The sequence below is a fragment of the Populus trichocarpa genome, chromosome 13 (assembly GCF_000002775.5).
Source record: "Populus trichocarpa isolate Nisqually-1 chromosome 13, P.trichocarpa_v4.1, whole genome shotgun sequence".
Classification (NCBI taxonomy): domain Eukaryota; kingdom Viridiplantae; phylum Streptophyta; class Magnoliopsida; order Malpighiales; family Salicaceae; genus Populus; species Populus trichocarpa.
In genome coordinates this window covers 14,827,818-14,968,727 of record NC_037297.2, presented here as the reverse complement: position 1 = coordinate 14,968,727, position 140,910 = coordinate 14,827,818, and the positions used below count along the sequence as shown (strand labels likewise).

At 33.4% G+C, this 140,910-nt stretch overlaps 16 protein-coding genes, 1 long non-coding RNA gene and 1 pseudogene across 20 annotated transcripts; 12 read left to right on the top strand and 6 right to left on the bottom strand.

Annotated features, from left to right (window-relative positions):
- The first annotated feature begins 472 nt into the window (after nt 1-472).
- On the top strand, nt 473-5,248 carry LOC7497427 (putative tRNA pseudouridine synthase). Of its 2 annotated transcripts, XM_024582984.2 has the most exons (8): nt 473-767; nt 883-918; nt 1,106-1,218; nt 1,348-1,496; nt 2,153-2,297; nt 2,808-3,227; nt 4,196-4,630; nt 4,711-5,248. In XM_024582984.2, the coding sequence occupies exons 1-7, from the start codon at nt 497-499 to the stop codon at nt 4,622-4,624; spliced, it is 1,563 nt and encodes a 520-aa protein (XP_024438752.1). In that variant the 5' UTR covers nt 473-496; the 3' UTR covers nt 4,625-4,630; nt 4,711-5,248. The 2 variants fall into 2 exon arrangements, with proteins under 2 accessions (XP_024438752.1, XP_024438751.1); XM_024582983.2 differs by having other exon boundaries at nt 4,196-5,248.
- Nucleotides 5,249-9,603: 4,355 nt separating this feature from the next.
- On the bottom strand, nt 9,604-11,148 carry LOC7497426 (uncharacterized). Of its 2 annotated transcripts, none has more exons than XM_024583439.2 (4): nt 10,995-11,148; nt 10,465-10,590; nt 10,178-10,348; nt 9,604-9,921 (listed from the first exon to the last, which is right to left on the bottom strand). In XM_024583439.2, the coding sequence occupies exons 1-4, from the start codon at nt 11,070-11,072 to the stop codon at nt 9,823-9,825; spliced, it is 474 nt and encodes a 157-aa protein (XP_024439207.1). In that variant the 5' UTR covers nt 11,073-11,148; the 3' UTR covers nt 9,604-9,822. The 2 variants fall into 2 exon arrangements, with proteins under 2 accessions (XP_024439207.1, XP_002319405.1); XM_002319369.4 differs by having other exon boundaries at nt 10,465-10,587; nt 10,995-11,146.
- A 12,236-nt stretch (nt 11,149-23,384) lies between these two features.
- LOC7497425 (protein NUCLEAR FUSION DEFECTIVE 4) lies at nt 23,385-25,853 on the bottom strand. Its single transcript, XM_002319368.4, has 2 exons — nt 24,692-25,853; nt 23,385-24,080 (listed from the first exon to the last, which is right to left on the bottom strand). Exons 1-2 carry the CDS (start codon nt 25,807-25,809, stop codon nt 23,663-23,665), a joined length of 1,536 nt encoding a protein of 511 aa, XP_002319404.4. The 5' UTR covers nt 25,810-25,853; the 3' UTR covers nt 23,385-23,662.
- Nucleotides 25,854-36,150: 10,297 nt separating this feature from the next.
- On the top strand, nt 36,151-37,634 carry LOC127904229 (uncharacterized). Its single transcript, XR_008057160.1, has 2 exons — nt 36,151-37,095; nt 37,342-37,634. It is a non-coding gene; the product is annotated as an uncharacterized LOC127904229 (long non-coding RNA).
- Nucleotides 37,635-37,831: 197 nt separating this feature from the next.
- On the bottom strand, nt 37,832-41,386 carry LOC7464723 (uncharacterized). Its single transcript, XM_006376489.3, has 7 exons — nt 40,916-41,386; nt 40,498-40,664; nt 39,928-40,139; nt 39,249-39,503; nt 39,024-39,110; nt 38,463-38,635; nt 37,832-38,306 (listed from the first exon to the last, which is right to left on the bottom strand). Exons 1-7 carry the CDS (start codon nt 41,293-41,295, stop codon nt 38,195-38,197), a joined length of 1,386 nt encoding a protein of 461 aa, XP_006376551.2. The 5' UTR covers nt 41,296-41,386; the 3' UTR covers nt 37,832-38,194.
- A 3,126-nt stretch (nt 41,387-44,512) lies between these two features.
- On the top strand, nt 44,513-45,340 carry LOC18104686 (uncharacterized). The gene has a single exon (XM_024582950.2). It carries the CDS (start codon nt 44,533-44,535, stop codon nt 45,235-45,237), a length of 705 nt encoding a protein of 234 aa, XP_024438718.2. The 5' UTR covers nt 44,513-44,532; the 3' UTR covers nt 45,238-45,340.
- A 1,959-nt stretch (nt 45,341-47,299) lies between these two features.
- On the top strand, nt 47,300-50,644 carry LOC18104685 (U2 small nuclear ribonucleoprotein B'' 2). Its single transcript, XM_006376487.3, has 5 exons — nt 47,300-47,496; nt 47,846-48,018; nt 48,828-48,924; nt 49,745-49,824; nt 50,153-50,644. Exons 1-5 carry the CDS (start codon nt 47,424-47,426, stop codon nt 50,429-50,431), a joined length of 702 nt encoding a protein of 233 aa, XP_006376549.1. The 5' UTR covers nt 47,300-47,423; the 3' UTR covers nt 50,432-50,644.
- Nucleotides 50,645-51,811: 1,167 nt separating this feature from the next.
- On the top strand, nt 51,812-55,651 carry LOC18104684 (F-box/LRR-repeat protein 3-like; annotated as a pseudogene).
- A 3,362-nt stretch (nt 55,652-59,013) lies between these two features.
- LOC7464719 (probable WRKY transcription factor 25) lies at nt 59,014-61,881 on the top strand. The gene is made up of 5 exons (XM_002319923.4): nt 59,014-59,476; nt 59,661-59,849; nt 59,932-60,572; nt 60,712-60,873; nt 61,104-61,881. The coding sequence occupies exons 1-5, from the start codon at nt 59,117-59,119 to the stop codon at nt 61,525-61,527; spliced, it is 1,776 nt and encodes a 591-aa protein (XP_002319959.2). The 5' UTR covers nt 59,014-59,116; the 3' UTR covers nt 61,528-61,881.
- Nucleotides 61,882-70,448: 8,567 nt separating this feature from the next.
- LOC18104683 (uncharacterized) lies at nt 70,449-72,259 on the top strand. The gene has a single exon (XM_024583530.2). The coding sequence runs from the start codon at nt 70,648-70,650 to the stop codon at nt 72,097-72,099; it is 1,452 nt and encodes a 483-aa protein (XP_024439298.2). The 5' UTR covers nt 70,449-70,647; the 3' UTR covers nt 72,100-72,259.
- Nucleotides 72,260-73,191: 932 nt separating this feature from the next.
- On the top strand, nt 73,192-76,352 carry LOC7497424 (cation/H(+) antiporter 15). Its single transcript, XM_002319922.4, has 3 exons — nt 73,192-73,815; nt 73,949-74,935; nt 75,053-76,352. Exons 1-3 carry the CDS (start codon nt 73,606-73,608, stop codon nt 76,268-76,270), a joined length of 2,415 nt encoding a protein of 804 aa, XP_002319958.4. The 5' UTR covers nt 73,192-73,605; the 3' UTR covers nt 76,271-76,352.
- A 3,993-nt stretch (nt 76,353-80,345) lies between these two features.
- Nucleotides 80,346-81,180, bottom strand: LOC7464717 (uncharacterized). The gene has a single exon (XM_002319366.4). It carries the CDS (start codon nt 81,037-81,039, stop codon nt 80,569-80,571), a length of 471 nt encoding a protein of 156 aa, XP_002319402.1. The 5' UTR covers nt 81,040-81,180; the 3' UTR covers nt 80,346-80,568.
- Nucleotides 81,181-96,640: 15,460 nt separating this feature from the next.
- LOC7497423 (GDSL esterase/lipase At2g30220) lies at nt 96,641-98,641 on the top strand. The gene is made up of 3 exons (XM_002319921.4): nt 96,641-97,464; nt 97,583-97,844; nt 98,328-98,641. Exons 1-3 carry the CDS (start codon nt 96,862-96,864, stop codon nt 98,522-98,524), a joined length of 1,062 nt encoding a protein of 353 aa, XP_002319957.3. The 5' UTR covers nt 96,641-96,861; the 3' UTR covers nt 98,525-98,641.
- Nucleotides 98,642-99,882: 1,241 nt separating this feature from the next.
- Nucleotides 99,883-102,179, bottom strand: LOC7464716 (exocyst complex component EXO70B1). Its single transcript, XM_002319365.4, has one exon. It carries the CDS (start codon nt 101,960-101,962, stop codon nt 100,061-100,063), a length of 1,902 nt encoding a protein of 633 aa, XP_002319401.1. The 5' UTR covers nt 101,963-102,179; the 3' UTR covers nt 99,883-100,060.
- Nucleotides 102,180-106,324: 4,145 nt separating this feature from the next.
- LOC7464715 (N-terminal acetyltransferase B complex auxiliary subunit NAA25) lies at nt 106,325-117,873 on the top strand. 2 transcript variants are annotated; one of them, XR_008057114.1, is made up of 20 exons: nt 106,325-106,593; nt 107,067-107,223; nt 107,313-107,431; nt 107,554-107,628; nt 109,379-109,472; nt 109,558-109,676; nt 110,429-110,499; nt 111,491-111,632; nt 111,753-111,928; nt 112,245-112,447; nt 112,753-112,883; nt 113,392-113,468; nt 113,795-113,869; nt 114,046-114,238; nt 114,568-114,687; nt 114,753-114,891; nt 115,051-115,091; nt 115,215-115,469; nt 115,838-116,827; nt 117,445-117,873. XR_008057114.1 is itself a non-coding variant. In XM_024583765.2 (19 exons), exons 1-19 carry the CDS (start codon nt 106,447-106,449, stop codon nt 116,540-116,542), a joined length of 3,039 nt encoding a protein of 1,012 aa, XP_024439533.1. In that variant the 5' UTR covers nt 106,325-106,446; the 3' UTR covers nt 116,543-117,006. The 2 variants fall into 2 exon arrangements, 1 of the variants encoding a protein (XP_024439533.1); XM_024583765.2 differs by lacking the exon at nt 117,445-117,873 and having other exon boundaries at nt 115,838-117,006.
- A 1,539-nt stretch (nt 117,874-119,412) lies between these two features.
- LOC7497422 (laccase-3) lies at nt 119,413-121,988 on the top strand. The gene is made up of 6 exons (XM_002319919.4): nt 119,413-119,592; nt 119,696-119,847; nt 119,954-120,198; nt 120,285-120,413; nt 120,544-121,497; nt 121,608-121,988. The coding sequence occupies exons 1-6, from the start codon at nt 119,473-119,475 to the stop codon at nt 121,736-121,738; spliced, it is 1,731 nt and encodes a 576-aa protein (XP_002319955.1). The 5' UTR covers nt 119,413-119,472; the 3' UTR covers nt 121,739-121,988.
- A 420-nt stretch (nt 121,989-122,408) lies between these two features.
- Nucleotides 122,409-124,400, bottom strand: LOC7464714 (SWR1 complex subunit 6). The gene is made up of 5 exons (XM_002319364.3): nt 124,237-124,400; nt 124,028-124,136; nt 123,665-123,767; nt 122,844-122,950; nt 122,409-122,763 (listed from the first exon to the last, which is right to left on the bottom strand). The coding sequence occupies exons 2-5, from the start codon at nt 124,130-124,132 to the stop codon at nt 122,560-122,562; spliced, it is 519 nt and encodes a 172-aa protein (XP_002319400.1). The 5' UTR covers nt 124,133-124,136; nt 124,237-124,400; the 3' UTR covers nt 122,409-122,559.
- An 11,547-nt stretch (nt 124,401-135,947) lies between these two features.
- Nucleotides 135,948-138,660, top strand: LOC7464712 (xyloglucan endotransglucosylase protein 6). The gene is made up of 4 exons (XM_002319917.4): nt 135,948-136,193; nt 136,471-136,571; nt 137,003-137,196; nt 138,033-138,660. The coding sequence occupies exons 1-4, from the start codon at nt 136,028-136,030 to the stop codon at nt 138,454-138,456; spliced, it is 885 nt and encodes a 294-aa protein (XP_002319953.1). The 5' UTR covers nt 135,948-136,027; the 3' UTR covers nt 138,457-138,660.
- Nucleotides 138,661-140,910: the final 2,250 nt, after the last annotated feature.

Here is a 140,910-nt window from a genome sequence, read left to right as displayed (position 1 = left end):
ATATTATCTTTCTTTACTAAAAATACAAATTTTATTTAATAATTATCTAAATTTTATATTTTAAACCGATTAAATCAATTAAATCATATTATTATAATTTTTATAAAATTTAATTTTAAATTTAAATTAGGTATGAAATTAGGTTAAAAGATTTTTTTCTTGTAATTTTTTTCATTCTTATCCTTATATTTTTTTAAATAATTAACTAAATTATTTTTAAATTAATTAAATTATATCAAAATAACTTTCATATATAATTTGAGTTTAAACTAAAATTAAATAAAAGTCAGCTCACGAAGTTTTAGGATTGCCTGCTGGACCTTGTGTAATAATAATACCAAGTTACCAACTAATTTTCTATGGCTTGAATATTTTCTAGCTAAAAAAAGAAACTTGGGCCTGTTCCTAGTTATGGGCCTGGGTCTAAAGTTAGGTTTGGATTTTTATCTAGCTTAAAAAGAGACATTTCTTATCAGCTGCGTGTCTTTCTTCATCAATGGCAATCTCTTCTCTCCGTTTCCCGCTCTCTCCATGGCTGCTCCTCAAAACCCCAAAGCTAAAACCCTCCTTCAGATTTTCATTTCCAATCCTACCCTCTTCAAGACACACTCAATTACTACTCCTATGCTCTTACTCTCAATCTCCACCGTCCATTTCTCCTCCCTTAACGGACTCAAACTCAAATCAGTCCCTCCATTCAAAATGGGAATCTATTAGAAAGAAAAAGGTTGCTTTGCGGGTTGGCTATGTGGGTACTGATTATAGAGGTCTATTTCCAGAAACCATTTTCAGCTTTTTAGTTATTTTCTTAATTTTTCTAGCTTTTTACTGTTTTTTTATGTGTATATTTTGTTTCTTTAAAGATTGTTTTTTGAATTTCAGGTCTTCAAAAGCAACATGACCAGCATTCATTATTGAGTAAGTTCTTGAGTCTGAGTTAAAATTTTGATTTTGAGTCGTAATTGTGAATTGTGAAAGAGTTATCTGTAATGGGTTGGTGTTATATGTGAATATATTGATTATGCTGTGTAATTTAATTGGTTTAGATGAAATATTTATGGGGTCTTAATATAGGCATTTTTTTTGGGTGTTTTGGAATGTGTAGCTATTGAAGGAGAATTGGAACGTGCTATATATGAGGCTGGTGGGATTCGTGAAAGTAATTATGGCAATTTGAATAAAATTTCGTGGGCTAGAAGTAGCCGGACAGACAAAGGAGTGAGTCTTTAATATATGAAGCACGTTTTTATTACTTGCTTTTCTTTTTTATTGCATTTCTGTGCAGATGGCATTCATTTGGTAATGATTTATTTGTTTGCTCGGGTGTATTGTGGTTGAATTGATTAGGTTCACTCATTGGCAACAACTATAACAATGAAAATGGAGATACCGGAAAATGCATGGAAGGATGACCTTTATGGAATGGTTCTTGCGAAACATGTTAACTCTTATCTCCCTGATAGTATTAGAGTTTTGAGCATCTTACCAGCACAGAAGTGAGGCTCTGAGCTCTTTTCATACGCATCAGTACCATAGATCCCACAATTTTTTATGTCAAAAAAAGGTCATATGCATGCGTATTTATTATCAAAGATGCTGTATCTATGCATATTCTATTTACTTTATCTACACATAATCTTGTTTTCAAGATCAAGGTTCCGCTAAGCTTCTTGCAAGTTCTATCTAACTCTGAATAGTGCTTTAGTGAACAGAATACTGAAAGAGAGTACTGCCTGCTATGAAAGATTATGCACGCATGAAAATTAAAATCTCTGGGAATCATTAAACTGTAGTACTTTTGGTTTGCTGTAAATATTTTCTAATCTGATTCCTGAGATTGCCAAAGAAACAAGATCGTAAGTAATGTCAGTAAAAATAACAGATGTGATGCTAGTGGAAATAAAAAATAAATACAAATTGTATAGGTCTTGATTGGGTTGTACATGCAAAGGTTTAGAAAGTTCCTGACAACTAATTACTGTAGTGGATTTTGCAATATGTATTTTAGGTGAATAGTAGTGATAAGATTGTTCAAAAGCTTTGCCAACTCTTTAGTATAGTTAAACTCGTTTTTCCTGTCTTTAAATTATTTACTTGTCTCTTCTGCTTTCCCAGATTTTACGTTCTCTTTTATTCTGCTACTTGTTCTTAGGAGTTTTGATCCCAGAAGGGAGTGTGATATACGGAAATACTCTTATCTCCTTCCTGCCGAAGTTATTGGCATCAAAAGTCACTTCAGCATGGCTGAAATTGATGATCACATATCAGACTTCAATAACATATTAAATGCATTTGAGGTGAGTATCATTATCTTTGATTTCATTTCTTTTTTCTCATGATTCTTTTGATTTTGTACTTCTCATTAGTTGATGAAATATTTCTTGCTGGATCATATTTGAGTTGCTTTCTTCTAATTGATCTTTTGTGAGAATTTCACTCTAGACACTATTTTATTGGCTTTGTTAGTTATTTTCGTTTCTGTAGTTCACATGAAAATGCTGGCATGGTAGTTGACATGGGATTCATATCTTGTATGGTTCTTCCATCTGGTGTTTTACATTTTTGGATGGTGATAGAAATTATGATCTACTGTGTAGAGACAACTGTGATCATTGCTATGGTTGATTTAGAAGATTTATACCCTCTTCTCAGAGCTATGTTGAAACTTTCTTATCTGTCATTTTATTGCATGTGAATGCCAAGCAGTTCAGAAGAGCCTAAGATCAATATAACATGGCCCATATAAATTAAGCCCGAGATCATATTTTCATTGTTATTTGTAGTTGTGATTCGAATGCTCTTTGTAGGGAGACCATCCTTTTCATAATTATACAGTACGGTCGAAGTACCGGAGAAAATACCCAACAAAAAATGGCCATGTGTCAAAGAGAGCTAGATCATCTTGGGGGACATCAGCCTCTGGATCTGAGGAAAGTGATGATGAAGAAAATTTGGAAATTGATGGAACAAGTTCATCAGATCATGTGGAATTGAGTCAGAACTCTTTGGAATCCAGCATTTGTGATCTGAATGGGGATATTTTGAAGGATCAAAGTTCAAATTTACCTCTTCGTGCAAGATGGCTACATGAACCTGACGAGACAGACAGAATAGGTGCTGCCCACTTCAGAAAGATTTTTCGTTGTTCTTGTGGAAAGCTGGAGAAATCTCTTGGATTTGATTTTGTTGAGATTTCTATATGGGGAGAGTCTTTCATGTTACATCAGGTAAGACCCTTTTTTTCTTTACAATTAACAAAAATAAATATTTTTAATCATATATAACACTTAGGCTCATGTCATATATTTACTTCTTCCATTGTCACCTAAATAATTTCGCAGGAGATACAAGCACATGGTGTATGTATCCTCTGCAAGTCTCTTGGAGATTGCTTACAGGGTGCTTAATTTTCATCTTTAAGGAATTTGTCAGGAAGTGTGTAGAAGCCTAGTATAATTGACTTAACAAAAATTACTGTTAAACTGCTTCCTCACTCCTTCCAGAGTTAATCTATATGCTTATTTAGTACATGGTTGTTATGTGTTTTAGTTCAGCTGGCATTCTCAAGTTAATATATTGGGAAGAAAAAAAGCTTTTACATAAATTTATTGTGGTCTTGGCTTCAAGTGATTTCAGTTTTAATCTGTGTAAGAGAAATTTATGGAGGCAGTGGATCCATGTAGCTGATGTCATCCAATTTGGGATTTTGAGTCTTAGTTGAGTTGAGCTGTACTTGTATTGATTCCAGGAAACCCCTATGATATCCATTATACCCATTTCATTTTCAGAATTCACCTTTACGTGATATGGAGTATTTCATTTTGGTGTTTCAAACCATGATTGATGTGAAAATGAAAGTTTAAAAATCACATGACGATAGAGTTGAATCTGACTTGCATCGTTCAGGATTTGTTATCTATCTTATGCACAAAAATTTGCCCCTTATTTAAGCTAATTGATGTGAAGTACATAAACCAGACCTCATCCTTTTGTAGTCCCTACTAGTCCTATGTTTGTATTGTATGCAATACAGAATGGTTGATTCCACTCATGCTTGAAATCTCTTACACCTATAACATCTTTGCTTCTTCATTGGAGAGGAAATTAAAGCAAACAAAGCTTATTGTGTACTGTTGTCATTGTTTTCTAATGTGTTTCGCATATTTTATAACATAATTGTTATGTGGTTCACCAGATCCGCAAAATGGTAGGGACAGCTGTGGCTGTAAAGCGGAAGGTACTTCCAAGAGATCTCATAATGTTGTCACTGACAAAGTTCTCAAGGATTGTTCTACCCCTTGCTCCATCTGAAGTTCTGATTTTGAGGGGAAACGATTTTTCCTTGAGAAAAAAATCTGGTGAAGGGAAAAGGCCTGAAATGGAGACAATGGTCGAATCAGAAGAGATTCTCAGGGCTGTGAATGAGTTCTATTCTACTATGATGCTACCTCAAGTTTCAAAATTCTTGGACCCTTGCATGCCTCTCTGGAAGGAATGGGTTGAGAATTTGGACAAGTACACAAGCATTCCTGATGCACAATTGGATGAAGTCAGGATTGCTCGGAAAGTCTGGATGGAAAATTTTAAGATCAGGAAAAGCATTGAATCTGTTGTAAATCAGTGAAACGGGGTAAAACACTTGTCATCTGACTTGTGATTTTTTTGACTGATTTTCACCACCCGGTTTGTTGTTTGTCTGATGTGTAACAGGGCGAATTATCTGTAATGCCAGAGCCTCTCTGTTTCCCTGTCTGTACCCTGGTGATTGGTTCTCACCAATAATATGAAATAACCATTTGCAAGGTTGCTTGAGCATGCACCTTACCATTTTGAGACGCTGCTTCTTGACTGGTCATCAAAATACCCGGGTAATAGCCAGTTTCTGTTCGTGATGCTGGATTAGATTGTTCAGATGATCAAGTACTGACGCCACAGCACTGTGCTAATGGCGGGGGATCTCACACTATGGTGGATCGCCCTTGCAACTTCAAGCATGATAAAGTGGCAGATGGTTGCTGGGTCCAACACGTCCTCAATATGGGGTGAGATTGAATAGGCTGAACAAGAAACTTCGCAATCAAAAGTAAAGTGATAGGGTTCTTGGCAGTTTTGGTGTCTTTTTGACCTTTAGCACATGAGATACTGGCTCAAAGCATGCTGTATCTTTCATGCATCATGCATAAATAGTTTTAAACGTGTAATTTCACAAATGTTGGGAGTCTTTATGCCATGATGAGTTTTGCGGTCTGATCTCTAGCTATCTTTTTTGTTCACTCTCCATGTCTTTTGGGGGTCCTAACCATCACGACTCTTTAAGTAGTTAAAACCTGCACGTAAGCAGAAGATTATTGCTTTGTGTTTTAATCAGTTGATAACTACTTATGTGTTTTTTTTTTCTATGTAACTCTGTTTCTTCGTTGAAAAATAGTTTTAATTTAGAAAATAGTTTATGGAAAGTGAATTTTTAAAAATGGATTATTTTTTAATGTTTGAAAGGCTCACAAAAAATAAATTTAAAAATAGTTTTTACTGTTTAATCAAGTCATGAAAAATAAGTTGAAAAATAAGTTAAAAAATAATTTTTTAATATTTTATTTTTTAAAATTTCTTAAAAAAATAAGAATTAAATTTAACATATGAGAAGTTAAAGGACGATAAAATTGAAAAAAAAATTAAATTTCATAGATGATTTTAAATAAAAATAAATAATAATTAAAAGAATATGGATTAAATTTGACATATAAAAAGTTAAGAGATGATGAAATTGAAAAAAAAAATCTAATTTTATAAATTATTTTAAATAAAATACATAACAATAAAAAATAGATAATAAATTATTTCAAATAAAATAAATAACAATAATTTTTTTTTTTTAAGTTTTGGAAAGTGTTTTCCAAAAAAATAAAAGGAAAATATTTTTTTAAAGCTAATTTTTTTTTTTGAAGTCATTTTTTTTCTTGACTGGAAAATATTTTTTCTTTGACCAACTCTCTTTAGGCTACCAAACTGAGAAAAGTGGTTTAGAATAAAATGTTTTTTAAAAAACAAAAGTTATAAATATATATATAAAAAAGTTATCAGTTCAAACATTAGTTAACATTAGTTTTCATGTTCTTAAAAATATTTAGGTGAATGAAAAAGTTGCTCTCTATGTATTTTTTAATATATATGGTAAATTAATGAGTCTGCTCTTTGCATTATCATCTCATGTTTGAATTAAAAAAATATATATATAAGAAAAAATTGTTTCTCAATTTTAATTAAAACATGGATTTGATTTGCTCCATATTTGAGAAAATATATATCATTCTTGAGAACGTATTATTTCAGTTCAGCTCCAGTATCTTGTAAAAGACTTAAACTTGATTCAAGAATAAATTGATAAATTAAAAAAAAAGCTATGATATAAACTATACAAATATCATCATCATCATCATCATTATTTTATCAAAACATTGAATTTTCAACTCAGATGCAATGACATTGATATATATATATATATATATATATATATATATATATTTGAAAGATGCATTAAAATAGATTTGTTATATGGTGGAAAGTATTTGTTGCCTCAGACGTCAATTTCGTCTTTGTTTCATCCCCAGAAATCGTATTATGATGATATGGAAGGATTTTGTCGCCATAGCATATGTCTATATCTATATATCAAAAATCTAGTCCAAGAATCAAAACATGGATTGAACTTATTAACTCATACTGACTTTGGTATATTTAAAATAGTATTATTTAATTTAATTTAAAAATAATCTTAAAAAAATAATTTTAAAAAAATCAAAATAGATTTTTACTAGATCGATAGAATAAAGAGTTGATCCACCAGATCAATAAAATCAACTCGAATTACGTTTCTTATTAATAAATTATAAGTTGATCAAGTCAAGTTTAATAACAATATAATAAATACATGCTTTAAGGGATCCTATGAATAAAAGTGAAGAGTTAAATTCAAGAGTGAGATATGTTGAGTTTTGACCCCAATATTAATGGTTTAAAATTAGAAAAATAAAACATACAGTTTAGCTATTGGGTAGGTCTTTACCTCCTAATTGAATACATATTGCTCTCAATCATTATGATTATGCTGATTTCTATCATAAAATTAATAAATACAAATGAAAATATTAAAAGAAATTTTTTATCAGTAGATTACTACCGAGGGATAAACCAACAGAATAAAGTAGATAATTTTTTTTGTTTGACGTGCTTTGTAAATCCATCAATAATTATATTATCGATGAACTTACCGACATAACATAAATCACCGACGATAAGTTTTCCAACGAACAATAACTGTCTATGAGTCTGTCGATTAAAGTTGTATCAACAGAATATACTATTGGTAAAACATAAAATTTTGGTAGTATTTCTTCCTTGTGTTAGGTGAATGCTTACAATTCTCTTAAAGTACAAGTGAAACCCAATTGTACATTCCCTTTTTCAATTAGGTCCTCTAGTACACATCCCTAAAAAAAAAAAAATTCAACCATCCTCTTTTACTTTTTTAAAAAAACTTCCATCAATTTTTTTTCTCAAATAAATTTTCTAGTTATAGTCTAGCTTTAGTACGTATCAAATAATAATTATCTCAGAAATTTCATCCCTTGACACAATCAACCCCAAATGTTTTTCCTTTATAATTGTAAGAGGAAGCATGATCCATTCATGAATTAGAAAAGAGTGCTAGCTAGAGATGGATTTTCACAAAAAGACACTACTAGAAAATTGACAAATACAAACAGACACACCAACAAAAATATTCTGTCAATAAATTATGGTGAATTTTTCCGATTGAATATGCCCTTGTAGTAGCCATTAATAAACACCGACGAAAATATTTTCTTGGTATATACCAATGGAATTACAGTGGGAAAAGAAAGAATAAAAAATATCAAAATGTATACTGACGTGTCATTTTTACAGACAGAATTACCGATGGATTTAAATTCATCGGTAAATCCATCTGTAATATTTAGTTTATGATCTAACAAACGACCCTTCTCTCTCTCTCTCTCTCTTCATTTTTCTCTGCAACAAACACCACAACTCCCAAATTGTATCATAAATCAACCTCCCACTACAAATCTAGCCACCCTGACACACAGTTTATCAACTCCCTACTCTGATTTAAATTTTATTGAGGATTCCCCAATTCAAGTAAGCAAAATTATCCATTTTTATTTGAACTCGATTTTAAAATATTAATTTTATTGCATATTTTTGTAGTATATGTATTTTATTTGCATACTTCATATTTTAAAAATATCCACTACATATTTTTGCATACTTCTCAATCACACCTAGACTGCAAATGCTATTCATGTCACCAAAGACTACTGAGCACATGACATAACATCATTCACATGATGTGCTGGATGAAGTGATAGTGCATCCTTCAGATGGTGAAGCTTGAAAATATTTTAATATGGTGCATTCTCAGTTTTCAGTGGAATCAAGGAACGTGCATCTTGGGTTATCTATAGACGGATTCAATTCAGATTATTTTTTGCTTCTTATTCTTATTGGCTAGTGATATTCTCATGGTTTACAACTTGTCACTAGGGATGTATATGAGGTCGAAGTTCATGTTCTTATTAAGGTTAATATTAACTTAAATAATTTTTTATTATGTTAATTTGGTTAGCTTATTAACTTATTAATGAAATTTTTGAATGTGATAGAGCTAACAACGCTATTGAAAAAAGGGTTTAGGAGAATCATGCTGCAACAAGTTAAGATTGAAATCAAGAGAAAAATTTTAATCATTTTAATCATTTTATTATTCATTTACTAACAAATAATTCATTTGTTCCATATAGATTGCATAATTTTTGGTACGAGGTGCAAAAAAACCCTAAAAATATTCGAAAGAAAGAGAGCTTCAGCGCCTTTATTCTAAATTAATCGTATTTGAACTTATAAATATTTAAATTTGTAATAAATATTTGAATTTTATATTAATTTAATTTTTTAAATTATTTTATGTTTATGTTTAATAGATTTTTTTAAAAATATATTTTAAAATTATTATTGATAGGGTTACCACGGACATAGTCCATCGATATATTTTAGAGAGTTGGAAAATAATTACTGTAAACGCTACTATTTACTCACTAACAGAATAACAATCGGTTTGTTTGATGGTTATATGTCAAATTTACTAACGAGCAAAAAAAATCATCGATGGAATGATCGATGCACGGTTTTTCTATCAGTGATATGTTATATTTAGCGATGGAAGTATCGATAGAATGAATCGGGTAAAGGTTTTTTCGGCGCGTTTTGTCCGTCAATAAATCCATATGTAAAATTGTTACTGACAGACTTCATTACCGATATACTATAAATTATTGACGAGATTTTTTCTGACGAATTATTTCCATCTATGATCATACCGGTAAATTTTTTGTTGACAAACTGTGAGTATAATTGTGGACAAAAAACCTCATCGATAAATCTAAAAATTATAGTAGTGCGAGTAAATGTCCTTATTGCCGTCAAATTACATCACAAGTCACTCGTATAGAAATTTGATGATCACTTCGTGAAGGAGAAATGCCAAATAAAAGATAGAAAAAAAAATAAGTGAAGGAATCAAAACATTTTGTTGTCATTTGTTTCTCATTGTACATAAAAACAGATTGTTTCACATGATGCACATTTATATGATCGATATTGCAGGTCCAGCTTTTGGATTTTCTCTACTGCATATCAAAAATCATCGATTCACATGTGATGACAAGAGATGAAAGAAGCAACCTATGCTTGCTTGGCTACTAGCTAGCTAGCAACTGCTTTGCTTCATTCTTGCTCACTAACTTCAATCCATTTTTGTATCCCTTGCAACACTACTTGTTTTACCACTTGAGTATCGATATGGTCTTCAGCTTCTTTATTCTCCTGTGATATCAACAAATTCATTAGTGATCATTGGCTTCTTGAACTAATAAATCTTTTACACAAGAGAAACTTTTTATGGTTTCAAAGGAGAGGCTCGAATCCGAGACCTACAGGTTCATTAGCTACACAAAAGAAACTTTACGTGCAATCTATGTGTGTTTGTGCATGCTCGTGTGTAAGAGAAATAACTAGGGCATGGATTATATGTTTGTGCATATGGATATGTAGCAAATAAAATCTATACTTGTCTTCTTACTCTTGTAGCAATAGCTTCTAAATGGAAACTGTCCGAAGTAGAAACCCTAGCTTGGAGCACCTCAAGGCCGAGCTCTTCAAAAGCTTCCAATATGAATACAAGCAATCCTTGGCAATTCCTTGCGGTGAATACCTTAATCAGAAAATCATTCTCTTGTTCTTCTACTCTAATCTGATGGTGTTAAAAGAGGGGGGGGGAAACCAAGTTAAGATCACAGAGAAACCCATTTCACGCAAACAATTTTCTTCATACAGGAGTATATACTGGTGAAGAATTCAATACCATACCGTGGGGAAATTCTGGCTAGTAAAGCTTGCAGCAGTAGCAACGTCTTGATTCAATTTTTCTACCCTTTGCTTTAAGTCCTTTATGTAATTTGATGCATCTAATATGATAGAGGCTTTGTCGTGCTGCTAAGGTAACAACATGGATGATTAATAAATGATATATTTAATTTAGAACCCATTTGATAGCAAGAAAATTAATTAAGAGCCTAACTATAGTAATCAATAGCATACTATATTCTTCATCAAATCTTTGATAAAACATATATTAGATCAATATAGTGCACTTAGTTATACTACTACGTACTATCATAATAACCATAAGAAAAAAACAGAAATCGAGACCGAAGAAGAAGAAGAAGAAGAAGAGAATGATGATGATGAACTTTAAGCTTTTGACAGAATTTGAGAAGAGAATGATGATGATGATTGTAAATTTTTCTTTTGACCAAGATAAAGGACATGCATGCAAGCAAGCCAAGGAGAATTTGTTTTAGTTAACGATATTGAGAGTATATATATATATACACTACCGCATGAGAGTTGGTGATGGAACGAAGAAGTTGCAGCTTCTTTTGCTTGGCTGCCCTTTTTTGCTCCCTAGAAACCATGACTTCTCTTTCTCACTCCCACTTTCTCCCAAAGTTTGTGTGGCTGACTGGTAGCTTAAATAGGAAAGAAAACGAAGTTTTGTTGTTATAAATAATTGTGCGATTCCAAATTGTAATCTTGAAGTTTTTTTTTACTAACTTGCTTAATTTGTTCTAACACTACAATAATTTTAGGTATCATAGGCTGAAATAATACCCAACTCGGGTCTTGATTAATTAAAAAAACCTTATTATACTATTAAAATAATATCATTTTTGTATTTTTTTTAATATAAAACTTAGCCCAAATCAATTTAAGAATTAATAGGTCATATATACATAACTTAAGTTCAGAAACAATACGTCATCAAATTAATTGTCCCATCCCACCCTATTAAATTTTACAATTATGGTGATCTATATATATAGAGCAAGAAATCACCGGAAGAGATGTTTTGCATGGAGTGATTTGATGGCATACATAGATAAACTATATACTATAGAGAAAGATTTTGAGTGGTGATGGTGGGGTTAACGTGAGAGGTAGGAATCTATTCGTGATCGAACACCATCGAAAGTAGCAAAAGCATGTTCCAGTTGTGTTTTCTGAATGCCTCCAAGTTTTCCTCACGGGAAGGATAATTCTCTCTGATCTGTCTCCACTCCTGGCTACCTTCCTATCATTCCAAATTTCTTTGAAACTTTTAGCTTGAATTGAAATCAAGGCTTGGAAATCCACACATGCCTTTATTTCTCCAAATGGTAACATCAAAAGATTTTTTATTTTATTAACAAAAACATCAAAAGATTAATTTGAGGTGCAGACATTGTTCATGTTAGAGAATAATATAAATTATATCCTAGAACCTTACCTAACAGCTTAAGTTATTGGGTTGAGATGGTTCTTTGACATGGTATCAGAGCCTTGATGACCAAGCGGTCATGAGTTCGAATCTCATCATCCCCATTTATTTGATAAAAATTAAGCACAAGGTAAAGTAGGCTTGTGCAAATTTCAAGCCCAAATGGCTTTCACTTGAGGGGTGTGTTAGAGAATAATATAAATCATATCCTGAAACCTCACTTAACAACTTAAACTATTAGGTTGAGATGATTCTTTAACAGTTCATATCAATAGTTAACTACCTCAAAATTAGTGATGTTTTTTTTTCATTTAATAATTATATTTTGGTTTTGCAAATCTAACGCTATCTCAATCATGAAATGATGTTTAGATTATGAATAGTATACCACCTCAAACTTTTTTTGCATTCGCATTCTTTTTTTTAGTTGATTCCTTTTCCTTTCTATTTAAATTATAGTTCGATTTCACAAAACTGTCACTCAGTAAATTATGAAATAATGTTTGTGATCATGAACATACAAGACAATGTGAGATGAAAGAATATTATGGAAAGAGATTAGATTAGATTCGTTATATATATAAATATCTTATATAGGAATAATTATCATGTGTAGTATATTTCACTCTAGTATTGTACACAACCCTAAAGGTATAAATACAAAGGATGGTTGCAGCTATTAGCAACTATTGAAATTCACATACAAATCAATCTCTTAACTGAACTAAGAAATATTAAAAAAAATGATCAAAACGCAACATAGAAGAAAGACAGTTCAATATGGATTGCAATAGTTACCAACATTGTTTTCTTTTTCTTTTTTTCTCTTTAATTTTTCTTAATTGTCACTTACCTTTTTTTTATTTTCAATTTAATACTTTCACATTAAGTTGACTTAGGATTGAGTTTGATATTTTGTTTCAGTTGGCTTTATACGAGGCTCTGGCGATGTAAAAAATAAGTTTCGACGTTGACTTAATGCTCAATTTAAAAAAAATAAAATTTAATTTTATTGATTCAAACCAATCAAAACTTTAAGGACCCAAATATAATTCTCAATTTATTTTATTGAATGCATGTATAAACTTTGGAATAAAAAAATTGTTATCATTTATTGACACATATAATTCTCAATTTATTTTATTGAATGCATGTATAAACTTTTTTCTTGATGGTAAAAAAAAATTGATAACAACACCTACACATTTTTTTGTGTTAAGAAAATGATTCATCCCACAACATAGCCGGGAGAATTAAACAAGTTCTTCTTTGTACTAAAAATGTGCAATGCATTTGTTATATTGTTCATACGAACAATAAAAGTAGGTGTGCTTTTCTTCTTCTTCTTTTTTTCCCTTTTCATCTCTCATTTCTCTTTTCTTTTTAATCTTGTTATTTTTTTTCTCAATTCTGTCCTCATATGTTTTTTAATAGTTGTCTGACTTACTTTTAGACCTGCCAAGTCAGTTAGGTCATGTCGGGCTAGCTCCTGTATAGTTTAATTTTAAACTTGAGTTAAGTAAGGAGTCAGGCTAGAAGATTTTTTTTGTTTTGTTAATCTCATTCTTTTCCCTTTTAATTTCATCCTCAAACTTTTTTTTTACTGGTCAGTCAGGTTACTTTTGGATTGGCCAAGTCGATTGGATCATGTCGAAGATACTAATCTCACATTATTTAATTTCATCCTTTCTCGCATACTCTCACATGCTTTTGGATTGGTCAACTCATTAAACAATAAACGAAGACAAACATCTATATTCCAACCCATAGATAAAAACATGAACTTCGACCTCATATACATCACTGGTGACAAGTTGTTAACCATGAGAGTATCACTGCCCAACAAGAATAAGAAGCAGAAAATAACACAAATAGATTGAATCTGTCTATATATAACCCAAGATGCACGTTCCTTGATTCCACTAAAAACTAAGGATGCACCCTATTAAAATATTTCCAAACTTCACTATCAGAAGGGTGTACCATCACTCCATCCACTAAATCATGCGAACGATGTCATGTGCATAGTAGTCTTTAATGACATGAATAACATTTGCAATCTAGGTGTGATTGAAAAGTATCTAATTTTTTTATGTGCAACAAGAGACTTTTCCCTGTCAGTTATGGGTTTATAATGAGTATGTCCACATGTTCTGTACTCGGTCAACTCTGCATTTTCAAGGTAGTACAATACGTAAAAGTTTAGATACATGTTAATTTTCTTGTATCTTAAGCCAAGGGGTTTCATCATGGATTTAGCATCATAAAAGTTCTATTTCAGCGTCGTAATTGCTAGTCAAAGGGAGCAGGCGCCTCTCATACACTAGAGCATGCTAAGCATGCCCCATTCTTTGTTTTTTTTTTTTTCTATATTTATAAAAATACCAAAATATCCCTCGGCTGGCTTGATAATAACAAAAATAAATGTGAAAATACAAAAAGGCCCCTTGAGGTAAACATATTTTGATTGTTTTAATTAAAAATATTCACTTTTAATTTAATTTTTTTTGCTTCTAATGATATTTTGATTGTTTTACTGTGTTTTTTGTATTTTTTATTATATTTAGTCAAATATCAAATTTCCCCTCAACAACAAAAAAACCATTGTGAAAACACTAAAATTTCCTTTGACGCCAATTTTGTAATTTTTACTTTTAGGGATATTTTGATCATTTCATTGTGCTTTTAAAATGAAAAAAAAAATATTATTTCTTCTTAATCAATTTGCTAATAACTAATGCATTATACGAAAAGATCTCAATATCCCTAATAGTCAATTTAATATGTTTTGATTTGAAAGACAAAGACATCATTATAATACTGTTCAAGTGAACAGTGCAAATATATATGTGTTTACAGTGTTTTTCAATACCCAATTAGCTTATATTAATATTATTATATGATTTTTTTTTTGTTTAAATGATTAGGGGATTTTTTAACCAACTTAATTTACTCTAGTATATGACTAGCTACAGGGGAAATTAATGTCTTCACTAATGTTAAAAAATAAAGGAGAAAAGAGAGCATATTGTACCTCTGTGGGTCAAAACATAGTCTGTAGATGAGGAATGATGCATTGATTGAATCCCAAGACCAAAATGAAGATTCACATCATTGATGTACTTGATCTTTCGCCAATATTGTCTCTACAATGTTTCTCAATGTTCTAATAATTAAGGAGCCTGACCTCCTGAATTATTCACAAAACTTAATCCTTATTTACGGTACCATTTTCTCCCAGATCTGTGTAAGTTTCATCAAATTAATATTGAAGGAACTTAATCACTTATTTTACTTTAAGAGAAAGCATTTATTGGATGATCAAGAAGGGCTACGACATGATGCATGCATACGCAGTTAAGATCAGGTGCATCCACAAAAAAAAAAAAAAAAAAAAAAAGAAGAAGAAGAAGAAGAAGAAGAAGAAGAAAGATGTGTGCCCTAGCTTGTTGCCTTGCTTCAATATTCATAAATTCACGCAATGATTATTGAATACTTATAGTATATAACCGAGATATACACAAAGGGAAAATAAAATTATATTTGATCCCACCAAAAAATAATAAGAAATCTTTTTTTATTAAAAAAAATTTAAAATTTTTCTCTTCTCTTTGTATTTATCTCTCATATGTATTGTAAATATTCAGAACTGTAATTAAGCACTACAAAATTACTAGAAATGGAGAGGAAAACGGGACTTCATAGGTTAAGGGGGATTTTGAGAATTTCATAACTCACTTTCTTCCAAATATTTTGGAGGATATGGTGCGAGTCCCATAGCTATATACATGCCATGCATACATAACCATTTTTATATAGTTAATCTCACACACACACACATCTGATATCATCATCTTCAAATTAATTAGCTTGTAATTTCACATCATTAGTCTGGACTGTTGGAGAGAGATTTCTCATGCATGTATGTGTTCGGATTTATAGTCGAACCCTAGCTCTTAATTAGTTTCTGGACACTTGCATGTTCATCCTGAGTAACACAACTTCTTTATGTGATATCAATTATTTCATTATCCTTCCCTTGCATCCATCTTTTCAACAGTTAAAGAAACTGAATAATTGATACAATCTGAAGCATCAATTTTAGCATAGTTTTTTTTTGTATGATTTTGTTTGGGACATCCATTGGTAGGTCATGTGTCAACTGGCAGCTGGGTTTGCTTTAGAGCTTTGTCAGCATTCAAGCATGGACAAATCAGGACTTCATCAATTCACATGAGTGCCCATTAATCATCACAACCAAACAATATAATCCAGACGCGTTTAGCCCTGCTCCCAATTTGTCCCTTGCACACTTAACCCTATACTTTTTTTTAGGGTTTTATATATCGTCTTGCTCATCCAATTTTGGAGTTTTATATATATCTCAATTAACCTCCAGGGTTAATCTTGATTTGCCCCATATATATACACATAATATATATTAATTATGTCTAGCTAATAGTTAAATCTTTAGATTTGTTTTCTTTTCTTTAATCATATCATTTCTCAACAGGATAGAATATGTTAGTAAAATTTAATTTAATGAATGCTAGATTGTCCATTGAAGGGCAAGCCACTGCTGATTTTCAGAATTTCCTTGCTGAATCACATTTTATTACAAGGATAAAGATAAAATTATTTCACATCTTACTAAACAATTTAAGTTTTTTTTATTGAAATTGTTCTTTTAACACAGTATAATTATTCTTATTGACTTTAAATTCCATTATCTTCTATCTCCATATATATATATACATGTCTTTATAAATTTTAAGCTAAAGAAAATTTATAAAAGAATTAATTTAAAATTATAAATTTTTAAATTAAAATGATTGTTTGATACTCTAATTATGAATAACACACCATTTATTTTTTTAAATAACTAAATTTTAATTTTATAAAAAATAAAATATATAATAATTCCCAGATGGATTAAATTGAAATTACATCCCAACATTAATTTCCCACTATCAATCATTCATATTCGTATCAAATAATATCAACAACTAAAAATTCCATTGATGGGATACATAAGCTGCCGCCCGTTTCGTTTCTCTTATATAATATAAAAGAGAGAAAATTGCATCCTGTCATTTCGTTTTTCACCAAAAATAACCTATACAGCTTTTTGAATTATATGCACATTGAGGTGATGTGATCCTTATCACACTGAAATAATTATACCAATGTGAAGAAGTACAATAATAGCAGAGGAGGAGCTATAAATCAGACTGTGCCTGGAAACATCTAGGGATATACAGTTTTAACCGTGCCAAGAGAAGCAGATAGTGTTGTTCAGCTGGCATTTTTTGGAATTATTGCTCCCTTACCTAGAAGATTGCTTCATTCATATATAATTTTCAAATAATAATCAAGGATTGAGAGGCACATATTACTGTTTTATATATAAATTAAACAACTATACTGTCAGCAATCAATGCACATATCTAAAGGAATTAGCTTAATATTTTCTTATTCTGGTAAAAAAAAAAAAGAGATTATTTTTTTTTATTCTTATTATTCTTATGAATATGATAATATATATATATAGTAAAACAAACATGTGTCGACATAATCTCTACATTATCAGATGCTTTTCTAGAAAATATAATGTTGTTTAGTGCCAACATTTGTTTAAGGATGCCATTTGATTAGCTAGGTTCTTCCGGTTTCAAATATGTATATGTTGCTCTCGTGACATTCCATAATATTATTTTATGGCATTCATTCTTATATTAAATAATTAATTAGACGGACAACTTGCTCTCTGAATTCCAAAGAAGATTTGGAGTTATTATTCCCATTACATTTTCAAAACACACATGTTATGTAAGCCACTCTTTTGGAAGTTAGTCATTCATACTTCCAATTTTCATTGCTTTTCCAACTTTTTTTTTTTATTAATTCTTTGTTTACACATAAAGAACTGCTTACCCTACAGAAATTTAAAGAATGCGAACAGAATATTTCATTGATATTAAGAGAAAGTTCTTTTGTATTATAAATTATAAAACTCAAGCATTGGTGATTTTATTCCATCAATAATTTTTAATATTAACAGAATCATGACGAAATATTTTATTGTTAAAGTATACTTTTACAGCCAATTTTCCATAGAAATACATAGGATTATTATTATTATTATTATTATTATTATTATTATTAGAAGTAGCTAACAAGGTCACGTGAGTTGTATCAGGTAAAAAATATTCACATGCAAATGTATGTGAAAGACAACAAGAACTAAGTTAATAGAATAGAAACCATAAATTCCTTATATATATATATATATATATATATGAAGTTTTCTTTAATGGGTTCGAAACGGTCGTGCAAACATGTGAATTGAGAGAGACAAAATTCAAGACAAAAATGCACTCACGTTCTTCACCCATACGTACAGGGAAAGGATGTATGTCTTGTGAACTTCGTACCTGTAGGACTGCCTTACATCGAAGGGCAGAGGAAGTGGGCTTGAAATGCGTGGTAGATGCATTTTCTGAGGTTAACTTTCTATACTCTTTAGTGGCGAGTAGATAATTCATTTCGTGTTTGTAAAATATTTTTTAAAAGTGTTATTTAATTGAAAATACATTTATATTAGAATTATTAAAAAAATCTTAAGAGAAAATCAAATTGATATTTTTTAAATAAAAGATATTTAAAAAAAAAAAACTTGAAAAAAAAGAAGAAGCACTACTCCAATAATAAACGAACGAAAAGTATAGCCTATTCATCACTTAAAGGTTAGCATGGTTGCCATGGACACAGGTGGGTTTGTAGGTCTGAAGGTTTTGTTTCAGCTAGATGGGCTTCTTTGTAGTGGATATTTTTAGTTTAATTTGCGAACGGGCTGCTAGAATATTTGCAAGTATACCTTGAGTCCCCCAAGTTTAGTGGGGCGACTTGCATCACTCTAGATTTTCGTCTGATTAAGCCTGACGCAACAAGTCAATCCATGAATTTACCGATCAAAATCTTGAATCAAGCCGAGGTTTTTTTTCATTCTTACAAGTCTCATACAAGTGTATTAGCTACAGCTTGGCTTAAATTATGAATCTTGAGAGGCTAAAAGGAGACGTTACCCTCTTAACTATTGAGCTAGCTCTCTTGACGTATTGATATTCAATCCAAGAGAGCAAAAGGCATCTCTGCAATCAAGTAGCTAGTGGTGTGAGGGGGACACTTAAAAGTGAAAAGATAAGCACAAGTGAATCGCACATGTACTTGCAAAATTTGCCGAGGATTATGCAGCGACAAGATAGAAATGAATGTGAAGGAAATAAACTAAAAGAGATATGCCCAAATCTTTAAGATTCATCATGAAATTAATGACGAAGCTACAAGTTTCAATAGCTTAATCATTTCTGTAAACATGCATGTATAGGGACCCAAAAAAGCCACGGAAAAATCAAATACATATCGGAATTGAATCCAAGGTTGTAGTTTTTTCTTTTTTCATATTAATATCCATGAGAAAGGTGTGTTTAACTTCGATTATTTTAATGGTATAGTATACATTTTACTTAATTTATAAATTTATAAATATTTAGTTAATCAATACACATCACAATCAGGATTGGAATATATAAATTTACTAGTTTTTGGGCCAAAAGTTAAAATTAATTAGAAAAGAGATAAAAAAATAAAAAACTTTGCAAGGGCAAACCCTATCTTCATTACCGATCATAATTTTATATGCATTTCACTAAAAATTCTCTTTTAAATTTTTTATTAAAACAAAACTATAATTTGTAGGTTTTTTCGACATATTTTTTAAGATCATAATGCAAAAATTACTATAATATCAACCACACAATAAATAAGATTTTACTATATAAAAGATGACTTAAAGATAATCTATTAATACATATGCTTGATGGTTAAAAAAAGATTTAATTTCTTCTAAGTTTACCTTCATAGCTAGCGCATGGACAATTTATTTTGCAAAATGCACCGATTAAATTCACATAAAGAATGCACTTTAAAAATCGTTGAAGAAAAAAACTAGTTTAGGTTAATCTGTAAACCTAGAAACCGGTTCAAATATATACTGATATTAGCTATGAAAAGAAAAACTAACCTATATATATATATATATAAAAACTCTTGAAAGAAAAAGACATTACGTAGTTGTGATGATAGAATGATATCAAGGTCGCCAGCAACCCAGGAAAGTTGTGGAGGCTCCAAATGACACCCATCAAGCTAGCAGTACGCTGGACCCATGAAGGAAAAGATGCCTATACAGGTTCGAGGATTTAATAAGATTGGAGCCTACTTGGGTGGCTGGTGGGGCTGTATGATTAATGTCTATATTTCACGGCTGTGAATTAATCACCCCTTCAGATTTTCTGGAGCTGACATTTAATGGTTAAGAAGTCCAATTAATTCTCCTTCGATTATCAAAGTTTCATGGACAAATCTCAAATTAGTCTCTTCACTATCAAGCAATTCTCAATTTGCTCTCCGAAAAGAGTACAGGTGCATTCCTAAAGTTTCACATATTGCTCAATCAAGTCCCTGCATTAATGTATGTTGATAACATTAGAGAGCCTGTGAATCCTTATAGATTAGTCTTCCATGCAAACTTTTATTAATAGTGTTATTGGAAGTTTGGTAATAATTTTTTTTTAAAAAAAAATTTATTTGGAAATATATTAAAATAATATTTTTTTTATTTGTTAAAATTTATTTTTGATATAAGTACATCAAAAAGATATAAAAATATTAAAAAATATTAATTTAAATTAAAAATAAAATTTATTTAAAAAAATACTTTTAAAATACAAAAACAAATTAACAAATCAATTAAAATCTTGAAATTGGGCCATAAGATTCATTTTAATGTTTTGTTTTTTTGCTCTTTCTCTTAAATATTTTCAGGCACTTGTCCTTATGACGTGTAAATTCCATACACTCAATTACTCCCAAACCCCAAGGACGTATGAACATACCTCTTTAGTACAATCTTGTCAGAACATTATCTCACCGAAATTTGTCTTTCAAAGATGTCATCGTTTGTCATGCATACGCAAACATTTTATGATAAATACTTTGCATAAATAAATAAATACAAATAGGATAAAGAAATATTAAACGAATATATTCTTATCATAGTCATATCCTGTTTTTTTGGCTGGCTACTGCGTACCAAAATGAGATCTTTTCTCTATTAAATTTCAAATATACAATGCATGGCTAAACTGATACATTTAAGAGATTTTTTTAAAAAAAAAAATAATTCCCTCTAATTCTATTTCAACAGCCTAAAACGTCTAATATTTGATAGGTTTCACTAGAAATATAGTGTGAAGAGCATTTATAACACTGATCAACAAGAAAGAAAATAGGTAGCACCGTAGCAGCTAGTTAGATTGGACGGAGGAGAATTGATGTGGCTGGAATGAGAACACATTGCAGCTTCACATGCTTTATTTGGGGTGTTTTGGGGTAGTAATAGTTGTTTTATAAAGTATTTTTTTATTTTGAAAAATTATAAAAATAATATAATTTTTATTTTAAAAAATTTATTTTTGATATCAGTGTAGTAAAATATATATAAAAATAAATAAAAAATTATTTTAAAAAAAAAACTTTTAAAATACAAAAATAAACAAGTTTTCAATGCACGGAGTAATTAATAGTACATCACTATATATCCATACCACTCGAGGCCTTAAGAATCTATAAAGTAGTTAAACATCTTATTCGATCCCTTCTAACTGAGTGATTAGTTGCTCCAAACTCTAAACGTTTATAACATATAGTTTTTATTATTATTATTATTCTACTGTTATATATATTTTCTAATACGCTTGCTTGTCAAAGACATAGATTAAATTGTTAGAGAAAAAACAAATTTTATTTACCACCCACCGGTGTGTATATATATATAAACATGTATCTAACTATATATATATATATATGTGTGTGTGTGTGAATTATTGGCAATGGAACTTAATTAGAAACGTGGATGGACCATTTGTATATATTGTTCTTGTAGAGCAAGGATAGGAGGAGTCCGAGAGCATGAGCTAATCCATCGTGGCTCCGACATCACTATATACCTAAGTTTGAAGTAGTTCTGGACGTCTTTCCCACTTCTTGAGTGGCTTTCATGATATGTATAGGACCCACACACTCCCTCTGATATGAGATTCAGATTCAAGTTCATAAGATATTTGATAGTTAGGCAGCAAAGCAAGCTTAACTTTTTCCAATATCACTTATCATTTAACGGATTATTTCTAAAAAATCTGTTTGGCAACACGTTACAAACAATGTTTCTAAAAAAATTTTAATTTTATTTTATTAAAAATTAAATTTTTTATATGTTTTAAATTGTTTTGATGCGCTGATTACAAAAATAATTAAAAAAACATTTTTAATATATTTTAATAAAAAAAACTTTAAAAAACAACTGCATTTCTAGACATGCTCTGATGGCATAAACATGGAGGATAGGTGTGAGAGCCCACTCTAAAGTAGTTTAGTAACTCCTCACCAAATACGTAGTCTATATCATGGAGATGAATAACAATTAATTAGATACCTTATTACATTTGGGTTAAAAGCTTCTACCAATAACTTTATATATATACACGAAATAATTTAATTAGAGGCTCTGACGGCATTTTATCATGGACTAATAATTAATGTGTTGTTGGTCTAAAAGCTTATTAATGTTTTTTTTTTATATATTTTTTAATGTTTTGAATTTTAATTTATCATAGTTTTAATGGTAAACTGTTTCAATATCAATAATATCTCAATTATTATATGAAAAAGAAAAGATGAATAACTATTAATGACAAGCTAGGTCCATTGCTATCTAATGGTGAAGTGTATGAAGTTTTTTTTCCCTAAACATTAAGATGAATTTCCATTCCATTAAGATGGGATTGAGGTTATGTTTATCTTAAACTTTTCAAGCTAAGATAAGAATGACATAACTTCTGTTTTTATATATTTTTTAAAAGTATTTTAGTTTAAAAAATATTAAATTAATATTTTTTTAATGCTTTATAATAGTTTGAATGTGATAATATTAAAAATAAAATAATCTAAGAAAAATTAATTTAATATATTTTTAAGTAAAAATTATTTTTTTTTTCTTCATAACCAAGATGTATAGACTAGCTTGTACGCATCTTTATTAAATCTCCAAGCTTTCGTGCTGGTGTCCACAGAAGTTTACCATATAAAATTAGGGTAAGTCACTGATTGTTTATACAGAAATATGACCCCAAGAAAATGGGATTCGAACCCTAAATCTAAGAGGATGCATATCTCGTAAACCCAAGATCTTCGCCACCAGGCTAACCCTGGAAATTCTATTTTAAAAATCATGATACATCACAGTGGAAACACCCTCTTAAAATATTCGTTTTCAAGTTATAAAAAATCAGTTATTGAAGCTCATAAGTACTTTGCAGATATCTTAATATTATTTATGAAAAGATAAAAGAAAAATCAAAATGACAGACATCATCAAGCCATTTGCTTTGTTGTTAATTTGAATCAAGGGTATGTAATTGTACATGAATATATTTCTATATATTAGTAAGTCGTGATAAATTCTCACAGTACATGTGCTCCTACTACAATACAATTTAAGTTGGACCACTCACAAAAGAATTTGTCATTTAGTACGGTTTAGTTCATATGGATCATGGATAAATTCTCAATGATAATTTTGATCCACATGAACTCAATTCCTATAGTAAGTTTCATTTTCTTGTTAATCTATGTACGCGAGTGGAATTTTCTCAAGCGAGCATGTAGGACTAAAGCTAGGAAAGAGCCAAAAAGACAAAGTGATCCCCATATCATAAAAGTGCTCCTATAGCATTCCATCCCCATGCATTTGCCATCTTCATTACCTTCCCTGTGATAAAGAAGTGCTGCCGAGTAGCCAAAAAGGAAGGAGCCTATAGGGATATTGGCAACCACAACATTATGGTTGATACTGAAATTCTTAGTGCCAAAAAGCTCGGTTGTTGTTGATACAGAAATGGAAGTGATTGCCCCAGTACAAACACCTATGATGGCGGTGCTGATATAGAGGGAGATATTTGCTGTGTTGAGAAGTAGGAAGAAAGCTCCTGCCATTGGGGCCATCAATACTCCTATACAAGCTGGTCTTGATATCATGTACCTACTCCTGAAAAGAAATTGAAATCAAGCCTTTAATTTCCTGAACTACTATCTCAACAGATGGAGATTGTTGGTTAATTTGCATGCACCAAAGGGAGGGATATAGCATTGAATAAATCTATAAAATTTAGGTAAATCATAAATGCAAATATCAAAATCCCTTTATGATTTTGGAAAAGCACAGGCAGAAAATGCTTTTCTTTTGCCCAAATTTTATCGTCAGCATACAACCACCAATGGTAGCAGGTGCCCTCTACAGTATTTTTGAATGAAAACACCATAAAACGAAAGTATATTTATGTTAGAGAAGACGAAGATAGCTGGAGCAGAATGAATATGTTCCATGTACTTATTATTTTAAAAAACAAACATTTATTTCAAAACTATTTAAAAAGATTATGCTAAATAAACTTATTCTATCTTTTTATATTTATCTTTTCTATATCTTAGATTATAGTTTTTCTGTATTTATCTCTTTTATCCTGGATGCTCTAATCATGTTTATTGAAAAACATAGTAGAAAGCATTTTCTAAAAATCCCATGCCTTTTGATCTTAATGAGTTGCAGAAATTGACAAAGTAATATAAAAAAGAATCAAGGACAGAGATTGAATTTACTTTGACAAAAAGAAGTCCAGGAGAGATGGCATGAGTCGGCCAAAGAACCCGAATGAGGAAGACAAAGAAACTAGAGAAGAAGTCCCTGAGCACCCACGAGACTCAGCTATTTGTCCCAAGTTATTCAGATAAACTAGCCCGAGTGTTGCACCAGACAAATATACAAAGAAATACAACCAAAAATTAACTCTTTTTAACATCAACATCACCCCAATTTCCTCCTTCACACCCACCTCACCTTCCCTTGTATGATCATCTTCCACTTTTATCCCACTCTCTATTCTCTCAACATGATCACCAACATTCTCCTCTATATACACCTTCATCTCTCCCTTTAAGAACTTTTCTTTCATCTTCTCTGCCATTGGAATCGCAAGTGGGGCTAACAGGAACACTAAGATACCAATGGCATTGCATAATGGAGGTAACCTACTTGACACGGATCCCAAACTGCTGACAACAGCATAGACTCCGGTGGCTATTGTTATCACAAACATGACTACGAACCCAACCTTCATGTTCGTGCTAGTTCCAACGTTAACATCTCTAACAAATGGTGCAGCCACCACACTCACTAGTAAAGGTGATAAAGAGCTAAGAAGAAGATAGGCTTTAGCTCTTTTAACAGGAGAAAAGGTGAAGGAGTCAACAAGTACTGTGTAGATTTTAGCACTTAATCCTTGATAACTGGTGGTTAATCCTACAGCAACTTGGCGATCAGAAGGGAAGTTCTGGATGGTAACAACATAGCAAACTGTGTTGATCCAACAGATACTATTTCCTGCCAAAACAGTGAGCAAGAAAATATGGGCATAAGAAAGAGAGGATATTTGGTTTGTTATGAAGAGATATTGCAAACCATAACCAGCCAAACCAAGAGTTGAACCAATCAAGAGGACTACCCATAGAGGAAGATAAAGAGAAGCAATGCCAGAAAAGAAACCAAATAGTTTTCCAGCATCTGAGGCAAAAGCAAGGTTGTTTAGCTGAACTTGAGACATAGAAAGGAGTTGTTTGAGTTGGGAGGAGTATGCAGGAAAGTTGCTGTTTGTTCCATTTACAGACTGAAGCCATATGATACCCACAAGGCTTAACCATTGAAGGGTTTTTGAAGCCATGGTAGTTAGAGGTTTAAACTTAAAATGCTTCGAAAGAGGTCATTTATAGGGGTGAGAGTTTTGTAAAATACGGCTAAACCGAGCTAAACCATACAAATTAACACCTCTTAAGTTTGAGCCACTTTGATTGGACTTCTTGGATTTTTTTTTCTTATTTTAGTCCTTCAACTATAAAACGATTTGAATGACACTTTTTTATGTTACAATCAGCCCAATTTAATCATTGAATCTCACATATAAGTTACATGTTTTCTTTGAAAAATATCAGAAATTCATCAAAAAATTGTATGTTGAAGGTTGTTGTTGTTTTATTTTATCATTTTATCAATATGATATTTATATCATAATGTTGGTGGATGTTAATTTTTTTAAAAAAATTATCGATATATTTTATGATTTTTTGATATTTTATAAAGATATAAAGTGAGGAATATCTTTCAAAATATTTTATAATTCAAGAATTCATAAGAAAAAGTTCATGAGGTAAGAATATTAAAAACCACCTATAATTGGAGGATGTTTGTATGGATTAGTTTCTAAGTTCTAAAAGAGTGTTTGTTTTTTTCGTTGAACATGTTTTTCAAAATATTTTTTTAAACTGTTTTTTATATAAAAAAATATTAAATTGATATATTTTCAGGTATTTTTTGATGATTTTAATTAATGTACTAATATCAAAAATAAAAAATCTAAAAAAAGCATTTTAATAAATTTTTAATTAAAAATATTTAAAAAAAAAACATCATGCATCACTTTAAAAAATACACACTGAAATGCCAACATGAAAACGAGTGTGAAGGATTGCTTCGAAATGTTAGCAGTGAAGAAAGGATTTATTTGTGGCTGTGCATATAATATGTGGGTTATCATCAGCCACATTGTTATCCATTAATGATATTTTGTGTGTCATCGAGGCATATAGCTAGAGAGGATAGGTGAGCACAGTCGCAAACATTAATGTTTTGCTTTAGTGTTAACTTTTTAAAAAAAACTTCACAGAACATGTCACGTCCTGGAAGATGATGTGAGGATGAAGGTGTGGGGTTTCCATAACGAGTGGAGGGTCTTTCTTTCTTCGTTTGAAATAGTCCATGCATGCTCCAACGTAAGACACAAGTTTACCCTAATAAATGGTTACAACAACTGTGATTCACACACACACACCCCGACAACATACACACCCTGTAAGAAATTGAAGTTTCAAGCTAGATATAATTATTTCTAGGCGACAACAACGGGAAGCTAATATATGGACAAGCATGGCTTCCCCGAAGACAAAAACATTGTGCTGGTTAATGAAAAAATGACTTCGTACGTACAAAGAAATTAATTTCTAGCCCGAAGAAATCCCATCAATATATATAAAATCTGAAATACAAAAGAGAAAGGTAAAGCATGAAAGTCTGAATCAAAACTTGTCAAATTAAGCTAGAAAAAAATGACAGATCATTATCATCTTAGAAGGATCGTTACTTATTTCTCTAATTTATTATCCCTCCCATGCAGTTCTCTGAACAAGTCCAGACCTGTGTACACAAGATTTCTATCAACTATCTTCAACCATAAAGTAAGACTAGCTCAAAAACTGAATTCCAACCCGGCAACTCTTCAGGGAATATCGATTGATTTCTAGCCATCTAATTAAATCCTTCCACAAAATTCCTTGAGCCAAAATAATGATAGCTTGATGTTGAAATTTACCTTTTACCAACACACTCCATTGTATCAAAAGTTTTTCTATAGCTGATGGTATATAGGAGGTTGATAATGAGCTTTTGAATTCTGATTTTTATCATATTAATTTTTTTAAAAATATATTTTTAATATTAACATATTAAAACGATTTAAAAATATAAAAAAAATAATTAATTTTTAAAAAAATTAAATTTTTATAAACACCCATTCAAAACGAATTACAAACGGCCTGAAATTGAAGATGATGGGAGGCTGATGGTGTGGGGTTATGGAATTCTGATTTTGCCGCAGAATATTGGGTCCATAACAAGTGGAGGTTCTTTCCTTTCCTTTCCTTTTCTTTTCTTTTTTTAAAAAGAATCCATGCTCCAATGTATGACATAAATTTACCCTAATAAAGGTTCATCTATCTATTATGTTTACGCCATATGTACACACACCACATGTGGTTGTTTTTTTTGTTGATAAAAAAATTTATATTTAAGTACCTTCAAACTACAAACAATTTTATAGCGATCACCTTATAATTAATAAATAAGTCCATCATAACAATTTTAAAAAAAAAAAGGCATTAAGAGCATGAGAATGTTTTAACAAAGCTATTTATTAAAAAATAATATAAATTATATCTTATAATCTTACCTAATAGTTTAAGCTATTAGGTTGAAATTGATTCTTTGATATGGTATTAAAGCCTTGATGACCAAACGGTCACGAGTTCGAATCTCACCATCCTCATTTATTTGATAAAATTAAGCACAGGGTAATATGAACATGTGTAAGTTTTAAACTCAAAAGACTTTTACTTGAGATGATGTGTTAGAGAATAATATAAATTATATCTTGGGACCTCACCTAATAGCTTAAACTATTGGGTTGAGATTGATTCTTCGACATTATTAAACCTGGAAAAACAGGTAAATCTTGAAATTTCTTAACCTATCTAGCTCTTTGTCTGGCGTGATTGACATAAGTTTTCAACCAAACCATGTAAGAACTAACATGGTGTGAATTAGTTGATTTAATGGGTTCAAAGAAAACTAAGATGACTAGTAAAAACATGAATCAATTTATAAAAAAACCAAGAAGATTGTTTTTATTTAAACTATTGAGATAATGATATATTGGATGATCGTAATCACATGCGATTCAGTTCATGAATTTAACTGGGTTTAATAATTATTTTGAGTGTGCCTTGGCCTATACTTCTAGTTGTGTTTTAAAAGTGTGTTTTGCTTGAAAAAAAAATACTAAATTGATGTTTTATGATAATTTTAAAATACTGATATTAAAAATAAAAAAAATATTATTTTGATATAATTTTAAATAAAAAGTAATTTTTTAAAAAAACATAAAACGAATTCCAATCACAAAATACTTCAAATAAACAATGCATCATCAGTTATGTCATATTGGCATCACTAATTGTGCATCCAATGTACCCAGAAACAATCAAGAAAAACTATTGACATCAACAAAAGAGAAGCAAATAACTTGCAAGCCAGATATTGGTTACAGTTAACCAGGAGTTTAATTAATTAATTAATCCAAGGAGAGCATCCATGGCAGGATGATAGCCTCAAGTTCAAGAACATGCTAGAAGTATCCTATTGGAGAGAGGTCACTGACAATGATTGTGACAAGCTTCATTTTATTCAATGCCTTAAATGACGAAGATTCATGAATCATAGCAAATTACTATATCCCTTTTAATTGTACACAGTAGACTCACCTCTGATGCATGCTTACATACTGAGTTTACGAGCCTGCCAGGATGGCTCTAGACAATAACTTGTGAGATTGTGACTCAGATTTGACGGAGTCAGAAATTAAGAATTAAATTCGACCAAGAAAAACTGAGTTTGTAACACTAATAATATTGAATAAAAAGACTTATTTAAAAAAAAACAGAAAAACTTAGAAGAGTCTAACATATTGAAAAGGAAGATTAATATCTAAAAAAGAGAAAAATCTAAGAACACTAAACAGAAAAAATAAAAATTTTAAACTAAATAAAAAATCACTCAAAAAACATTTATTTTCTATATAAAAAAAACTCCACAACAAAATCTCACCTCCAAAAACGTGTAAAAATCCCCTTTCATCCATTCTCGTGACGTCCCACAATTCCAGTTTCAACTAATAATACATCTGGGTGGCCATTAGGGAAACAATTATGTTGATGTTTTCCTGCCTAAGTAATAGACATAGTACCATACTTGAATGCAGGGACACAAAGGCAGCGACAAAAGTCAACAAGATCCTGAAGCAAACAAAATGCAGTTGGCACCGATCAGTTCATCATACCTTCAGCAGCCCATACTGCATGTTGATTTTCTTGTTTAAAGGGGTAATTAAAAGGATATGGAGAGTTATACACAGAGGACTGTAAAATATATATATGTGTGTGTGTGTGTGTGTGTGTGTGTGTGTGTGTAGGATGGGACCTTAATGATTATCATCATCAGGCCATCATCATCAGGCCAGTGGTAGCTTTGCCATTAGTAACGAGTTCATTTATGGAGATTGCCAGGAAACTGTAAGAAAAGCCGAGGCATTAATTTATTCAGATGAGAGAGTTAACTTCTACACAAACAGTACAAGGCTTCAATGCTGTGTTGACATTACAAAATATACTCAAAGACTTAGTGTACTTGTTATTGTTTATACAGATATAAAGCATGTTTGATTGGAGCAGTATAATGACATTTATCCCTTAATATAAAAAGTTGCAAGGCAGTGGAAAAAAAATGGGGTTATTTTTTTTACTAAGGTGTATTTGACATTGAAATGATGTTAGGGAAAAAAATTGATCAGCACAAGTTTTGATGGGACTGCATGCCATGAGGAGTGGGTACCTGGCACTGGCACTATGCACATAAGGACACCAGGCGCAGGCTGCCCGGCCCTTGCGCGAGGCAGACTCAAGGGCCACCTGGCGCTTGGGCGGCTCCAATGCACATGGTAGATCTCAGCACCACCTGGCATTTGGGTCTTGGCAAAGGCCCGATTGACTATGGCAGCCCCAACACCATGTGGCGTTAGGGCAGCACAAGCGCCAAGTTTTCGCTTCTCATTGTTATTATAATATTATTATTTATAATAAAAATATTAATATTATACCACAACTGATAATATTTTTAGTATTCAAACTATTAATTATAAATAAAATAATAATATTTATAACACAAATAATATTATTTTTTATATGAATATTTTAAATTTTAGTAAAAATAATAATATTTTTAATGCAAATACTATTCATTATAATAAAATAATAATATTTGTAACACCAATTATACTATTTTTAAGAATAACACTTTTAATTATAAGAAAAATTAAAATATTTATAACACAAATTATACTACTTTTACTATTAATACTTTAAATTATAATAAAAATAGTTATAACACAAATAATACTATTTTTTATATTAATACTTTAAATTATAATAAAAAATAAAATATTTAAAATCCTTTATCATGACCCAATAAAATTGGGTCACGCAAAACCCATTGAGCTTGGGTGCTGACGTCGGACCCAAGACAATGGGTTCTCCTTCAAACCCAAGCGTCAGGTGCCCCACATTGAGCGGGCACGGGCTGGCTCACCCCAAGCGACCACCATCGGCACGTGGACAGGTGCTGCTTGGCTCACCCCAAGCACCCCTAAGCGCCACCGGACACTCGGGTCAGTGTGCTAGGGTGGCGCTTGAGCAGGGCCACCCAAGCGTCAGGTGTCCGCTTGCCATTGTTATTATAATATGATTAATTATAATAAAAATATTATTATTTATACCACAAATGATAATATTTTTAGCATTCATACTAATAATTATAAATAAAATATTAATAATTATAGCACAAATAATACTATTTTTATATGAATATTTTAAATTTTAATAAAAATAATTATATTTTTAACGCAAATACTATTCATTATAATAAAAATAATAATATTTGTAACACAAATTATACTATTTTTAAGAGTAATACTTTTAATTATAATAAAAATTAAAATATTTATAACACAAATAATACTATTTTTTATATTAATACTTTTAATTATAATAAAAATTAAAATATTTATAACACAAATAATACTATTTTTTTATAGTAATACTTTTAATTATAATAAAAATTAAAATATTTAAAATCTTTCATCAAGACCCAATAGAATTGGGTCACGCAAGACCCATTGAGCTGGGTTATGACGCCGGAGCCTAGATAATTAGGTCTTTTTCCATGACCCAAGCGTGCTGGCTCTCCCCAAGCCACCCCATCGCCACGTGGCATTCGGGTTTGTACGTGGGGCGGGCGCGGCTAGGCTCCCCCAAACATTTCTAAGAGCCACATGGCGCTCGGGTTTGATTGCTATGGAAGGGTCGCCTAGCGCCACCTGACGCTAAGGCAGACCAAACGTCAAGTGTCTGCTTCCCATTGTTATTATAATATTATTACTTATAATAAAAATAGTATTATTTGTGTTATAATTATTATTTTTTATTATGATTAAAAGTATTAATATTAAAAATAATATTATTTGTGTTATAATTATTATTTTTTATTTGATTAAAAGAATTAATATTAAAAATAGAATTATTTTTGTTGTTATTATTATTATTTTTATTATGATTAAAATAATTATTTTTATTTTTATTATAATTAAAAGCCTGGACGCGTCCACCCCCAACCCCAAGCTGGGGCTGGCCGTATCCACCCCAACCTCCAGTTGGGCTGGACGCGTCCACGCACACACCCCAAGTTTGGCTTGGGCCTGGACAATTCCACGCCCACCCTAGTTGGGGCTAGACGCGTCCACGTCCAACCCTAATTTGGGCCGGACGCTGCCACACCCAACTTGGGGTTGGGTCTGGACGCGTCCATAGCCAACCCCAAGTTGAGTTTGGACACTTCCACGCCCACACCCTAAGTTAGGTTGGACGCATCAATGCCGAAGCCCCTGTTAGGTCTGGACACGGCCGCGTCCACCCCAATTTGGTTGAGCTAGACGTGTCCACGCCCAACTCCCAGTTGGGTCTAGATGCGTCCACACTCAACCACATATATGTTAATATAATAATGTGTGTTATAAATATTATTTTTTCTCTTATAATTCAAAGTGTTCATACCAAAAATATTATTATTTATATTATAAATATTATTATTTTTATTATAAGTCAAAGTATTGATATAAAAAATATTATTATTTGTGTTGTAAGTATCCTTGAAATTCTTAATATAATTATTTATGTTATAAATATCATTATTTTTATTATAATTAAAATAATTTTAAAATTTTAAAAATTATTATTATTATTAGTATTAGTTTTAAAAAATATTACTTTTTATATTATAAATTTTTTCAATAATTTTTATAAAAATAAAAAATAAACCCGTCGCGCAGCACGACTTCAACTAGTTTCGGCTATACGAGCTTCCAACTTGCGTGTAGATGAAATGACTGTTAGGTTACCTATGTGAGTGGAGAGATGCTTCAAAAAAAAAAAAAAAAAAAAAAAAAAACCCTTATACCTACCTCGTCTAGGTTTTGTGTTTAAAATTATACAGGTACATGGCAAACAATGGTTGAATTTTTTATATTCATACTCTATTTATTATTTATTAAATACAAATTTATAAATTATTCATCCAATTTCAAGTATTAAATGAATATTCATTATCTATTAGTATTTACTAATCAATAAAACATAATAGTTAATATATATATGTGCGCGCGCGCGCGTGTATTAAATGATAAAATGATAAATATTATTCATATATGTGTGTATTTTGTGTCAATATTGACGTATGTATATATCATATTGTATTAAAAAAATTTAAATATTCTACAAATATAGTTATATAATTTAAATATATATTTCGGGTTTGATACAAGTATTTTTTGGGTTGAGTTTGATAATATTTATACTCTATATATTATCAACTGGATCCAAAAAATATCCACCTTTTTCAGATAAAGTTAATTCGATATCCATCACTTTTAGATTAAACTAGTTTTGTTACTCGCGTTTCGCCGCGGGTCAAATAAAGTTTTTTGGCAAAAAAAAAAAAATATATGTAAGCTTTTCAAATTTATATTTTTTAAAAAATTATAATTATAAATCAAAAAACCAATGAAAACTATTTGTGTTAATGAATGCAAAAAACAAGGTTTTAACACGTCTATTCAACTCATCTGACTGCAAGTCGAATATAATTTTTTTCCAACGCAAAAGAATTAATATGTAGGTGTTATTAATGTATTTTTTTACATCAAGTAAAAAATATAACCGTGAATTATAAAGTCAATATTTACATATAATAAAATACAATAAATATCATATGTATTAATAAAAATATGTAAGATCTCAAACTAATTTTTAACAAAGCTGAAAAATGAAACAATGTTGCAATTGCTACAGTGAAACACCATTTTCTTAGTCTGTGTAGAATAAATTTTCAAAAATAAAAAGTGTAAAGAAAAAAAAAACATCAAAAAACAAATTACAAAAGAATTAAAAAAAAAAAGAACATAAAGAATGGTATAAATAGGTCAAGTGTAAACAATAAAAAAAAATATTTTTTTTCCAAAGAGAAGTGTTAAGGAAAAAAAACTAAAAAAATTAAAATCATGAAATTGGCATGCATGTTATAGTTTTTTTTAAAAAAACAGGTAACAGGTATGTAGGCTGCTTCAATGTATTATTCTACATGAAAAAATAAAAGTTCATGCAATCATCTAGTAAGTAAATCGATAATCATTTATGTAACTAAAAAAATCATTAACAATAACCAATAAAGAAACTGTAAAGATGATATATTTATTTGATTATGTTTACTAAACCTGGACCAAAAGTCATGATTGTTTACTCTTTAAGGATAATGCGGTAATTATTCTGTTATTTATTTTTTATTTTTAAGAAATAAAGTATTGCATTAAAACGCAGAAGCAGCTGGCGAGAATGTCAAAATACAAAATCTGCAATAAGATCAAGTTTAGCGGAATATCTAACAAATGAGATGGGCAACAAGACCAAGTTACCAAAAGCAAAACAACAGCCAAAAGATGCAACTTTGTCGCCACACAAACTAGAGTTGCCAAGCAATAATTCCAGGGGATACGTCCATAAAACCAAACTTCTACCTCGTACGTTACTGATTCTTTCCTCTTCTTAGCCAAATCAATACTAACGTCTTGATCAGACAATGCAACACACAACTTGAAACATCAACCCCTCCCTAGGCCTCCTCATATTCTCCAGAGAAATGAAAGAGAATGCAGGATGGTATGGAGTTAAACCAGATTACTCCTTAACTCTTGCTGGAGTCGGCCATGGCCTCTCAAGAAATCAACCTTTAGCATCTTAACAAGCAGAAGAGCAGCATCGCCTCCACACATAAGAACAGAGAAACTAGATCAGTCAATTTATATAAAGCAATACCATCAAGAACCCCCTGAACAACATCCCATTTCCACCAGGAGTCACAATCAGGACTAAAACAAAGAGGACCCACATAACAGTTGGATGATTCAAAACCACGCAACAAAGTTAGTTGATCTTCGGACTCCCTGTTTAGCCAGGTGATCTGCCATGAGATTATTCTCACGATAAACATGAGTGAAGGTGATTGAGCCAACGTATGAAGTCAAAATCTCTTGAATGAGGAGAAAAGCTTGCGGTGCATCCAAGGCCTGTTATTAGGGTTCTGCATCCAGCTAAAATAATAAAAAGATGGTGCTGCTCCTAAACAAATTAAGAATGATAAATTAATCATGTGTAATTAAAGCATCCTACCCCTCAAATAATTATTCAACCCTAAACATATTTTATCATAGATGGACTACAGTGAAAAACTCACAACCAATAATATTTTAATTGACTAACATTCCTATACATGCCCCTGCATAAGTCCAAACCAATGGTGGAAAAATCTTGACGTCGAAGAAAAGGATGCCTGTCCTGTGTATACACGGGGGGGAGAACTGAAACCCATTTGCCAAGGTAACTTAATTATTGAATTAATTGATTCCCTCTATTTGAGGCAATGCAACTGAGAGACAAATCAGGGCCTCACAGAAGCCAAGAACTTGAACTCGACAGATAATACATGCATGCCTAGGAAGAAGGGATATTTCATGTGCACAAATCAGTGGAAAAGTCTTAATTTGACCTCAGGAAATTAACATGTATTTTCAGAACAAATGGCTGATGATTTGTGGGTAGAAGGGATAGAACCATATCCATGGCACCTAGCAAGATCACTCACCACTTAGACCACAACCCTCCCAGTATATGATCAGGGGAAGGAAAGCAGGATAATATACTGTAAGGTTGCAAATTAGCAAGACGTCAAAAATGATTTGATGTGCTCATAACCTGTTAAAAATGAACAGGGTTACTGGGTAAAATTATAAATAAAATATTTAAGAAATAATTTTTTTTTTATTTTTTTGTGTGAATGATAAGAAAAGTCTTGAGCAATCTTTATTTTATATTTGAGGTATTTTATTAAGTGGGTCAATCTTATAATTGAAATATAATTGACAAATATATTTTATTTATTAAATGAAAATATTGAATTATTGTAAAAGTTGCCCATATATTAAGTCCGACACTCAATTATTCTCAACGATGACATTAAGTTAGACAGCTAACAAATACTTCCAGCTTATTAATTCCTGCTGGTTTCAAGGGGCCGTCAAAATTCTTCTCTGCGATCGTTAAATAAATCTTCGTACAAAGATATTAAGTCAACTATTGTTCTTCATTTGTTTCAACTAAATTCCTTTTACATGTGAAGATCGCTGTCGGGCCGGAAATTAAATACAGAACCACCATCTCCGATCAATGTATTCCAGTCTGTTTTTTGTGTACATACGGTTGTTCAAGGATGTTGAGCCGATGTGGTCCAACAATTAGCTGGCCATGAAATTAATATGGAGACAGGGCCAGCTGATGCGCTAGCCAGCCACATCTCTAATGTCATGGTTTTACAAATTAATCATGTTTTGTCCTTAGATTTGAAATACACTTATAAATTAGTCCTTCATGTTTAAAATACATATGAGCGTTGGTTTTTTCTTAAGATTTCCAATTGTAAAACTCTTTCAAAAAAGAATTATTGTTTCCAGTTTGATTTCAAAACCATGAAACCCGAAAAAACAACTGCTCTCTCCTTGATAATATAATTATCAGCAAGAATCGAAGAGACTAAGTTATAACCTGATCCTTTCAATAGATCTCAAGTTTGTTTTTCTGTCTCTCTTTTTGATATAAGATGATGAGGTTATTGCTTCATGTCATTGGCTGCAGATTCTGTGTGCTTATTCTTCCATGGGCTGTGAGAAGCAACTTGATTTATTTCTTGGTTGCAGAAAGGTTATTGGCAAGGTTTCAAGGGTGGTGATAATAGGGACAAGAGCTTGATCTTCAGAGTGAAAAGGACTGTGAAAAAGCTTGCAAGAACTGAGCTGGAGGTCTTTCTCGTCGGAGAGGTTTCTTGAGAGTCAAGACCTGACTTTAAGGTGAAAGGTTTCCCCTTCCAAAGATCATGCACGATCTATCGAGGCGATTCCATTTTAGCGCAGGTATTATCAATGAACATTATCAACAATTGCTGTAAATGATAGTTGCAAAAGATTCAGTTTGTTTTTTGCTGTCTTCCTTTTCTAGCTTTGTTCTTTGCCTACTTCAAACGTTGGCAAGAAAACTTAATTCTGCATTTTCATCTAGATTGAACTGATTACATTCCATCCGTTTTCCAACTATTTATGAATGCAATCATTGTTTAATCCTTTTAAAATGGTTTCCTTCTGGTTATGGTCGACATAAAGCTCACCAGCTATGGATTATGGCCTAAATTCAGCTTAATCTCGTTTTGGAAGTTCCTTCATTTTTCCAACTGGGAAGTTGATATCGGGATTCTAATATCACGTTTGATTTGATGCTATACAAGCTTCGCCAGACTTATGCCCGGCGGAGTAAATTTTGTTAACCATATTTCCTGGATCTGTATGTCATTGCTTGATAGTATCTTCGATTATAATTTTCTTATATGGACAGTAACAAGAATTTACATTTGTACATCGTTCCATACTCACGGGAATGCATTTGTTATTTCTTTGCATGTGTGCGCAACTCTCAAGTCTCAATTCCAACGTACAACCTGGGCTAAGTTTCACGTTAAACTGGGTGAAAAACAGATCAACTGGCGACCTAGTCCACTTGGTCAAAAGGTCGGTGATATAAACTTACGCAACTTTCCAACAGATTGCATACCATCAAGTAGCGATATAAACTTGCAACCATCATTAAACTAAAATCTAGAAGAAAGAACCATAAAATTTTGGCTTGGAAAATGAGAACTATTATCAGTTATCACAAGAAATCAATCTTCTACAATCAATCAGAACTACAAAATGTGTAACTGATCCGTACATGCTTGAGCTACAAGAGTTGTCTGAACCAAGCAAGTCAATATTGTGGCAAAAATTGCCAAATTCTCACTTTGCGACTCTAACTGCTGTCATCACATAAAGGATTCAAAACGCAGGGAACTGTATTTTGCTAATCTCACTTTTAGGATGCAGAAAGTGCCATGCGGCTTGGAAACCAAAGACCACAAGATTGAACGGCAATTGTGCCAAACTCTGTTTAAATTTGTCCAAGGATAGCATCTTCAATGGGTCACTGCATTAAAGGAAGTAGCACTCTCATTTCTGCTCCATTTCCATTTGACAAATAATATATCTTCTTCCAGCTCTCCTCTGAGAATGCTTCTCGAGGCAATAATCTTTGCCTGCCAAAGTTAACAAATAAAACCAAATCAGAACTGCATCAAGGAGAAAGTATTTGGCAAGTTCTGCATTATCTATAAGAATCCAGCCAGTTGAATGAAAGTGTGCTTCATCACTGATATAGTCTACCCGGCAATCATATGCATTCCTCTACATACCTAAGGTAGTAATGGCAAACAGCAGCTGCTTCATCTAAACCATATCGTGTTAAATTAACACGAGCATCTAAAGGGACATCTGGCAAATCCTTGCGCAACTTTCCAACTGCTGTTGAATGAGAAAAGGCACCCACCATCATGCTATTATGCATCATAGACCTAAAAGCATTTACCTGCAAGAGATGTATAATGTTATGGAGTGACGTTCAATGAACTCCAACCAGCAGTCATTGATTCCAATAAATTAACTATCCAGAAGAATAAGAAAAGTGTGTGCAAGATGTCCACGGTGGAAGAAAACTAAATCTCAAGGACCAAATCCTCATTGCATGGAAAAGGATGATCAACATCCTAAGAATATGAGTTCTCTTCAAGGGTACATCCACAACATACATGTGCTCATTTCAACCCAAAGAGATTAGAATAATTTTAGGACTTGACAAAGATGAGTAGTATTTGATACTGACCAATCAAAGAGCATTGTAAACAGGAAAATTTTCCAGGAAGAGCTTAACACGACACCAATCAAAGACTTGACAAAGATGAGCATTTGATACTGACCATTGCAAGTTCTCTAGCATGTACTGGTCGACATGAGCGCATAGTTACTGGTTCCTCATACTCGCTGAACGTAAACCAGTTATTATACTGGAGAAAAAGTGATAGCAACAATTAAAAAAATATACATCAATAACTATGGAATGACTCTGGTGGCATTCTTAAACTTAATTCATTTAAAGAACTAAATGAAATGATGTGGGAATTTGATTCTAGAATCTGTCTCACTTGATCAATAGCAAAGAGGACAGGAATATCCTTCACAAGTGATAACTCTTTCCTCAAGCGAAGCACAACCCCAACAGCTGCATGTGTTTGCTTGATTCCTATTTGAACCAGGTCATACAAAGTCGAGCTTTCAGGCACTGGAACTGAATCGACTCCTTTTAACAATCCAATTCCAGCACCCTCTCCAAGTGGAACAGGATCAAATATATGGCATGGCAATTGCTTCAAGAGAGATTCATTGTATTTTACAAAATCCTGCAAAGAAATAAACAGTATGAAAAATACAAGATTTTCAGTACATTGAGCATAGCAAGACAAATGGAGAAGAAAACAACAGAAAAGTTAACAGCAAGAACATTCGCACATTCTGAAGAATCATTTGTAGAAAAGAGAATCAGAATCATGGATTATCTTTCTGTTTTAGGAGGGGGGATTGGACCTAAACATGCTTCATGAGTAACCTTGGATTGCCAATCACTGATTTTTGGAACTCAATTACATAAACTGCAAACAAAACAAAGAAGATATGGACCTGCCTGTTTTCTTACATTTTCCAAGCAAAAACTAATGTCATGATATCAACAATTTGTTACCAAAGATAATAGCAGTTCAGCAGATCATACCGTGCATACTTCTTCAATCACATTCATTTGATAAAATAGATGTTAAAAATTCTTACCTTGAGAGCATTTTCTGCCTGAATAGGTGTATCCCAAAGACCAGTAATTGGGTTTTTATAGAAATATCCACCATGAGTCCACTCCCGTCCTCTGGGAACATAAAACACCAGCCAACCTTCTTCACGAGCCCAATGAACAAGCATCGCAAGCGTGATACTCTTCCCGCAGTTAGAAGGACCATCTAATACAATTTGCTTTCTAACTTTCAGACCTGTAAAAAGAAATTCATCAACTTACAGCAATCACAGACCTCTCACACCATTTATCTTATCAATACACAACAAAAGCAGCTATCTCTTTGCAACTTTACAGATAATTACCTAACCACACACCTACTTGTACACGTCAAATCATAAGGGATAGGAGTACTCATTGAAGCCCTACTCAAAATATTTTCAATAACATACACACTACACACTAAGAACTAGAATTACCCACATCACTAAAAAATCAAAACTATCTCCAAGTAGCTTTAACCATATGCAAAATTGAGCAAATACTAATGATATCATTCTACCAATGGCTTATCAAACCCAAAACATTATAACTATAGTAACAAAAAACCGTACCTTTACCATCAGAAGAGAGCAAAGGAGGATCAACAATACGTCTAAAATTATCACGAAGATCCAGAAAACTTTGTCTAACAAGCAAAGCACTCCTCATTGATTCCTCAAACTCCTTAACCATCCCCATTGGCAATCCCTCTGGCAACATCTGGTTCAGCTCCTTCTCTCTTCAAATCCCAAAACACAAAAACAAAATCCTAATTCAGCCTAATAAACACACATAATGACTCCATTTTTACATATCTATCACATTCAACAAAACAAAAACAAAAAACCGATTAGAAGTTACATTAAAATGAACCCAATTCAGCTACATTAAAAGGAACCCAATTCAGTAACATTATCAAAACCCAATTCAAAAACACATAAAAAGCCACAATATTTACTTAACTAAAGACATTAACAGCTAAACAAATACCCGAATTTGAAGTAAGAACAAGTGTCTTTGCGTGAGAGTCTAGAGAGAGAACTGATATTAGTAAACAAAGGCCTCCCATTAGGACCAGCATTAAGTGAAGGGTTCTTCTCGTCTTGAGCAAGAAGGCGAGCACGAAGCACTCTTTCATCAGTAGTCTCTTTGGCGTCAGATACAGCAGTTTTTGAATCATCAAGGCCAGATCTTTTTGGGTTCTTTTTGGGTTTTTGATTGTCGGCTTTGTTGTTGTTTCCTTTTGGAGCTGATGATTTGCCTGATTTTGAAGAGAAGTGATTGTGAAGTGGTGATTGAGGAATAGCAATGATGGGTTTTGGATTCCATTTAGGGTTTTTCAGTGAGGATCTCGCAAGAAACCTCAACATTTCTGTGTTTTTGGGATTTTGCTTCTGTTCTGTCTTGGTGAGGTTTTGGGTTTTTTGAGGTTTCTGTGTTGTGTTCAAGACAAGGAAGGTTATGCAAAGGTATTCTTGGGGTTGTTTTGAGCTTATGAAGGCTTGGGCCTTTTTTGTTGGTGTAGAGCCCAAACTTAACTCTCGGCCCATATTGGCTCGTAAAGTTTTTACAAATTAAACTAAACCCTAATGTTTTTAACTTTTATTTAACAAGAAGAAGAGCCCACCATAGGTTGATAAATTCTGGAAATCACTTGATGCTGCGTGCAATTTACTGCTTGCTGAATCCTCCAATGCACTATATATGGTTCAATGATTGTTTTAATCATAGTTTAAAACTCCTATTCAGAGTCGATCTAGGGTTAAGTTTTGAAAATCAAAAAATTTAAAATTAAAATTTAAAATTAATATATATTTATATTCTTTATATCGGTTTAATGCATTAAAAGATATTATAATTTCATCAATTTATTACCATAATAGAAAATCAATCCATTAAACATTACTTCTTTGACCTGGAACAGGGAATTGTTATATCAATTATTGGTGGACCAATGAATTATTGATGACAATATTAATACCGACCCAGTAGAATTCTTACAATAAAACCATCTCCAAATGGAATAATTTCGTCAAATGTCGGCATAAATAATGATCTTTCAATTTTGTTTTTTTTCTTAAGTTGATTCATTAGAATTAAAGCAAAGCTCATATGATCATATATGTTGGTTGTTAGATTATAGCAGCTCTCCATATTTAATTAGTTCCCATACTAATGGGGTGTTTGGAGGCATGAGTGTGGTTGCAGTTGTTTTTTAAAACTATTTTTTAATAATTAATATTTTTTTATTTTAATTTTTATATCAAAAAATCATCTCAACTCAATAGAACACAACCCCTCAAGTGAAAGCTCTTTAGACTTGAAACTTGCACAAACTCACACTATTAATTTTTATTAAATAAACACCCCCTCAAGTAAAAGTTCTTTAGGCTTGAAACTTGCACAAATTCACACTATATTGTTCTTAATTTTTATTAAATAAACAACCCCTCAAGTAAAAGTTCTTTAGGCTTGAAACTTGCACAAATTCACACTACATTGTTCTTAATTTTTATTAAATAAATAGAGATAGTAATATTTGAACTCCTGACCGTTTGATTATCAAGGCTCTGATACCATATCAAAAAATCATCTGAAGATATGATTTATATTATTCTTTAACATACATCAAAATAAAAAATATAAAAAAATAATTTTAAATAAAAATAAATAAATTTTAACAAATTTCTAATCGGACCACACTTCGGAGAATAAACTCAACATAAGTCTACAAGAAGATCATAGGGCCGGCGGGGTCATAATCCTAGGGGGGGGGTCAAATGCAACCAGGCTGATCAGTGACTTTGCTTATTAATATCAAAGTGATGACCGGAGAATGGCCGAAAGGTGTCCTTCTTTAACTACTCTCTACCCTTTTTGAAGAACTTGCAAGAGATTACAGACAAAAATCTCCAAATACGTTATTTTCAAACCAAAATCATACATTTATAATTGAGGAGAAGTTTGCAAGGTTAGTGGGCACACATTTATAGCAGCATTCATAACCACAGAAATGTTGAATATTGAAGGCCATGAATGTCGTCGGTGTCCAATCTCCATCAGTGTTAAAAATATATACATACATGGCGCACAAGCAATTGCTCCACACCTGGTCCATATATAAACATTTGTGCCTTCATTGTCAAAGAAAGAGGCACTGCCCTTTTTGGCTGAGCCTCATCGGCCGATTGATTTTTTCTTTTTAATTTTTGGCTTAATCTTGGTTTGAAAATGTGTATGAAGTCTAGTCTGCTAAAGCTCTCTCTCCCTCTGCCATGATAGACAACTCCTTCTACCTAATTTTTCTTTGCAAAGAGTAGTTTTTCTTTTATTTAAAAAAGAATATTTATATATATATAAGCATATTGACTAGAAAATATACCTAAATTATTATATCTTAAATATTGTTTTTTTAAATAACACAGTTTTATAATATACGCTGGTTGTACATACGCCATGCACCCACCTAAACATGTAGATACGATTTTCGTGTATAATCAAATTAAATTGGAAAAAACTCTTTCCCTCCTTTTTTTTTTCTTCCTTCCTCCTTCTCCTCTGGACCGATCTCTCTTCTCTGCTAAAGCTCTCTCTCCCTCTACCATGTTAGACAACTCTTCCTTTCTCCACCCCATCTACCTAATGTTCTACCTAAGAGTTGCCTAAGCAGATCTCCATTATATATTCTCTTGGCATTGAACTTCTGTCCTCGATCGAGAGGTCACTGCCAATAAGTGAGTCCCATCCGCAAGCAGCACTTTAATTTAGGTCCCTTGATCGAACTGTATAACATATAACGAACAAACAGTACTTCTCTTATCCATTCATTTGGCTAAGAATACAGACACATAACAAATTGATGAGGACTCCCATATTTAAATTGAGATTGAATTTCGATGAAGGATAACTTATTTATGCGTAGACAGAAAGTATATTCTCTGAGTTTAGGGTTCATCATGAGTTAGACAAGAGATTGATATATAAAGTCCAGATATATATTTTCAGGATTTGTATAATTTGTATGTATTATTGTCATTAATTAGAAGTACTTAAGGTATCTTTGAATCAGAGATTAAATCTTTTTTTCTAAATGATTTTAAAAATATGTTTCCGTTTAGAAGAATTTAATTATTAGTTTTATTTGAGTTTAATTATTAGTTTTATTTGAGTTTTGATTTTAAGATTTGAATCTAAAAAATTCAGAAAGAAAACAAAATCTTCTTAATCGCTAGATTAATCTATTAAAATACATATATTATAACCATCTAGGTGATGACCTAGTGGTAAGAGTTTGGGACCAAGAGGTTTGCTTCCTCTGTGGTCTCAGGTTCGAGCCCTGTGGTTGCTCATATGATGGCCACTGGAGGCTTACATGGTCGTTAACTTCAGGGCCTGCAGGATTAGTCGAGGTGCGCACAAGCTGGTCCGGACACCCACGTTAAACTAAAAAAAAAATACATATATTATTTGTGAAATTATTTCCATTCTTAATAGACTTTCTCACTTATCATGTAGTTAGTTAACTAATTAAATATTGGCCTCAAAATTATATATGGAACCTAAAGCTTGACTTTGTAGCCTGTAGGTCCTTTGACTCATCACCATCCATGGAACTCATGATACGTACAGTCCACGTTCTCTTTACATTCCCTATAAAACCACCCCCAAAGCTCCCATATTCAAATCTCAAATCCAAAAACAACAAAAGCAAAACGCAATCACCCCTCTCTTTCTTTCTTCCCCTAAGACTACATCGATCTCTTTGTTCTTTAAAACTGGAAACCAAGCGAGCAAGCCTGGAGGAGATCGAAGGAGAACATAACAAGAGGGTTGTGGTAGCCCTGTATGATGCCCTAGTCAACAAAGACATCGAAACGGCACACCGCTTGCTAGCACCTGACCTAGAGTGGTGGTTTCATGGTCCACCAATTCACCAACAACATTTGATGAACTTACTCACTGGCCAACCACCATCTTCATCTTCGTCAGTAAGACCGAACAACAACTCCTTCATCTTTCAGTACCCCCTCTCCAATGTTGTCGCCTTTGGATCAATGGTCCTTGTTGAAGGGTTTAACAAGGATTGGAATGTTTCGTGGGTTCATGCATGGACTGTCACAAATGGGATCATTACCCAAGTTAGAGAATACTTCAACACTTCTGTTACTGTCACCCGTTTTGGAGATGGAGGGTCATCAATATCATCATCACCGGCGATTAGCACTTCTCAGTCTAGGGCTAGTTGCCAAAGCGTTTGGCAAAGTAAGGTCTCTGATAACAAGTCTGTGCCTGGTCTTGTTTTGGCACTCTAATTAACGAGTGATTAGTTTTCATGTTCCTGGACTGTCATTCAAAATAATATATATATGTATATCAGTATATATCTTAATTAATTATTAAATTACTTATAATCAATGTTCATGGTATCTTAATTCCCATTTCTTGTCAAAAAATTAAAAGAATATAACTCTCGTTCGCCAAAAATAGTGTACAAGACTAGGTGTGGGGGAACTAAAGGTACGTAGAAATTGGAAGGAAGATGAAAATAATTAATTGCACCATAGTTTTAATCAAGTTAAAAAAATATTTAGTTTTAAATTTAGCGGGGCTGATGACAACTTCGGCAATGAATTCAAAACTCTAAAGTTTTGAATTCATTTTCCAAGGCAAGTACCTTGACTAGAGTTATATATATATATATATATATATATATGATGAAGTAAAAAAAAAATTTAAATAAACTCATAATTATTTAGTTAATAAAACTATCGTATCACATCAAATAATTAATTTAATTTAAAATTTAAAATTATTAAATAAGATTTTAAAATAGTTGATACTACTTTAAAAAAAAAAAAGTAAAAAAACTAGTTAATTTGGTCCGAGTTGACTTGCTAACCTAATCAATCCAAACTTAACTCAATTAAAAACTAATCCTCGACTTATTGATTTTTTCTATTATCAAAACAATATTATTCTGATATTTTTTTTAAAAAAAATTTTGAAAGAGGTTCACTCCCATTCCCCCAAGTTAACAAAAAAAAACACATTTGTTTGTGAGAAATTATTATTATTATTATTGCCATAGTTATTAAACCCGGCCCGGGGGTTGACCCGGCCAAGGGGCCGGGTCCCGGGTTTCATGGGTCAACCCGGATTAACCCGGAAAAATTAAAAAAAAATTAAAGTTTTAATATTTCATATGAAAAAATCCATGTAAATATAGATTATACATATTATGAAGTTTAAAAGAATATTTTAAAAAGTTTTTTATCCTACAATAAAAATATATTATGTTAAGCTTTTAAGTTAAAGTATTTAAACTAAAAAAGTTTTTTATCCCCCATTGAAAAAACATAACTTTTTTCTTGGAAACATAGAATATATATACTAATGAGTTTCAAATCCCACATTGAAAAGATAATATATTATCCTTTTAAGTTGAAGTATTTAAACCAAAAGGTTTTTTATCCCACATTGAAAAAACATGATTTTTTTCTTGGGAACATAGAGTATATATACTAATGGGTTTCAAATCCCACATTGAAAAAACATGGTTTTTTTTCATGGGAACATAGAGTATATATATGAAAGGGTTTCAAATCCCACATTGAAAAGATACCATGTTATCCTTTTAAGTTAGAGTATTTAAACCAAAAGGTTTTTTATCCCACATTGAAAAAACATGGTTTTTTTTATAGGAACATAGTATATATATATATGAAAGGGTTTCAAATCCCACATTGAAAAGATACTATGTTATTCTTTTAAATTGAAATATTTAAATCAAAAGGTTTTTTTATCCCACATTAAAAAAACATGGTTTTTTTCATGGGAACATAGTGTATATATATATGAAAGGGCTTCAAATCCCACAATGAAAAGATACTATGTTATCCTTTTAAGTTGAAATATTTAAACCAAAAGGTTTTTATCCCACATTGAAAAAACATGGTTTTTTTCATGGAAACATAGAGTATATATACTAATGGGTTTCAAATCCCACATTTGAAAAAAAAAAAAAAACCGGGTCTCGTCCGGGTTCGCTCGGGTCACCCGGGTTCCGGGTCGACCCGCCGGGTCGCCCGGGTTTGGCCGGGCTGTTGCCACAGCCGGTCTTTTATTAAACCCGGACCGGTCCAGCCACCGGGTCCCAGGTCGACCCCCCGGGCCGGGCCGGGTTTAATAACTGTGATTATTGCTTTATAAAAAAATGTTAATAAAATAAAAAATTAGAAAAATCCTGGTGAGTCCAATATTAAGTTTTCAAAGTTTAGCCCATGCTAAAAGCCAGAAGCCCAAAACATAGTTGACTCCAGCCCAAATAACTGCAACCACACTAAAAAGCCCAAATATATAGTTCGGGCACGGTCTGTCCTAATTCCTAAAACAGACTCTCTTTCCCTCCCCTCCCCTTTCCCTCTTCTCTCTTTCTCAAAAACCCAAAATTTCTCAGTCTCAGTCTCAGATTCTCTCTTGCCTTTTTTTTTCAGCGAAGATGCTAACAGGAGACATACCACCGAACCAAACAATTTACGTTAAGAACCTCAACGAGAAGGTCAAGAAAGAAGGTATATTGTACTTGCTTTACTTTAACGTTCTTCCTGTTTTTCTTACTGAGTTTGAGTAACTAAAACCCTAAAAAATCTCAACTTCACTATTGTTTTTTCTTTCTAGGCAATATGTAAGTCGACCCATTTAAGCTAAAAGCAGTTTTAATTGATTTTTCTAGTAGATTTCTTCTTAGGGTTACTGAAAGTGAAATCAGGTTTAGAATATTAGGGTGGAAGTAGCTTAAAAGAGCTGTTAAAGGAAGATATTTGGTCAATGAGAAGTGGAGAATATGGTGATTTTTTTTGTGATTTTGAAGTATTTTAGCTTAATTGTGTTAGGTTTTTGACGGGTTTTTTTGGTGGGTAGAGTTGAAGAGATCACTTTATTGTTTGTTCTCTCAATACGGGAGGATTTTGGATGTTGTTGCTTTGAAGACGGCAAAGCTTCGAGGGCAAGCATGGGTTGTGTTTAGCGAAGTGACGGCTGCAAGTAATGCTGTGCGGCAAATGCAGGGTTTTCCATTTTATGATAAACCTATGGTACGTTTTGAGATGCTTGGTCAGTAAGTCTTCAACTCTTTGTATTTGATAATGCATCAGCTATGGTATGTTATTTCAATTCCTTTTTTAAGTTTGTGTAATGTAAAGAATTTTATGTTTTATTATCTTCACGTTTTTAAAGATACAATTTTGATGGATTATTAAGTTGTCTATACAATTGATTGATTTGCAACTAGTTTTGGATGTGATATTGTGACCGTCAATTATAACCTTTGTGCTTGTGCTGTTCAGTTTTTGTTTTGGTTTCATCATCAAGCTTTTGTTTGCTTGTCATGAACAAGCATAACAGGGGAATGGTAATTTTGCACTAGCTGTCTTCTAAAACTATGGTTGGAAAATGAATGGTTCTGGTTGAGTGAGCTGTAAGAGAAGCCATGAGATTTTTTGTGGTTAATAATTGGGCCATTGTGATTCTTAAACTAATAGTTCATTATGTAATGGAAACAAGAAGAAAAAGGGAAAGATTGTGATGTCTTATATGAAGTTTCAATTATGTCCTTCATGGAATTATATTATTTTTCACCTAATAAAATGGTCATAGTTGTGTGATATATTTTATGTTAGTGTAATAAAGAAGGGAGAATCATGCATGTCCTTAATTGACTGCAATTTGATCAAAAAAATTGACCATTGGACTCGTTGAAGCATGCATTCATTGAAGACGGTTATTCTGTGTATTTGTGAATGATACCTTCATTTAGAATCTTAATCAAATTTCTATTTCTTCATTCTATCTTTGTTCCTACTAAATTTTCAATGTGGTAATGTATCTCATTGATTTGGTGCAGCGAATCCAGTATGCAAAAACAATGTCTGATTGCATTACAGAAGCAGAAGGAGTCTATGATCCAAATGCAAAGAAAAAGAAGAAGAACGAAGAAAAAGGTGAGTGCAACTAACTAGCAAGTTATACTTTGATCTTTATTAGACTGGTATGTTTATGTCATAAAAAATTGACCATTCAAATGGAACTCATTACAATGAGTCAGGAAAATAGCTTTGCATTAGGAAATTATAACAAAGAAATATGTTTGAATTCTCCTATGTAAATGCAGTACTGAATGGAAGTAATAGAAATATCCAGTTGGCCATTTCTTTTGACTGCTCAAAAAGGTTTGAAGAACCATTTTTTGAGCAAATTCTTTGTGAAAGAGTCTACCACTGCTTGCTATGTTTGCTGAAACTACATCATTTAATGGTTGATTCAGTTATCTAGTTCCTCACTCAAGCATATGACTGGCCTAAGGAAATATACATGGTTCAAATATAATCTTTTACATGATTCTATTATTGTAAAAGTGAAACCAAATACCAAACTTGAAGCAAGCACTGCCCCTATGAATTTGGTGCTGATACCATGATTTACATGTTTCAGTGGATGCTCCTGTGTAAATTAGGTGGTTTGGACTTCTAGGGTTACGGTTTTAATGGACAAAATCAGAGGAGAAACAAGTTATGTGTGTGCCAAAAGTTCTGGATGTCTAATGTATTGTTTTCTAATAACTTTTGACAACTTAGAAAAGAAAAAAGTAGAGCAGTTTTTGGGCAGTGCCATGTCTTATTGAAATGGGATTTAAATTCTGGCACACAAGACCAATGTTCTGTTTTGACTTACTGTTAAGTGGATTATGTTTTAATTTTTATTCAGTGATGCTCCTGCTATTCTATTATCTGCAAATAATTTAACACATGCTTTCCTCTTCAGCTGAAAGAAAAAGACGTGCTGAAGAATCCCAGCAATCAGCTCCAGCTAATGGTAAACCTGCTGAAAGTAACGGGGGCCCGGTAAGTCATATTTTATGCTTCTCTCCACCATATTAACTTGCACACTTGCATACATGTTAATGTTCTTAAGAGTTGGGCAAATACTTAGGTCATGTGTGCAGTATTCATGTGTTTCATTTGCATGACTATGAAAAGTGTTGAAGATGATTGCATGATAATTGTTTGAAGCAGTCAGTGTGCATTGATCTCATTACTGGGATTAATGCACCTTTTGTGTGTATTTCATCTGTTCACCCCAACTACTTCTTTTGGAAAAGAAGAGTGAATTCTCCTATTTTATTTGATCAATTCTTGCTTATTATGTCCTGTCTCTGTCTATGATGTGTAGACTTCTTTCCGCCATGGAAACCAGGGTGCACAAGAAACAGCTCCGCCAAATAATATATTGTTTATTCAAAACTTGCCCCATGAAACCACTAGCATGATGTTGCAAGTGCTCTTCCAGCAATACCCAGGATTTAGGGAAGTCCGAATGATTGAGGCGAAGCCAGGTATTGCATTTGTGGAATTTGAAGATGATGTGCAATCCTCCATGGCCATGCAGGCCCTTCAAGGTTTCAAAATTACTCCCCAGAACCCCATGGCTGTTACTTATGCCAAGAAGTAACCGGCCTTTGTTATGAATCAATTGCCTCCTTCACTTCTTGCCTCAAATGTTACTCGTGGATGCGATGATTGAAGAGTTTTATGAATACTGTAGCAATGTAGAATTTTGAAAACTAATTGTAGAATTTCACTTCCAATTTGATTGATGTTTCACTACTCATTGTTTATATCCTATCTAGTGATGTTGCCAAGTGGTGAGGGCAACTTTCATATATATTTTTATTCTCAACTCGTTGTTTATGCCATATCTGACGATGTTGCCAATCGATGAGAATTTAAAAGTCTTCTACTCTCATCTTTTATTTTTACAGCAAGATCATGGCCTTATATTTTGAGAGTAGGCATCTTCCTTAGTATGGTTCAGAACTGTTGTGCCGTTGGATTCTGATCCAACTTGCAAAATAGGAATGGAAATGGAAGCCAATGAACTTGTAGTTGAAATTGATTTGGAAAACACAATTAGGGTTTCACCAAAACTTTCTAATGTCTCATTGATGATTCTTTCCATTGTTTATGTGTGTCACTAGCAGAAAAGAAAAGCATGGCTCTCCCAGCTGCGGCCATAATTTAGCCGGGGAGTCTCATATTGCAAATGGAAGATCTGGTCTACTAGCCCGCAATTTGAAGAACATTGTAATGGATTTGGAATGGAGACTGTGGAGTGGATAGGTCATGTTTGACATTCAACTAACTTAAAGTCATCCACAGGTAACCTGTCGTTCATAAGAAATTTTTTAAAGAACACCCATTTTCAATGGATGAATCTTGTTGCAAAATCAGGAAAACTGATTAGGAGTTTAGAACAATACAAGATTTATAACCGAAGCTTAAGAAAATACATCAAACCAAATCTAATCCCTCTTGTCCAGCAAAGATGTTGCCTTCTCTGTATCATTAGATTTAAATTTTATGAGTTTTTCTTTTATTTTTTCATTCAAATTTAATGTTTTAATCAATACTTATATTTTAATAATATTGGTATTATAAACTCATCTCTATTTATAGTTTTGACATGATTATACATATCATATCATATCATATCATATCATAGGAACCTAAATGAGTCTTGTATTAAAAAATAGTTTAAAAAACTTTATTAAATACTATGATTCAAGAAGTCAGTTGTATTTAAAAGATGATTCGGTAATTAATATTTGAAACTTTAATTGGGATATTTCATGTTTAATGCGTGATTAATATTTTAATTTAGAGTATTTTTTAAAAAATATTTTTCTTTTTAAAATGTTTCAAAATAAATTTTTTAGATTTTTTTATATTAGCATATTAAAATTATAAAAAAAATATTAATTTAATATTTTTTTTAAAATAAAACACACTTTTAAAACATATATAAAAGTAAAAATACGGCACTCCCGAACGCTCACTGAATTAAATAGGTAAATTCAACAAGAGAAAAGAATTAATGTAGTCCTATAAAAATAAAATAGCACCAAAAAACCTAATATATAGACTTTTTACCTTCGCAAGTCAACTTCCCCAAGTGCTACAGAATCTCCACCAGCTGTACCACTGTTAACCGTTACTCCATCATATAACCTTTCCTTAAACTCCACAAAAAAAAAAAAAAATCCTTTCAAAATCTTGCACACTCTTTTCCACCCATGAAAACAAACAAGAAAACCACTATGCAAGCGCCGCCCTTTAGCAACCCCTTAGGTTTTCTCACTGAAGAAATCGTCTTTACAATCCTTGACTATCTTAACAATGACCCTTTTGCTAAAAGTCTTTTTCTTTAACTTGCAAAGCTTTTTACTCCATTGAAGCTCACCATAGGAAGACTCTTAAGCCGCTTAGAGCTGAGCTTTTATCAAGAGCCCTTCCTAGATACCCTCATACTGAACATATTGATCTAACTCTTTGTCCTCGCATTGAAGACAGCATGTTGAAAGTTGTTTCTTTGTCATGTAACGATGTTTTGTGTTCTATAAACCTGTCAAGGTCAAGGTTTTTTACTAATATTGGGTTGGTGAGTTTGGTTTCAAGGTGTTTCAATTTGGTTGAGACTGATTTGTCTAATGGAGTAGAGTTGAATGATTTGGCTACTGCTGCAATTGCTGAGGCTAAGAATTTGGAGAAGTTGTGGTTGGCTAGGTGTAAGCTGATTACTGATATGGGGATTGGTTGTATTGCTGTTGGGTATAGAAAGTTGAGGTTGGTTTCTTGAAATGGTGTTTGAAGGTTAGTGATCTTGGTGTGGAATTGCTTGCTTCGAAATGTAAGGATATTAGGAGCTTGGATCTCTCTTACTTACAGGTAATTTGATGTGTTTCTTTGTCTATTTTGGTTTCTGTTCTCTGTTTGTTTTCTGAGAAACATGAAGGAAAGAAAAATTCGAAGGCTTCTTGTTGAATTGTTGTTTGTTTTTACTTCCTTCATTAATTGATCTTTGTTGAAGTTATTATTAGGACAGTACATGCTTTTGATGTTGTTCTGTTATGTAACTGTGGTGTTTTTACTTCCAATATGATGTCACAATGTTTCCTTTGACTTGGATTTAAGTACTGATAAGAATTTAATTGTCAGCAATGTGATTTCTTGCCACTTGGGGTTGAAATTGAAGTTTGGCTTTTTGATGATTTGAACCCTGCTGCTGTTTCCCGACGCATTGTTTCTGTTTAGAGCACTAATCAAGTCTATGATTGGGAAAATTCTAATCCCAGTGGGACAATATTTGATGGTCAGCATTCCTGAAAAGTTGTCTCAGAAGATTCAAGAATTAGGTTATGTCCCGTGATAGTTTGTCTGAATTTATTTATTTGTTTCTTCAGCTATGTTTTATGGTGGATAATACCTTCTAGAGAGGTTTAATGTTTGTTGACTAAAACTTGGTCAAAAAAGTTGCACGCGATATAAAAAGTCCATGCAAATGCAGCTACAAAGTGAGAATCTTTTGGTAAAGTCTCCTCTCCACTGTACAATTGATTGGCGCTTTTTAAGGAATTTACCACTTTAGTTAATTATACAGTATTATATGGGATTACTGCCTCGCTAATTTTGTGTGTTCTAATCAGCCTCCTAACAGTTTTCTTTCAAATTGTGGTAATTAAAATGCAATGCAGGCAGTTTTGAGAACTCTAAAATGATTGTGAGTTTGTTTGCAGATTACAGAGAAATGTCTTCCATCTATTTTGCAATTGCAGCATCTTGAAGATTTAGTCCTTGAGGGATGCCTTGGTATTGATGATGATGGCCTCTCAACTCTTCAACAGAGTTGCAAGTCACTCAAGGTACCTTTTCATTATAAATTAGTTCTGCATTGTTTGCAGGGTTGCAAATTTTGATGCTGTTTGTTGCTCTTTTTTTACGTTGAGTTTGTTACCAACTCATGTAGGAGCGAAACATGTAAATTCCAGAATTGAATGAATGAAGTAGAAATTGTTTTCTGTTTATTGAATTCCTAGGCGGGAATTCATACTGTAGTCCATTTCACTCGCCCATTTCGCGCAGGGTGTTTAATATTCAATCGACAATTTCTCTAATTTTACAAGTCTCGCAGACACTTAATATGTAAACTGCCAGAACATCAGTCATGTGAGTTTGTCATCTCTGATAAGCGATGCTGAAAACCTAGGAGAACTTACTCTAGCTTATGGTCCTACTGTGAGTCCAATATCTAAAATATCTCCTGGAAGTTTTTGGTCACATAGAGGTTCATTATTAATACTTGATGATGGTTCAGGTTACTGCAGATCTAGCAAAATGTTTGCAGAACTTTTCGGTGCTGAAATCAGTTTAGCTGGATGGCTGTGTGGTTAAATGTTCTGGCATTAGAGCCATTTGGAAGTTGGCCTAACTCGGTCTAGGAATTGAGCTTCAGTAAGTGCTCAGGAGTGGATGTCCTGAACTGGAAGTCATTAACATAGCTTATAATGATAAATTTACTGAGGCTTCATCAATATCATTATCATGATGTTCAAGGTTAAAAGTACTTGAGATAATAGGATGTCCTCATGTCTCATCAAAAGGTATATCAGCTATTGCTGTTGGATGTAGGCAACTTGTGGTGTTGGACATTAAGAAGTGCTTTGATATCAATAATAATGCAATGCACCCAGTTGCTCAGTGTTCCCAAAACCTCAAACAGGTATGGCATTTATCCGATCTCCTGGAACATTGAAATCTGATATAATAGGCTAATGGCAATTGTTCATTCTGTTTGTTGCAGATAAACTTGTCGTACTGTTCAGTAACATATGTTGGCCTTTCGGCATTAGCCAGCATCAATCGCCTGCAGAACATGACTATGCTACACTTGAGAGGCTTAACTCCAAATGGCTTGGCAGCTGCTCTCTTAGCTTGCAGAGGGATAAACAAGGTGAAGCTACATGCTACCTTCAAACCACTGCTTCCCAAATCCCTTCTTGATTACATCAAAGCCCGCGGCTGTAAATTTCTTTGGAGAGATAAGGCATTCCAGGTATGAGCTGGTACCCTTCTTTCTTTATCAGAGTGTTAAATGCCTTGAGTTTGTATTGCTAGTCAACATTTCATATAATATGAAGTTCAAGAGAGAATTTTTTACCTTTTCAAATGACTCCACCACTACCATTAATATGCTTGCTAAGACTTGGTCTTGGAATCTCTTTGCCATTTATCCTATGTAGATTACTGACTGCCTGCTTCTAGAGAAGGTGACCCCTACCTTGACAATGATCAGTTGGCCTATGAAATTTTAAATTCGTTCTTCATTTTATAACGAACCTGACAAAATATCAACACCAATAAGCAAAAATCATAGCGCTGATGATTTTTTTTTAATCCCACTTTGTAATATGGTTGACACTTGACAGGTGGAAATGGATCCAAAGGGATGGAAGTTACATTTTGGGCAAAGTCTTGAATCTCCATAGACTGTGAAGGAGAATATACATCTTTTTTAAGTGAATGGAAAAGGTCTTTTCATCAACTTGTGCCTGTGCTTTTACACCCTTTTTCTATTCTATTGAATGACCGGATTCTTAAAGAGAAAGGGATCAGATGTTTTTCTTTTTCTTTTTCTTTTTCCTTTTCCTTTAGGTAGGAAAGGTGGGAGGTGTGAAAAGAAAAGGGTGGCTTCAAATTATTGCAGTATTGTTTTCCTGTGTTTCTCAATGTATTTACTACTCTTCATTTAGCCAAATTTTATAGCTTTTTGGCCATGCAAGAAGATAGAATCAAGCTTTGCTTCTTTTTTATTTTTATATATATAAGGTTAAGGCTCTGTTTGTTTCTTTGATGCAGTTTGTGTTTTGCCTCAACCATGAATTATTCAACGAACACCACGTTTTACTCTAAACTTTATCTTGAAACCTTGTTTAAGAAAAAAACTATATTTTATAAAAAAATTTATATTTATTTTTTTTAAACCGCACCCACAATAATTACCGAAATAAAATACCAAGTACACACTAAGATGGGATTTTTTGCTGCCAACAAGATTTAATTAAATGATACCACCCAAACTCCCAGCAGTCTTTCTAAGGAGTTGATAATATTGGACAAAAAAACATGCCATAAACCCACCAACAAGCATATGATTCAACTTCTTGCATTTGTTCAAGCTACAAGACAAGTCAAATGACACTCCCCAGCTCCCAGCAGCCATGTAATGCAAGCAATAAATATCAGTTGGCGCAGAGAACTATTTTGAGACCCCTTAACATGGAAGGTGTTTGAGAAGAAAGCTTGTTTAATTTGGCATCGTCATGACCTCCCATGGATAGTCGTCATGCTTACATCTATATGCCCAATGACTGGCCTTTTATACCCTTATACATTGAATTCAGAGGGCTTCATGAACTCATAAAGAACTCTTATTTTCTTAAAACTTGACTATTTTGTGAATTATTGAACTGTACTTGCAATGTTAAGTGTAATCCTTTCAAGAACGAGACTCTTGCATCCAATTTTTTGTTAAATAATAAATTTTGATAGCCCTGCAAGACCAACCAGATTGACAGATTAATAAATTCTGTGTCTCTCAACATTACGTCTTTGTTCCCTTTTTTTTTTTTTTGAAAATTTTCATTTCAGTCCCCCTGAGCAATTCCTAGCCCCATCATCGTACCTTTTATTCTTTTAGTGAAGTTTTTTGAGAATTCAAAGTCCACTGTCCTCGTTGGTTTCTGAATTGAAATCACAAAGTATTTAATAATTGTTTTTTAAACATTTTTTTATCAAGAAAATAATCAGTTTTTTTAAAAAAAAATTACTTATTATCCCAACCAAGAGATACAAAGGGAAGGTAGGATGAGCACCACAAAATAATGTATTCAAAACTCCAAGTGTAGCATATTCCATTTTCTTAATCTCGAGACCTCAAAAGTCCCTACCACTTTTCCTCTACAAACAGGAAGGATAAATACAAAGAAAAGTTTTTGGACAGTTCTGTAATTCTAAAAAAGAAGAGAAAGCTGTCCCTTCCTGCCCTATACCAACACGTTATCTACAAGACTTTAGCACACCTCTTCTAGAAATGCACTTAAATGTCTCCACCAAGATACACCAATCAACAGTTAATCTAGAGGGTGTTTTGCAGTGTGGTTACGGGTGCTTTTTAAATAACTTTTCGTGCCAAAATGCATGTCAATAATGTTTTTTCATTTTTTAAAAATCATTTTTGACATCAGCACATCAAAACGATCCAAAACATACAAATCATATTAAATTTTAGTGAAAAAAAAAATTTCAAAATTTTTGGGAATGCCGCCGCAGCCGCGTTCCCAAACGAAACCCTAGTCTTGCATTGGATGCGACAAATTTAAGATCCGGACCGGTCCGATGAATCGATCCGAAACTTTATCGACTCAAGGTTTTGACCCAGTTAAAATTAAATATCAATTTATTAACACTTTTTTATATAAATTTTTTTTTGAATTACAACAATATTATTTTAAATTTATATTTAAAAAAATATATCAATATCAACCCATTATCTCCGTCTATAACTCGAGACTTGTGCCGAGTTGAAAGCAAGGGGGAAGCAAGATTTTTAAGTCCCAACTTGGAGGGGCAAAACCTTAAAAGAAGACAAGGTAGATACGATGAGTAGTTCTGAGACTCCATACAATGAATTTAGAGAGGACCACTCACAACCCTATCATTCTTGTAATGCACGTGTGTAAAACTAGTTGGTTGTATTGATTAATAATATATACAGCCTTCCTTCATTTGCAACAGAAGTAATTAAGAAAGAAATTATTAATTCTACAGAAGGATTAAGGCCCTGTTTACTGATAAAGGGATGGTGATTAATGATGTATTAAGGCCTCTAATTATATTTTATGGGGTTATCTATGATGTAAAATTAATATCAAAGGGATATGATCACATGGAGGATTGACAAATTAAATTGGATCAGTCAAAGAACAAGCTGAAGAAAAAAATCAAGACAACTCAAGGGTTAAATTAAGTGAATGGCAGACCAAAGACTCTTAAATTCTTTTTGTCCAAATTCTAATGTCAAATTAAGTTTATTGTAAAACTAATTAATTTGCCCATGCATGTTTACTTCTCATCAAGAACTCTAGAGTTTGTGTCATTTTGAAGTGATTTAAGTCTTAATTTGGTGATCTTACATGGATTAAGGAAAAAAAAGAGTCTTTCTTAATTACCTTACTAATTAATTAAGAGAAACAATCATTTAAAAACACATTTATTTCCAATTATTCACTTGTGTAATACATTGGAGCTTTAAAACATCATTAATTTTCCAAATATGAATTATATTTAAAATCAGATCAGTGAAAATTTGATATTAGCTTGGCATACTAGAGGGTATCATGAAATTAAACTAAATTTTTTTGAAAATTTTGCCTAATTATAATGTTTAACCCAAAATCACATGTTATTTTTCATTAGCCTCCGTGCCTAACAAAAGCCTAATACCACCAGAAATGGAGGAAAAAAGTTTCCCAAAAAAAAAAAAGAAAAAAAAAAAAGAGAGGATAAATCCACAAATATCCCAGTGTCAGCCAGCCGCCATCCAGTCAAACCCGCTAATTTTGACCAAAGGCTCCCCCGTCCACACAAAAATGGCTAAAAGTCATGTTTGAGCCCTTTACTTTTCTCAATTCATCAAATCAAAACCCTTAACTTTTAATGTTTTTCAAATTAACCCCTCTACTTGCTGGTGATTCAAACTATTTTATCCAACTCCCTCACTTAAGAAAAAAAAAATTATAATACATTAAAGTATAAAAACTTCATCATTTCACGTGAAAATATATCAAACCTGTAGTTTCTATTTAATGTTCTATTTAAGGTTCTATCATGATATGAAGACGCAAACCTTCCCTTTCACCTAGCTAGATGATTGTTAAGAGTTTTTTTTTTTAAAAAAAAAAAATAGATTATTAGATTAATTTATGCATTAAAAGTTACTAAATTTCTTTCCCAAAATGAGTAATGAATCAATAGGATTGAGGATCACAAATGTGAGGGATTGATATCACAAAATATGAAATTTTTAGGGACTATATAAGGGTTTTTTTTAATCTTTCTTTGGTCAGAAACTCCCTGTACCTTCCTAGAAACCTCCCCATTGACAACATAGCCCCTTTCCTTGTGCAATACGTGACCATTTTCTCTTCTTCAACGCCACAATCTCTCCTATATCATCACCAAGCTCCCTCTTTCGATTAGAATTTCTAGCTCTCTCTCTCTCAGTCGTTTTTCATATATTTCCATGGCTGCTTCTTCAGGGAGCTTAGACACGTCTGGGAATTCACACCCACAAAGCAGTAACAACTATTTTTCTTTCAGCACTAATAGTTCTAATCACTACCCTTTCATGACCTCTTCTTCTTTCACTGATCTTCTTGCTTCAAATGATGAAGAACCCATTAATAATAACACAGGTAATAGTAAGTTGGGTGATAGGATAGCTGAGAGAACTGGCTCTGGCGTGCCTAAATTTAAGTCTACTCCTCCTCCTTCTTTGCCTTTATCCCCTCCTCCTGTTTCTCCTTCTTATTACTTTGCTATTCCTCCTGGTTTAAGCCCTACTGAGCTCTTGGATTCTCCAGTCTTGTTAAACCCTTCTAATGTAAGTTTTTGTGTTCCTTTTTGATGTTTTGGTCTAATGGTTGCGTATAAAGATCATTGCTTGATGATAAAGTTTTGAGCTTTTTGGTTTGTTTTTTGTGTGATTGAAGCTAAAGATTGTTTTATTGTCCACTTGATGGGATTTTCGGCTGATGGGTTTTGTTTGTTTTTTATTTTGTGTTCAGATTTTGCCATCTCCAACAACTGGGACATTTCCAGGTCAGGGTTTGAACTGGAAGAGTAGTTCTGGTAATATCCAGCAAAATGTCAAGAAAGAAGACAGGAGTTTCTCTGATTTCTCTTTCCAGCAACCAGCAAGGCCATCCACAACTTCATCTGCCATGTTTCAATCTTCAAACTCCACAGTTCAGCCCGTAAGTATCAAGTTTTTTGGTGAAATTTTCTCTGTTTTGGTTATGTGATTGTGTTGTTTTAACAGTTATTGGTAATTTTCAGGGACAGCAACAAACTTGGGGTTTTCAAGAACCTGCAAAGCAAGATGAGTTTGTTTCAGGGAAGAGTAATATGGTAAAAATGGAATACAATTCTAATTCCATGAAGAGTTTCTCCCCTGAGATCGCTGCAATTCAAGCAAACCCTCAAAGCAATAATGGGTTCCAATCTGATCACGGTAATCAACCACAACAGTATCAGTCTGTTAGGGAGCAGAAAAGATCAGATGATGGGTATAATTGGAGGAAGTATGGTCAAAAACAAGTTAAAGGAAGTGAAAATCCAAGAAGTTATTACAAGTGCACATTCCCCAATTGTCCAACAAAGAAGAAAGTCGAGAGGTCCTTGGATGGACAAATTACAGAGATAGTTTACAAGGGTAGTCATAACCATCCTAAACCTCAGTCTACTAGGAGATCATCATCAACAGGATCTAATCCTGCAATGATTCCAGCTCCTAATAGTAACTCTAATGAGATTCAAGATCAGTCATATGTTACTCATGGTAATGGACAAATGGATTCATCAGTTGCCACTCCTGATAATTCATCAATTTCAATTGGGGATGATGATTTTGATTCACAAAAGAGTAAATCAGTAGGTGGTGATGACTTGGATGAGGATGAACCTGAGGCCAAAAGATGGTAAGTTCTTGATTAATTAAGGAAATAAAACTTCAAAACATATTGATTCACAAAAGAGTAAATCAGTAGGTGTTTTGTTTATTAGAGGGAGGTCTTGGAATGTTTGGTGTCATTATTAATCTTGTCTTGCTTATTTCAGGAAAAGAGAGCGCGACAATGAAGGAATTTCAGCACCTGGCAGCAGAACAGTAAGAGAACCAAGAGTTGTAGTTCAAACCACCAGTGACATTGATATCCTTGATGATGGGTACAGGTGGAGGAAATATGGGCAGAAAGTGGTCAAGGGAAATCCAAATCCAAGGTAAAAAAGCTTACTTTACAAGTTTTGATGAAAGATACTGTTTGGCATAAAGTTTCTTAGATGGGAAAATTAAACTAATCTTGGTATTAATTAATGTAATCTTGTTACAATTTCAAGCCTTAAAGGCTGAACTTTTTGGTCACAAAACCACGAGCCCTCAATTTCTTTCTCTGTGTTATGTCATGTTATGACTTTGTTTCTCTAAATTTGGTATGATTGTGGCTTCACAGGAGCTACTACAAGTGCACGTTCCAAGGATGTCCTGTAAGAAAGCATGTTGAGAGAGCATCACATGACCTTAGGGCAGTGATCACTACCTATGAAGGAAAGCACAACCATGATGTTCCCGCTGCTCGCGGCAGCGGCAGCCGGTCATTGCAAGACCACAGCAACAATGGCAACAACAATGCAGCAATGGCAATTAGGCCATCAACAGTAAACCATGTTTCTAACAACCCTATAAGAAATCAAAGGGCACCACCTACAGCAACATCCGAAGGTGACATGCCTTTTACCCTAGAGATGCTGCAAAGTCCAGGAAGTTTTGGTTTCTCAGGATTTGGAAACCTCATGGGGTCTTACATGAGTCAATCATCAACAGATGAAGTTTTATCAAGAGCCAAAAGAGAATTGGAAGTAGAGAGTTTTTGGTAGGAAACTACTGCAAAAGAATCACACGATGAATAAGAAAGTACTCGTCAAATCCATTACCCATTAATTTGCATTCAGTTTGTTTAATTTGTTTGTTGTATATTTCTTCTACAACTACAAAAGGGATTTGGTCTTGTGTATATTTCCAAATTGTATTTGTCGTAGCACGTAGGAGTTCTTGGTGTCCATCCATCCATCCATATCTTTAACCTATTTTTTGATTGTTAAGGCCTTTTGCTACGCTACTGCAGTGCCCACCTCAAATCAATTTTTTGTATCCCGTTAAATTATATACATTTTAGTATTATTTGTTATTTAATTTATTAGGTTTGAAAAATGAAAGTCTGTATTTTCTAAGGCAGAAGCTCCAAAGAGATACGTCATCTTGTGCGACTGTTTTTTTTTTATATATATAAATGATATTGCAATTATATTTTTTAATCGTTCAACCAATCGATTTAATATATTGTTATTTTAATTTTTTATTAAAAATATTTTGAATATTTTTTATTTAAATAATATTTTTATTATTTATCATTTGAATTAAAATTATAATGGTTAAATTAACATTTTAAATTATATATATATATATATATACAGCAGCGGAGCAAGAAAAAAAACTTAGGAGGGTTCAAATTAAAAATATTATTTTAAAAAAATTAATATTAAGTTATTTTATACAAGAAAGGAGTTGAGAAAAATTTCCTTGCAAAGCTGTGCCCTGCCTCCGTTACTTTATATATATATATATATATATATATATATATATATATATATAAAATCCCGAAATAATACTATGAAACCAAAATTTACCGTTTAAAAAAATAAAAAACCAACAGGAAAGTAATTAATTGAGAATTTAAAGCAAGCTTTGCAAAAGGAATGGTCCATCCATTACTTTGATGGGTCCCATAATCACGGGCTTTAATGGTCACGCATACGCCATTGGTTACGTAGGCCTTGGAGGTTTGAAAGAGTCAAAGATGAGGGCTGGCTGGAGCTTGGAGTTTGCTTTGGTAACAAGTTAGTCAAAGTCAGCTCTTATATATATATTTTAGTACTACTCTTGGATAATGGATGCTGCCTGGTTGCTCCCTCTTGTGGGTCCCTTTTCCTTGCCTACCTCCACCAATCTACCGCGTTGCCTCCTGTCCGTGGTCCCCACACCACTTCAACCTTAATTCTTTTGATTTTTTTTATTTTTTAAAAAATTAGTATAGTTAATTAAAAATATTAACACAACAATACAATTTGAAATTTTTTGTTTTTGAAATAACACGGTTTTGTACATGTTATGAGTAGAAAACTTAATTTTTATAGCTTGTCATTATTTATAATAGTGATTTTTTAAAAAAAAAATATTAAATGAATAGAAGAGAGAAAAAATTAAAAAAAAAACCCCGAAGATATTAAAAAAATCATCAACTATAACCTGAGTGGGCTATAATTATTGCTCTAAGATGGAGGGTGGCCCACTTGTACTGGAAAGCAAATGTGACACAATCAAGTTACCGTTTGTAACTTTTTTTATGTTGTTAGACTTTTCTCGTCAATTTTTTTTTTCTCCAGCTCATTAAATATTTTTTAAAGAATAACATTATTTGAATAATGTCAAGCTATAAAAATCATGTTTTCCAATTACAATATGTATAAACCGTATTATATTTTGCTAAATTTATAATATTTTTAAAAAAACATGTTAAAACCAAAAATAACCAATTCTTTTATCGAAAAATCTAGGCTTCAAATCTATCAATTTTATCAATTTAATTTTAATTCCTTTAAAAAATCTCAATTAGATCATTATGTTCATGTTTATTAACTTTTTTAAAAAACTTTCTTTAAAATTACATAGTTTTATTGCATAAACACATGATCAGTTGAAGACAATTAATTAAAATAAATGAAAGAATTCAATTGAAAAATGTGAGAAATGTTTAAGATCTACTCGATAATATTTATAAGTTTTGGACATAGAAAATGGTATATAAATCTTTAACTAAAGTTGAGTTTCTCATGGTTTTTATGAGTTACAATTCTATTTTATATGGATAAATTTGTTAGGTATCATTTTCTTGGATCCAAATCCATTATAATAATATAAAAACCATAATTATTAAACCGTTGGTTAATTTAATAAAAAAACTCAGAAAATCTTGAATTTAAAATCTAATTTAAATCAATTTTTTACTTGAATTAGATAAGGTATTGAATAAACTAAACTCGTGCAACCTAGTCAAAGTTCTAATGATAGGATTGATCCAACCAAACCTAACCAAATTAACACTAAAATCTAATTAATTCATGTTGACTCCTAGATTTTCTTTTTCTTTTTCAATCAATACCATACAAGTCTAACAAATATATATAAACTCTTTAATTTACCATTTAAGTTTATCTTGATATATGGAAAAAATAAATAGTTTTGAAAGCTCGAGAGATGAAGACATTTTGCTTAATGCACAAGGCGCAATTAAAAGAATATAGATGTCCAATAAGAAAATGTCGACGCTGCCCTATTCACCGACCGACCCAACAAGGCCGATATCTATCTTGTGTTCACATCCCCTAAAGGTGCTTCTGAGTTCTTCTCTTTAACCTATGTTTTGTACTCTTGTTTAATTTCTTTGATACCCAAAAGATTTTTATTCATTTTTCAATGATTTTAATGGCCATGTGCATGAAGCTACCTTGAGATTAATTGTAAAGAAATTGGCTTCGCTGATGAGATCACCATCTGTTAGGATTGTTGCCATTATGTGCAGCAATCATAGAGCATTTACAGCCTATCTTCTAGAAGAGGATGGCTGCCATTGCCATTGTCAAAGAGGGCTGCTAGGTGCAGCCACCTTTGTTGAAGAAGAGCTGGAGTTGGCAGCCACCTTTGTTGAAGAAGAGCTGGAATTGGCAGCCACCATTGTTGACAAAAGAGCTGGAGGAGCTGCCATGGATGCCTATAAATAGAGGCATACGGTTGAGAGCAAAAGGAGAGAGAAAGTGAGAGTGTGTAGAGCCAAAGATGTGAGAAATGTAGGAGAGAGTGGGCTGCCAAGGCAGCCAGCAGTAGCTGCCATTGCAGCACTGAAAAGAGAGAAATAGAGTGAGGTTGAGAGTTGCCAAAGAGGGGATGATTCCTCCTCCTCTATTGTTGTAAATCTTGTTCGCTCCCTATATAATCAAATGGCTTCTCCCGTGGATGTAGGCGGTTTGCCGAACCACGTTAAATATTGTGTCAGTGTGCTTAGCCTCCAAAGAGCAAATATCAGAACATCACCGGTCGGAATTCCCTACAATTGGTATCAGAGCATATGGTTTGAAGTGGTGTTTGATTTTTGCTCAAAAATGAAAGTTGTCAAAATTGTGTTTTGACCATACCACCGTGTAGAGGAGGAAGAGACGAAGCCACTGATGAAAACGGCGTCAAAATCGGACGTCGGACATGGCCGCACTCTCCATCACTCTCCGGCAAGGCGTCTGCCTACGCGCGCAGACGCGCCTCACGCGTGCCACGCGTCTTCTTCGCCCGGATGGGCTGACCCGACCCGAATACCAGTTGACCCGACCCACATGGCTGACCCGGATATTAATGACGTCAGCATGACATAATTGTGATGTCAGCATGCACAGTAGGCATGCCAGGGATGACATCAGCTTGATGTAAGTGTGATGTCAGCATGCACAGTAGGCATGCCATGTCAGCAGCCACATCATCGACCAGTCAGCAGACACGTCAGCAAAGTGGGACCCACCTGCCACATCATCAGCCGCGAGCCGAGCCAAGTTGAGCCGAGTTGAGCCGAGCCGTTGTGAAGCCGAGCCGAGCCGCGAGCCGAGGGATAAGATTCTGTGCAGCAGAGTCTATGTGCAACCGGATCTGAGATTGAATCTGGGCCGTTCATCAGGCCAGAATTGTTTTGATCAAATCTTAGCCGTCTGAAATGCGATTTGGACGATTTCAGACTTGTTTCCAGCTAATTTGATCGTTCCGGATGCAATGGTACGGTCCGATCGTTGAGATTTGAGACCGAAAGTGGTGGTGGTGAATTAACAAAAGAGATTGCCCGATCAGGAGGCATCTAAAGGTCATCATGGTGGTCGATGGAGATGAAGAAGAACATGTCACACATGTTTACCCAATTACATGTGCTGAACTGCTAAATGGGGTGAAATTTTAATTGCCTTGAGCGAAGGCAAAATTGAGACACTCTGGACACCCGATCATGTGGACGATTTGAGGTAGAGAGTGGAAATTGATGAAGACCAATCTTGACGAATCTAAGAACTGGTAGTCTCGCCAGATGTTGAGAAATCAGGTATAAAACCTGGATACCCCAGATCACTTGTAAAGGAAAGCCGCAACAAAGCTAGCAAATGGTTGTATATACGAAAAGGCAGTACGGTGGATAGATACGTTCTAAGAAGTTCTGTCTAGGAGATTGGGTTTTAAGCGGGACCAGTGTGACCCCTCCAAATCTTTCCTGGGAACTTGCTTAGTTGAAGGATCATCCACACAGTACTATTTTTGTATATGTAACAGTTTGTAATGAAACTGTTGAAGACTAGCAAGATGACGGTATAAAGGAACAGTTGGGTTTCGTATGTTCAAGGATCTGATGGAGTGGTGATTTCTCCAAAGAAGTTAGATTCGATGACTGTAATTTCTCGAAGGGAGAATTGATGAAGACCCTGATAATGGAAGAGAAATACACAAGGAGATAAAGATTGGCACCCTATTTTGACTTGGTTAAATGTTGTGACAGGATGAGCTGCTGTCAAACATAAAAGCAAAGAATAGGGAGAAATCTGGAGAACCGAAATTGCACGAGAGCACACGGAGAATGTACAGAAGTACCCGAAGGATCCAACGAGGTACTGTAATGAGACAACAGATGCAAGGAGAAGAAGAGTTCCCAGATGAAGCTCAGAGCAGAGACTGTGTGAAAAGTTGTACAACAGGAAGTCTCTTGTGCTCTTGATAAAGGCAACAAGCGAGGACCTTTCCAATGCATGCAAGGATGGAAAGATGAGTTGTTGCAGAAGCACCTAATTAAGGGGGTGCGACCGCCGATGAAAGGCGAAGACACCAAAGAGAGTTGGTGTGGGTGGAGCTATCAAGCAGAAAGGCATAGAAGTTCCAAACATAGAAAATGAGATGGAGGATTGCGAAGAGTGCACCGCAACTCTCTCTTTCTATGTGATCAGTGGCAGTGATCTCTCCCAAGTCCACATGGTGGTAGAGAATCTTGGAGTCACTAGAGACATCCCCGATGAAGGAGGATGTGACCGCTTCATGACGGACGGAGACATCTCAGGCAGAAGGTGTGTGGGCCATGAAACGAGCATAAGTACAAACCGCCGCATGACGACAAGCGGAGACACCTCGGATGGAAGGTGTGAGGACCATGATATGAGTCCAAGATCAGACCGTCTCATGACGACAGACGGAGACACCTCGGATGGAAGGTGTGAGGACCATGATATGAGTCCAATTTCGGACCGCCCCATGACAACGGGCGAAGACACCTCAGGAGAAGGTGTGAGGGCCATGATAGGAGCCCAATTTCAGAACGCCCCAGAGCCAATGTGATGGCTGGATATAAGTGGACAAGTGTATAGCCAATGAAGAGGCTATGATGAGTATGAAGACAAATGCAAGATTGACTTTCATGGATATTGCCCCCATGCTAAAGATCAATGAGCTAGAAGACATTTGCCTTGGACAATAAATGGATGGCTTGTGGAGCATTAAGACGCGACTGCTATGAAGGAGTAGAGGGCATGCGCAGGTTCCGGGAACAAGTTGACTCTTGTCAAGGTGGTGAGCTCAGTAATGACATTGTAATACTCAGAGTATGAAGATAGAGATTGATCAACCTTTAATGGGCTGTCCCCATGGTTAAAAGGGAGAGCCACCTGGACTCTTGAGACTAAGAGCGGGAGACTCACGGAGAAGTAAGGCGTGGTTCCTAGGGAGGAACAGAGGGCAGACGCAACTCCGGGATGAGTAGACTCTTGGAAGAGTGGTGAGCTCGTGATCACATTAAAATACTCAATGACTGTCGCACTTGGGAATATCCGTTTGAGGGGGTGTTGTAAGCCTTGATGTAAGGCTTGATAAATCATTCCGGGCCAAGCATGGTTGATATGCTTGAAGGGGGATGTTGTTCCAGAGACAAGCGTTAAACACTCTTCAGATGAGATATGACAAACCATCTGGTTGAAGTGATCCTTTGGAGTGAGCAAAGGGGTGCTTGGATGACTCTGGTGATTGAAAGGTTTGGCAAGTACCTAGAAACTTGGCCAAAGACGCTCTCGGAATGGTAAGCTTGGAAGAGCTGCAGAATGCAAGCATGTGCTGAAGAAGCAAGAGGACAATTGCCCACATGAATGGCAAAGGGGGTGATTGTTAGGATTGTTGCCATTATGTGCAGCAATCATAGAGCATTTACAGCCTATCTTCTAGAAGAGGATGGCTGCCATTGCCATTGTCAAAGAGGGCTGCTAGGTGCAGCCACCTTTGTTGAAGAAGAGCTGGAGTTGGCAGCCACCTTTGTTGAAGAAGAGCTGGAATTGGCAGCCACCATTGTTGACAAAAGAGCTGGAGGAGCTGCCATGGATGCCTATAAATAGAGGCATACGGTTGAGAGCAAAAGGAGAGAGAAAGTGAGAGTGTGTAGAGCCAAAGATGTGAGAAATGTAGGAGAGAGTGGGCTGCCAAGGCAGCCAGCAGTAGCTGCCATTGCAGCACTGAAAAGAGAGAAATAGAGTGAGGTTGAGAGTTGCCAAAGAGGGGATGATTCCTCCTCCTCTATTGTTGTAAATCTTGTTCGCTCCCTATATAATCAAATGGCTTCTCCCGTGGATGTAGGCGGTTTGCCGAACCACGTTAAATATTGTGTCAGTGTGCTTAGCCTCCAAAGAGCAAATATCAGAACATCACCGGTCGGAATTCCCTACACCATCAATATTATTATATGTGTAATAATATCGGTAGCTACCATCCAACCATTGTAATGGCAACACACAATGGGGCGGGCACTCGCTTGCTTCTTGTGAGAGAATTGCTAATAATTTATTGGTTTTGATCTTTCATGGGAAAATTGATAGAGATTCGATCATAAAGGGCTTTGGATGTGGTTGCTTGTTCGAGTTCTTGTTCCCGTTGATTTGAAATAAAATTACATTCAATATCGGGGGAAAGCATAATGTTTTTTAATAGAGATAAAAGACATGATTTTTTTTAGATTAATATGGGTGTTCGGGCCAGCTTGCGCGCACCTCGACTAACCCCACGGGTCCTGAAGTTAACGACCATGTAAGTCTCCAGTGGCCGTGAGATTTGTGAGACTCGAACTGGTGACATCTGAAAAGTAAACTCAGGATCTGACCAATTGAGTTACACCTCCTAGAGTTAAAATTACATGATATAATTCATGGGGTAGTGAGGATGTTATCATTATAAGAATTATTAAAACAGGCTTCAAAATAAACCAAATTAAGAAAATATTATTTTTGAAAGGGCTGGGGATAAATTCATTAATATCATAAAAAAATATATTAAAAGTTTAAAAGACAAAATCATGATATTTAACAGCCTTGAGGGTGCCATGGCCATGCATATCCCCCGTGCTGATGTGGAAATATATATATATATATATATATATATATATATATATATATAATTCGATTCTCCAAAGCAATATTCATTACATAATTGCATAGCTAAAGTTGACTAAAAACTTCACTATTGTTTTTTTTTAATTCATTTATAGCTTATAGTCAATTTTAAGCCAAGATTTATCACGAAAGGCCGTAACGTGCACCGTCACTTATGGTTTCCAAGTCTCGAGTATTTTCAAGTTGTGTTTTCGTACATGGCAAGAGCCAGGTTCTCAGTCCATGACATGCCTGTTCACAGGAAAAATAGACTCACACTAGACTTGGATTGCGCCCACTTCTAGCCAGTGTTTTCAGACTTGACGTTGAAGAAGACTCGGTTCACCGATCGGGAGGTCGATGCAAAAAAAATCAAAATTATTTAAAAAAAATCAAAACAATACAGTTTTAATTTATTAACTCTTTAAAAATCATGATTGACGGTCCTTATGATTACTCTTTTATGTAATAAATCATGATCTTAAATCATTAGAGTTTGGAGCTTTCCATGATTGACGGTCCTTGTGATTCGCTTCACCATAATTTGGGATTGAAAACCTAATTAAATTCATTATTTTTTTAAGGAATTATTCAGTAATTTTAAGCCATGTTCCTCTTGCTGTGGTATATATATAAATAATTATTAGATAATATCCATAAATTGCATTTTTTTTATTGGATTCGAGGAAATCCCACCCCTGAAAAGCGTATTTTGTAGATCCAGGTGAGCGAGTAAAACCCCGACTATCCCTGCTCATACAAAATAATATCTATAAATTGCTTCTCCCACAATCACACATAATAAAATCGTAATCTACTTAGATAAGATCACCAAAATAGCTTTTTTTTGGGGTAAGAATATCTTTGAATTATTTTACATATCAATTATTTATTAAAAAATTATTTCTAAAAATATAAATTATATATCAAATTTTATTCATAATGAATATCTTATAATATAAAAAAAAAATTAGTGAATGCATCATTATAAAATCAAATATGGTTGATCTATGGTTCCAAGAAATATTAATCTATTTACACTCTTCAGAATGCTCTTCGATCTCAGAAATTAAAGCACAAGCAAAGCTAATCATGAGTCCTAAGACCCATCATAAAATAAAAATGATCGTTTGGCTAATTATTGTGTGAGTGCGTGCTAATAGTAAGAGACCCATCATAAATTAATCATGACCGTTTGATTAATAGGCCCGAATAAATTTAGCCAGGTCCGCTAACAATTACCAAACTAAACCAAGCCCAACCCAGCCCAGCCCATAAAAATCAAACTAACCACATTTCCCGCAAACTACCATAACGGTCACGCCACATCGTAACAGAATTTACCACTCACACAATGCCACCTGTTCACTGACCCCACTTAAACCATAATGCTCCCATTTTACCCTCCAACCCCTCTCATATTTTCAAACTCCACCATCCCTCCACCCCCAAAATCTCTCTGATGTAATGGAGCTCTCAAAAAACCTCTTAATAAAATCCACTCTCGCACGTCTCCTCTCATTTATCGTTTTATTCTTCGCCGTCCGTTTCGCATACTTCATAGCAGTCAAAGGCCGATCCTGCGTCTCTAATGACTTCTGCTTCTTTCCTCCACAAAACCTCGACTTCACCATCCACTACCACTCCGCCGCCACCTACCGTTGCACCGTCGATCATTACCTCTCCGTCTTCCAGGACCTCATCGCCGATGGCTTCCTCTCGCCTATCTCAAAATCTCTCTGCATCGAAACACTAACTGGAGAAGAAATCATAGCTCTGAAAGAAATCGGCGTTATTGATTCAACCGGAATCTCAAAGAAATCAAAGAAAATAAAGAAATCATCTCCACCGCTGATTCTATCGAACTATCCTCTATCGTTTCATGACAACACTTTCGATTTCCAGTTCACTAACAACCTCGACTGGTCAGGTCAGCCCGACGAATTCGGGTCAGAGCTTTGTCGAACTTTAAAACCGGGCGGGTTCTTAGTGATCCATACAAAATCGAGAGATTTATATAGCTTACGATCTTTACTTGATTTGTTTAATTGCTGTAGATTAATCAAATCGCGTGAAATCAACGGTGTAGATTCAATGTCGATGATGATAATTAGAGAGGTTGTGTTAATGAAAGTAAGAGATTTTTTGTGGAGGGGCAACGTAGGTAGTAATTGCTCGGTTTCGAGGCTAAAACGGGAACTAGCAAAAAATGCCGAGGCTTTGATCGCTAAAGAACCATTGAAGCCATGGATTACATTGAAGAGAAATTTGAAGAACGTTAAGTACTTAAGTGATAGTGTTGATATTAGTTTTAAGAGAAAATATGTTTATGTTGATGTTGGTGCTAGGAGTTATGGTTCAAGTATAGGCGGCTGGTTCCGAAAAAGTTATCCGAAACAGAATAAGAGTTTCGAAATTTATGCCATCGAAGCCGATAAGGTGTTTTTCGGGGAATATAGATCGAAAAAGGGTGTTCAGCTACTGCCTTATGCGGCGTGGGTGAGGAATGAGACCTTGTTTTTTGGGATCAGCAGGTTTGTTAATAGGAAAATTGTGGAGAAAGGCAGGGGGATGGGGAGGATTCAACCGGTGGTGCAATCGTCGATGAGTTATAAGGCAGATTTGGATACGATTGAAGGGTTTGATTTTGCAGAATGGTTGAAAAATGTGGTGGTGGAGAGGGATTTTGTGGTGGTGAAATTGGATGTTGAAGGGACTGAGTTTCATTTGATTCCGAGGTTGGTTGAGACAGGTGCGATTTGTTTGATTGATGAGTTGTTTCTGGAGTGTCATTATAATCGGTGGCAGAGGTGTTGTCCGGGGCAACGGGGTGTTAAGTATCAGAAGACTTATGATCAATGCTTGCAGCTTCTTAATTCTCTCAGAAAGATTGGAGTTCTTGTGCATCAGTGGTGGTGACTGGTAATAGTGTATGCATTTTCTTTTTTGTTCTGATAGGTTGTTCTTAGTTTTTTTGCAGTGAAGAAATTGTAGATTCTTGTGTTTTTGTCTGGTTTCTTATATTCTTGAATTGTTACTCAACTAGAAGTTCCGTATATCAGAAACTTTGTTTGAGAGAGGCTATCAGTTCATTCTGCTTCTTCTTCATATTTTCTATAACTAAAAGCCTCTCAGGCCTCTTCTCTTTCCAGTAAGAACAATATCACAGGAAAAAATTCGTCTATGCAGCTTCAGAACCCTGCAACAGTATTGAATTATTGATGTTGTTTGTCAGGTTGTAGGCATGACTAACTCAAAAGGCCTCTGGTTTGGTTATGACCCTTTAAAGTACACTCTGCCTCTCTTGCTGTTACAGCTTTCTCTTATTTCTATCCTCACGCGTTCCATTTACATCTTTCTCAAGCTCCTTGGCCAACCTTCTGTTGTTTCTCATGTACCTGTAAGTTCATCTCTCTACTTGTTCTCTCCCCATGCAAATCGTTTCTAAATGCATCACTCTGATGTGAGAGGTTTTCATCTTGGGCACAACTTGACATTTACAGACAAAATCTTCCCACCAGAAGGAAGAACTGCATACCTTGTCAGTGTTTGGTTTGATGCTACGTATTTATCTTCCAGATTGGGGTGAAGATAGATCCTTCCATCATTTTGAAATCACGTGAAGTTGTGCTAGCTATAGGAATGTTAGGCTTCTGCATTCCTTTTGGATTGGCATCATATGTCAGATTAGTCCTGTGCCATTCTCTCTCACCGGACGATACTAGCTACGTACCACAATTCTAAAAATGGAAAAGGAACCGGTAAGAATGCCTAGAATGTAGCGTATATGTGCACTTTAGGTTGGTAAAAACCACATATTAAACCTGATCTCTTGTACACCTGTTGGATCGAAAACTCGGTCAACCTCTTAATAGGATCCTGTAATTATTTGATAAGCTACAAGAAATTAATTAGCAGTTACCACCAATGTATTGCATCTTACAGAGTGAAGATTTTGCTTAATATTTATTTTAGGAAACTAGAGAAATGAAGTATAATCCTTTTCCAATATTAAACAATCTTGTAGATGAACTAGCCTGATTTTTAATTGAAAGAATTTCTCTCATTTGATTTATCTGTGGTTTATAATTCATATGCGGTAAATCACATGCTGTCCTGTCATAAAACGCAAACATTAAATCCACAAAAAATCTTTCTGTACCACATTTTTTGTAGCTGACAAGTAGGGCAGATAATAGAGGATGAGATTTTTCCTCCTCTAGTAGTAAACAATTTTCGACCCAGAAGAAGTAGGTCAACTGACTCCTGATGGCTAGTGGTATCAGGGCCTCAGGAAAAAAAAAGAAGCATTAGCACACCCGCACAATCCTCCTGTCCCTTGAAGTCCTTCACGCCCTTTTATCTTCTTTATAGGCAAGGCTATCTAGAGACATCCAAGAGCTTGTTTTTATTGCATTATTAACAATGAATGCATCGAATCCAGACCTTCAGAATCTATGGGTGTGCCAAGGACGTGCTGGTATAATATCAAAAGGGTATTTTTATGGTCAGAATCCACTTTCCCATACAACTCCTGCTGTTTTGGCACAACTCAGCTTATCTTCATTATGTAGTGTCTTATTACAATACATCCTCACCCCACTTGGTGAAAGCGCTTTCGTTTCATTGCTGCTGGTAAAACTTTCTATTTCCCTGCAAAAAGAATGTAAAAATCTTGTTTTAGTAATCTGATCAATACAATTCATTCCTGACCGCAATGCGGTGATCTTCAGGTATATAACTCAGTTTATGTCTTGAATTTGGTCAGGTAGGGTTCATCCTGGGACCAACACTTTGGGGACGTAGTTCATTCTTGACATCAGTTTATTCAATGAAAAGTATCCAAACCAGCTCGACATTTGCTTTCTTTGGATGCATTTTTTATATATTTTTGATTGGAATAAAGATGGACCTGGGGATAGTGAAGAGAGCAGGAAGGAAACCTGTGGTCATAGGCTTCCTTACTTTCTTGTTTCCAGTAACGTTGAACCTGATTGTGGCTGGAATTCTTAGCGGAAAAAGGGAATTGGACCCGGTTCTACTTAAGTCTATTTGGCACGTTGCAATTTTTCAAGCTGTTACCTCCTTTCATGTCATTGTCTGCCTTTTGGCTGATCTGAAACTCGTTAACTCGGAGCTTGGCCAGTTAGCAATATCTTCATCAATGATCAGTGGCATGTGTAGTTGGGGCCTGGTTATTGTGATTTTATTTATAACAGAACTAAAACATGAGCCATTTTGGATTCTGCTGTGTCCTATATCGTTGATTGTACTCATATTCTATGTATTGAGGCCCCTTATGGTTAAGATGATTGCGAAAACCCCTGAAGGAAAACAGGTCAAAGAGGGATACGTGTTGTCTATCTTTATCATGGTATTAGGAACTGCATTTCTTAGTGAAGTTTTAGGGCACCATGTGGTATTTGGGGCTACCGCTTTGGGCATCGCAGTGCCTCATGGGCCACCATTAGGAACAGCATTAGAGAACAAGATTGAATCATTTGTTTCTTCGATCCTCCTGCCAAGCTATTTTGTGTTAAGTGTCTCACGCGTTGACCTCCTTTCGATACATTCTGAAACTGTGTTTGTTATCTGCGTGTTTGGTTTAACTAGCTTCATTGGGAAAGTTTTGGGTGGCATGTTGCCTGCACTCTTCTTCAAAGTGCCTCCTGTTGAGGCATTTTCACTAGGCCTTGTAATGAGTTGTCAAGGCATTTCTGACGTTCTGCTCGTACAGCATGGCCACCTCACCTTCGTAATGACCTTACCCTCTGTTTATCCTATTCTTGACATAAAAATTCCCTTACTTCTTATAGAATATTACTGCCTCATACTGTGCCGAAACTTACATGTTTTTGCTTGTCGCATGCAGCTTGTTGACCGTCAGATGTACAGTATGATGGTCATAAACATGCTTTTTGTGTCAGGAACCTTCACACCTGTAATCAAATTCCTTTACGATCCATCCAGACATTACAAAGCCAGCAATAAAAGAACAATCCATCATACTAGTCTCAATATGGAGTTTCGCATTCTGGCCGGCATATATCACCAAGATTCCACGCCTTGTATGATTAGACTTCTCGAGATTTCCAATCCAACAGCCAAGACTCCCATGTGCTGTTACGTAGTCCACCTGGTCCAGCTCGTTGGCAGTTTATCCCCACTCTTCATGTATCATGAGCCTGGAGCAACTGCAAAACTCCCCACTAAGGATTGCGGTCGAATCATAAATGCCTTCAGATTATACGAGCAAGAGAGCAATGGTAATGTTATTGTCAACTTATTCACATCCATATCGCCTTTTGCCTCTATACATGAGGAAGTTTGTAGGCTTGCCGTGGAGAAGAGAACATCCGTGGTGATTATCCCATTTCATATGCAATGGAGATTCCATGGCATAGAAGACATCACAGAAGCCAGGGCTGTTAACCGTCATATTCTTGCGAAGGCCCCATGCTCTGTAGGTATCTTGGTTGATCGGGGCACCTTAAGTGCCTCCAAACACCATTTTGTATACAAAATTGGAATCATTTTTGTTCATGGAAGAGATGATAGGGAAGCATTAGCATATGGTTTGAGAATGGCGAAGCACTCAAAAGTTTCTCTCACTGTGATCCATTTGATCGATCCAGCCGCGGGAGCCGTGCAGTCTCTTGATATGGATCTTGACGATGATATTATCACTGAGTTCAAAGCCGCATCCGCTGGAAAAAAGCCTCATTCCTACGTAACGGAATTCGTAAAGGACAGTGTAGAATTGATTACTGTGATCAGATCTGTTCAAAATTCCTATGATCTAATTTTGGTGGGGAGACACCATCGCAGCTTCTCACCAATATTTATGGGACTTACTGAATGGAATGAGTTTCCAGAGCTTGGATTCTTGGGAGACGTGCTAGCATCATCAGATTCCCAGTGCCAGGTTTCTGTGCTTGTGGTGCAACAACAAGTGTATAGAGCTGGAGACAGGATGAATAGTGCCAAAAACCTTTTGGAAGATTCAGCAGAAACTGTAGAAATAATTTTTGAGTCTACCCAAGGGTGGAAAGACGTAGATATTAGTAGACATAGGATGCAACCACGCTAGATATGTACTAAATATTTCTGTCTATGTAATGTAATACTATAGGAACTTTTTTATTTTGGAGAGAATATATATATTTGCTAAATATGGCCTAGGAATCTGAATCGGACTCATGTTAGGTTCCTTTAAGGAGCAACCACAAGCTCTAAAAATGAAAGAAGAACTGATAAGAAGGCCCAGAATACAGCATGGGTACTTTGGTTGCATAAAAAACATCATAATACTAACATTCTATAGTTGTTCTGATCTCTTCTATACCTGTCGAACGAAAGCTCCGGCGACAACCTAACAGGATTCTGTTATTGATTGATAAGATACAAGAAATTAACAGCTACCACCAATCTAGCATTATACAAAGTGAAGATTTGTTTAATCTTGTCATGGAACCAGGAAATGAACTTCAATGCTGACAACATAGCTAGGTAGCTGAGTTCCATACAGAGATGAGAAAAGGCTATCAGAATTGTAACATTCCTTTCCTTCTTTTCTTCTTAGCACGGGCCGTGGACCACTTCTAGATTGCAATTTGACATATTTGTTGATGAATCCATTGATCCTTGGACATGTCTAGGGTTCTTCTTTCACTTGTCAAATCAGTATCAAAACATCCGAGAGAAAAAACTAGCAGTTCTTTAGAATAATAAGATTTTGTTGTGATCTCTCCTGTATCTGTTAATTGAATTTGCAGCCATCAGGCCTACAACTCGTACTCTTTTCAGTGAACATATTTACTCATTAGAATCTCTTGTGTCTATATCTAGAGGCAGTTGATAAAATATGTAGTTCGTTCTTTGAAATTGATGAATTGAGAGATTCTGATCAGGATAGTTTTGAGCCTATATATCTTGTTAGGAATATGCCAAGCTATGCAATCGGTTCTTGCCACCACTTTGTAGGTGATGAAAGAAATTCAAGATGGCATGCACTCAGCCAAACTGCATGTCCTCTACGCAGTAAGCACAGCTTTTCTAGCTCCATCCTTCTTTTCTTTTCTTTAAGTTAATTACCATCTTGAAAGCTTAAAGGAAAATAGTAAATTAAATGATTCTAAAACAAAAGGACTCTAGGCGCGCCTACAAGTAATTTATTTCAGTGGACATGGTACAGGGAAGTTGATTTTGTTTATGAGGTGGAGGGTGTTGAATAACCATTTTAATTCAAAAACTTAAATAAATAATTTAGATTCTAATAATGATTTTACATTATATTTTAGTTAATACCTACATTATCTCAGATGAAAATCCTACTACTTCATCATTAAAACTTTAATATTTTGAATTACAGAAACACAAAATAGTGTTATATTACACGGGATGAGATTGTGACAGAATTAAGGTAATGAGATCTTCCTTTCAAAAAGGACTGGCTTTGGCCAACCTAAAAAACTTGTTTGCAGATACTTAATTTATACAAAAACTTTATCTTTCATACAAGTTATTGTAGGAGCTCTTCAAAAATCCAGGTTGCTCTGGTGATCCGATCAACCCAGGCCTGACCCAATCAAACATACATGACTTATGACTTGAGGTCAACCATCCGATCAAATTTTAAAACTATGGGATAAGTATCATGTAACTAATATACTATAGGTGTTCTGATTTCTTACATCCCTGCTTAACAAAAGTTTCGTCAGCCTTTCAACAGGATTCTGTTATAGTTTTGATATGATAAAGGAAATTAAGGAAGAAGGAAATGAACTTCAACAGAGGGTGGAAAAACATAGCTAGAGAGTATACATAAGAGGGAACATAACTAGATACTAAGTATTTCAGTCTATGTAATGTAAGGATATAGGAATTAGGAACATTTTAATTTTTAGAGAAATTCATGTTGTATATTTTCTTTTAAATATGGACTACGAATATTTCTGTAGCAAATTGATATTAGATTCTTTTATTTTTCTTTCAATTTGAGTTGTTCTTGATTGTTGCTACTTCATAATATACTTGAATATTTTTTAAATTTCATTCTGGTTCATTGTTTTAATTTCAAATACGATATTGAAATTAAAAAATTATTTTGATTTCTGAAGCTTCACTCTTATTCCTCCATTCTCATTTCTGACAACCAGTATACATCTTAGAGTTCGATTTATGCCCAAACCTAGGATGTTTTTGAAAAGAACCCTTGATTTATGAAAGACTTGAGATTAATTTAAATGATTAATTAAATTGGGTAGCTTTGCTTAATTTTTTACTTTGAGGACTTAACTGAAAACAAGTTTTGATAGAACCGAGCAACTAGAGTACTGTTGATAATAAAAGAATCAATGTGTTGAACGAAAATCAATGCAGGCTTGTGCCCTAAACATAAAATATTGTGTTCTGGAGTTTAAGAAAGGGATGTGCAGGTTTTGTCTAATAATATTTATGGAGAGTGGGAAGAGGGAATCCATGTGAGGACTGAGACGTAACATTTTAGGGGATTTGCCAGCTTGTTTTGCCTTTATTTTTATGTGGCTTGGAGTTGTCACCCTTTGAGGAGTGCTTGCTTTTTGGTTCATGTACAAGAAACTTATTGATTAATAATACTAGACTTGGAGCTTTTGTTCTCCATTTATCATAGTTATAAACTTGGATTGGTTGGTGAATAGGTCTGGAACTTGATTGATTTGAAGTTTGTGCCGGTTGAAGTTGAAGAAAATATAAAAATATTTAATTGACTTAATTTAAAAATCATGTTAATTTAGTTATCCGAATCTGATTTGTTAAAATTTATCTCTTAATTTGTTAAATTTTTTTTAAAGAAAAATTTTAAAGGTACCCTTTCAATTCATGACTCGAGATTTATCTCGAGTTAAATTTTACAAGTATAATCCATCTAAAAGATCTAATAGTGTTTTCTTTTCTTTGTTAATTTTTAATAAAAAAAAAATGATCAAATTCTTTTTTAATATGAGCAATCATTCAAATCTTGATGTAGGACTATAAGTTATCTCTTCCTAGGTATAGTTCAATAATTAGAATAGAAGGGCATCATATTTTTTTTTTTTAGAATAAGATAGAAATATATATTCATAGAGTAGTAAATTTGCCATCTCCTTGACAACTGTAAGACCTAGTAATTAATGAGTAATCATTATCCTTGAGATGCAATCTATCGGCTTTAACATTTATATTTAGAAATTGTTAAATATTCCCTCTATTGGTTGGCTGTAAATGTCTTACCTTAGCTAATCATACTTTATACAAATTATGGTCTCCACTACCGTGTGCATCGATGATGCTAAGTAAAATTTATGTGCCAAATTCAAATAATCACAACTGGTCTCCACTCCAAGTACTGGCATATATGCCTTTTATTTTTTCAATTCAAATCCTCCATGATAATTAAATGCTTTATTATATAGTTGTACAATTAATAATAAAGTCAATACATACAAGAGGACAAAAACTAATGTGGAACTAATCAACAATATTCATGTGTTAATCATTGAAGTAGTTGTAACCTTTCATGTTAATCATTGAGGAAGGAGTCATCATAACCTAAAACATGTTGACATTAAATCAAAACCTAAGTTATATTAATTAAACAAGATTAATATGAATAATCAAGGGTGTTCCTGGAACATTAAATCAAAACCTAAGTTATATTAATTAAACAAGATTAATATGAATAATCAAGGGTGTTCCTGGATGTATAATTAAGTTATAAGAAAAGGGAATCATTTCATGGCGAGCATATAGTAATTAATAATAACATTATGGAGTAAATCTAAATTATAGCTATAATTCCTTGAGAAATCAAATCGAGCAATGGATTTTAATTAACTCCCATCATGAGATTCCATTGCTCTCCCATCAATGGATAATTAATTTGAATCATTTCCCTTGTGTTTAATTAGCTTCTTCATTTCAAACTCAAAATTAAGGGACCATGAAACAATTTTCTCTTAGAAAGAATTTACAAATAATTAACCCACCAAATTATTTCAGATTATAAATCCAAAAGGCATTGAATATTTAAGAAACATGTATTTACCTAGAACTTGTGGATGTAATTACGAAATATTCCATCAACACAAACTTCTCTCTCTCTCTCTCTCTTCATCAAATATATAATAATTTACTTAAAGGTCGAAGAAAATGGATCACGATCCGATGAATATTGAAAATCTCAATCTGCCACTATTATAGGCAGAGTGAAAAAAGAAAATTAAAATATAAAATTTATACAAGAAAAGAAAAGAAGAAAACCAGTATAACCCCACGTACATTGAAAAAAAAACGTCCCAGTTGCAAATAATTGTACCCCTTTATCTACTCTGGAGAACGTCAAAATCCGGCACCGGAAAAAACTTCTTAGTCCTCGGAGATGCTTTGTAAATGAGGCCGCCATACTCCGACACGACCGGTCCGTCGATCACGACGAGAGGATTTCTTTTCGGAGACTATATCGGTTAAGTAACGATCACAATCTCGTGCATCTTTATTGTTACAGTATCTTTTGCTCTTCTTTGACGAGGATTTCATCTGGTGGCCACAATTATTACCACTTTTTTTCTTGTCACCAGGCAATGAAGAAGATGGGATCAAGAAATATATGCTGCCTCTTTTGAGCTCGGATTCCGGCGAAAGAATCAAGATTTTACGGACAACACCTTGAGAAGAAGGTTTGCTAAGAACATGATTAGGGTTTGCTTTAAGGACCTCAGCAGCTGTGATTGGACCTGTTATTTCTTCCACGTAGCCATTCAAATGAACTATACGGATCAAGTCTAGGGCACCACAAGGAAGAACACAAGCCAAACAACACCTTAAACTATTGCCCATTTCTATGGAAATCAAAGAGCTCTCTCTCTCTCTCTCTCTCTCTCTCTCTCTCTCTCTTCCTTTGTGCAGGTGTGGAGTTTGGAACTCTTTATTGTGACTCTACTTTTTTTCTTCTTTCCTTGGTAAGAATGTGACCAAGGGAGGACAAGGTTTTATAGGAACAACCGTACTCATAGGAACAAAGTAGAATGTGAATTATTTTATTTTGGATTGAAAATGACGAAAGTGACCTAAAAAGAGTGATGATCTTTAATATTTAATCTATATGGTTCGTCAATTAATTTAGAGTTCCAATGGTCAAATCCTTTCTTCTATACGTTAATTAATCATGTGATTAACTTATAAGCTGACTTGTAATCTTTAGGCTTGAGGATTACTTAAGCTTCATTAATTACTCTTTAATCACAGTATCTTTAAGCCAATTTTTACTAGATCATTTCTCTTGCTTCCAAAGGATTGACTTTCATGGTAATTAAGGAGAAGATTTATTTAATTCGAAGGTTTAAGATTCGAGTCATATTACTGATGATAATATAAGCTTTGCAAAAAAAAAAAAAAACTATAAGCTTTGTCCATAATATAGACGCAATGAAAATCTAGTACTAGAAAATTAGAGAATGCATCAATATTTAGAGAAAATTTTGTTATTATTAGAAATTAATTATTTATGAAATACTGTTATTGAGAAGTTAAACACCGGCTTTTGTATTCCATCAGTGATTTCTAATATTAAAGAAATAATCGACGAAATATTTTGTTATAAATTCTAGTTGGAAAATATTGAAAAAAAATTCAAACAAAGGTCAATTTTTTTTTCATCGGAGTTTCCATTATCTTTTTTTAATTTTTTGATAGTAACCTCTCTAAATATGTGTTAAATATGTGTGGATATAGTGTATAATTTTTTATTATTATTATATGCATATAATCAATCTATAGATCCATTTTTCTAACAAATATAAATGATCTCATTATTTTTTAAAATAAACTACTTATATTCAAACTAGTGTAATATTCAAGTAATTTATCTATCATCTATATATTATTTTAGATTTTAAACTAGAAAATTCATAATTTTAGACAATAATAAGCTCACTTGAGCTAAATTATGAAAGTAACTTCACATGCCTATCGTTAATTCAGTGATTAAGCATCACAAACAAAAACTCCATTTTCCATATTCCAGGACCCTGTTTCTTGTTTTTTTTTTAATTTTTTAATTATTATTCCCTGCTCGCAAAGCTCCAAATTAATCTGTACATTGATAAAAGGAGCAAATTATTAAATGCAGATAGGCACCTTGACCAAGCATGAAACTGTGGTTATTGCCCCATATATAGATAAATCTGACACAGAACTCCATTAACGATGATAAGCAAAAATAAATAAACTAAATGAGATGAACTTGTTTAGAGCATAGAGCATCCATAGATTCTGTATTTTTTAAGCTAAACTTTCATGGCAATTGGGATTCACGCTTTTTGTTTCTATCGATAGTCGTGTCGAGTAAAAATCATGTCGAAAAACATGTTTTGATTATTTATTTATTTTTGATAATAACATGTTTTAATTAATCAACTTCAAGTCTTCAATAAAGACTTTTTGGAGTGTGTATTGTATCATTTTTCTAGCTAATTGGATCATATTTATGTGTGTAAATGTTAGATTTTCAAAGTGATTATTCCTTAATTAACGAATCCATGATAGCGGGACACTAAACACGTATCAAATATAAATATTAATCAAAGAGATCGGTCTAGTAATTATGAAAATTTTCTTTTTTTCTTTTTAAATTTAAATATTTGTTGATGTGGAGAACTCTCGTTTGAAAAATAAAAATAAATTTAGTCTGGAGATATGTTTTTACAATAAAAAAAGGGGAATCTAAATTTGGAATTTTGCTATAATTAATCATGGGTGATTTGGGAGGAGAGATATTCTAGGCAAAAGAATAAATTGATTTAACAATCATAGGGCAAGTACCAAAGCTAGCAATAAATACGGTATTATTTTTTTTAGAATACAGTATTTATCAAATAGTAGGTCCCACAACATGAGCCAGTAACCAGTAATCGCGAATATAGGCATGATGAGATGGGAAGGAATAAAACTCAATACATAGAAATTAAAAATAATTTTCCTTACTGAAAAATCAATTCATTAGGTACGGAATGACAATGCAAGAGTACATGTTACATTCTTGGTAGTGTTTGATAACCTGACCTATTTTGAAATAAAATAAGCTATTATATATATATATATATATATATATATATATGAATGTATGTTTTCACCCCTATATGTTTAGCCCTATTCCAAGTTGGTATCTATAGTTTAAGAATTTTTTATTTATAATGTTTCGAAAATCTTTAGATCGCTTTTTTTTTTTTTGATAACCTGGGGTGTCCAGACCAGCTTATGCGCACCACAACTAATCCTCAAGCCTACTGAACATCCTGCAAGCCCAGTGAACATATAAGACACCGCGAGGATGACAGACATGCACAGAAAGGATCGAACCCAGGTGCAGAGGAAGGAAACAAAATCCCTTCCCCTGTTAGGTCGCGGCCTCAAGTGCCATCGCACCATATTTTTGGAAAATGCTAAGATGGACCAATGTTTTGAGTTATTTGGAGATTTTCTAGCGTTTTATTGGATACTATTGTTACATGCATGGGAATTCAGAAGGAGACTTAGAGATAAAGAAATTAATGTGAAAAAATAGAGAGAAGCATTTGGTATTTGAAGCTCGGTAGGGAGCATATTGGAGTTTCTTGAAAATATGATGAATGGTGTTGAGAAATATTAAGAGTATAAAAGCAGAAATGGAAAATAATTAAATTATGGGTGCTAAAAAAGAGTTTACCCACAAAAAAATCTGATCGGACGGTGGATAATAGCTAGGTACATACATATCATTGAAGCAATGCTGCCAAGAACACATGCATGCCCTGGCCCCTGATTTTGCTTTCAAGCCATTGCAACCTAAGCAACAGCCAACTGGCATGGCAATAAATTAAGGTCACCTCAGATGTGATGTGACTTGACTACAATTATGCCCAGTTCCCTCTTTTTTTTTTTAATAATAGATTGATTTATTAATGAATTAATCATAGTTTTCGGATAATACCATGGGAAAACACAATAAGTTTAAAAGATATTAAAAATAAATTCAATTATAATATATCAATAACATCAAAATTTAAAATTTAATTTTTTTATCATTAATTCTTATAAATAAGGAAATATATTGGTTCTATATATGGTTTTTTTTTCTAAAAAAAAAACTATAATTGGATCACAAAAGGTTGTGTTACACCATTTTGGAGATAGGGATGAAGGGTTTGTTTGATCCTGCTGCATCTAATTAATTAATTAAATATATTTTATAATTGAATATTGAGAAGATATTTTTTTATAGTATTCGCTTTTTGCATGTTTTTTAAAGATAGTATGTAATTTATATTTAAAAGGAAGTATTTTACCAAATACTTGTATTTTTAAAAATTAAATAAAAATCTAATTAATTTACACACAGAATCAGGCAAAACAGCATATAAAATTAACAATAGCCATTCAAATAATAATCAGAAAAAATACAATAAATTTTTAAAAAAATAGAAATAAATCCAATTACAGTATTTCTTCAATTCTTTCTTCGATCATTAATTCTTATTGATAAGTAAATATATTGGTTCTATGGTTTTTTAATTAATAATGGCTATTGTATTTCTTTAAGATTAGTAGCTATTTTCTTTCGATTATTTTGTCTATTTGAGTATAATTTATTTAATCTCACCTCTCTGGATATTCCATTTCTGGTTACCATTTTAGAATAAAAAAGACAAAGATGTGGAGACAAAGATAACATGTTTTTTTTATTTTTTGTTTTGAAAGCATATAAATTTATTTTGAATTGTTTTAAAAAGAAAATTATTTTATATTTTAATCTGTATTTATGTATTCAATCAAATATATTTATATCTTTTCTATATTTATCTTTTTTATCTTAGGATATTATCCAAATACAACCTTAAAGAATAATATGTTTTTATTTTCACCAAATTAAAATCAAGGAAAAATATAGAAGTTAATGAAATATAATGCATGGTAGGAGGTCTTAATTAGCTGCATTGTGGGTGACATTAATTAATTTCGTTTTCACATCTCTAAACTAATCACAAAGAACCTAGCTGTCTTCGACACATTAAATTCTTTTTTAAGTGATAAAAAACATGGAGAGCAATTTTTCTCTTAATTTGTCAGGGATTAAACTTTTATTTAAGAAAAAAATTATGGCTAACTGATTGATAAACAGATGTAGTTGTCTCTAAGATTAAAAATGATTGATTCATTTCCGAGTAGCAGAAATAATAAAATTATTTTAAAATTTCTTAATTTTTATTTTTATTTTTTGGTTTGGCAACCCTGGATTGCAGGTCTGCCTTTAGTGGTTGGAATCTTGCAGTATGTGTGCCGAGCCTGAACCTGTTTAGGAACGAGGTAATTTTTGTTTTTGTATGGTTTTTAAAATGGTGATTATCTTGAAAAAAATAAAATTAATATTTTTTGTGTTTTTTATAATTTTAATGTATTAATATTTAAAAAATTCTGAAAAAATTATTTTAAAATATTTTCAAATAAAAAGTATTATGCATCATAATATTTAACACACCCACAAATTGTTAGTCTATGAACTCAAGGAAAGAAGAACAAAACAGAGAATTACATTAAATTAGGAAGTGTTGGTTACTCTTTTGGAATAGAAAACATGGAAATAATATAAATAAATAGGACATGTTTCTTTGTAATTTATATTTTAAAAATATAAAAATTCATGTAAAAATTAATTTTAAAATAAATTTATTTCATACTTGTATCTATTTCTTTTATCCTAGGATATCAACCAAATGCATAACCTTAGAGATCAAGTTAATTCTTTTTACTTCAGGTGGTCTTAATTTGAAATAAGAGAAAAGCTAATTAATTACCTCTAAAATCTTTGACCCTAAAGTAATCCGAACAAAATAAATGTAAAAATATATAATCACTAGTTAATTCTTTTTACTTCAGGTGGTCTTAATTTTGTGTACTGACCGTTAATCTGGAAATGGATTGCTAACCACCTACCGAAACAAGATTCTTTTACTAGTGATTAAGTCTTAATTAAGGATTTTGTCTGCTTGTATGGACATAATTATATATCCACTAGCTAGTGAGGTGGCATTGTTTTGTACATTAGCTAAGGAAGCTTCGTGCCATGGAGGTTTCAGGCACCGACCATAAACCCCAATTAAGGTTCCATTAACAGACAATAATGGTATTTAAGAGAATGCACGAGGCATGCCCTACTTCAAGATTCTTAATGTAAGATTTAATCCACAATAAACAGAAGCAAAGGGGAACTATATATCCCATTATTGAAGAACGTGTGTCAAGCCTGTCTTTAGAACCTAAAGGGTGCAAACCCTAATTAATTAGTCTTGTAAGTTGGTGGATGATCATCATTTGTACAAGAGTATGATTTAAGCTCTAATTTCTTGTACTATATAGTGATTCTTTTAGGTTAGAAATGGTTATGTGAATGAAATCGGAATTTAATTATAAACTTTATTTAATTTCGAATGGGGTTCTATGAAAGTATCTATAGCCATAACTTTAATTATTTGTTTAAAGATATGGTAATTCCCAACTGTAATTTTATCAAAATGTGTTATTTTTTATATAAAAAAAAATTCAAGCTAGTTGGTCCCTTTTTTTTTAATGTGCTATTTTTTTTATATAAAAAAAATCTATTTTAATCATTAAAAAGTCCATTTTTGCGGTGAATTGATAGGAAAAGGTGCGGTGGGCTCAAAGACCTGTCGTACCGTACCTCACTGTATCTGCTACCCAACAGCCAACCCTAACCCCACGAGGCATGCTATACTTAATATTGTTCCTGTTCTTTTATGCGTGGTGGTTATCTCTAGATGCATTTGGGTGCTGGTAATGCTAATTAAGTAGATCATGCATTATATGGTATGATCTTGGGCCTTAGATTTGTCTTCTACGGCTAGCTGTAAATAATATTGTAGGGTTTTGTTCTGTTGCTCGAGGTTAAATTCTATACACGAGTCTTATGGCTTTAATTGCTTCTGATTCAGTGCATCTATCCGATTGTTTTATTTTATGTGATTAAATTTAATATATGTTCATAGAATCTGTAGCAAGTTCGTTTTCTCATCAATTTTGCTGTTGGATCGTGGGAGATTTATGTGGGAATTGTAAATCACAATGAAGACAAATTATGATATTTGAATTGAGATTTGATTCAATGACAAATCAAAGTATATATTGCTCAAGAAATTGAGAAAAGATATCGGTGATTATGACTAGTTACTTACTTCTCACGTTGTTATCATCTTAGTTGCTTCGTTTTCTTTGTGATTGTCAAAATTCATGCATGAGAACGTTTATGAGAATGATGGTGATTTTTTCAATAAATAATAATTAATAACTATTAATTAATTAAGATAGTATTTATTTACTGTCTTCAAACAAAAAAAACAATTGAAATATAAAATTTTTATTTTTTAAATGATAAAGATTCATTCCAAAATTATTTTAAAAACAAATTTATTTTTATATTTTTTTTATTTAACTAAATACAGTCCTATCTTTTTTTTGTCAGACAGATCATTACCTCCACCTTTCACATGATGTGAATGTGGTTTAGAGTTCTTGAATTCGACTTTCGGCACTGAATTAGTATGATATATGATGATTATGAATGGAAATCCTCTCATTGTTAATTATAAAGGAACTAATTTCACCCAATTTAATTACACACTGTTGGCTGATGTATGTGTAAATACCATGAAAATGCCAGGTAGCAGTTTTGATTGATCAATTAAAGAAGATTTCTGTGATAATGGTCGAGTATTTTGAGGAAACTTTCCATAAATCTCAAGTCATTTAGACAAAAGATTTGCCTCGATCTAGTTAGATTGCTTCATTGATAAAAATACATGTTCTCCCTATTTAATGAGTAATTAGTATCCGAAACGACATCATCTCAAAAAATACTTAATGACTTCAATTTGAGTAATTAGCTTGGCCGTGCTAGCTATTTAATGATGCCTAATTTTGCTTTCCCTTTCACCTTGAAAAAAAAACTACAATCCATTATAATAATGCATTCCACTTTCATGCCTTAACCATTAAATTTTAAAGTAATCATTTGGATTTACATGATGTGATACTTTTAATTTGCATGGTTAATCCAACCCAAATTATTTGTAACTGATATGGTATGACCTGATCAAAAACTCATTGAATTTTTTATTATAATTTCAAAATATCATCATAATTTGAAACTTTTTAAAAAATTAATTAACCTGAATCAACTCGAGTTAACCCATTCAATTCATAATTTGATCTTTACATCGAGTTTATTTATAAACAGTTTTAATAACTATGCTAATTTGAGATTTGAAAGGATCTCAATCCTCTTCTTTCTACCTCACATTTTACCTCCAAATTAATATGACTCATTAAGACCCATCCATGCCTAAATTTATTGCCTATATTGGTAGTTCACTATATCATTGTTTGCACTACATTGCGCGTTGGATTAATTTTTTTTAATTTTAAAAAAATATTTAGATGTTGTTCATATGTTTTTTAGCAAAAAAAAAATTATATGGAGATTATCCTTATATAACCTGATCAATTTGATAGATTCAAAAACAACTCGAATGACCAATAAAAATACAATTTGACTTAAAAAAGATCAGGATGAGTTTTTTAAAATATTGAAATGACAATATATTAAATCAACTTGGGTTAACTTATCAAATTCGCCACCCATATCATGAGACTATGATAACCTCATAGAAAAAAATTAAAAAATTTATTAAACTCAATTCTCAAACAACTTAATATTAAATGATGATATTTAAAACAAAATTCAACTGAAAAGATAAGTCGAGTCAACTCGGGTTAATCTGTCAAATATGGATCATAAGACCGGGATAACCTCATAGAAAGCAAATCGTAACAAATTATAAAACTCAATTCTTAATCAACTCAATGTTGAAGGGTGAAATTAAAAAAGAATCAATTAAAAAAAGGACATAAAAAACCACATGAGTCAATCATCAAAACTTATCATCCCGGTCATGAGACTGTGATAACTTCATAAAATGCAAACCAAAAAAAAATTATAAAGTTTAATTCTCAATCAACTCAATATTGAAGGATGAAGTTAAAAAAATCAACTAAAAAAACAAAAAAAAACTCGAGTCAGCCGGCCTAACCCACGACCCAGGTCATAAGACGGTGATAACCACATAGAAAGTAAATAAGAAAAAAATCATAAATTCTAATTTCCAATCAACCTAATTTTGAAGGATTAAAATGAAAAAAAAAATGACTTGATTCAATCCGAGTTAACTTCTCAAACTTGGATCCAATTCTCAATCAACTTAATGTTGAGATATGAAATTGAAAAAAAATTAATTTAAAAATAGACAAAGAAGTGACTGAGATCACTCCATAAAAAGTAAATCAAAATAAATTATAAAGTTTAATATCCAATAAACTTAATATTAAATAATAAAATTTTTAAAAAAATTAAACTAAAAAACTCCTCAGAAATTTGAGTAGCAAAATGTAAAAGTGCTTGTCATTTCACTATTCATAATTATTTAAATGAAATGAAATGACAGGAACTCATAGTATATGTTATATATGTTTATTAAGCGTTTTGTTTTCTAGTTCTTGTGAAGCAGTGCATGTCACACTTTAATTAGTTCGATTCCTCTGATAGTGGAAGGTCACTGAAGCTTTTGTCCATGGACCCCGACAAAATTTGGTGAAACGTCAATCTATTACATGTGATCAAGCATTATTTTCTCCACAATGACACATTCTATATATAGCTAGTTGGCATAATTGAATATTATCATGGTTTTGGCTTGCTAGGATCCTAATTATTGTTCATTATTTAAGGTCCCGTGAAGCTAGGATTTTTTCGGTGTAGCAAGAAAAACTTGGCGTGCCAGTTTCATGAAAAATTCACAACTTGATTATTACAAGTTGATTAAATATATATATCTTGTTCGGCCTTGTTGATCATGTTCTTTATGGCAACTACAAGGCTGAAGCCTGTTTCTCTAGTGCCTAGCTAGACTACGAGGGGCAACATGCCTCGAGATTTAGGATCCGAAATCTGCTGACAGAAATAGTTGAAGCCCCGATTGATTTCTAGTGTAAATTTTCTTCGAGATATAGGTAAGGAAACTGCGAGAGCCCAGGTGATTAATGCTTGGTCGATTAGGAGAGTGGAGACCATAAAACCAAGCCCACATAAGTCTACTCAGAAGCACAACTTAACAATAATACAGTGATGTAAAGACATGAAAAAAGACCAACACAATTCATAGCCATGCATGACCAGCAAATATGAAGTGGTTATTAGAGCTCCACGAAGTCGTCCTTGCAGATACCTTTCATATCGTCAGAAATCTGTTTATTTGGGCCATGGGAATTGCAATTATGCATTAGAGATCATGAGGGGAATTAATTGATATATAAAGTATCAAACTTGAGCTGGGATTTCATGTCAGCATCCATGTTTCAAGAACAGAACCCATGATAGATACTTCTTGTTCAGATAGTTCTCAGGATCTGCCATGACTAATCTATATGAATTGTAAGATGATCGATGGGACAGGGCGGTTAAACCCTAGAAGAGGCTTGGGTTGCGTAAAATGCTAGCTTATAAAAATATTTATAATTTTTTATTCAATTATTCGATAAAAAATTATATTGACTATAACTATTTAAGGTCTGAAATGCCTCTAAATTAGACCTAAAAAGTGTTGTTAGTGCTAGTTTTGTTAAGAAATTTTTATTGCATTCTAACTAGGATTTTTATTTGGGTCGGTTTTTTAAATTTATTTAAGTAATTGTAAATTTTTTGAGGAGATAAATTACTTGAATAGAAAAAAAATTATTGAGTAGTAAATATTTAAATTGAAGTTTATGTGTTGTGATTCTAAAAACTTTAGGCTTATTATTTTTATTGTGTTGTTTTGGTCTCCAATTCTTTATTTATTTGAAACAAAATTAGTCCGATCCATTGACCATGACATTTTTTCAATGGCTCGAAGTAGTTCCTCCCATCAACTCTAAGTCCTTCGATTAGGTGTTAAATTAAAACATGAAATTATAACATATAAAATAAATCCACTAATTACAACTTGAACCAACAGTACTATTTGACCATATAGAATATAGAATATTGAGATATGCATTCATATATAAATGTCATGAACAGTGGAGCAGGGCCCGGCCCCTGAGATAGTTTAATTTTTAAAAATGAGGTGTTATATTTTTTATTTTAAAAAGATGAGTCTTATTATAATAATTAATTGTGATTTTACTTTTGATTTTCTAATTTACTCTTCACCTAGGTGGAAAAAAAATATATAAAGGCATTATTTTGTGAAATAAAAAACAGAGCCACTAATTTACCCTAATATAAATCATGCGGGCTACAACCGATCAAACAGAAAAATAAAAACACAAATCTCGAGTAAAATTTTTCTATTCTATAAAAGAATAACGAGCACAATTAAAATAAATATGTAAGAATTATTTTTTATTATTTTTTGCTTTATTTCAAAGTTTATCAAACATAAATAATGCTTCACTTTAACTAATGTTTCTTATATACTTTGTATGTTTATATTTGATAGGTATAAAGACCAACAACATTAAAGTGATGGATACATTATGAAGATAAAATTAATTTCATTGCTTTGACTCAATTTGGTATTGCTCTAAACAGTTTACCTTATATAAAGGTCATTATATGTTTGTAGTAAATTATTTGAATAAAACTAAATTATGCATGTTTTATTTTACAGCTCATATACAATAAATTAAAATAACTATTATATTTTGTTATATTAATTTTGATTTTTTCTAATAAATAATCATAGCTCCATTCCTGATCATGAACCATTTTTCTTGAAGACCATTGAATTGATGAATTACCACAACCCTTTTTTTAATTTTCCCCTTATTGCATGATCGTAGGAGATGCAATCCTCCGATGATATGATTTCCACCGAGCTTCCCGGGAAAACACACATTTGATATTATTTTGTACAAAATTGCACATAAAATTTATTAAAGTTTGCAGATTTCGCAGCAAATCATAATGATAATGTTATTGTTGTCGTTGTTAAAGAAGTGTGTACATGTATAAATTTTAAATTTAAAAACTTTTCACTTAAAAAATATTAAAAAATAATATAAATCATATCAGGTTAAGTTTTTGGATAAGATTCTAATATATAATTTATATTATTCTTTAACATATCCTCTTAGGTGAAAATCATTTGAAGTTGAAACTTGTGTAGACTCATACTATTTTGTGTTTGATTTTTATCAAATAAATATGGATAGTAAGATTTAAACTCATGATCGTTTGGTCATTAAAATTCTAATATCATATCAAAGAATTATTTTAACTGTTAAGTGAGATTGTAAAATATAATTTATAGTATTTAATAATCATTATTACTATTATAAAACACGTTTAAGGAATCATCCGTTGATAAGATTACACTATATCTCAAGCTCATATAATATTATATGCATGGATTTGCATTTTTCACACTGAAACTTACAGATTAAAGATTAAACTTCATGGATTGCTAGCTAGCATGTCAGTGTAATTAACAAATTAGTTTTTTTATGGTTTGTTTCATGTTTCTTGACAGGAGGAGAGATTTGTTACAATATCATGATTCAATATATCAAATATCACAAATATTTTGTATTACCATATGCATATATATCGTATTTCGGACCACATAAATTCTCAGTCCAAGATCGACTGATCAAAGAAGAGAAAAAAGGAGTTGCTTTGATTCCCAGTTTTGTCACGACATCTTCTCTTTTGTCTGAAAAACAAATGCGAGTATGCATGCAACTTGTAAGGGAGGATAAGAGATACAATGGCTGGCACCAGGCAGGTTTCAATTAATACTGACCTACTAGCACGTCATAATTGAAGTACTCTTTAAATATTTCTGACCCTACTATATTCATAATTGAATTCATCTGTTTATCACTTACATTTATGTATTTAATTATGTGAAAAAAAATAATAAATAAGGTATTGCATTCGGCCGACATCGATAAATTAATTTCTTTGATGCTCAAGTGAGCAAGTTCTTAGTTGAGGGAGAGAAAAAAGAATTTAAAGCCCCGTTTTGTTTTATAAAAAATATATTTTTTTAAAAACTATTTTTCAAATTTTTTTATATTTATTTATGATCAATAAAAAATATTTCCTTGTCAAAAATAATTTTAACTTAGTTTTTTGAAAAATTATTTTTTATTTTTTATGGAATACACTTTCTAAAAATTATAAAAAAAATAAAAAACATCATAGCATAGCCAAATATTAAAAAATATTTTCCAACTCATTTTTTATGATACTACCAAATATAAAAATATATAATCATATGCATAGCTTGTATAAAATGATCATAATTAATCCAAGTATTTATAATGGTTCTTATTAGCTTCCAATTTGAATTGTAATCTGTATTTATTGAATTAGAATGAGTTATAACTTAGCAATGTTGTGTTTGTTTAGATAATGATTATTAACTAAGGTGGAATTAATCCCTTACAAAGCTTATTTTTATCCATTTAAGGGATTGTTGTTGTTATTGTTTTTTTTTTTATTATTAACGCGAGTATCTGAGTCAGTTTACATGCATCTTGTTTAATATTACTGGTCTTGAAATTAACGACCATATAAATTTTTAATGGTTCTAAAATTACTCAAATTTATAATCATTAAAAAATAAATCTAAAATCTAACCGCTGTCAAGATAATTACTAAAATGCTTTTGAAATGGCTTGAATGTTATGGATGATATAGCCTTAAAATTTTTATTTAAATCATCACTCTGTTAATTATTATTTAAAAAAAAAATTACTCTCAACAAGACAATATTTGATCAATTATCAAACAATTAAATGATTTTTGTCACAAGCAAAAGGATCAGTCTCCAGATCCTTGCTTTCAATAACGAAGACAACGTTGTTCTCGCTGTGTGTGTTGGAGAGGAAGGCTTTCTGGTCAGATCAAGAGAAATAATACCTGAATTGATTAGACTAGTTTTTGGCTTTTTGCCTAAAAAGGCAAAATTCTCTTGGGCGCATTGATACATTTTTGAAGCACTGTTTTAATAGTAATTATTTTTAAAAATATTTTTTTTATTTGAAAATATATTAAAATAATTTTTTTTATTTTTAAAATTTATTTTTGATATAGCATACCAATTTGAAAACATAAAAAAAAAATTAATTTGAAATAAAAAAATTATTTTTTTACAAAAATACTTTTCAACTACATAAACAAAGAGTACCTTCCCTCTATTTATTAGATTTCTTTCTTTTTAGGCTGATGCATGACATTCTTTACAAGCAAAAATAACATTAATTTAGCTTCTTATATTTCATAGAGTAATTCTGATAAATAAGTGCTATTGTTTGATGCGTAGAATGGAAGTGTTTTCCATTTCTCAATACTTTTAAAAACTTAGTTCGGATTGCAACTAGGTTTTTTTTTACACATTATCATTCTAATTTTGAACCTTAAGAGAAGTTGTAAGAAACAGATTTATCATGAATAATAGTATGAAAATAGTCGCGGTGTCCGTGCTTCATTGTGGGGCTGGATTATTTTCTTCTTGCGCAAGAAATGATATTCAGATGCCATAAGCGTGTTTAAAAAAAAAAACCAAATATGTGACTCGGGTCATATACCTAATTGGATTGAATAAGCTGGTTTTATTTTAATTAGATAAAAAAAAATAGAAACGATGTTAGATGGAACAAATTTAAAAAGAAAAGTTATTAGGATAACTTGTTGAAAAACTATTTTTTTCAAAAGAAAACAAATGATATATCTCAATTTACAACCTATTAACTATAAAAGAATGAAATGGGGTAAAAACAACTACATGATCAACCTGAGTTAGCATGATAAACATGTAACCTCAATAATCATGGTCAAGCCAACTCAGGATATCCTGCTAAACTCACAACCTGGATTATGAAATTGGAATAACTTGATAAAAAAATAAAGAGAATTATAAAACCATTTTAAAAAAACTTGTGTTAACTTTTCTGAAGCACCGTATTTGAAAAAATTATGAAGTTTAATTTTCAATTAATCAAATATTGAATGATGAAATTGAAAAAAAAATTTCAATTATACTAAAGGATTAAGAAAATAGCAATTAAAAGAATGAGAATCAAAATTGAAAAACAAAATAAATTTTATATTTGATTGAGCGGTGAAATTGAAAAGAAAAATCAATTTAGCAAAATGATTAAAAAATCAAAAGAATGAAGATAAAAAATGACATAAAGAAACAAATTTTTGATTGAACAGTAAAATAAAAAAGAATAATAACTTTTACAAAAAAATCGAGAGAAAAAAATTAGAAATAAAAAGAATGAAAATCAAATTAGAAAAACAAATATGTAGCAAACTAGGATGGAATGATGAAATTAAAAAAAAAAACTTCTATAAAATGGTCAAAAACAAAAATTAGAAGTCAAAAGAATAAAGACTGAAGTTGAAATATCAACAATAAAGAGAGTCAAGTTATAATTTTCTAGGAAGAAGAGAGAAAAGAAGGGATGTAGAAAGTTTCACTAGAGATAAACCATACTATCAACACTGACTCGTGCCTCTCAAAAAAAAAAAAGAACACGGCAACACTTCCAATTACACGATAAAATAGTGTTTTTGGATATTGGGAGGTGTCGCACGCGTCGTTCAAAGAGTGCAAGAAAAAGTGCAAGCGCCTCCCACTCACCAGGAAGCATGGTCAAGCGCCCCATATTTTTATTCTTTTTATTTTTATTTTTATTTTTTATATTTAGTCAAACACTAAATCGTCCTTAAGCTAACTTAATAATAATGAAAAAACCGTTGTGAAAAGACAAAAACACACCTTAACTCCAGTTTAAATTTTTTACTTTTAAAGGTATTTTGATCATTTTGTTGTGCTTTTTAATTATTTATTATTTTTTATATTTATTTAAATATCAAATTGCTCCTCGATTGATATTATAATAATAATAAAACATTATGAAAATACAAAAGTATCACTCTCATGTAAGTTTTGATTTTTATTACTTCCAATGTCATTTTTATCGTTTCACTATGCGATTAAAGTGGAAAAAAACTTATATGTCCTCGTTTATTTTAGCAATGACTAATGAATATGTAAAAAAAAATTAATATCTTAAAAGCTAATGTTAATTTATTTATTTAATAAAAGAGCAAAACTATCATTACATTGTTCTAATAGGTAATGTACTTTGGCTTGGAGCTACATTGCTTTTCCAAGTCCAGTTAGATTCTTTTAATATGAATTGCTTGCTTAAAACTTGATTTGAAAAGAAAATAAAAAGGAGTTAAATTTCAGTATATATAATAAACAAGCCAACTCGAGGATACATTGATTGCTAAAGCAAGTGTAATTGTACCTGGATATAACCCAACAGTTTCACACATGAGAAATCGATGTACAAGTCAAATTCATTGACCGAAGAAGGATGCAGGCTTTATCTCTTCTTTAATTCTCTTTAATATTACATGGCAAGGTAGCTGGGGAGATTTTAATTTCAGCCATTTTCTTCATATGTAAAAAGGGCATGAAACTGCTAAAGACAACAGTTCTCTTATTCTCTATAAATACAAAGTAATCTCACCATGTTAATCAATCAACAATGGCACCTGCCCTCCTCTTCCTCACATTAGCGACCATATGCAACCTCAGCGGGGCTGCAACCTTGCCCAAATTCTCCAGCATTCTTATCTTCGGCGATTCGACGGTTGATACTGGTAACAACAACTACGTGAAGACAGTGTTCAGAAGTGACCATCCACCGTATGGCCGAGATTTTCCAGGCCACGTTCCTACAGGAAGGTTTTCTAACGGAAAACTCATTCCTGACTTTACAGCCAGCATCCTCGGGATGGAAGAAACTGTTCCGCCTGTCCTCAGTCCAAGCCTAACCGATGACGATATTCGCACCGGCGTGTGTTTTGCTTCGGCAGGATCAGGATACGACGTCATGACGACGGTGGCATCCGGAGCCATCCCAATGTACGAGCAACTTGAGTTATTCCAGAACTATATTACAAGACTCAGGGGAATTGTTGGAGAAGAGGAGGCCAAGAAGATACTTGGCAGAGCTTTCATCATTGTTAGTTCAGGCACTAATGACTTGATTTACAACTATTATGATATACCCACAAGACGGTATCAGTTCAACAGTATCAGTGGTTATCATGATTATCTGCTGAGTTCTTTACAAAATTTTGTGCAGGTATGCATGAATGCAGGCATCTATCTAGCTTTGCACAATCAAATTCTAGGGTTAGAGTATTTTCAAGCATAAAACTGCCGACATTTTCTCGGGTAACTTCTGATGGTAATGTTCACAGGAACTGTACAATCTTGGTGGCCGTTTAATGGCGATTGCTGGCCTTCCTCCAATTGGGTGTTTGCCTATTCAGATAGTCACAAGATATGGGAGTTCAGGGAATCTAGCATGTCTAGAAGATCAAAATTCAGACTGTCAAGCCTATAATAAAAAACTTAAAAGGTTACTACCTCCATTGCAGTCATCACTTCCAGGAAGCAGAATTCTCTATGCAGACATTTACGACCCATTATCTGACATGGTTTCCCAGCCACAAAAATACGGTAAGCTGTCTTCTCAAAAATGGGGGGGAAAGAAAGGGGATTAGCTGTTTTGACAAAATATAACATGTATTATGGTAAAAGCTAAACTACTAGGCTGGACTAATTAATGCTTTGGTTGCACCAAACAACAAACGGGGTTGGTCCCCTTCATTTAAACACTGAGCAATGCTGATGTATGTTCAGAAAATTTTAGCCATCAGGACAATAGAAATTAAAGATCAGACTCAAGGACTCAACTGACTTACAAAGAGACCTTACAAGTCATTTATGGACCAACAGACAAGAGAGACAGACCCCTTAGAAAATGACCATATATAGAGCTAGTAGATCCGTGTCCAATCTGCTATACATTGATGTAATCAAGCATGGTATAGCCAATGAAAATGAGCCTGTAGCTCAAACGGCATCTACATAAGGGGTCCTGGGTTCGAACCTCTCTCTTGCATTAAGCCTAGTTTACTAATATTTGAAGTTACACGACAGGTTTTGTCGAGACACATAAAGGGTGCTGCGGAACAGGGGTTGTTGAAGCAGGATCAACCTGTAACAAAGCGACACCAACATGTGGAAATGCTTCTCAGTTCATGTTTTGGGATGCTATCCATCCAAGTGAATCAGCCTACAAGTTCCTAACCGAATATCTAGAGAAAAATATCATTTCCCGATTCAATCCCATATGATCACAGCTTCTCTCAGCTTGTACTGTAACTTTTTAAACACTTCATACTCCACAAAGAAGGGGGCAATTTTAAAAAGAGAAATAAGTTATGATATTCTATGTTTCTTTGCACTATCAATCAGATCTCATAGTAATACTTTGCTATCCCTGATAAAGTATTAGACTTGCAACAACTTAAAGAGCCAAATGGGTAATCCAACGACAGGTGAGCTAATAATTCGGTTTTAATGATAAGAGTATGACTAAGGGCTGTGCTGATTTAAACACTCTGAACCTATTATCTTTTGACTTGGGGAACCTACAGATTAAGACCGTTTTCCATCATGGAAAGGTTTTTGACCACTTCTAGATCTCGGCCACTAGGTTAAAGAAAATTGCCTATCACTCAATTCTGAAAGTAGCCGAATTGCATGGTGAGTTTTTGCAAAATTCAGTAAAAATTTTATCAAAAGATATGCATCAATTCCGTAATAAGCATTACAATTGGTAAAAGGAGAGATCACATTCAGTGCTGGTGGTAGGCTATGGCAAAGGAATACGCTCATTTAATCACTATGAACATAGAAACTTTTGGCATGGAGACCAACAGATTAAAGGGAATTGACTGTCAAAGAGAGGTTTCTGACCACGTTTACTGCTAGGTTGTAGGAGAGATAATCAAATGCTATATGATCATTGTTTTCTGTTGTTAACACCTCCATTAATTTAACTTCTCACCCAGAAGGGGCATAAAACAAAAAAATTATATTTGAATCATTGGTAAAGATTATCCTTCATTCACAAACTAATAATCAATTTCAAATATTTGCTATCATGAATCAAAAGTCGAACCTCACTACTACTCTGGAAAGGAATGGGCTTGCATAAATAGCGTCAGCTCTCAGCAAGCTCTCGATTCATCCTCCCCAGAAGTGGGAACAAACTAATAACACTGCCTCTCTAAAATGCCAGTTTTCAACTCATCACAAGGATGCTACTTCAAGCTTGGAAGAAGAGTAAGATATGAACTTGCAGCCATCATATAGTAGTAATAATTGTAATGCTTAATCCTGACAAGTGACAAGTGTATTTTGACAATTTATACGAGATCATATACCTAAACTAAACCCAGATTTATTTAAAAAGTAGTCTGCTTTTCAATTGGATATTCCACTATTTACAAGTTACCAGTGTGTACAAGTGAGATTATGCAAGGCCGGAATAGATAGCTGACAGCATACAGCGATTGGGTTATGGTATAAGATTAACAGCATAAAGCTGGTTTCCATGTAATAACTATAATCAAATGTATAATAGCCTTGATCATAGAAAGAGAAAAACAAAAATACAATTCATATGGGAATCAGAACACCATCTTGATTGATCATAGCATGCATCCATAATTTTCATTGACAAAGGTAAAGGCAAAATAAAATGTGATGAACACATTCAAATATCTAGTTAAGGGCAACAATCATTAATTACATCCATACAACACCAAAATTCACAAACTTTCCTCCAGTTCATACACAATAGTACAACAAGCAGTGGCTTACCTTCATTTCCTGCCACCTGCGGATCCATTCACTCCCTCAAACAACTCGTTAATCTGGGTGCCTATATCCTCCAGAGTGTACTTAATATACCTATCGGCATGCCTTCCAACATCCGGAGCATTTTGAAACCTTGCAATGAAGTTTCTATAAGCTGGCATCACTAGATTGTATAAAGAGTTCCTCAGCTCATTTCTTAGCTGCTCATCAAATATGATCCACTGGGAGTGAGATTTATAAATTTCCTCAAACTGAGAATTAAATGCCTTAATCCTGTCTTTCATAGACATGGACTTTCCTCCAACATTAGCAGCCACAGGGCTACTATCTGCCCTCAATACCCCCAAAAGTTTGTTCCAGGAACTTCTCTGATAACTCGAAAGGTATTGCTTGATTTTTGCAGTGTGTTTCCTTATCCAATCATCCCCGAGCAGCAAACCCAATTCACTATCCTTCACTTTTTGCACGATGTACCTCTCATTATTCATCAAGAAGACAGAGCACAAGGCAGTATCCCCATAAATCTTTGCCTTCACTTCCAAATTACTCTCCAACAACTCCATAATCCATGCCATTTGAACCGACAATGAAGACAAAGTAGAATCTTTTGATGGAGCAACATTCACACTCTCCTCGAAGACCAGCTCTAACGACTCTCTTGACCTACACGCAGCACGTAAATAATTCATCACATATCGTGTGATTGGATGAAGCCCTCCACGAGGCACCGGAGCTTTAGCTGGATCCCGCCTAATCAAATTCTCCAACTCCATAAAAATCCCCCTTATCGCCTCCCCTAACCTCTTCCATATCCCCAACGCATCATTCCTGAGAACCAAACAATACTGATCACTAAAATTAAACTCAAACTCCGGCATCAAATCCCTCATCGTTTCAAACAAATCCAAAACCTTAAACAACCTCTCAGGCGACCTACTCCCTATCGCAATCGCATCCGCAAAATTCAAAATCTGAACCACAGCCCCCCTACAAACCTCCATAAATGACAAGTCACTCACCGAACCCAACCCATAAAACACCCGATCACACAACCTCCTCTCACTTGGAAACAAAATCCGAAGGGAAACATTTGCCGCTTTTATCCACTTATCAATTTCATCCTCCAATTCTTGCCATTGCATCTTTTGCACTTCTTCATTGCTCAATTTCCCTAAACCTAACCTCGACAGGCTTTCTTCCAAGAACTCCCTACGGAAACTACTATACACGTGTGAACACTCTTTACCAGACCCCGAAACCACCATCCTCTTCGCTATCTCATGCAAATCGTTAATAATCCCCGACGGCAATGCATCAATTATGACGTCATAATTACTTAACCGTTGCGCTACCGGAATTTCACTATCACTATAGTCATGATCATCCTCGTCAGAATCATCAAACAATAAATTACTATTATCCTCCGTTAACTCTCCGTTACCGTTATTATAAGATCTAGTAGTTTCAAAAGACTCACCACCACGTTCAATTAAGAGACGGAACTCTTCTTCCAGCCGAAACATAGTCTGCTGAAGAAGATCCTCAGCTCGTGCCAAATACGCTCCGGCGGAACTGGAGGCGGAGAGTCCACGCACAGTTGAAATTAACTCGTCGACGCAGTCAAGGAAGGCGGAGGAGTCAGCAGAGTCAGACCAGATCGGGTGGTCGGCGGCGACGTACTGCGAGATCTGACGCTCTAAGGACTTGATAGTATGATCAAGAGCTCTAGGATCTTCTTCTTGTCCTGCTGTTGTCAATTTATCGGCCAATTTCTCTCGAGAAAAACGACCGTCGAATTTTGAGAAGATTTGCAAAATATCGTCAGCCATTGACTCGTTGTGGCCTAGCGTTTTCGCTATGTGGCGTGCTACAGCGATCAGCTTCTCCTCTCCGTTCTCTGCCGCCATCTTTTAAGGTTGTGTTTGGCTGTTTAGGGTTCGCAAGAGCATTAAACGGCTGCGTTCTGGAGGTTTGGAGTGAGCGGTGGTTGCAGTTTTGAAGAAGAAGAACAAGAAGAAGAAGGGAATAAAGGAGGGAGGGTGGGTGGTGCAATGACGGGAATGTCCTTGGAAAACGCGGTTTGTACTTTCAACTTTCAAGTTTTAAAGGGAGGAGAGAGAGTTGAGAGTGAGAGTGACGGGACGGCAGACGTGGATAAAAAGAAAAGAAAAGAAAAGAGATTCTTGAGTGGCAATTTTGGTAATTAAATAATTTGTTTTTTTTTTACTTTTTGCCCTTTTATTCTTTAGGCAAAACTCAATTAAGATCCTTTAATTGTAATATGGGTTTCAATTTGGACTCTCATCTTTTGGAAGTTTTAATTACAGCTCACAGTGATAAATCCTTGAATCTTTGGTTTAAATGGGAATCAAGTTTTGTATTTATAAATATACGCCATTGGCCGTGTGTAGTCTACATAAAATCAAAATGAGAAACGACTTTGATTTCATCATATACAAGTTGGTTTCAATTTTTTTCACTATTAAAAGAAAAAAAAACCTTAAACACATGATGTATTAAAAATAATTTATTATTTCCATAAAAATGAGCTAAATATTTAGTAATTATTTTATAAACATATATCACTTTAAGTTATTAGCATAGAGTTACTAGAGATTATGATTTTGGAGATACCTAATTTAAAATTTTCTTTATATATATATATATATATATATATATATATATATATATATATATATATATTCTTTGGTTATTTGAGTGAACATGTGAGAATTTTTTTAAAAAAACTCAGATTACTTGTTTTTTAGGAAAATATGATGCACATGATATGAACATTTATAATGTAATGGGATGTTGGCATTGCATCAATTATGATATATGGGTGATGTAATTGAAACTTCCAGTAGAAAAAGGACTTAATTAAAACGTATACCAAAATTGGAAGGTTTGAGTGTAATTTTCCCTGGTCAGAACTTCTTTTTAGAGATTTTTTCTTTTATTTATCTGAAAGCAGTGCCATGTCTCGTGACTTGTGGAGATGGGTCGAGAGGAAGTACCGAAAGGAAGGTTCGATGGACCCATAGGAAGGGGACAGCGAGGAGGCCAGAGGTGGATAAGTGGAGGGAGAGTCGTTTGAAAATGAGGAAGCTGCCTCTCTCTATGGCCTGGTCAATTGCGTCTAGGAAAACCACATGATACTCCAAAAAAAAATGTCGACCAGTTCGCTTGTTTATTTTTCATGTTGTCAAACCAACGCATTTATTGATGGTGGTTGTCAATGATCGTGGTGGTATATGGCAGTTATGCTTCAGCACATCATCTGATAAATAATACTAATTGGTAAGATGAGTAAATTAAACGGTGTGGGATCCTCTTTTGAAGGTCCAACTTCATTTGAGTTATGCCTCCATCCACTCCAGAGGAGGAGTGTTTAATGTTATGACAAAGATTATTTTTTAAATTATTTTTATTTAAAAATATATTGTTATGTTTTATTTTTGAGTTATTCTTCAAAATCAATTTTTTTTCCGATCTCATAAAAAAAAAACTGAAACAGTGTCGTTTTGAACGACACTGTTCTCCTCCTTCCCGGGCACATGCAGAGGCAAGGGAAGAAGATATTTTGTTCCCCTACAACGCCCATTTCACTCTCTTCCCCTCCCACTTGCACAAATCCTGACAAGTCACATCCCATATCCTGCCACCATTAATGCAACCCATGCCTCCTTACCCTGTTACCATGCCGAAAGAAGAAGAAAACCATGCTCTGCAAAGGCAAAAGCCGCCCCACGCCACCCTGCCCTGCACCATGACAGGACAGGACAGGGTGATCCTCTCTCCCTCTACCTATAAATACCGAGAGCCAAAGAAGAAAAAAGGAGGGGGAAAAAAGAAGAAAAAAATAGGAGGAAAGTTTAGACAGAAGAGATGAACAGGGACAATTTAGAGAGACGGAAACATAGCACAACAAAAAACACAGAGGGAACGAATAGACGAAGAAAAAAAATAAAGGGAACTGGGGAATTGTTTGTGGGAAATAGGGAGGAACAAAGGAGAGTTTTTGAGGAGAAAAACAGAGGAGAAACTGAAACAAAACAAAGAAAAGGAGAAAGAAAAGGAGGGAGGGCAGAAATAGAGGGCAATGAAAACACAGAAAAAAGAACCATCGGCCAGCCTCAGCTTCCCAGTCCGCCACCGCTAGCACCAGCAGCACTGCCATCAACAGCAGCTCCACCATCATCAGAGACCGAAAAAGAAACATAGAAGCAGGAGAACAGAAACAAGGAGAAGAAGAAAACACAAGAAAACAGAGAGAAAAACGAAGAAGAACCACCATCTGGAATCCCCCGTCCGCCGCGCGATTCTTCCTCAACACCGCCACTGCCTGCTGCTGTCAACACCAGCACCGCCATTGTTGTTAGGTCAGCTTCTTCTCCTTCGTCGTCCCCAACTCCTCCACTGTTCATGTTGCATGTGAACAGGGGAGAGTGCTCCACTGTTCACTGCCCAAAATGAGTAGGCCGGGTCCATCTAGTTAAAAAAAAAAAAAAAATTCAAAATTCTTTCAAAAAAATTTATGATTTCCCCCAGTATTTTTCCACTAAATTTTTCTTAATATTGGTTTGTATTTTTATACTGTAAAGATACGAATCCGGTATTAAAATACTCGGCTTTCTCTGAAATGTTGCAAAAAAGAAAATTATAAAAACAAAAAAAATGTCTTGCTTTCTTGCACGCGACCAAGTTTTTTAAAAAAATCACATCGTATTTTCATACAACAAAAATTCAAAATATGTTCTAACATGCATTTTGGCTTTAATAACCAGTTTATTAAAGCCATGAGAACTAGACCAATATTTCAAAAAAAAACCCAAAAATATTTTGCTTTGTTTTAGTATCGGGGATAACGAATTTATACGTAAAACATATTCTCAGTATTAGATATTACAACAATTAGATTTTTACCAGATAAGATAAGGATCTCCTTACTGATGAAGACTTTTCTTAAACCATAGACAAACCAATATTTAGACCTTAACATATATCAGACAATTAAACAATGCAGCTTACCTTAGGTAAAGCGTATTTGAGGTGCTAATACCTTCCCTTTACGCAATCAGTCACATGCCCGATCTCTGAGACCAGTTAGGGTTCCTAGTGATCAAAATATTAGGTGACAACTCTCACTTAACTCTTTTCATAACTCAAGTTTTAAACTAAATCGCGCGGGAGTTGACCCAAATTAAATTGATTGATTTCATGAATCAAAATTCAATTTTAAATGGAAAAATACATAAAATATTTTTTTTAATTATATGATAAAAATATATGGCTACAAAATTGAGAACCAACCTAAAAATAAAAACTTATTTGAGACAATGATAACCCTAAAGAAAGCAAAAGATAAATAAATCATGCAATTTATTTCCCAACCAATCAAATATTGAAGGATAAAATCAAGAAAAAAACTATTAAAAACAATTAATAAACTAAAAACCAAAATGCATATTCGGCCAGTGGTTGAACTCATCAAACCTATGCACTAGGGTAATCCGGGCTAGCACACTAAATTTGTGAACCGGGGTATGGACTTTAGTGGGGTTATAATTTTTTTTTCCTAAACTAGTTTTTATTTAACTTCATGATAAAAAAATATATATGATTACAAAACAAAACATCAACCTAATACTAAGATGCTGTAAAAAAATTAAATGACAAATGAAGATCAAAATATTTAACATCACAACACGGGTAACTTACCTTACTGTGTTTAATGAATTTCTCTATCAAAATAAATTTGTAATAGAAAAATACATAAAATTTGTAATAAAAACCAACACACATATAAGAAAAAATCATAGATGAATTATACCCTACTCTTTAAAAACTAAAAACATTCAATATCATTACAAAAACAAAACATCACAAACAAATTAAATATAAAAATTATCACAAAAATATCAACTAATACATTATTTTTTAAATAAAAAAATAAAAAATAAAATAATAAGACAAAACATTGCCTCTAGCCTAATCAAGCAACGGCATGCATTAAGAAAAAAAATGACGTGGTCTATTCATCCCCATAATCTAACTGGGGGCTAGCCCAATCAAGCAACGCCCCAACACATTCTGGGCCTTTGATTTAAAATACTATGGTCCATAAAATTTGTTGGTTGATCAACGAAAGCCCAGACAAACCAGGCGTAAGACCATCACATGCCAGTCCAGTCCCCTTCCAGTCCCCTTCCAGTCCCGTATCCAAACACCCTCATTCATTGGCTAGGTTTCCTTCCATTTGAAAAACAACCATATCCTCCAAACAGAAACCAAAAAAGTCAGTTAGCTGATCACTTACACAGAGAGAAAGAAATATTTGAAACCCTAGCTAATAAACCCTATTTATTTCGAGAAAAGAGAAAAAGCTTCAATGGCATCGAAGTTTGGGTTAGCCGGAGGGATACCGGAACGGCGAGTGAGACCGATTTGGGATGCAATCGATTCTCGTCAGTTCAAGAATGCGCTTAAACACTCCACTTCGCTCCTCGCTAAATGCCCTAATTCACCTTACGCACTCGTAAGACTTCAAATATTTCTTAGATTGACTCAGCTCTTGATTGCTAATTACTGTAAAGTGAAGTGATTTTGTGTGTTTACTTTTGCTAATTGGATTCTGCTTAGGGTGTTAGCTTTGAGCTTTTTTTCTTTAGTAACTGACATAATTAATTGTAGTTTTTTCAGTTATTTGTTTGTCTGAGCAAATTTGCAAGGTGTGCTTGTGCCTGCGCGTGTATGTATGTGCAGACATTTGGTCATTTTTTTATCCGGGGATTAAGTGGCGAATGCTTGTCGTGCTGCCATCCCAGTTGTTTATAATGTTTATAAATCTTGCTTCTTTAGTGTTTGGTTTTGAGCATGTGGTTTTTATGATAGAGGGATTATTTGGGGAATAGTTAGAGTTAATTACTTTTAGAGTTATGGTGTATGTTTATTGTATTAGAATTGAAATGGTGGGTTATTTGGAGTAATTGACGTGTTCTGGTGATGCAGGCGCTAAAATCACTCATCTTGGAAAGGATGGGTAAATCTGATGAGGCATTATCAGTTTGCTTAAATGCAAAGGAGCTTTTATACAAGAATGATTCCTTGTTAATGGATGATCTAACTCTCAGTACATTGCAGATTGTTTTTCAACGGCTTGATCGCTGTTAGTATATCTTTACTGCTCCGAGATTCTCTGTTTTTATACATTATATCGGAAGACTCTAATTTTTTTTACCCTTTAAATATAATCAGTGGATTTGGCTACTGGATGCTATGAGTATGCTTGCAGTAAATTTCCAAGCAATTTGGAACTAATGATGGGACTTTTCAATTGTTATGTTCGTGAGTATTCATTTGTGAAGCAGCAGCAGGTTAGTGTTCTTTTTCTTGTATGCTATATGTGAACTTCATTGCTATGTCCTGACATCTGCTTGATGCAGATTGTGGGACAATTAGGCTAATGCTTTCTAACTATGATGTCATCATCTGGCAGACAGCCATCAAAATGTACAAGCTTGTTGGTGAAGAGAGGTTTTTGCTCTGGGCAGTTTGTAGCATCCAATTACAGGTCATAGCAGCCTTCCCTTCTTGTATATTGTTAAGCATGTGCTCATTATTTTATAGTATTTATTCTTTAAGCTACTAACATTTCTTGTCACATTGTGTGTGCATAGTGCATATATTATTATAAGTTATTGGTTTTATATAGCTTTTATCGGTGTTATGGTGAAAGGCTCATTGATTTAACTGATGAATATCACCCTCGCTTCATGTTGTGCAACCTTAGAATTTGGAAAATTTGTATGCTCAAAATCTTGATATTGAGGTGGATTGGTGTCAAAGGATCCTTATTGCTGGCTCCGACCAATTTGTGATTAATGCTTTGTTGCTGTTGTTGGCATGCTCTTAGTTAAGTTTTGAACGTCTGCATTCATGCCCAATTAGATTACTGCTAACACAGAACATTCAAAATTGAGAAAAGGAATGAACAGATGAGGTTACTTGCTGGAAGAATGTAACCATAAATCTTTTAACAATGCAATATAATTGAAGACACGTGTGTTGAACAAGATATTTTTTAAGCAAAACAAATTCTTAAGAAAATCCTTGCATGCAATTTAGATTGCTCCAAAAACCTGCAGTATGCAAAGCCAAGATTGAATCTGTTAAAGGTTGCAGCGGTTCAACAGTCTGATCTGGTTTCATATTTGAAGCACTGCAATCCCTTTTTTTTTTAAAAAAAAAAGATATAAAATTGGGAGCTCATGCATGCATCTCACATTTTCGCTTAAAGACTTTGAGAACTGTAAATGGTACAAAATTTGACTGTTGGCTAACTTGGCTTTGCCATTTACAAATAACATATTGGAGTGCATGGGGTAGTTTGTGGGGAGATTATGATCTACGCTGTGAGTAACTTGTCCTTCATTGCCTCTTGCAAGTTATTTATTGACACCCAACTGCTTCACTGGGAACATGAACACCTAAGCAATCTTGATGTTGACAAATTAAGGGCTTGGAGTATTAGATTTTCCTTCTTTTTATTTTTTTAGCGAGTTAATATCTGAAACTAAGGCCATTATGATCTGATCTCTGTCCTCCAATTTAACACTTGTCAAAGCCAAATTACATTCTCATTCCTTTGGTCATCCATCTCACAATGTACTTATTGTGGATGTCACCTTTACAGTGGAGTTACCTGAACTTTTGCTGGATGTACATGAAAAAACTTTTTCTGTTAAATCATCATCATGTTACTCTGCTTCTTTACCTATTGGATCAATTTTAGATGTCGAGATGCCAGTTCCTGGTACTTTACTCATGGACTCAATGTAATCTAAGTTTGTAATTGAACACTTAGTTATCTGAAGCAATAATTAAGGTGATTTCTCCATTCTTGTCCCTCATTCCTTTGCTCTCTTTTCTTCTTGTTTTTTTTTTCATCCCAACAGAAAAAGGTTGATGCTGCCCAGGTGGGGTTGCACTTGTAACCTTTTTTTCTCTTGGTGTTCTGGATTGTGTTGCCTAGTGACCTAATTCATTGTTTATCTAGCATTTGTTTTATCTGTTCTACTTCTGTGAATTGATCTTTGTAGAATGGGTCCTGGCCTAGTGTATAGTTTATGTATTTGGTTATGTCCATTTCTGTCATGAAAGGGTAAAAAACTAAACAGCATTTCTCTTAAGAAGCTTCTTGCTGTATTTCCACATGCAACCCATGTGCAGCCCTTAGAATGCTTGTTTATTGAAAAACACTTCTTGCCTGGGTGGAATGTCTTGTTTTGCTGCTTATTTTGTTTGCTCTGATCTTCTTGCAGGTATTTTGTGGCAATGGAGGAGAGAAACTAGCAATGCTAGCTGAAGGGTTACTTAAGAAGCATGTAGCTTCCCACAGCTTGCATGAGCCTGAAGGTGAGTTCCATATCTGTTGCCAAAATTTGAACAACTATCATTCATTAATGATCTCCTCTCTGATTGTGTAAAAACTCTGTTGCAGCTCTTATGGTCTATATTTCCATATTAGAACAACAAGAAAAGTATGGTGATGCATTGGAAATTCTCTCGGGGCAATTGGGATCACTATTAATGATTGAAGTTGATAAGCTACGTATACAGGTATTTTCTGAAACATTATGTCTTGGTTTTTTTATCTTAAAAGTACTTCTGTTGACAATATAGTAATATTTTACATTTTTGAATTTATACATAAGATAATGCACATCTTATGGATTTTCTGTGTAGCTATTATATTTCTTCATTGTTTTTGGGATGAGAAACTGAACTTGTCAAGTAAATAGAAGGTGAGTTATTATGGGCAAGACTAAAGAGGTATTCTAAAAGAAAGCTAGAATGGAAACTGAGATTTGTTAAAATGGAACTAGGTGCAAACAAACTAGATGACCTGTGACTTACATTCCACTAGAGAGTTGAAGTGGAACTTCCACACAACTTTATGAGGATTATGCCATGTAAACTTGAATTCTTAGCATAATGACTATCAAGTTTTGGGCTCAATACTGAAAGGGGCATGCCTGTATAATATTATAGGCCACATAGGCTTTTCTGCTGATAAATAACACCTGCTCATTCAAATGAATTCTAATGAAGGCTTAATCATCTATGCTCATGGTTTTGGTTGTACTTTCACCTTGCCCTACTTTTCTCTCTCTCTCTCTCTCTCTTTATATATATATACAGTTTCCTTTCATCATTTTGTTTCCAACATTTAAGTTTTCATGCAACTTTGTTGCTATAGAAATTTAGAACACATTATCTCTCGCTGTCTTGCATGCATTTTCTTGGAACTTCTTTCTTTTTACTTGTTGGTTTCCTTATCAACCTGGTACTCTTTGACTTTAAGTTGACAGGGGAGGCTTCTTGCTCGGTCAGGTGACTATGCTACAAGTGCCAACATATATCAGAAGATTTTAGAACTATGGTATGCATGTGACAGTTTTCTTTCAAGAATTCAGTTTTGAGATTTTTATCACCAACTGAGGCAGCTAAGATGACACAACTTAGATAATATAGTGTTACGTTGTGTGTTGTAAATTGTAATAAAAGAACCAGGAAAATTCTCTCTCTCTCTCTTCTTTTCATTTTTAGCTGTTTATTTCTTCTACTGGCTGCATTATTAGCCTCTGTTAATTTTCTTTCTTTATTTTTAGGTGTTATGGTTAGATTTGGGTTTGATTGATTTGTTTAGGATGTTCTAAAGAGGACAGCTGTGACGTATAAGTCGGGGATTACTGAACCATGATATCAAAAAGGCTGCAGTTGCGTTATGCAGGAAAAATGAATAGCCTCTTGTAATCGTAGAGGGAAAACAAGCTGTTTGCTTTAGCAGATGGGATAGTTTGTGAAAACAGCCAGTTATTGGAAACCCACAATTCGAAGCTCGTAGCAAGTTTTTAGAAGTCATGGAATTATTATTCTGATACTCCTATTGTGGAGATTTTACATTTTTTCAATGAAAATAGCCTTGTCATGGCTTCAGATAACTAATTTCTAGGTCCTTTAGGAATAGAATTTGCAACTAGGAGCCTGACACCTTATTTTGAATTCTGCCCTAGTGTCAATGAGGTCTGAAAGTTTGCTGTTGCCCTTATATGGATCACCTGACTGTTTTTAAAGCATTCCCATATGATAGATAATCCACACTCCCCCTCTTGCTGCTTGTTAGCCACCTTTTATTTTCTTTCGGGTTTTCTATGAATTTGCTTGCTCCCTGCATGTTCAAATTACACGCACCAGCATGGCTTTTGCTAAAGTTTGACTGCTGTAGAACATTGAGTAGTTGAAACTCGTTGCTAGAGATTGTGATGCATCTAATTGTTTCCTGTTTCCAATCCAGAAATTTTCTATTTTGGTCATTTCATTTGAGGACATATATTTTTTTAGCTGTTAATCTTGTTTGGTTTGTCTGGCAGCCCTGATGATTGGGAGTGCTTCCTACATTATCTAGGCTGTTTGCTGGAGGATGGCAGCAGCTGGAGCAACGGAGCCAACAATGATCCAATTAATCCCCCAAAACCCGTGGATTGCAAAGTCTCTCAATTGGCAGATGATGTGGTGCATATTTACCACCCTTGAATTTTATATGTAGTTTGTATTTTCTGTTGTATCTGCATACTTGCAGATCTTTTTATGACTTTTTATGCAGATTTTGATTTTTGCAAATTGGATGTGCAGTTTCATTCTCGAATATCGACTTCATTAGCTTTTGTGAAAAAATTACAAGCAGACACCAGTAATGATTTTATTAGGTGTCCATACTTGGCAACTCTTGAAATTGAGAGGAGGAAGCGATTACATGGAAAGGGCAATGATGATGATATTGTGGAGGCTCTAATGCTATATTTCCTCAAGTATGTGCCTTGTTCTTTACTTCCCAACTTGTGTGGAACTAGCTGCTGAGTGTAATTGTGCACGAAGTCTGTAATCATCCAAAATATTTTTGTTTCTGTGTTTGGCAAATAATGGATATGAAGTCGAGACTAGATGAACAATTTATCTCCTCCTCACAACCATTTATCAGTCATTTGTATGCTTCAAAGAAATTCTCAGTTCTTACAAAAAGTTTCTGGTATTCCTTTATGTTGGTGGTCTTTTTTGTAAGAATTATAGGCAAAATCATGGAAAGTTTTGGACCATCTAAGCTGAAGTCCTTTTTTTTTAATGCAGGTTTGGTCACTTAGCAAGCTTCAGTTCTGATGTTGAGGCATTTCTGCAAGTCTTAACTCCAGATAAAAAGACGGAGTTTCTTGCAAAGTTGATAAAAACTTTGGACTCCTCTGCTTCTGCACCAACTAAAGTGCTTGGACAGTCAATCACGATTTTCAAAATTCAGGAGTTGACTGGGAACATGTATAAGCTCCCTGTGCTTGGTGCGTGTTTCTTTTGTTTCTTTTGCACACATACACTTGCTCACCCTACACACAATCTTTTGCACATCCAAACTGCACAACCCCTGGGTGTATCTCTTTACACTTGTATTTTGTAGCCTTATGTTGTTTCTGCACAACCCCTGGATGCATTGCATGGATCATTCTTTACACTTGTATTTTGTATTTTTTAGTCTATTTCTTTTCTTTGTTCATTGTAATGTCTTTCATTCTAATTAAATTGGCTTTTTATTCAATGTTTTTTTTTTTTGGATTCAATGATATTAACTTCATCCATGCTTCTTCAGAACTTGAAGGCTGTGCCGTACAAATGGTGGAGATGTATTGTAAAAGTCTTCCACTTTCAAAGGATTTGGATCCACAAGAGAGCATGCATGGTGAAGAGCTGCTATCTATGGTGTGCAATGTGTTGGTTCAGGTATCTCAATTCATTCTTTCATTTTTTGGGATCAGATGTGTGGACACATATGTACTGGTAGATGCCTGGATATGAGGATGGGTTTTATGATTTCTTAAGAAGGACTTTACCCTAGATGGTGCCACAAGTCTCCTTTAGTCCATGAAATATTGTTTATTTGACTTAAGAAAATTTTCTTGTGGGATATTTTGACATGATCCTATCTTGTTCTTAAGAAGTTTATACTCTGATGCTCATTACCTCGTTGTTGCCTAATAATGGAGGTGACACTGCTAAAAGTTGATGTCTAGGTTAGTATGCGTGCACACACAACACATGGATTTATGGCTACTTGTGCGTGCGTGCTCTTGCATTATTCCAGAACTTGTTTCATGAATTGGTTTGCTAGTTACAAGATTTTCTTTATTTAATTGACTACTGTATTGTTCTCTTTGAGGTTATGCTCATATATATATATATATTCATTGCATTTTTTTTTTGTTTTTTCTTTCCCTTTCTTTTTAAATAGCTATTCTGGCGTACAAGACATCTTGGCTACTTCATAGAGGCAATTATGGTTTTGGAGTTTGGCCTGACTATTCGAAGGTAAGATGTTTTTTCACTGCTGATATTGTATTGTAATTTCAAACATGGCATTTTAAGAGTTCCAAATCTTTATAATGATTTAAGCTTTGGTGGGGGTGGGTTATATTACATCTGTGCCACCTTGAACACATTTAATTTGCACTAGAAATTCTGCTTGATGAATGAGAAGAAAGCATGTATTAAGTGTTTTGGAGGAAAACAAATAAAGGATTAGTGGATACAAGTGCTATGCATGTGAAACCATTTGTTTTCTTCTGGACACTGTTTGCTGTGTTGGGAACTTCACATTCTTGAAATTAATTTTTGTGTTTGGTCGTATTTGGCAGATATATATGGCAGTACAAGATCTTGTTGCTGCACTTGTATTCACACTTGGGTGCAATTTCGTTAGCTTATGAGTGGTAACATACGTTAATATATATTTCACATTGTTAGTTGATGAAATACTGTTACCTTTTGGTTTGTATTTCAAATTCTGTCTAGCCACTTGGTTATCCCCCCCCCCCCCCCCCTTTATACTCATCAAATCACTTTGGTTTTCCTAAGGTCTAAAGCAGCTCTCTAAATCTCTGTGTAGGTATAAATCCTTGGACGTGAAGAATATTCTGATGGAAACTGTTTCTCATCACATCTTGCCGCAGATGTTGGTATCTCCCCTTTGGGGGGATTTAAATAATCTGCTGAAAGATTATCTCAGGTTTATGGATGACCACTTCAGGGAATCTGCTGATCTGACATTCCTTGCTTATCGCCACAGAAACTATTCTAAAGTATGCCACATTATCAATATAATTATTTTTATTCTGTGTTAAAAATTTAAGGCGAGTTTCTTTTTTAAAATGAATCTTAGATGTTCCTGGAATTGTTTTCCAGTTCATTGCGTGTGGCTATCTTTCCAATTACTTGATTCTATTGTCTACCTGTGGATGACTGCTTTCTGCACTTTTTGGTCATTGCCTTTATCTATCTAAAACATTTGTTCTGTATCTTTCTTTCTCCCAATGAATCTGGTAACATGCCCTTAGATTGAAGGGGATATGGTATTGAAATAGATTTGTGTAATCAAGATTCAAGACAATCCTGTTACTTTGTATTTCAGGTAATAGAGTTTGTTCAATTCAAGGAGCGATTGCAACGATCTAATCAGTATTTAGTTGCAAGGGTTGAGACACCCATTCTACAGCTAAAACAAAAGGCAGATAACATTGAAGAAGAAGAGGTATGTATCACTTTTATCTGTTTCAACACCATACCTTTGTGTCTGATGAATATGCTGTGTTTCAGGGTGTTCTTGAAAACTTGAATGGCGGGGTTCACTTTGTTGAGCTCTCCAATGAGATTGGATCCAAAAACTTGACATTCAATGAAGATTTCCAATCACGGCCTTGGTGGACACCAACTACAGAGAAAAATTATCTCTTAGGTTAGTCATGTGGTCTTTGTTTATTAATATCTACATCTTTAAAACCATATTATGTTCAGTGGTATTGAAGAAGCTATGATGGTTTGGGTAACAGTGGTGTTTTCTTATTTCCTGTCTCTCTATGATTTCTCTTGTATATTGAAACGATTCATTTCCCAGGTCCATTTGAAGGAGTATCATATTGTCCCAAGGAAAACTTGGTAAGGAACTTCATTCATTGACTTGCTTTTGTATGTAATATATGGCAATAGCAATCCATATACTTGATGGACTTTCTGTGTGTTCCTAATGCCCTTTATGTTTATTTTTTGACTTGAATATAGACAAAAGAAAGGGAAGAAAATGTGCGGGGAGTTATTGAAAAGAAATCCCTTCTCCCTCGGATGATTTATCTGTCTATTCACAATGCTTCAGCATCACTTAAGGAGAGTGTTGAAGAAAATGGGTCCGTATCTGGGTCAAAAATCTCCTCAGAGTTTAAGTTTTTGCTTGAGCGCCATGCAAAGATGTTAGGCTTTTCTTTAAGTGATGCAGTTGAAGTGGTTATGGGTGTTTCCAGTGGTGTAAAATCCTTTGAGGTATACTTGTGCTGTCAATCTTATTCCTTGCTTTTTCTTACTGCTCTCTATTATTTTTCATGGTATTCTTGTTGATGTGGTTGTATAATTCTGATTCACATTCAGATGAGGTGATATAGGTATGAGACACATTGTTGTAGGTGTGAAAGCATTTCAGTATTAGGCAGGTTGTCTTTATCTTTTTTCCATTCCTTTAGATGCACACCAAGTTAATATATCTTATAAAGCATGTGCTTTTGTTAAAATTGTCATCTTTAAAAAAGATTAGTTACTGGTGATCACAAGCTTGCTTTATTCAAGTCGCCCAATATGGATCACTTAAATATCACTAGAACTTGGATGCATTTTAATTTTTGGATTTGACACAGGCTTTTGGTTCAGACGAGATTGACTGGATAAACTTTGCTGTCTTTTTGAATGCTTGGAATTTGAATTCCCACGAGCCCTTACAGCCTAATGGAGATCAGTGTGGCCGTGGTATTTGGTACGTAGTGGATACTTTGCTGGTGAAATATATTTCAGAGAAGATCAAATCCATGGAGTCTCTTATTTGCTCTCCAAGGGTTGATCTTCCAATTTTAGTGCAATTGGTTACAGAGCCATTGGCCTGGCATGGTCTTGTGATTCAATCTTGTGTTCGATCTTCTCTTCCATCTGGAAAGAAAAAGAAGAAAGGTGGGCCTGTGGACCAGCATTCGTCTCTGGTGTTTAATGACATTAGGGATTCAATCCAGTCTTTATGTGATATAGTTAAGGAGGTTGCAAAATGGATCAGAGGTCAGATTGACAGACCAGAGGATGAGAGTGTGGAAATTATACTTTCCTCTCTTAGGAAAAAGGAACAAGATGAAGGGCCTGGGCGTGTTTTTCACGTTCTGGAAAGTTTAATTCCATCAATAAATGAGGCTGAACTTGGTGATCGGATCTCCCAAGAATTGAAGACATGGAGTCCCCTTGATGTTGCAAGGAAGATAGTGACCGGGGACTCTACATTATTGTCCCAGTTTCTTAATATTTGCGAGTCAAAAATCAAGTCATTTCAGGCATTGAATCAGCAGATAGCTCAAATATAAAGTGTGTTTTGCTTAATGTGTTTCCCCTGATCAGCAGGCATTTTGCTTCAGCTTTGGGAGCTGCATCTGATCTGGAATTACTGCGCTACTTGTCAGCGAGTTGAATGGATTGTTCAAGCTCTGCACTGATGCTCTCTTTGGACTCGTAGTTTACCATGAGATTTCCCTGCCAGATTGTTGTCAGCCTCCATCGTGGCCAGCCAGTTCTGTTTGAGCGGTTTTGGAAATGTTGTGCCAGATTTTCACAATTTATTTGGATATTCTTTCAATTTTTACACAGAACAGGTTTGTGTCTTTGTTCTCTTGATGTATTCTTTTTTGCAATGTATCTTTTGTTATTTTTTGCTTAATGTTGCGTGCACATCGGTGAACCTGAAAAGTCCTGTCTGGAAGTCAAAATTTGATGTATTCTGCTCTAATTTGACTGTTTTTGCATTTTAAAAGTAATTTTTTAAAAAATTAAATATTGTTTATTTGCTTTAAATTATTATTTTTTTGGTGTTTTCGGATTGTTTTGATATGTTGATGTTAACAATGAATTTTTAAAAATAAAAAATTATTATTTTAATGTATTTTTAAATAAAAAACATTTTGTCAATTGTCTTCTTAGATTTGAATTTAAGGCGTCATTTTTTCTATATTGGAATCCGATGATTACCGGTATGAGTAGTATTACGTGAGTATCACCCTGGTAGATCACTGGATCTGGGCAGATGTTGTCTTAGAAAGTTGCTGTCAGATTACTATGCAAACTGTCTCAATAGAACAGGCAAGGAACATTGTTATGAGGGAACACCTATCTATGAGTATCAAGTTTCCACTTTGGGTGCAAGATCATACTATTTGAAATCAGTTGGCGGCCTACCTAATTCATTAAGATCTATGGGATTCTGGGTTTACAGGTGTCCCTGATGATGTATTTTTCCAAAGAAATTTTGGGGGAGGGAGTTCAGGAAGACGACAAGAAGTTGCTCGAGCAGACTGGTCTGGCCTCTTATTTCAATTTTATCACCTAATATAGTGGAAAAGGTACTTTATGAATTGATCAGTGCCTTGATTGATGTTTATATATATATATATATATATATATATATATATATATGTATATATAGTTAATCTGTTTGACAAACAAGTAAGAACTACCGTAGGTAGGCTGTTTAAAAATCGAATGCTACTCCTTGACAATCCATGCTTTTTTCACCAAAGCCCTATCTATAGAGTGCGTGATAGTCTTGCAAAATCCTTTCATTGAAAGTAAATCTAGTTGGATGTGTATCTCATGTATTACGTAAGTGGATTTTAATTAATTTAATTGTTAATATTTTTTGGTATTTGAATTTTATAAGATTATTTTGTAATGCCCTCTTCGTTTTCAAGTATCACTCCAATCCAAATCCAAATCCAAATCCAAACCGGTGGTAGATATTCAAGGCTATCTTGAAAATCACTCCTCTTCTCGAGGCTATCTTGTAAAATATAACGAGTTAAAAAAATCCATTGAAAGAAGATTGAGCTCATGGGTCAAGAATGGACTTTAGGGTTAAAACTATTTTCTAACATTCTTAACAAGTGGACCAATAACAGAAAACATAACATCATAACTTGACTTCTACTCATTCCACCAAACCCTAAACCAAAATTCAACCTTACCCTAACTGTCCTGAGATTTTCTATACCTTGAGATTTAATCATATGCTAGAAAACGAACATTTGTTCTTGTATTTTATTTACTGCCACGAAGAATTGATTGGTCCACATGGGCTGACAGGTAGTGTACAATGGTTGAGCTAACAATTGATTCTGTACCTGATTAATTGTCTAATCATGACGAGGCTAGAATGTATTAGGTTTTTTTTTTCATTTACTATATTGTTAGTTTAATAATTTTAATCTTATGAAATAATGCTATTTTTCATTCAGTTGAAATTAAACTCTCATAATTTTGATCATTTCTCAGCATAATCCTAAGTAAAAACTTTTATGGTACTAACCAGCCACGTCCTGCTTATTAATTTATGGATCCACATTGAAGAAAGAATTTATGGTTCCATATTATAAAAAAAAACAAATATAAATAGAAAAGAGAATAAAATTCATGATCTATCAACAGTGATAAGAATATCTTCAATTTTTCTCTTCTATTTGCATCTATTTTTTAAAAGCACATTCAAAGAGTAATTAATAAAATATTTTTAATTACTCTCTGAGCATCATAACTAAACCACTTCTCAAAATTTCAATATATATATATATATTATCTGATGAACTAACGATATGATAATTCAATATACATCGGATTTAATATTAATAGCATGGTTTTCCAACTAGAGCCTGGAGCCTGCATATGATCACCTTGTGTGAAGCAAGTGGGGAAGAGGACTCCTATTACATAAAGAGCCAATCAAGTAAAAAACAAGAAGAATTATTGATACCTACCTCCTAACTGAAGAACTCAGACCTGCTTTTAGCACGTATAGCCTACAGAAAGAAGAGAAGATTTTAACTTCGAATCATTTGCTTATGTAATGAAACAAGTTAACTCGCCGCTATGCTATAAACAAATCCAAGGTATCGAGCCTTTTAAGGCAAGCCTCCAAATACCATGGCAAAATGAGTTGAACTGCTCAGCAGCATGATCCTATGATTGGTCCCTCGTCTGTGCCCTAGTCCTTTAAGCGCAGGATCTTCATTTGGTTGATCAAAATATTGATGGGGGCAAGTGGGTGCACCAAATCCCTTTATGGTTGGACTGAACTGTCCTCAAACTCCCGAGTCTCATTGTTGACTCATATAATCTCATCTGCCCAAAACATCCCTTTCAGAGAAGAAAGGAAAGTTGAAGTCCTGTCCTTTCCCGCTTTATCTTACTATAAATAGACAGTCATTCTAGGCTATATCTCACACATCATCTATAACGAGCTTACACAGCAATGGAGACTCGTAACTTGACTGTCAAGCAAGTTTCCTACTGCCTTTTTCTTAGCATTTTTGTAATCTTCAGTTTCCAAGCTCATTTCTCTGAAGCAGAAACTCACTACCGAGAGTTTGTTGTATGTGTTCTCTTCGTTACTATCTTCTTATCTTTTGCTTGTGATAGAATATAAAGCTGTGAAGTAAATTCCTTTTTTTCCCTTTTCGTGTGGATGGAAACAGATTCAAGCTAAACCAGTGAAGAGGCTGTGCAGAACCCATAACACAATTACAGTGAATGGACTGTTTCCAGGACCAACATTGGAAGTGCGCGATGGCGATACTCTTGTGATCAAAGCAGTAAATAATGCTAGATACAATGTTACCCTCCACTGGTAATTGTCGAACATCTTATGCAAGTAGATGAGAAAAAAAGAGAATTGCATATACATACATGGATGTTTTAACTCATGATCAATTGTTGTTGTCTGGATTAATCAGGCATGGAATCCGACAGCTGCGAAATCCGTGGGCGGATGGACCTGATCGTGTCACTCAATGCCCCATCCGACCAGGAAGGAGTTATACATACCGGTTCACAATTGAAAATCAAGAGGGGACTTTGTGGTGGCATGCTCATAGCAGATGGCTTAGAGCCACCGTTTATGGTGCTCTAATCATTCATCCTAAATTGGGTTCTCCATATCCATTCCCTATGCCCAGGACAGAAATTCCCATTCTTCTCGGTAACCCGTCTTTCATTTTCAATCCAAAGTCTTCAAACCATTAGATGGTGGCATAACTGGAAGCTGATTATGTTGTTGATTAACAGGGGAGTGGTGGGACAGGAACCCTATGGATGTCTTGAGGATAGCAGATTTCACAGGTGCAGCACCAAATATATCCGATGCTTATACCATCAATGGCCAACCTGGCGATCTCTATAGATGCTCAAAGCAAGGTTCGCCAGTTATTCTTTTTTTTTTTTTTTTTTGCTTTCAGATTTATTCAGCTCTAATTTTAATCTGTAACGTTAATTTCCACTAACCATTGATCATAATATCACTTCTGTTGTGGTTTTGACAATGTAGAAACTGTGAGATTTCCTGTGGGTTCTGGGGAAACAATCCTCCTAAGGGTCATAAATTCTGCCCTGAACCAAGAACTCTTCTTTGGAGTGGCCAACCATATACTGACAGTAGTTGCTGTAGATGCTGCCTACACCAAACCTTTCACAACCTCAGTCATCATGATAGCTCCTGGTCAGACAACTGATGTCCTCCTCACTGCTGATCAAACCCCAGGTCACTACTACATGGCAGCTCGTGCCTATAACTCAGCCAACGCACCTTTTGACAATACCACCACAACTGCAATCCTTGAATACAAGACAGCTCCTCGCAATGCCAAGAAAGGAAAGCAGTCAACACCCATCTTCCCACGACTCCCAGGCTTCAACGACACAAACAGTGCGATTGCATTCACTTCCCGTCTAAGGAGCCCTTCCAAGGTTAAAGTCCCACTTCAGATTGATGAAAACCTATTTTTTACAGTGGGGCTAGGACTCATCAACTGCACCAATCCTAATAGCCCTCGCTGCCAAGGTCCAAATGGAACTCGTTTCGCAGCTAGCATAAACAATATGTCTTTTGTACTCCCAAAAAGAAACTCACTAATGCAGGCCTACTACCAAGGCCAACCTGGAATCTTTACCACAGACTTTCCACCTGTCCCCCCTGTAAAATTTGATTACACTGGCAACGTCAGCCGAGGACTATGGCAGCCTGTTAAATCAACTAAGCTTTACAAATTGAAATTTGGTGCGAAGGTACAAATAGTGTTGCAGGATACCAGTATAGTCACAGTTGAGGACCACCCAATGCATCTCCATGGATACCATTTCGCAGTTATAGGGTCAGGCTTTGGTAACTTCAACCCTCAAACAGATCCAGCAAGGTTCAACCTCATTGATCCACCATATAGGAATACCATTGGAACCCCTCCTGGTGGATGGGTAGCCATCCGGTTCGAGGCTGATAATCCAGGTAACACGGAGAATATGCATATACATTTAATATATTTAGTTTGGTTTCAATATTGAACAGATTGACTGATATGATGCCTCGCATTGGCTTACATGGTTAATTTGAAACAGGAATCTGGTTCATGCACTGTCATTTAGATTCACATCTCAATTGGGGTTTGGGTATGGCTTTTCTAGTTGAGAATGGAGTTGGCAAGTTGCAGTCTGTACAGCCTCCCCCACTTGATCTGCCTCGGTGTTAAAGATCACACCATTAAAAGGCTCACCAACAATTGCATCTAGTCTTCTCAGTTGATGATCAATTTACAGTTTCTAAAGTCAGTCCTAAGATATAAATGGATTTGTTTGTCTGAATCCAGAGATGCATGTATTCTAAGCTAGCTTATTTTCTACTAGTTATGTCCCTAGAAGGACTATGTTCTATTAAGCAATTGATTTGGTACGTGTCTGGATTGAGTGTATTTGTTTTAAAATCAAGAAAATTTTCTGAAATATCACTTCCATTTCATTTTACTGTCAGTAAGTAATATGTGGTTAGCAAATGTTAACTTGTCTGTCCCATGAAATGGATTTAGCTCGTAGGATACGATAATGACTCTGTTCGTGTCCTAAATGATCTACTAACATGGGAAAACCTAGCAACACATTTGCTAAAAATGTGTAAAAGCAACCTGGGACACAGCCAATAATCCTGGGATTGATTAAAAACTCAGTCTGGAAAAAAAAGGAAGAAAAACAAGTCAACTGAGTGAATCAAACCAACTATATTTTTACCAGCTACATTAAAATCAAATCTATAGACAGAAGCAAAGCCCTACTTCCTACAGACTAAATGCACAAATTGACAATCAAAATGCACCCTTGGTCACCTGACTGAATCAAACCAAATAGATGTAAATGTACAAAGAATAATGGAAAAACAGCCTCCCTTTTCTTATATCCAATGTACATATTGAAAATCAGAGTGGCACAATCCATAAATAGCTCCAGTATATCAAAGTGAGCTCATGGAGGTGAAGTGTTGTTATATCTACAAAAAACAGCCTGGCTCAAGCCTTACCAATCAGGCCACAAATTTCAGGCAACGGGTATCATCATGTATTTTCTGGCACCGGATTGAACAAAAGCGCATTCCACACTTCGCACATGTATAATTGGAAGTGAACCCACAAACAGTGCAGAAATGCCTGCGGCAGGTAGAGCTTGGAGGTCCCACTGCTGCCCTCAAATAGGATGGAACATGCGGAGGCAAAGCTTCCAGGTTCGCCTGTTTTCATAGGTTGAACACTTAAAACCAACTATTCATACAATTAATATAAGTCAGACAATGAACGTTTCCATTCATACCTCATGTAAGAGTTCCAAAAAATTTCTTGGGGCTTTCCTAGCATTCTCAAGCGCTTTTGCTTGCCGAGTTTTACGCTTTGTGCCTTTCTGCTTCTTTTGTATATAGACTGCAATGGAGATCAAAGAATGTTTAAAAACAATATTGAGAAAAAACATACACAATTTGATCAACTTTCACTTTGCTAAGGAATCCCGTTAAACTACCACTACTGGTGATAAAAAAAACTTGGAAGGAATTTCAAGAAGGCTTGTCATTCTCCCTATTCAAAAGATCACATAACCCCCATTCAAAGAATCAAATACTGGTTATGGATTGATGATCAAATTACCAAGTTCGAAACTTCTTAAATAAATGTATGCTGAGCCCTTAGAGAACATTTTAAAATAAAGGTAAATAAACATAAATACGGGACATAGCCTTGCATAGCATTATTGAAAATCAAATTCACAAAAAGTGACATGTTTCAATCCAAATAGTAAAGTACCAGAAGCTTGTCTTGCCAAAACAGAAGATGCATTAGAATAGATAACTGGCACCCTGAAAAAAAATAGCAGAAAAAAGATGCATACAACAATACTTCTTCATGAATGCTAGTAAACAAAACCCGCTGGCTACATAGAATTCTTACAAAAGATAAAACGACAGAGGTAGACATAAACATGTCACACACACACAAAACACTTCCACGCCTTCAATGTATCGAAGAACATTCTCTTCAACTTGAAACCATACAAAGCAAAGCATATAAACGGAAAATGTAACAAGTTATTCTCAAGACAGAAAAAAACACAAGAATGAAATGAATGAGAGACTCTAATACCATCATCGTCATCATCAAGAGAAGCCTCGTCATCATCAACAGCTTCTACTGTTTCCATCCCTGTATAATCATTCTCCAATGCTTCAAGTCTAGCAATTGCTGCCTTAAAAAAAAAAAAATCCAAAACCATCTTCTTTAAATCAACCAAACTTAAGTAAAACAACAAAAAGCTTCGATCTTTGCAAAGAAAAACAAAGCCCCATTTACTACTATCTTTCTCAAGTCAGCCAAACATCAATAAAACGATAAAATTTTTCAATCTTCTCATTTAAAAACAGAACCCCATTTCACTACTCTTCTTTAATTGATCAAACAATTGCAAAACAATTTTTTTTTCAATCTTTTCAATAAAAAAACAGAAACCTGAGTTCTGTTATCATTGCTGGCAAGCGCAGCTGCCATTTTTGGAGCAATCTTTCGAGTTCGCATTGACATTCTACGAAACGGGTTTGAAACGTCATCTTCCATTAGCCTTCAAAAAATCCAAAAAAGAATCAAACTATAGTTACAAAAAAGAAAAAGCACACAAACTTTGAACGAAAACACAGATATTAAAGAGAAAGAGAGCGAACCCCAGATGAAGAAAGCGGCGGCTTTGTTCCAAATATGAACGATAAGTCGTTCTTTCACTATGCGCGGAGTACTGATGTGTGGACAGTCACAGAGAAGCTGATTTGGTGAAGGGAGAAGAAGGGGGTACTTCAAATTTGGAGGACCTGTCGTTTGTAATAAGCAAATGACATGTCATTTATGATTTAAGCCCCAAGCATCCCTGTTGAGTTTTAAATGGCCCAGCAGATCATAGCTCGAGTTCGGTAAACTTAAGGTTAAGGAAAAGAACTTTTTTTTTCAAAAATCCATATTATTTCGAGTTTTTTTTTTAAAAAAAAAAAAAAATTCATCCTCATGTCATTTCACAAGCTAAGTTAATATAATCATGGTTTATAAATACCTTATTTTACAATCATATACTTCCTATAATTTTTAATTTATATATCTTTTTTTAATCATTATTTTTTTTTATATTTACAAACTTAAATATTAAAAGTTCTAATGTTTCAACAAGGAATTTTTATTTAAATAACTAAAACTAAGTAAAAACTCGCATTTAAATTGATTATATTCTAGCCCAAGACATCGCCATGAAAAACTCAATTCAATATTTCATCATTTATTTTGATGAAATCAATTTAGTGAATTACTGAAATTTTAATAAATTATTAGTTATTTTTTATGAGTAAATCAAAATTATAAATCTTATATCAAAATGGATAGTTTGAATTTTATAAATATACTAGAAATTATTCAAATCCTAAATGAATTCATCTTACTAGTCAATATTATTCGCATACAATTTTTTAAGAAAAAAATTTATTTTATAGTATACAGAACTTCCCATATATTTTTTCAAAATGTATATAAACTATCTAATTTTATTTTTTTTAAGATGGTAATCATAGGAGCAATGATTAAAATGAACACCTCATGTAACCTTTTTGGATTTTCCTCCATGGACGGACAAGACGCTACTATCAGCTAGCTTCAAGCCCATCTCAGTCAAAGACCTTATTCTTGCATTATTATGATTCTTGACAGTACTTTGCATGCATATTCTTGGCCTTGGACTTGCCAGTAATCACCATTTCCAAAACCTTTGCCTAAATCACTTACAAGCACAGTCCCCTTGCTGAAATCATGCCACCTTAATAACGTTGTATGTATCATTTCATCAATTTTTTTCTAGTCTTTTCCCTTGTTTTATGGTTTGGATTAACTGGTGTTTTTTTTTTCCGGGTGTTATATATTGCCTAGTGAAGCTCATAAAAAATATCGTACCAGAACCCTAGAAGAACTAGTTTAAAGTACCCAAATGGTGTTGAGAAGATCTTCTGATCCTGTATCTACATTGAACTTAATATTGATACAATTCAACGACTAGGTATTTCCCATCGTTTCGAAGAAAAAATCGATGAACAGCTTGATATTACAAAATATCTCAAAATGATATTATTTTAATTTTTCTATATATATATATAAAAAACATTTAGAATCAACCCTACAATACATAACTTGGATTTTGCCTTGGATAGACCCCACATCGGGTTTTTGAACTATGCTCCATGCTTGGACTCGGAGGATAACTATTACCCTCCAAAAACACATCACCCCTCGAAAAAAAACTTTATGTATACTCGTCTCTTAACAGTTTACAAATCAGCTGAAATTTTTTTTAGCTTTATGGTAGCATGAGTCACTTGCAGAAAAGATAATTTAGCCCACATACAATTTATCGAAAATCAGCTTGCTGAAAAAGTGGGATTTGTGGGTTTGTTTTCGACATGTAAGATTTGTTCATGTTCTTGAGAGAAGCTAACAACATAGCGAATCGGCTTCCTGAACAAGGTGTTTTCAGGAGTGAGGATCTAAGTACTGCATGGCTTTGAAAAGCATAGACCTTTTGATTCAAGAGTATATGCGTATGCTGCTGTCACTTGCGTTGTTGATACTGCTGATTATCTTACGGTGCTCTACTGCTCTTTTTGGGCTGTGGGTTGCAGAACGACGATCGTCCATTCTGTTCGTGTTTTCATTTATTGTCTATCTTCGTTTAAATTGCTGTCTCTCTGTTTTTTCTTCTACTTGGAAGTTTAGCTTCTTTTTTGCCCAGTGGTTTATGTCATAGTTGTGAGAACCAATCCACAGTTGACACGTATGAAGGCTTGGTTTGTGAGTTGAGTGAGGTAGCCCGCGGGTCTACCCAAGCTACTTTTTTTAAAATACACCGGTAAAACAAGTAGGATTTTAAAAAATTAAAAATAATATCATCTTTTTTATTAAAAAAAAAAGGTTTGAAATAAAAGCTTGTTTGGTTTTAATTTTAGACCAAGTTTTATAACTATTATTTATACATTCACTTTGATGTTGGGTATTTTCACAACTTATATATATATATATATATATATATATATATATATATATATATATATATATAATCACATTTAATTAATTAAACTATCATTATGCACCAGATTTAAAGCTTAGGTGAGCAGTTTGTTATCTATAAATTATTAGGAGATAACAGTTTGAGGCCTAAACCCAATTCAAAATGAAGCTCTAAATGAGCCATTTGTCAAGGCTAGGCCCACAAATTCAGCAAGAAAACCAAGACCCAAAGAGGGACACAATGTAAAAGTCCGGCCTCCCGGGGTTGCTGGTCTCTGACAACTGAACTGCCAAGAAATCCAAGAATTCTGGGATTGGAACTTTGATTAGTTTCACATTGAACACGTCGATTACAAAGGATCATAACAACAGACCAATAACCAGATAACCACCTTTTATCTCCGTTGAACTAAACTACATTGTTTTGGTCTTTACAGTCATGCTGATTCTGTTTTTAGCTGTTTTTGTTTTCTGGGTTTTCCTTATTTTTGCTGTTTAAGCAAATATTTGAATAATCTAGCATAAAAAACTGCACAGATGGAGCTTGGTGTGATGTTTAAAATTATTGTGGATGATTAAAAGTTTGAGACTTGGAGCAAATTCACCATACATGCTTAGTTTAATATGGGCGATCTTGTCATACTGATGTGAAAATTGTTTTCTTTTTTTGATGAATGTGAAGAATATTGAAAGAGCCCCACTTTCAATTAAGTGGAATTAGGAGAACTAGAGTGTTATCTTGATTTTTTGTGTAGTAGATTTCACTTTTTTAGTACATGCAACTGGGAAGACTATGATGGGGGAGCTGGCTGTTGATAAACATGTTAAATACTTTGCATCAGTTGAAAAGGTGAGGGTTTTGAAGATTCAGCACCCCCGTGATTCTTTATTCGATCTTTGTTTACATTATAACCTGACTTTGAGGATATTTTGGCTTGCTATGTTACTAAAGAGAGAGGATAGTTTTGAATCTGTTGTGTCGTAGCATCAGCAGGGGGTTGGCCACTCTTGATCTTCTAGGAAAGCTGGATGTTGTGGATTCAAATGAAGTGATTCAGTGGATTATGGAGTGCCAACACGAATGTGGTTTTTAAACATTGACTCAATTTAAGGATTTTCTTTTTATTTTTAATTTGTGTACAAAACAAAGTCGTTTTTGGTTCTTAAGAAAATAATAAAACAATGTTGTTTTGAGATTCATGAGAAGCCATCGATCCTGCTTATGCTTTGCCTGTTAACGTTGCGCATGGGATTTTTCTTTAGCAGATAATAGTTTAGCTATTCGAAGTGAAAAGACTTGTTTATTCCTTCCATGAACCGAAGTCCATTGAAGATCCAAACACTTCGGCATCTTTGGACCTTCGATGGAACAAGTTTTTCGAGCAATGTTTTTGCAGACTATATACGTAATAAACATGGTAAGAAATTCCCTGTTTTTTTTGTCTTTTATCCCTCTGTAGATGGGAGCCATCGTATTTGTAGCGTGAATTATAAACAAAATCGATTATATGAAGTGGAGGCTGCTGGTTCTTGGAAGTCGGTTTTTGTACGAGTTGCTGTCGTTTGTTCTTGTGTTCCTCAAAACTCTTTCTGGGTTCAATCCACAGTTTTATGATTGCTTGGAGTGAATAAAAACATGCCCATGGGCCATTGGAATCTGCTATTTCTTGTGTTTAGCCATACCTGACAACATTGTCTTCAAGATTTACAAGGAGTCATAATTTCAGGATTTCTTAGTACCATTTTCGTTTTATTTTTCTATTTTAAAAACAAAATTAGAAATATAAAAATTATTTTTCTAAAAAATCCACAGTAGATTTTCAAAACGAAACAAAATGGTTTTCAAAAACTATGATAATGGTGAACTATTTGTTGGTTTTTCCAATCTTCACTGAAAAAATTCAACATATATACCTCTCTGTTTCAGAAACAATCATGTTTGGTCCTTGAGAGGTTAAAATAATATCATATTTAAAAAAAAATAAAAAACACGAAAAAGACAGTCATGCTCTACGTAAAAGGCAGCAAGAAATGCCAAATCCATTAATTGTTTCCAGGTTGTATCAATACCCAACAAGAATGAACAGAACAGTACAGTAAAATTTACTTTGTCCTCAAGTAAGTGATTGACTCTTGTTAGAGAAGGCATGTCGGCTCAAATTCCACAACTTGGAAACTGCAAAATTGCTCGCATATGTCTCCTCCTTGCCGTCACCTAATCCCACCACCATATTTTAAACACATTTTCTCTGCCCAGACGGCCCACCTTTCCACTTGCTCCGCCCTGCTATGCAGCCACTAGCATGAGCTCAAACACGAGTCCCCAATCAAAGAATGGAAAGTGTCCTAATAATCCTTACGACGTTGATTCGCATGCTATGGATTTGTTTATCACTCTTTTTTTATTTTTTGTTTATTTTTATGTTTTAAAAATACTTTTAAAAAAATTTAAATTTTTTTATTTAAAATTAATAATTTTTTAGGTGTTTTTAGATAATTTGAAATCGTTGATTTTAAAAATAATTTTTTAAAAGTAAAAAAAATATTATTTTAATATATTTTTATTTGAAAAACACTTTGAAAAGCAACCGAAACCACATTCTGAAATAGGTCCGAATCTTGAACAAGAGATCGTGAGAGAAAAAAAAATTATTGTAAATGCAATTTTTTCAAGTATGGATATCCTCTTTAAAACTTGATCAAAAGATTAATTTTGAATGTGAAAATTAATTTAATGATATTCTGATAGTTAAAAACCGAAGAAAAAAGAAAATCAAAGTGATTTATTAAGCATTTCATAAAATTGAAATTATCAAAATTAAGCACTACTTCTAATAACATGAGAGCGTGAACATGTTTTCAAAAAAATTAATTTTTTTATTTTTTAAAAAAATTATGTTTTGAATCGTATTAATATACTGATCTCAAATATAATTTTAAATTTTTTAAAAAAAATATTATTTTAATGTATTTCGATATAAAAATTACTTTAAAAAAAAGCGCAACATTCATAATTTTTTTATATTTATTTTCAAGGTTTGTGCTGCTCTTAATAACTCAAGAAAAATAAAGGTAATGAGATGGAATAAAAAAATAAATTAATTTTTATACATTTTAAATATATAAATACAATTGAATTCAAACATAATATTATAATTAAACTGTATTTGAAGATAGCAGCACCGTAGCAATTCTGGAATGATATGTAGCGGATTAAACTCACCAAAGGGATTTTTTATTTATTACAGACAGAACAAGTCCCAGGCTTTGAGAGTTGCGAGAGAGAGAGAGAGAGAGAAGATCGAAGGCCATGTTGGATAAGACATGTATACGTCAACATGCGTGCAGCCCACTGCATGCTGTCCGTGCATCCACAGTCTTGCCTATATAAGATTCTGACACGTGACAATAGCTAGGCCTAATCAATAGTGGTATCATTAATTATTAATTTTTCGGGATTTGCTTAATCTCTCTTGGTATTAGCTGGCTTTTGCCCATGACTGCAAGAACCCTATGCAGCCCTCTGCTATTCTATTATGACCCCTTTTTTTTTTATTACTGTCATCGATGCATTTGGCTTTCTCAGGTCATCATCTCCTTGGATTCTCACGAAATCTTTAGTTATTCGTACTAGATTGATGGCACGCCGGATACCCAGACAGAAAATAAATAAATTATATATGAGATGATTGTGTTTTTTTATAAAGTAATAGAGATTTAATAATAAGATTAAGTTCTGGATTTCCGGTTTGTTTTTCATTCTAAAATAGTTTTTAAAAATATTTAAATTTATTTATTTATTTTGCTTTAAATTAATTTTATTTTAATAATTTTTTGATTTTTTTTGTGCTTTATTAAAAAATAAAAAAATATTATTTTAATGTATTTTCTAGCAAAAAAAAACACTTTGAAAAACAATTGTTATCTCACTCTTAAATACTTTCTTAACTATTTTAATAATATAATAAAAAAATAAGAAAATAACAACAATAAATAAATAAAATATTATCCCGATCAAAATTAGGCTAACATGAAAAATCCATAATCTAGACATGATATATATTTAGATTACATGTCTATTGTTCATAATAAATCTTTTATTATTATATTATTTTTCAAAATATTTTTTCATTTTTATTAGCCAAGTTTGTGATTAATTTGGTCAAGCACGAGATTTGGTGGGGTGGATGTGAACAATGGCCACCAGAATAGGCAGTCGATGCTTGAATGAGAAAGTCCCCAGCCGTGAACTCACAGTAGATCGTAAAAATTCAATGCTCAACCAGTATGTCAAATGCATTGAATCCATGATTAAGGCATGCATTTAAGATCTACCTGTGTTTTAACAGTACTTTTTATTTAAAAGTACACTGAAAATATTTTCTAAATTATTTTTATTTTTAGCATTAAAATTATTAAAAAATACAAAAAAAAAACATAATTTAATACATTTTAAACCAGAAGCATTTTGATACAGTCTCAAACAAAAAAAAAAAACAAATTGTGCTTAATCAACCATAGAAGGAAATAATGGCAAAACCTTATTATAAGACAAAATAACATCATGCATGAATTATCTAAATTAATTTGGTTTTATGACAAAGTTTCGAAAACGAATTTCCATATCTGGAATTGTTTTTACTCGAGAATGGATAAATAATTATTGAATTTTTATGTTAATTTGAATAAATTACTTTTATTAAAACGACATTATTATTTTTTTATAAAAAATCCATGCTCTTAACCTGATCAGCCCAACCAAGATTGATCAATTCAATTAAATCACTGATATTATAAAGTTTTATTGATTAATATGTTATTTAATCGATTAAAAATTCAACCCAGTACATGCTGTGGATCTCAAATTTTTAAAATCATATCATTAGCCTAATCATTTAACAACTATGGAAACAAGTGTTATAATTTTTGCATCAGGAGTCGAATTCGAGGTTGTGTTTGGTATTGCATTTTAAAAACATCTTTAAAAAGTTTAATTTTTTTATTTTAAATTAATATATTTTTAATATTTTTAAATCATTATAATATATTGATTTTAAAAATAATTTTTAAAAAATAAAAAAAATTATTAACATATTTTTTAAATAAAAAATATTTTAAAAAACAATTAAAATCACGATCCAAGCACGCTAGCAAATAAGAGAGGAGTATAGCTGGAAATCACAAGAACAGCCCATCCCTAATATTATAGTTAACGTACTGAGCTGTCAATGCAATTAGTGTTGTGAAACTGATCCATTAGCTGTATTAAAGTGGTCAATGATCATCCATAATTACAACCACTACTAATTATTGTTTTTAGGACAACAATTAACAGTCCCTGCCCCTAGTTCGTGGATATATACGAGCTCTCGCTAGGTTTAGTTCTTATTTTTGTTTTTAAAATATTTCTTTTAATATATAAAATTAAATTTTTATTGTCTTTTATGTAATTTTGATACACTAGTATAAGAATTCAAAAATATTTTTAAATAAAAAATATTTTTAAAAAAAATAATGAAGCACAATAACAAAACATAGAGTGTGTTTGAAATTATAGTAGATTAGTTGCGATAATGATTTTAAATATTTTTTATTTAAAAATATATTAAAATAAAATTATTTATTTTTATAAAATTATTTTTTACATAAATATATTAAAATGATTAATTTGAAGGTGTGGTGTGATTAATAATACGATTTATTTTAATTGTAGTTTTTAAGATATTTAACTAATTAATATATATCCATGGCACAAGTCATGATTTCTTATTAAAAATCCCCATCTCGTGTGACAAAACAATCTTGTAATTTACAGCAGGAACCAATGGCAATCAAGCACCAAAAAATGCCAGCTGGATGCAATAAAGACTGGTTGGCTGGCTGGCTGGGAAGTTTTCACCCACGAAAATAAATTAAACTATATATCCAGGAGGGTGTCCTACTCTTAGATATTTCTAAGGCAAGAAATATCTCTTGCCACTTGGGAAGGTTTCATTGGATTGTCAGAGATTCTGCTAACATAGCAGAGTGAAGTGGACATGAATTTCTGGATATGTGTGAAGCTTTCTTTCTTCGTGCATGGTAAAGGTGACACCAGTTCTGTGAGGGCCTCCCCGTCATTTTCTTTAACCATTTTCGAATCAAAGTTGCCCGTCAAGAGCGCGTTTGGTACTTGTTAATGTGAGAGGGTATTTTTTAGAATGTTTTTTTTATATATATATAAATATTTTGAAATAGTATTTTTTATATTTTTATAAATTTATTTTTATTATGAACATATTAGAAAATTTTGAAAATATTTTAAAAAAATAATTAGAAATAAATAAAATCACTTTTTTTAAAATCACTTTTTAAATGCGAAAACCAACTATTTATGAGGATATATAGATGTGAAGATGTAGACTAATTTTCATGGTGCAAGTGCAATATGATTTGTATTTTATTTTAATTATATACTTAAAAATGTTTGATTGATTGCGTGCATGATAGTTTTGTCTTAATTTTTTTAAAACATGATTAAAAAAATATAATTTATAATTAATTATTTTTTCATAGGATCGGGTTGCGATTCTTTCGATAAAGTAAATTTAAAAACCCATGAAAAAAAGATAAGAGAATTATGCATGACATTAAAGAGATTAATAATGTCAATTAAATAATAACTTGATTAGGTAACTTTCCTATTAGAGATTAAGAAATGTGGAATAATTGGTGAAGCTCTCCATCAAGATAGAAAAAAGATGGGAATGGAGAATTATTGCTCCATAATCATTGAAACTAAAGCCAAATCAATCATGCTTTTAAGTGGAATAAAGGAATGGAGTAGAAATAAACTACAATATTATACTCCACGTTGAACCTTATTCCATACCATGAAGCTTCTAAATAATGATGGCAAGTACCATTACACAGAATTTCTCCATCTTAATCTTTGATTTACGGTGACAAAACAATATTATAATTAATTAAAAAAATATAAAGACACAATGACAAGGAAATTGATCATTGCATTATTTTACCCCCCTTAAATATTGGACCCAGGGGCGGAGCAAAAAATCTAGGAGGAGCCAAATTAAAAAGAATATTTTAAAAAAATTAAAATTTTAATTATTTTACACAAAAAAAGGGTCGGGAAAAACATTTTCTTACAGGGCCGGGGTCCCTGCCTTTGCCGCTGCTTGGACCCTCCCTTGCCCATCTCATAACATCAACATATAGGGGTACATCACATGTAGTTGTACAAACTATCTAGTAGGTGATCTAATAGTAAGAGTTTGAGATCATAAGGTTTGCTCTTCCTGTGATTTTAAGTTCGAATCATGTAGTTACTAATATAATGACTACTTGAGACTTACATGATCGTTAACTTCAGGGCCAGTGAGATTAGTCGAGGTACGCGCAAACTTTACGCTAACCTAGACATCTATGTTTATAAAAAATATATATATAATGGTACAACTATATTATAAAAGAAATTCTCCATAATTAGGCACACATCTCAAAGGCCATGGAAAGAAAAAAACTGCTAGTATTTTCCTTTGGAATTAAATTCCCACCAAAAACTTTAATTAAAACAAGATGTGGCATTGTATAGTGCCCCAGCTGGCTATGGCACCATAAAAGTAAACACAAAAAACAAAGAAGATAAAGTGACTCCCCCCCCTTCACCTCCCCACCTTGTCAACTTCACTCCACTCTCCTCCGCGAGCCAAAAGTGATTAAGGCCCCTTAATGTGTGTCTATATATATATATATATATATATATATATATATATATATATATATATATATATATATATATATATATATATATATATATTATCTTAATATAACTTAAAATAAAAAAAATATTTTAAAAAATACAGCTATATATCGTAATACTAAATAGATTCTAAATATATATTTGTTAACGCGGCTAATCACAAAGCTTAAAATGATGCTAGAGTTTAATTTTTTTGTCATGAAAAATCACTGATAAAATATTTTAATTAATTTTTATCATTGAATATTTTTATAGATTCAATAAATATTAGATATTTTGTTATTAAAAAAATTATAAAATTATACTCCAGTTAAAAAGTATAAATTTAGTTGTTATTATTTATAGTATTTTTTATCCACTAAAAATATTATCAACGATCATAATATTAATTTGGACGAGGTTAGATATATATTTAAAATATATTCAAGTAATATTTTTATAAGATTAGATTAATTTAAACATAAACCATTCATATCTAAATTAAAAAACTTGTAAAAAACAAATCCATGTAATTTAATATTAAAATTAAACAAGGAAGATTATTGAAAAACAATTTTCAAACTACAAAATGCCAAGTTTTAAACACCATCAAATAGTTATGACGTGTTACTCCCACGGAGCGAGTGGGGTTTGGTTACACAACCATGAGAGTGTTCTCATTTCTTGTCTGAAAGAGAGACATCAAATGCAATGAGAGTAAAAGAGGGAAACTTTTTTTTTTTAACTCAATTCTGGCAGTGACAACTGGACAGGACAGTGAAACAGCTGTATTGTACCACGTGTCATGGGCTTATTGGCTTATACCTGCAACTGATCCTTTCGAATACGAGACAACCTCCATCACACACTGATCAGCTTTATTCAGCTAAGCAAAGCAACACAGTAACGGCTACATTTTTTAATTTTCAGATTTCTTGGGAATTCTTGTCACATTCTTCTTCCGACGTGGCAAATGACATGGCGTGGGGTGCAAGCTTCCCGACCCGGGAAAACATAAAAAATAACCCCGAATTTTACCCAATTCAATAATAAACAACATAAAAAAATTATTTATTTATTTATTATTATTATCTATTAATACCCAACCTTAATATTATTAAACTCTGCCTGACATACAAGGTGAGTATATTGACCTATTAAACTAAAATATGGTTCGAATAAAGTTTTCAGCATGTATAAAATCTTTTAAATTAAATTTTATTCAATAATTTTAATGAAATTTTATATCTATAACGGTTTGAAGAATCAACAATTGAATTTCAAATTGAATTAAAATTTTAAAAATAATACAAAAAAATAAAGTAAAGAAAATAATGGATTTAATTATATATTTTAACAATTTTAAATTAAATTTATTGATCAATTAAATTAAATTAAGTAAAGAAACTGTTCCAAACAGTGTTTTAATGCTGAATTGAGCAAGGAGTTGATGCATAAAATTTGCTGACGTGGTATAACATTTGCTGAAGTGGCTAATGGTACAGTAAAATTAAATCGTTAATTTAAAAAAATCATTGAAACGGGGTCTTATAGAGGAAGCCAATAGAGGGGAGTTTGGGGGCTATAAAAAGGCTCTCTGCTTTGTTTATAATGCATTACAGAGTAGAAAGAGAGCTTCACTCTTCACACTCTCTCTTGAGCTTCTTTCTCTCATTTCAATGGCTGTTTCAGCATTTAAAATGTTGGGTTTCTTTGTTGGTTTCTCTTTAATGGTGGGTCTGGTTAGTTCAGTCAAGTTTGATGAGCTCTTTCAACCAAGTTGGGCTCAAGATCACTTGGCTTATGAAGGAGAGCTTCTTAGGCTCAAACTTGATAGTTATTCTGGTAAATAAGCTTCGTTTTCTCTGCAAATACTGAAACTTTGAACCAATCCAGCTAGCTTCATTGCTGGCTTTTGTGCTTCTTAAGCCCATTTCTGTATAAAGAGAATGCTTCTGGCTTTAAATGTTCCACTGCTTCTGTTTGTAAACAGCAGCTTTCTTGCAGTGTTTTCATGTGTCTAGGCGAATACATTTTAGCCACAAATGTGTGTTTTGTGTTTGGTTTCTCTGAGGTATAGTCTTGTTAGTATTGATAGACTAAAGGGGATTTTTTTTTCCAGGTGCTGGATTTCAATCTAAAAGCAAGTATATGTTTGGGAAAGTCACAGTACAAATTAAGCTTGTAGAGGGTGACTCTGCCGGAACTGTTACTGCTTTCTATGTAAGTATATTCAATTCAATCGAAGCTAAAAAAATAAAGTTTTTACCCTTCATCTCAGCCTCTTGAAATAGAATTGATTGTTGCTTAGCTGGATTATCCCATGATCCAGACCTTTGTTTGTCCCCATTCAAGAAAAATGAACTGAGGTGCAGACAATTTTTAATCTTGGATTCATTTGCTTTGATGAATAGGCTAGTACTGAAACACTAGTATCTACCCACCAATTTTATGTCTCCTAATTTCTTGTAAGTCCACATTTATCTTGCATTTATTAGCTTAGTCCCCACACAACAATTATTTATTATCACGTCAGTAAAGTCAAAAACATTAATGTTTTTAGTGTGTGCATCTTTTTATTTAATTATGCTTATGTTGATAGTGACATTTTATTTGTGTGTTTTGTCTGAAGTTTTGATCTTTTGATGAAACAGATGTCATCCGAAGGTACAAATCACAATGAGTTTGATTTTGAGTTCCTTGGCAACACCACAGGTGAACCTTACTTGGTTCAAACCAATGTGTATGTTAATGGTGTGGGTAATAGAGAACAAAGATTGAGCCTTTGGTTTGACCCTACTAAGGATTTCCACTCTTACTCCATCTTTTGGAACCAGCGCCATGTTGTGTAAGCCCCATCACTTTCTCACGAAAAGATGCTTCTCTCTACTCGTGTGCAATATATTGTATATTAGATTCATGTTCGCTACACACACACACACGCATAGCTTGCTAATATCAATATGTGCATTATGCATGCATGACATAGACATGGGGATCTGTGCATAAACCCGGGGTGGTTGCTTTATAATTTCACATGCATGCGAGGCAAAGCCTGTTGCCATGGCACTGAAAAAGGTATTTTTCAGTGCTGTTCAGTTCTGGATGTCTTACTCTTATGTCATGCCCGTGGTGCATGAATGTTATGTGTGAGTAGTGTATGTCACTGGTCTCTTTATAGAACAAAATTACACCAAAAACCAAACCCATAAAAATGGGGGACCTGATCTTGGAATATATATGCCAAAGGGGCAAATGGGGTCCCATACGACTAACAAAGATACAGACAGATTTGCATACTGTAACGGTGTTTCAATGGTTCTTGGCGTATAGTTGTTTCCGTACGTAAAATACAATCGGTGCTTGCTGGATTCTTCTACCTACCTAGCTGTATGATGATGCCTGCTATTCTGTCATTTGATTGTTAGCTCCTGTATTGTGTGTTTTCTGATGGTGCTCTTCTTGGCTTTATTGCAACTAAATCCATGTTTGGTTGCTTTAAATAATTCACTATGATTTTGAACATTTGGAAAGGAACGCGACAAATATGGGGAAAGTGGATAAGATTACTTAATTGGAAAGAAATTTGATATATTAGGTTAATATAGCATTTGATGGATGATATGCTACTACTACATATAGTATAAGCTCTAAGATGTGTTCTACATGGTTCTTCGTGTTCAGGTTTCTAGTGGATGATACCCCAATTAGATTGCACACCAATATGGAAAACAAAGGGATTCCCTTTCCAAGGGACCAAGCTATGGGCGTATACAGCTCAATATGGAATGCAGACGATTGGGCTACACAAGGTGGCCGTGTCAAGACTGATTGGAGCCACGCACCCTTCGTCGCCTCCTACAAAGGATTTGAAATCAATGCATGTGAGTGTCCAGCATCGATAGCAGCAGATGATAACGCTAAGAAATGTAGCAGTAGTGGTGAGAAGAGGTATTGGTGGGATGAGCCAACATTGTCTGCGCTCAATGTGCACCAGAGCCATCAGCTTCTGTGGGTTAGGGCTAACCACATGACATATGACTACTGCAGTGACACTGCTAGGTTCCCAGTCACTCCTCTGGAGTGTCTGCACCATCGCCACCAGTAATGTTAGTAAGGGTTTATGGCCATGGAGGAAAGGGGGGGAGTGCTTGGGGGGGTACTATTGTAAAAAAGGAATGGGAGAAGAATGGAATCAAAGTCGCATCAACATGTACTCCATGTTTGATATTTTGTTCATGTTGTCCTCTTTCAGGTTGTAAGATAGTGTGAAAGATAAATATGATTTGTTCTTTCTTTGTTTCTATTGTAACATTGGCCTCACTGAGCAAAATAGGTGATAATGTTGTCAAGTTGCCGCCATACCCCATGTAATTCAAATGGGTCCAACAATCCAACAATAGGGTACATTTCCATTGGGGCCATGGACATGAAAATTATGGATGAAGAAGAAAAGATAAGGTTGTGCAAGAAATGGTACGAGAGAGCCATGCATCATAGCTTGGAGAGAAACAAAAGAAAAGGTTGGCATTGTGGACCCTAAACCCTAGGTGAAGATGAGAGGTCGAATTCAACTTTAGGGTTGTCTTTTAGTGGCCTGTGAGGATTATATCTGCGTGGCCAAGAAGAGAGAATACTGCTATCACCATGGTTTTAGAAGAAGGGCAAAACCATGGGTGATTTGATTTATAGGAAGGGACAGAAGGTGGGGGTTACAGGGAGCGAGCGTTTAGGCGTATAACTAGTCTGAAGTTTTAATTTCAGAAACAAAGAACTTGACGAAAACGTTTTATGTAATAAGAAATGATAGAATAGCAAAGAACAGCAAAGGAGCACAAGCAAATATGGAATGCCATCACTGGGCCGGTCGTGGAAGTGGTGAAAATTGTGTTTCAAGCCAAAAATGATTTTTTTTTAACACTATTTAGTAAAAGTTTTGGAAAAATAATATATTAAAAAAGTATTTGGAAAATAATATAGTAACACAAAAATCATAAATGTGCATGATATATTTAAATTAATTAATATATATAAAAATCAATATTAAAATTTATGAAAATCTAATGATGAAGATACAAGTTTCAAGATTTAACAATAAAAAATAAAATCTAATAGTCAAAAAATAAAAGGATAAATAAGTTGATATAACATAAGAGAAAAAAATAAAAAAGAAAAAGAAGCAAAAAAAAAAAAGGGTTACCGGGATTGATAAGAAGATTTTAAATATATCATATCTTCAAACATTTTATTTGAGATTAATTTTGAATTTAGATAATTTAAAGTCTTATTATATCTTCATTAAAATAATAATAAAATATCAATTTAATTATTTTTCTAAGAAATATTCATTAAAGAAGGCATCATTTAACAAAATCATTGCACCTAAAGCGGTACGAAATGCAAAACAAAGAATTAGGTTGATGATAGTACCTTGAAATTTTGGAACTATACGAACTTTCTTGCTTAATGTTTGATTCTTCATCAGACACTATCCTCTAGCCATGAGCGTGACGAGACCTTAGCCGAAAGCAACCAAACAGAACCGTGTATCGTCAAACACACATTTCAAGATTAATTCGTGTTGACTTCCTGAATTATATGTTTTTTTAACCGACATATCTAGGTATTTTTCTGATTTCAACTCTTAATTTATAATTTCTTGATCGCCACATGTAAGATTAATTTTCACTAGGTTTATGATAAAAACTATCAGAAATTTTTCTTAAAGATTTTATTTTAATGCAGCGCATTTTTATTATTTCATTGTGTTTTTTTTTGTTATATATATATATATATATTAAAATAACAAATTACTTCTTAATTGATATGATAATAAGAAAAAGCTATTGTGAAAATAAAAAATGTGTTTTGATATTAGTTTAAAATTTCTTGCTTCTAATAATATTTTGATGATTCCAATGTGATTTTAAAATGAGAACAAATATATTTATTCTTGATCAATTTTATAATGATTAATATACTATATAAAAAGATTTTAATACCCATAATTGTGACACACTCTAGTGTTTTGTATCCGTGTTTTAGCTTTTACAATATATTTATCCAATTATATTTGCTATTTCGATATCAAATTACTTGACTCGATGGATAGGGGGAGGGACCTCCAACTCAAGCATGAAATCAATGTTGAGTCAACAATCATCAACAGCCAAGCGAGATTGAGACCTGTCATATAGGCTGGGGAAAAACATTTATTAATATAATTTTTTTTATTCAATCAAACGATAATAAAAATATAGACACAAATTAAATTGATTGAATAAGATAAAAGGGGAAAAACACTATTCAAGGTTGCACATATTAGAAATATTATCTGAAAATATTTTTATTTTATTTTTTAAAATAAATTTCATCTATACAAAAGAAAAAAAATTATAGAAGAATTAGAAAAACTCTTTAAAATTTAAAAGCATAACAAATTTTTTTTTTTTAATTTAAAAGAGACTCTTTAAAAAAATGAAAGAGATAAGGGGTATTAATCTACATATAAACATATATATAAAAAAATATAAAAAAACATTAAATTAAAAAAATAGAAAAA

Coding starts and splice junctions, on each gene's coding strand:
- LOC18104686 (XM_024582950.2), top strand. CDS start 44,533: ATGGAACTCATGATACGTACAGTCCACGTTCTCTTTACATTCCCTATA.
- LOC7464717 (XM_002319366.4), bottom strand. CDS start 81,039: ATGGGCAATAGTTTAAGGTGTTGTTTGGCTTGTGTTCTTCCTTGTGGT.
- LOC7497426 (XM_024583439.2), bottom strand. CDS start 11,072: ATGGTTTCTAGGGAGCAAAAAAGGGCAGCCAAGCAAAAGAAGCTGCAA. Junction 10,591..10,994: donor CCATCACCAACTCTCATGCG/GTAGTGTATATA, acceptor TTGTTACCTTAG/CAGCACGACAAAGCCTCTAT. Junction 9,922..10,177: donor TAGAAGCTATTGCTACAAGA/GTAAGAAGACAA, acceptor TTGATATCACAG/GAGAATAAAGAAGCTGAAGA.
- LOC7497425 (XM_002319368.4), bottom strand. CDS start 25,809: ATGGCTTCAAAAACCCTTCAATGGTTAAGCCTTGTGGGTATCATATGG. Junction 24,081..24,691: donor CTGGACTTCTTTTTGTCAAA/GTAAATTCAATC, acceptor ATTTCTTTTCAG/GAGTAGGTACATGATATCAA.
- LOC7497423 (XM_002319921.4), top strand. CDS start 96,862: ATGGCACCTGCCCTCCTCTTCCTCACATTAGCGACCATATGCAACCTC. Junction 97,465..97,582: donor CTTTACAAAATTTTGTGCAG/GTATGCATGAAT, acceptor TAATGTTCACAG/GAACTGTACAATCTTGGTGG. Junction 97,845..98,327: donor TTCCCAGCCACAAAAATACG/GTAAGCTGTCTT, acceptor GTTACACGACAG/GTTTTGTCGAGACACATAAA.
- LOC7497424 (XM_002319922.4), top strand. CDS start 73,606: ATGAATGCATCGAATCCAGACCTTCAGAATCTATGGGTGTGCCAAGGA. Junction 73,816..73,948: donor CTTTCGTTTCATTGCTGCTG/GTAAAACTTTCT, acceptor GAATTTGGTCAG/GTAGGGTTCATCCTGGGACC. Junction 74,936..75,052: donor AGCATGGCCACCTCACCTTC/GTAATGACCTTA, acceptor TGTCGCATGCAG/CTTGTTGACCGTCAGATGTA.
- LOC7464716 (XM_002319365.4), bottom strand. CDS start 101,962: ATGGCGGCAGAGAACGGAGAGGAGAAGCTGATCGCTGTAGCACGCCAC.
- LOC7464712 (XM_002319917.4), top strand. CDS start 136,028: ATGGCTGTTTCAGCATTTAAAATGTTGGGTTTCTTTGTTGGTTTCTCT. Junction 136,572..137,002: donor GAACTGTTACTGCTTTCTAT/GTAAGTATATTC, acceptor TTGATGAAACAG/ATGTCATCCGAAGGTACAAA. Junction 137,197..138,032: donor TGGAACCAGCGCCATGTTGT/GTAAGCCCCATC, acceptor CTTCGTGTTCAG/GTTTCTAGTGGATGATACCC.
- LOC18104683 (XM_024583530.2), top strand. CDS start 70,648: ATGGAGCTCTCAAAAAACCTCTTAATAAAATCCACTCTCGCACGTCTC.
- LOC7464714 (XM_002319364.3), bottom strand. CDS start 124,132: ATGGAAGATGACGTTTCAAACCCGTTTCGTAGAATGTCAATGCGAACT. Junction 123,768..124,027: donor GCAATGATAACAGAACTCAG/GTTTCTGTTTTT, acceptor TTTTTTTTTAAG/GCAGCAATTGCTAGACTTGA. Junction 122,951..123,664: donor TCTTGATGATGACGATGATG/GTATTAGAGTCT, acceptor TCTCCATTGCAG/TCTATATACAAAAGAAGCAG.
- LOC7497427 (XM_024582984.2), top strand. CDS start 497: ATGGCAATCTCTTCTCTCCGTTTCCCGCTCTCTCCATGGCTGCTCCTC. Junction 1,219..1,347: donor GTAGCCGGACAGACAAAGGA/GTGAGTCTTTAA, acceptor TGAATTGATTAG/GTTCACTCATTGGCAACAAC. Junction 1,497..2,152: donor AGCATCTTACCAGCACAGAA/GTGAGGCTCTGA, acceptor ACTTGTTCTTAG/GAGTTTTGATCCCAGAAGGG.
- LOC7464723 (XM_006376489.3), bottom strand. CDS start 41,295: ATGTTGAGGTTTCTTGCGAGATCCTCACTGAAAAACCCTAAATGGAAT. Junction 40,665..40,915: donor TGTTCTTACTTCAAATTCGG/GTATTTGTTTAG, acceptor TGGGATTTGAAG/AGAGAAGGAGCTGAACCAGA. Junction 39,111..39,248: donor TCCTCTTTGCTATTGATCAA/GTGAGACAGATT, acceptor CTTTTTCTCCAG/TATAATAACTGGTTTACGTT.
- LOC7464719 (XM_002319923.4), top strand. CDS start 59,117: ATGGCTGCTTCTTCAGGGAGCTTAGACACGTCTGGGAATTCACACCCA. Junction 59,850..59,931: donor CAAACTCCACAGTTCAGCCC/GTAAGTATCAAG, acceptor GGTAATTTTCAG/GGACAGCAACAAACTTGGGG. Junction 60,874..61,103: donor AAGGGAAATCCAAATCCAAG/GTAAAAAAGCTT, acceptor GTGGCTTCACAG/GAGCTACTACAAGTGCACGT.
- LOC7464715 (XM_024583765.2), top strand. CDS start 106,447: ATGGCATCGAAGTTTGGGTTAGCCGGAGGGATACCGGAACGGCGAGTG. Junction 107,629..109,378: donor TTTGTAGCATCCAATTACAG/GTCATAGCAGCC, acceptor ATCTTCTTGCAG/GTATTTTGTGGCAATGGAGG. Junction 113,870..114,045: donor ATTTCGTTAGCTTATGAGTG/GTAACATACGTT, acceptor ATCTCTGTGTAG/GTATAAATCCTTGGACGTGA.
- LOC18104685 (XM_006376487.3), top strand. CDS start 47,424: ATGCTAACAGGAGACATACCACCGAACCAAACAATTTACGTTAAGAAC. Junction 48,019..48,827: donor CATTTTATGATAAACCTATG/GTACGTTTTGAG, acceptor GATTTGGTGCAG/CGAATCCAGTATGCAAAAAC. Junction 48,925..49,744: donor GAAGAAGAACGAAGAAAAAG/GTGAGTGCAACT, acceptor TTTCCTCTTCAG/CTGAAAGAAAAAGACGTGCT.
- LOC7497422 (XM_002319919.4), top strand. CDS start 119,473: ATGGAGACTCGTAACTTGACTGTCAAGCAAGTTTCCTACTGCCTTTTT. Junction 119,848..119,953: donor TACAATGTTACCCTCCACTG/GTAATTGTCGAA, acceptor TGGATTAATCAG/GCATGGAATCCGACAGCTGC. Junction 120,199..120,284: donor AGAAATTCCCATTCTTCTCG/GTAACCCGTCTT, acceptor GTTGATTAACAG/GGGAGTGGTGGGACAGGAAC.